This window comes from Phocoena sinus, chromosome 15 (genome assembly GCF_008692025.1).
Source record: "Phocoena sinus isolate mPhoSin1 chromosome 15, mPhoSin1.pri, whole genome shotgun sequence".
NCBI lineage: Eukaryota > Metazoa > Chordata > Mammalia > Artiodactyla > Phocoenidae > Phocoena > Phocoena sinus.
In genome coordinates this window covers 79725101-79865601 of record NC_045777.1, presented here as the reverse complement: position 1 = coordinate 79865601, position 140501 = coordinate 79725101, and the positions used below count along the sequence as shown (strand labels likewise).

At 51.5% G+C, this 140501-nt stretch overlaps 4 protein-coding genes across 5 annotated transcripts; 2 read left to right on the top strand and 2 right to left on the bottom strand.

Annotated features, from left to right (window-relative positions):
• The first annotated feature begins 18250 nt into the window (after window positions 1–18250).
• SSC4D (scavenger receptor cysteine rich family member with 4 domains) lies at window positions 18251–27137 on the top strand. Its single transcript, XM_032605896.1, is given in 11 exon segments — window positions 18251–18416; window positions 19859–19894; window positions 20166–20471; window positions 21201–21247; window positions 21249–21279; window positions 22063–22377; window positions 23458–23535; window positions 24109–24183; window positions 24299–24610; window positions 25499–25567; window positions 26197–27137. Coding segments are annotated over 11 exon segments (1752 nt in total). The 3' UTR covers window positions 26514–27137.
• Window positions 27138–47517: 20380 nt separating this feature from the next.
• YWHAG (tyrosine 3-monooxygenase/tryptophan 5-monooxygenase activation protein gamma) lies at window positions 47518–74183 on the top strand. 2 transcript variants are annotated; one of them, XM_032605799.1, is made up of 3 exons: window positions 47518–47827; window positions 70725–71390; window positions 72984–74183. In XM_032605799.1, the coding sequence occupies exons 1-2, from the start codon at window positions 47741–47743 to the stop codon at window positions 71379–71381; spliced, it is 744 nt and encodes a 247-aa protein (XP_032461690.1). In that variant the 5' UTR covers window positions 47518–47740; the 3' UTR covers window positions 71382–71390; window positions 72984–74183. The 2 variants fall into 2 exon arrangements, with proteins under 2 accessions (XP_032461690.1, XP_032461689.1); XM_032605798.1 differs by having other exon boundaries at window positions 47529–47827; window positions 70725–74183.
• A 14898-nt stretch (window positions 74184–89081) lies between these two features.
• HSPB1 (heat shock protein family B (small) member 1) lies at window positions 89082–90977 on the bottom strand. Its single transcript, XM_032607213.1, has 3 exons — window positions 90241–90977; window positions 89488–89551; window positions 89082–89397 (listed from the first exon to the last, which is right to left on the bottom strand). The coding sequence occupies exons 1-3, from the start codon at window positions 90590–90592 to the stop codon at window positions 89208–89210; spliced, it is 606 nt and encodes a 201-aa protein (XP_032463104.1). The 5' UTR covers window positions 90593–90977; the 3' UTR covers window positions 89082–89207.
• A 9027-nt stretch (window positions 90978–100004) lies between these two features.
• On the bottom strand, window positions 100005–132581 carry SRRM3 (serine/arginine repetitive matrix 3). Its single transcript, XM_032606139.1, is given in 17 exon segments — window positions 100005–100320; window positions 101911–102048; window positions 102129–102353; window positions 102851–103221; window positions 113054–113231; window positions 113584–113688; window positions 114269–114319; window positions 116189–116224; window positions 116355–116417; window positions 116875–116904; window positions 117388–117468; window positions 117564–117595; window positions 117597–117626; window positions 117628–117695; window positions 124154–124206; window positions 125628–125729; window positions 132349–132581. Coding segments are annotated over 17 exon segments (1998 nt in total). The 3' UTR covers window positions 100005–100118.
• Window positions 132582–140501: the final 7920 nt, after the last annotated feature.

Here is a 140501-nt window from a genome sequence, read left to right as displayed (position 1 = left end):
GACCCCTAACAACTTGTTACCCACAGCCGTGGGTTGGTTGTGGTGGGCTGGGGATGAGCCTCCCTGAAGCCTCACATCCGTCGGCCCCTCTCCCTCTCTGCCTTGGAGTTAACCCCGCTTAGAGGACTTCAGGAAAAACAAGACAGAAATTTGTGCGGGGGTGTGTGTGGGGGGGGTGGGGGTGAGGCATGTAATGCTAGGGGGAATCTGGGTGAGGATGGGGGAAAGTCTGGACGCACACGGGGTGGTGGTGAGCATGTGTGTTCCCCTTGTCCAGAAGGAGGACTACAGACACCTCCATCAGGGAGCATGGCCAGTCCAGCCCCCAGGAACCCAACCCAGACCGGATTCTGGGTCTTTTACATTTTTCTGAGAAGTGCTGCCCCCTGGTGTCCAGAATGCACCAAAGCACGGCCACCAGCTTAGAGCATTTTCCTTAAAATTCTTGAAAGCCCAGATAGTGGTTTCTAAACACTATTCCTCTTTAAAAGCAGGACCCAGCTCTTCTGGGAGAAATGGCTGATTCCAGGGCTAGGGCCAGGAAAGACAGGGTGAATCTGGAACATCTTGTCATGCCAGAAAATGCCCACAAGTGGTTAAGGATCTGCCTGCCAATGCAGGGGACACGGGTTCGATTCCTGGTCTGGGAAGATCCCACATGCCGTGGAGCAACTAAGCACCCCCCGCGAGCCACAGCTACTGAGCCTGTGCGCCACAACTACTGAAGCCCGCATGCCTAGAGCCTGTGCTCCGCTACGAGAAGCCACCGCAGTGAGAAGCCCTCGCACTGCAACGAAGGGTAGCCCCTGCTTGCCGCAACTGGAGAAAGCCCGCGCGCAGCAACGAAGACACAGCACAGCCAAAAATAAAATAAATAAATAAAAAATTTTAAATGCTCGCAAAATGATGAGAACGTGTCAAAAGAACACAGGAGTCAAATTCATGGGGTGGGGGGGTGACTGGCCAAATTGGGGACAACTGTACATCAGAATGAATAAGGACAGTAAGGACTACACATTGAATAAAATAAGAATTCCTGGGCTTCCCTGGTGGCGCAGTGGTTGAGAGTCCGCCTGCCGATGCAGGGGACGCGGGTTCGTGCCCCGGTCCAGGAAGATCCCACGTGCCACAGAGTGGCTGGGCCCGTGAGCCATGGCCACTGAGCCTGCACTTCCGGAGCCTGTGCTCCGCAGCGGGAGAGGCCACAGCAGTGAGTGGCCCACGTACCGCAAAAAAAAAAAAAAAAAAAAGAATTCGTGAGTGTCCATGCTGATGCTAAACACAAACATAAAAACCCACGAATGAGAAAACTTTTCCCATAAAAGGGAAACTTCCTTCCGATACAATGCCAACAAATGATCGTGGACGGAAGATAGATTCAGAAAGTAACCATCTGCAATCATCACAGTACTAATAGATTCAGGCAAGAAGCATTAGAGCCTGTTAAAGATCAGCTGATAGTGGGTAGGGGAAGGATGGATGGGGAGTTTGGGATTAGCAGATGCAAACTATTATATACCCGTCAGGACTAAGATCCCGCAAGGCGCACAGCGCGACTAAAAAAAGAATAAGGGTAAACAACAAGGGCCTACTGTGTAGCACAGGGAACTATATTCAGTATTCTATGATAGGGAATTCCCTGGTGGCCTAATGGTGAGGACTCCGCCTTTTTACCGCTGAAGGCCGGGGTTCAATCCCTGGTTGGGGAACTAAAATCCTGCAAGCCACACGGCGCAGCCAAAGTTAACTCTTCTAAAACGTTCGCTATCACCTATTAAAAATTAAAAATATATATATATATATCCCATGATAAACCAAAAAATTAGCTGATGCTGTGATGAAGATGTTAGCTAACCCTATAATCATTTTGCAGTATAAAGTCAAATCAACATGCTGTACACCTTAAACTTATACAATGTTTTATGTCAATTATAGATTGATAAAGTTGGGGGGAAGCTCTGGAGATGTATGGTGGTGATGGTTACAGAACTATACTGAATGCTATTGAACTGCACACTTAAAAATGGTTAAAACGGTCAATTTTATGTTATGGGTATTTTACCACAATAACAACAAAGCAAAACTAGTTGATGGAAGTTAGAATACATAGTCTCGAAGTTTCTCCCTAAGGATTCTTTATTAATTACAAAGGGATAAAGGCTTCCCTAGTGGTGCAGTGTTTGGGAATCTGCCTGCCAATGCAGGGGACACGGGTTCGAGCCCTGGTCCGGGAAGATCCCACATGCCGCGAAGCAACTAAGTCCGTGCGCCACAACTACTGAGCTTTCACTGTAGAGTCCGTGAGCCACAACTACTGAACCCACGTGCCACAACTACTGAAGCCTGCACGCCTACAGCCTGTGCTCCACAACAGGAAGCCTGTGCACCGCAACCGGGAGTAGCCCCCGCTCGCCGCAACCAGAGAAAGCCCACATGCAGCAACGAAGACCCAACACAGCCAAAAATAAATAAAGAAAATTAATTATTTTTTTAATTACAGGGCTTCCCTGGTGGCGCAGTGGTTGAGCGTCCGCCTGCCGATGCAGGGGACACGGGTTCGTGCCCCGGTCCGGGAAGATCCCACATGCCGCGGAGCGGCTGGGCCCGTGAGCCATGGCCGCTGAGCCTGCGCGTTGGAGCCTATGCTCCGCAACGGGAGAGGCCACAACAGTGAGTGGTCCGCGTACCACAAAAAAAAAAAAAATTACAAAGGAATAAGTGGCTACTTTACAGTGGATAAATCTGGCAAATAGCACTTTAGCCACATTGTCAAAGCTACTAGTTGAATAAACATTATTATTTATTTGGTGGGATAAAAGGACATTACATGCCTCCTGATGTGAGGAGATGATACCCAGGGTTTAGAAAAAAAGTTATGTGTGTGTAAATTTGTGTGTGTGTGTGTAACACACATGTATGTGTATGCATGTGTGTGTATATGTGTATGGGTATATATGTACATATACACAAAATTACTTGTGTATACATATTACATGCATATAGAGATAGAAAAAGCATATGTAGCAAAATGTTCATATTTGCTATATCTGGGTAAGGGTAAAGAGGATTTCAAAATAAAAGGTTAAAAATAAACCCTTTCTAGGTCAGATTCAAGTGAGAGGACAAAGGGATTTGTTCTCAGAAGAAGGCTGTTAACCAGTTTCCAAAAGCAGTGGCTGAAACAAAGTATGAGGTTATAGGTAGGAAACAAAAAGATGTGTAAGATCTTTGAGAAATAATTTATGAAACTTTACTGAAAGTCATCAGAGAATACCTAAACAGAGAGAGATTCCATATTCATGGATGGGAAATGCAACCTCAAAGATATCAATTCTCCCAAAATTAATTTATAAGTTCTATCAAAATCTCAACAGGTTGTGTGTGTGTGTGTGTGTAACTTGACAAAATGATTCTAAAATTTATACGGAAGGGCTAAGGGCCAAGGAAACCAAGACTTTTGAAGAAAAAGAACAATGTGAGAGACACACCCTAACAGATACTAAGACATATTATGGAGCCATGGTAGTGAAAGCAGGGTGCTGGTAGGACAAGAAGAAAATACAGTGGAATAGACGAGAGAGCCCCAAAACAGCCACTTGCATAAGTGGAAATATGGTACATGACAGAAGGAACAGATGGACAACTCAGTAAGAGAAGCTGTGACAAGTATTATCCATATGGGAAAAAAACCTGGATTTCTACTTCATACATAAAAATGAATTCTAGAGAGATTAAAGAGGTGAATGTGAAAGAACAAAACTTTAAAACTTTTAGAAGGAAATACAACCTCCCAGGGCAGAGTGAGGTGAAGGGTATTTGCTAAATATGACCCCCATGCCCTCCCCCAACAAAAAAGCACAAATCGTAAAAGAAAGGTGACTTTTTAGGGCACTTTCATAAATAATGATAAAATAGTTATAATAATAATAATTACCATTCATCACTTACTCACAATACACAGGGACTAGGTTGAGTACCCTAATCCTTGTACCCACCTAGGGAAGTGTCACTGACCGCATTTTACGGATGTGCAAACTAGGACTCAAGGGAAGTTGTACCCAAGGTCACGATGTACCAGTGAACACCCAAACCAAGTTCAATCCAGATCTATCAGACTCTAGCTCCTGGTCTTTTGTCTCTAACCCTTACTGTCTCTCTGACACTTTATAGTAAAGTTAATAATACCAGTTGGGTGTGTTGGCGGCGAGATATACCCATCTCAATAACTCTGATACAAACAAGTGTTAGGATTTACATGCCTCTCCCCCAGCTATTCATATCAGATATTCAATAGGTGCTTTAAAAATAGGACTTTCTTCCTATCACCCTGGGAAGACAAAATAGCTGGTGTGTGATTAAGAATAAGAAACCAAAATTGTGGGACAGATGGAATTGGCCAGACGCACCCACAAACAAGCCGCTGACACTACAGCTATGGCGTTAATTCTGTAGCCAGACTTTAGCTGGAGGGACCACGATGGGGTGAGATTTGGCACGTTTTTTGTGCAGTGAAAGAGATGAAAAGAGATTTAGGGGTATAAAAGGAAAGCAGCTCTGGGAAACTTTTCACTATTTCATTATTAAACGTCAAATGGTATACAAAATTTACAGCCCTCTTAGTACGTGACTTTGATTACAGCTAAGGAAAATGAATATTTTGTACAATGTTTCTGGCTTTTACTTACAGAGTGTTAAAAATTACCTTAAAAAATCAATTGTTGGGAATTCCCTGGCAGTCCAGTGGTTAGGACTCCGCGCTGTCACTGCCAGGGCCCAGCCTCGATCCCTGGTCGGGGAACTAAGACCCCACAAGCTGCGTGGCACAGCCAAAAAAAAAGTGTCTAAAGGGATAATGAAATCCACTCCCTCCCACCCCCACCTATTGTTAACAGTTTGTGGTGAAGCCTTCCAGACAATTTTTATATGCATATACAATCACTTAAAAATACACTTACTAAATGCAATGTGGTATCCTGGATTGGATCCTGGAACAGAAAAAGAGACATTAGTGGGAAAACTGGTAGTATCCAGATAAAGTCTGGAGTTTGGTTAATATTAAGGTATCAACGTTAATTTCTCAGTTTTTACGAATGTATTGTGGTTGTATAAGATTCTTGTTAATATTAGGAGAGGGGCTTCCCCGGTGGTGCAGTGGTTGAGAGTCCGCCTGCCGATGCAGGGGACGCGGGTTCGTGCCCCGGTCCAGAAAGATCCCCCATACCGCGGAGCGGCTGGGCCCGTGAGCCATGGCCGCTGAGCCTGCACGTTTGGAGTCTGTGCTCCACCATGGGAGAGGCCACAACAGTGAGAGGCCTGCGTACCGCAAAAAAATATATATATATATATTAGGGGAAAACTAGGTGAAGAATTTATAGGAACTCTGTGTACTATTGGGGCAATTTTTCTGTAAACCTAAAATTATTCCAAAAGAAAAAGGTTATTTTAAAAATGCACTTAAAATGGGGGTCATATTCTACACTGTTCTGCAACCTGCTTTTTCTCGTAAGAAGCAGAGGACATCTTTAATGCTGAAAATCACTTCATTCTTTCTGGTGGCTGAATAGAACCATATATGGAGGTACCACAGTTTATGCAACTAAAGTCCTCGTGCTGAACATGTAGATGATTGCAATTTTTTTTCACTGCTACAAACTAGAACTTCCTTGTCCATCTATCTTTCCATTCCTGCTTCGATATTTCTGTAGGATCAATTCTTAGAAGTGGATTTGTGGATCAAAAAGTATCTGTGTTGGGACTTCCCTGGCAGTCCAGTGGTTAAGACTCCTCATTTCCAATGCAGGGGGTGCAGGTTAGATCCCTGGTCAGGGAACTAAGATCCCATATGCCACATGGTGTGGCCAAAAAAAAAAAAAAAAAGGTATGTGTGTTGACACTTTTCATAGCTACTGCTATCGAGCCCAGCAACCTTCTGTGGATATGCCTGTCTCCTCCACACCTGGCCTTTAGACTTTTTACCCCTGATGTCCACACTAACCCAGCAAGGGCGGGGGGACTATAATCCATGTTCTATTCCTTATCCAGCAGGTCCTGTGTGGGGCACATTCTCTGCCAGCTCTGGGTATGGCTGCGTTGCCGACACTGAGATCTTAGGTCAAAGGCTTTATACTGTCTTCCTTTCTCAGTGGTCATGTTACCCAGACTATGTTCCTTGAACCAGAAGAAAAAGACTGAACACTTTCCAAGAGGCTGTGTATGCTTGACTGACTGGTGTTTAGACCACCTACTCACCTTCTACAATCAGGGAGGTGGTACTGGAGTTACAGGACCATCAGACTTTTCAAACAGGATCATGAGGGTGGAGAGTGACGGGAGGACTGCTGAATTGGAGAGGGTGATCAGGAAAGGACATTCCCAAGGGAGGTACATTTGAGCAGAGGCTTGAATGAGGTGAGGGAGTGAGTCGTGCAGATATCTGAGGGGAGACAGCTCCAGGCCAAGGGCAAGTGCAAAGGCCCTGAGGCAGGAGCGGGTTTGGTATGTTCCAGGAATGGCAAGGAGACTGGAGGGGCTGAAGCCTAATGAATGAAGGAGGAAGTGGTAGGAGGTGAGCTTAGAAAGACCAGTTCATGACGGACCTTGTGAGATTTTAGATCATATTCTAATGGGGAGTCATTCAAGCAGGAGAACACTGCATGTGATTTATCTGTCAAAACGATACCTAGTCCCTATGCGGATAATACATTTAGAGGGGCAAGCATGGAAGCAGTTAGGCTACTGCAGTGGTCCAGGCAAGATATGATGGTGGCATGTATCAGAGCAGAGTTACCCAACCCCAGAACTATTGACATTTTAGGCCAAATAATTCTTCTTTGTGGAGACCTGTCCTTTGCCTTATAGGATGTTTCGCAGCATCTACACAGTTGTGACAACCAAAAACATGTCTAGAAGTTGCCACTTGCCCCCTAGGGGGCGAAATCATTCTGGTTGAGACTTGTCTTCATATTGTATTAGAGTGACTTGGAGAAGGTAAGAACAGGTTGAGCTCCAGATATATTTTGAAGGTAGGGATGGAAAGATTTGCTGATGGAATGGATGCTGATGGTACGATGCAAGAAAAAGGAGAATCAAGGATGACTTCAATGAATAAATAAAATGTGGCCCATCCATACAATGGAATGATTCAGCTTTAAAAGGACGGGAATTCTGGACTTCCCTGGTGGTCCAGTGGCTAAGAATCCGTGCTTCCACTGCAGGGGACACGGGTTCGATCCCTGGTCAGGGAACTAAGATCCCGCATGCCTCATGGTGCGGCCAAAAAAAAAAAGCATGAAAAAGGAAGGCAGTTCTGACACAGGCTACAACATGGATGAACCTTGAGGACATTATGCTGAGTGAAATAATCCAGTCACAAAAAGACAAATACTGTATGATTCCACTTATACGAGGCACCTAGAGTAGTCACATTCACAGGCCCTAAAAAAGTAAAATGGTGGGTACCAGGGGCTGGGGGAGGGGGAATGGGGAGTTATTATTTAATGGGGACAGAGTGTTACTTTGGGGAGATAAAAAGTTCTGGAGATCTGTTTCACAATAATGTTAATATAATTAACACTGCTGAACAGTAGACTTAAGAACTAGTTAAGATGGTCAATTTTCTGTTAAATGTATTTTGCCACTTAAAAATAAAATAAGATAACTCTTAAAAATATTTATTTATGTATTTGGCTGTGCCAGGTCTTAGTTGCGGCATGTGGGATCTCTAGTTGTGGCATGTGGGATCTAGTTCCCTGACCAGGGATCGAAACTGGGCCCCCTGAATTGGGAACACGCTACTGGACCACCAGGGAAGTCACAATAAAATAATTTTAAATATTGCATAAGAAAAAGAGTTCAGTTTTTGTCCAAGAGGGTCTGCTTGATTCTCAGAATGTGGCAGCTGCTGCCAGAAGTTTCCTCTGGGCCATTGGTTTCCCAATACAAGGCACATCCCTTGGGAGGCTTCTGCCTTGGCAGCCCTTAGGCCTTAGGCTGCTTCTGAAAGAAAGTGCTGGGCAAACATAATGGTCCCCAGTTCTGGTCATACCAAACTCTCCCTCAACACCTGTGCTTCCCCAAACATGCTCCCTGCCGTTGTCTACAAGAAGACCAAAGAATGAAGTTTCAGTGACTCTAGGGGGAAATATTGGGCACTTCTCTTCTATGCTCTAATTTCACTTTTGCATGTTCTGTGGGAACCGCATTTTGCCGTAGCGCAAATGTATCTCACAATGAGACTTTCATTTCCCAACAATGGGTTGCAACGGATTCCCACTTCAGCCGTCTTGCCTAGATAAACACACCAAAAGCAACCTAAATGTCCATCAGCAGAGGAATGGATAAAGAAGATGTGGTACATATATAATGGAATATTACTCAGCCATAAAAAGAATGAAATAATGCCATTTGCAGCAACATGGATGGAACTAGAGATTGGCATACTGAGTGAAGTAAACCAGACTGAGAGAGACAAATATCATATGATATTACTTATATGTGGAATCTAAAAAAAGGGTACAAATGAACCTATTTACAAAACAGAAGTAGAGTCACAGATGTAGAAAACAAATTGATGGTTACCAGGGGGTAAGAGGGGGAAGGGATAAACTGGGAGATTGGGATTGGGAGACTGGGATATATACATTACCATATATAAAATAGATAACTAATAAGGGCCTACTGTATAGTACAGGGAACTCTACTCAATACTCTGTAATGGCCTATATGGGAAAATTCTGTAATGGCCTATATGTATAACTGATTCACTTTGTTGTACACCTGAAACGAATACAACATTGTAAATCAACTATACTCCAAAAAAAACTTTTAAAAAAGAAAAGAAAGAAGAAAGAAAAAAACCCCAAAACAAAACACACACACCAAGAAAGAATAGTGATGTGGGCACTAGTCAGATTTAGTGTAACAGCTTTCCTGTGAATAGGGGGGACTGTTAGAAATGCATTAGGGGAATTCCCTGACAGTCCAGTGGTTCAGACTCTACTTTCACTGCAGAGGGCCTGGGTTCAATCTCTGGTCAAGAAACTAAGATCCGATCCCACAAGCTGCACAGAGCAGCCAAAAAAAAAAAAGTGCATTAGGATATCTTTTCATAACTAACCTAAACGGAGTCATCAAAACTTTTGGGTGTCACCATCCCCCTAGGGGGCTGAAGAGCAGAAAAGTTACTCCACTCGGGAAAGACATTCCAGAATGTGGGGACCCAGTGGGATTGCACTCACACACCGCACACCAGATTTTCCTACTATCCAGACAAGCCCGGCTGCTTCCAAAGGATCTTTGAGAAGATAAAACAGTGAATCAACCCCTGGGCACCTGCAGTTTCTCACACCAGGGAAAACCACTTGTAGGAATCCATTTTCATACCCCAAGCTGATGATTTCAAGAAATACGAAAAATTTTTTGCTTTTATTTTGCAATGTTAGTCTGTTTTGCTTTTGTAAGTCAGCTAAGACTTTTTTTTTAATGCTTTATTTTGAAATACTAATTATAGATTCACAGGAAGTTGCAAAGAAATGTATAAGGAGGTCCCGTGTACCCTTAGCTCAGTTTCCCCTGATGATTACATCTTACATAACTGTAGTACAAGATCAAAGCCATGAATGTGACATTTATATGATGTGTGTGTATAGTTCTGTCATGTTATCATATGTGTAGACGTCTGTTACCATCATGGCCATCAAGATACAGAACAATTCTGTCATCACAAAGATCTCTCTCGAGCTATTCCTTCACACCCACTCCTCTCCCCTACACAATCCCTAAACCCTGGGCATCACTAATCTGTTTTCCACCTCTATAACTTTTGTCATTTCAAGGCTATTATATAAATGGAATCATAGCGTGTGTGACCTTTGGAGATCAGCTTTCTTTTTCACACAGTAAAATGCCCTTGAAATTCACTGAAGTTCTTGCACGCATCAATAGTTTGTTCCTTTTTATTGCTGAGAAGTTTCCATGGAGTGACTGTACTATGGTTTGTTTAACCCTTTACCTAATGTAGGACATTCTGATTGTCTCCAATTTCAGGCTATTACAAATAAGGCTGCTGTGAACATTCTTGTGTAGGTTTTTGTGCAGACATAGGTTTTCATTTCTCTGGAATAAATGCCCAGGAATATAATTTCTGGGTTGTATGGTAAGTGTATGTTTAGGGGTTCTTTGTGTGTTAGTTTGTTGTCTTTTTTTTTTTTTTTTTTGCCGCACCACACGGCTTGCAGGATCTTAGCTCCCAGAGCAGGGATTGAACCCGCGCCCTCAGCAGTCAAAGTGTGGAGTCCTAACCCCTGAACCTCCAGGGAATTCCCTGTTTAGTTTTGTTTGTTTGTCTGTTTGTTTGGCTGCATTGGGTCTTCATTGCTGCACGTGGGCTTTCTCTAGTTGCGACCAGTGGGGGCTACTCTTCGTTGTGGTCTGCGGGCTCTAGGCGTTGTGGGCTTCAGTAGTTGGGGCGCGAAGGCTCAGTAGTCGTGGCGCATGGGCTTAGTGGTTCCATGGCACGTCGCATCTTCCTGGACCAGGGCTCAAACCCGTGTCCCCTGCCTTGGCAGGCGGGTTCTTAACCATTGTGCCACCAGGGAAGTCCACCTGTTTAGGTTTTTTTTTTTGTTTTTTTGCGGTACGCAGACCTCTCACTGCTGTGGCCTCTCCCGTTGCGGAGCACAGGCTCTGGATGCGCAGGCTCAGCGTCCATGGCTCACGGGCTCAGCCGCTCCGCGGCATGTGGGATCTTCCCGGACCGGGGCACGAACCCGCATCCCCTGCATCGGCAGGCGGACTCTCAACCACTGTGCCACCAGGGAAGCCCCCCACCTGTTTAGTTTTTAAAGAAACTGTTAAACTATTTTCCAGAGTGGCTGGATCATTTTATATTCCCACCAGCAATGTATGAGGGATCCAGTTTCTCCACATCCTTGTTAGCATTTGGTACTGTCACTATTTTTATTTTAGCCATTCTGATAGTTGTGTGGCGATAGCTTATCCTGGGCTTAATTTTCATCTTCCTAATGGCTAGTGATGTTGAACATTTTTTCACGTGCTCATTGCCATCCGTATATCCTCTCTGGTGAAATGTCTCTTCGTGGCTTGCCCATTGTCCACTTGGAGTGTTTGGTTTTTTTAATGTTGAGTTTTGAGAGTTCTTTATATATTCTAGATAGGAATATATCAATATCTATTCATATAGGTGATATATCCATACAGTGGAGTATTACTGAGCTATAAAAAGGAATAAAGTACAGATACATGCTACAATATGGATGAACTCTGAAAACTATTCTAAGTGAAAGGAGCAAAAGGCCACATATTGTAGGATTCCACTTATAGGAAATGTCCAGAATGGGAAAATCCATGGAGACAGAAAGTAGATTAGTGGTTGCCAAGGGCTGGAGGGAGGGGGAAAAGGAATTGGCTGCTAATGGGTACAGGTGTCGTTGGGGATAGTGAATATGTTCTGGAATTACGTAATGGTGATGGATGTATAACTCTGTGAATATACTCAAAACCAACAAATTGTATACCCAGAGCTTATTCAAAGTCTCCTAGAGAGGTAGAATGGATGGAGAAAAAGGCTAGGACTGAGCCTAGGGCTCTGGTCCACTTGCCAGTCATACTTTGCAATGGGCAAGTCACTGGATCTGGCCACTGAGACTTGAGTGGATTTCTCTTCTGGGTTTTCTGGTAAAGACTTCTTAGCTTTTAAAATAGGACACAAGGTGGGGGTGTTTCCTCTTTTCTGGCTCTGAACATTGTCATATGCATGAGCTACTCAGAATTGAGGCCACCATGTTGAGTCATGAGGGAAACCAGCCAAAAGAAGGAGCCAACTTACTGAAGATAGCAGAGTAGACCTGGGTCCCTGATGATGTCACTCCACTGAATTAACCAATCCTGAAATGGCCTTACCTCTGGACTTCTTTTTTTTTTTTTTAATATTTATTTATTTGGTTGCACTGGGTCTCAGTTGTGGCACGCAGGATCTTCACTGCGGTGTGCAGGATCTTTTAGTTGTGGCATGCGAACTCTTAGTTGCGACATGTGGGATATAGTTCCCTGACCAGGGATTGAACCCGGGCCTGCTGCATTGGGAAAGCGGAGTCCTAGCCACTGGACCACCAGGGAAGTCCCTGGACTCCTTATTAAGTGAGATAAAAACTCCTCTTTATGAGTGACTGAGATTTGCATTTTCCATTACTTGCAGCCAGAAACACTGCAACTGATAGAGTATCAAACACTTTTGAGGGAACTCTACTCAATATTTTGTAATAACCTATATGGGAAAAGAATCTGAAAAAAAAAATATATATATATATATTCATATATATATATCTGAATTAATTTTATGTACACCTGAAACTAACATAACATTGTAAATCAGCTATATACCCCAATTTAAAAAACCCCAACATTTCCTTCTTTTTATTTATTTATTATTTTTGGCTGCGTTGGGTCTTCGTTGCTGCGCACGGGCTTTCTCTAGTTGCGGCGAGTGGGGGCTACTCTTTGTTGTGGTGCGCAGGCTTCTCATTGCGGTGGCTTCTCTTGTTGCAGAGCACGGACTCTTGGCACGCAGGCTTCAGTAGTTGCGACATGTGCGCCCAGTAGCTGTGGCACGTGGGCTCAGGAGTTGTGGTTCACGGGCTCTAGAGTGCAGGCTCAGTAGTTGTGGCGCACGGGCTTAGTTGCTCCGCGGCATGTGGAATCTTCCCGGACCAGGGCTCGAAGCCGTGTCCCCTGCATTGGCAGGCAGATTCTTAACCACTGCGCCACCAGGGAAGTCCAACCCAACATTTCTGAGATATCAAGTAACACAAGGACTATGGCAGAAACTGTCATTGTTGCCTGGTACTTTCTGTCCCTTCTTACATAGTAATAGAATTCTTAGCTGGGCTATGGCTGTGAGAAGATGTTCCAGCCATAAGAGAGCTGAAGGGATGTGGTTGTGCCCCTTAAGGGAAGGAACATGCCTTCCGTGTGTCTTTTCTTTCTCTTTTCATTGGCTGTCATGGACTGAATGTGTCCCTCCAAAACTCATGTTAGAGCCCTAACCCCCAATGTGAGTATATATGAAAATAGGGCCTTTAGGAGTTAAGATTAAATGAGGCCATAAGAGTGGGGCCCTGATCTGATAGGATTAGTGTCCTTACAAGGAGAGATACAAGAGAGCTCTCTGAGATCCATGTGAGGACACAGTGAGAAGGCAGCTCTCTGCAAGCCAGAAAGAGGGCTCTCACTAGGAACCAAACCTTGCCAGAACCTTGATCTTGGACTTTCCAGCCTCCAGAACTGTGAGAAAATAAATTTCTATTGTTTGAGCCACACAGTCTGTGGTATTTTGTTACGGCAGCCACGCTGACTGATACATTGGCTGAAATAAAATCATGGTGGCGGAGGTTGGAGAAGCCATCTTGGACCATGAGAAGGAAGCCCTGTTGAGGGCAGCAGAGGAAGAAGAAAGAAGGAATCTGGATCCTTCACAATCGTGAGCTCTAGATCTCCTGCCAGCACTTATAGGTGAGAGATAAAAATAAATTTGGATATTGTTTAAGCCTCTGTTATTTTCTGGTGGGTTATACTACTGTTCAGCATATGTTCACTCTCTCCTCCTCCCCACTTTTGGGAGAGACATACTTCCCCTGCCTCATTGATAGATAACAAGGCTTGGCCATATGACTTGCTGTAGACAATGTAACATGCATGAGCAGATGGGATGTGTGTCGTGACCCAGCACAAGCTTTAAATGTGCTTGCTTGGTCTTTGGGGTTTCCGCCTTCATCTCCAGGTGGAGCGTGCCCCAGGTAACCACTGCTCCTTTAGCTTGGGTCCTGAAATGGGGCACACACGGTGCCGACCTGAACCCAACCCACAGCCTGAAATAGAGCCTTCAGAGCCAACGTGCAGAACCATGGGAGAAAAGTAAATGTTTGTTGTAAGCCATCGCAAATGGGGGGGGTTGTTTGTTATGCCCTCTATCCCAGCAAAAACTGATGAATACAGTTTCAGAGCTCATATTATAACTAAAACAAGGAATGAAAACATTGTCCCTTGAATCTCATGATGTGCAGGTCACCATCGACCTGAGGAAGGGTTGTCTCAGTGACATGCTAAGGACCGAAAGCAGATTGGAGCCATTTGAGTAGTGAGTGAGAGGAAAGGAAATAAAGGTGGGTGAGCAGACAGCTCTTTGGGGAAGTTTGGCTGTGATAGGGAGGAGAGGGGTAGGGCAGCAGCCAGAGTGGGGCATGGAGGCCAGTGGCAGCCATGCAGATGGTCTGCTCAGATCTCCCTCCGAGAAAGGAGCTGATGAGTTGTGAGGAATGTAGTCAGCTGACAGCCTCCGTTTGTAGCAGCTTCGGGATCTACTGCAGCCTTTGAGCCAAGGGCACACTATTCCCGGGCATCCCCAGCCAGTGACAAAGCATGGTAGGGAGGGACTTCCCTGATGGCCCAGCGGGTGTGGGTTCGATCCCTGGTCAGGAAACTAAGATCCCACATGCCGTGCAGCGCGGCCAAAAAAAAAAAAAAAAAGCATGGTAGGAATACTAGGGCTGGGCCATTTCTACCCTGAAGACCCAACCGACATAGGTTGAAAGGGTTTTCTGTTGTTTGCTTTAAATGACAGAAACCAGTTTGCTTAGAAGCCCCATGGGAAGAATCCAGGTGGGAAAGAGCAACTGAACACGGGAGAGAGAAGACCCACAGATGGAGAGAGGGAGGTCCCCGAGAAGGCAGAAGGAGATGGGGTCTGGACTGCAGGGGAGCAGTTCCTCAGGCCCGGGGAGGAGAGGAGGGCTGAGTGCGGACATGTGAGGGGGTGTAGGTTTGGGAGCCAGGTGATGGCAGACCTCGTATCAGAGAATTTTCTTTTTCTAAGTAGGAAGCAAGATTAGGCTCCAGTGTCAGGGAACTAAGTCCTTCGGGGTTGTACAGGCTGTGTCTCCATTTTCCTCTCTTGGCCTCCGTTTTCCCATCTGCACGACAAGCAGCTTGGGTTAGACCCCCTGATCCCCAAACTTGTTTGAGTCTCAGTAGATTTTCAAAAATACACTTTTGCGGGGAATCCCATCCCTCAACTGCTGGATCGGAATCTCTGGGGCAAAAGTGGTAGGGGCAGGAATCTGTTTATATTTTTAAGTGCACCCAGGGGTGATGTGAATGCACACCCAGGTTTGGGAACCACCCTGTGGAGGCTCTTAGGACCCCTTCAGCTCTGAGAGTCTGTGGTTCCAGCCAGAAGGTGCAGAATTCCAGCACAGCATTTGACTGAAGCTATAAACTACAGAGTAAACCACACGCCGCTACCTGTCACCTATAACTACAAAAGCGCCTAAGTCCCAAAGGTACCGGAACATAAAAGGAACCACAATAAGGCAAAAAAATCAGCAGCAAAATCAGAGGTCCTGCCTACATGGGAAGCCTACCTCATGTACTCTGGCTCCTGCAACCAGGTTTCCAAACCCCCAGGTGGGATGGGTTTGGACATGGTCAAGGGGGAGTCCCAGGCAACGGAACTAAGGGTTGAATCAGGGCTGTCGCAGGAGAGACAGGGATGCTTTTGGCTGCCCTGCCAAGGGGTGGAGGCCTATCCAGGCCTTTCTGAAACCTGAACCCTGGGGTGGGGGAAGGGGGAGGAGGGGCTGCCTGGCCCTGAGAGTCCACGCCTGCCCCCCAACCCCAGAGCTCCTCCTCTGCCCGGTGCCCCTCTTGGGGGCTGCTCCAGACACTGCAGGCCACCTTCACTCTCCCTTTGCCTCCCTCTGCCCCTAAGGTCGGGTGGGGACAGGCTGGGACCACCAGCCAGCTCCATGGACGGGGGACTTTGCCTCTGCTCACCTCCCAGCTTTGGAAAGAAAAGAAGAAAGGTCTGTGTTGATCTGCATCTGGGGGATCCTTCCCAGTCCTAAATTTCTGGAGGCAGAAAAAGTGATTTGACCTCGGACTGACTATAGAAGAAGCAACAGAAAGAGCCTAGAACCTTCCCCCAGGTAGGAATTCTTCCCTTTTGCTGGCGTGTGTGAGTTTGAGTGTGTGTGACTAGTTTTCCACTGGACAGATGTGGAGTTGTCCTTAATGATCTCCGGGGCCCCTCCTGACTGCTTCAGTGCTGTGATTCTGCAGCCTTAACCTTCATTCAGTCTCCTTAGTACCCACCCTGTGCCAGGTGCTACCGTTGGGTAAGCCCTGGTCCCTGCTCTCGAGGGTCCCCAGTCTAAACGGGGAAACAGTAATCATAATAACAGCTACCACACTTACGGTGGGCCAGGCTCTGGGCTAAACTTTTTACAAACTTTAGCTCATGTACCCTAGCAAGAACAATGACTAGCCCCATTTTACAGATGAGGACAGCGAGGCGTGGCAAGATGAGCTCACACAGCTAGTAAGTAGATGATGGAGCGGATTCTTGTAACCACTGTGTGTGCTGCCTGCCCTGAACAGTGAAGAAACAGTTCAGGGCAACAGGTGCACTGCTACAGGGTAGGGAGGGAGCCACAATCCACGAGGGCAGGGAATGGTTAAGCCTCATTTGGACCAAGGTTCCCAGGGTGTAAGGCAGGAGCAGTTTTGGGGACCAAGCTAGGAGCTAGAGATAAGGCAGTTTCCACAAGGCCCACTGAGAGCTCTAGGGTCAGCCAGGACTTGAGATCAGTGGCGGTCAGGATCGGGGGTCCTCCTCCCTCACTCCTGGGCCACGGTGGCAGGGGATAGAGAGGGGGTACTTCAGAATTCCCAGCCAGGTTCCCTGGGAGCTGTGTGTCCCCATACTCACAGAGCAGGGGCTTCCCTGACCTGGGGGGCCAGTGTTCCAACAGCCTGAGAGATGGGTGGCCCCAAGGCCTGGGAGGCAGGGGAAGACCCAGATCACAGTGGATTCCCCTCAGCAAAGATTGGACCATGGTCCCCCCCTCCTCACAGCTCTCGACTCCCATCTCCCAGCTGTCCCCAAGAACACAAAAGCTGATTATTCCGGGCCCCATGAATGGAGTATTGAAAACCCTGTGTCCACATCCAGATAGGTTTTCATCCTCTTCCCAAGCAGACTGTTTGTATGCCAGGATGGAAGCAAAGCCAGGGAAAGATGGGGGGGTGGGCGGGTGCGTTCCGGCTGAGAGGGGCACCCATGTCCCCCGGGAACCTGGGTCTCAGTATGTCCCAAACAGAACCATCTTCTAAACCAGCCGCCAACCATCCAATCATAGTCCACACACTGGGATGCTGGTTACATGGTGTGAATGTTTACTGAGCTCTGCACTTATGATTTATGCACTTTTTGGTTTGTAAGCCTCAATACAAAATTTAAAAAAAAATCCCAAATGGCATTTACTCTCCCAGCCCTATACCATTTTTGCATATTTGTGACTCGTGGGAACTATATTTCCTTGATGTTTTTTCTTTTTTTAATTTTTATTTATTTTAGCTGTGTGGGGTCTTAGTTGCGGCACGCGGGATCTTCGTTGTGGCATGCATGCGGGATCTAGTTCCCTGACCAGGGATCAGACCCGGGTCCCCTGCATTGGGAGCGCAGGGTCTTACCCACTGGACCACCAGGAAAGTCCCTGATGTTTTTTCTTTAAATTAACTTTTTTTTTTTTTCTGATTTCAATTAACTTTAGGGAATTCCCTGGTGGTCCAGTGGTTAGGACTCAGCGCTTTCACTGCCATGGGCCTGGATTCAATCCGTGGTCGGGGAACTAAGATCCCGCAAGCTGCGGTGCAGCCAAAAAAATAAAATTAAATAAATTAAATTAACTTTAAAGGGAAACTTTATGTTGTTCCAGATAAATGAAAAGCCAGAATCCTTTGCCATAAATAGAAGGCAGTGTAAAAGAAAAAATAAATGTAAATGAAACAGTAGATGTCATCTATCTCCCCCCAAAATGATGTGGGTTGCCCCCAGTGGCACAAACACCCTGCTTTGGGATGTGCTGCCCCGGATGAAAAAGTCTGAGCCTTTGGCACAGCCAGGCAGACCTGTCTCGGTTTGGGATCAGACAACCCTCCCACCCCTTGCTTTCATACACCCTCTGCTCCAGCCAGACCTAACTCCTCATGAGGAGTTTCCATCTGTGTTTCTGTCCTCATCCTCCAGCTGCCGCCTCCACTCAGAATACGAAACCCAAGTGGAAATGTCACGCCCCCACCCCTCACCGAAGCTCCACCTGGGCCCTTCCAGCTGGAAGAAGTGAAGGGGAACCTTTAATTCCAGAAGTTCCAGCTGTGACTTCTCCACCACCCCTTAATGGGACCCTTGGAAAGGCCATCCACTGGCTGGACGCGTAAGGACACGGAGATGCAAGTTGGTCCCCAGCCTGATGAGAAGAGCAGGGGATGGAGGCCGGGAGACAGGAACGCTGCCCCTCCCCCCCTCACCCCTGTCCTGTCCTTCCTCCTCCTCTTGCCACTGGGTGAGTGCCCCCCTCCCCCCGTTTCCCCTTTCTGGCTCTGAGTTTTCCCAGTTGTAAAATTACGGTGGGAGGTGGCCTGTAAAGGAGGTGGTTTTCAACATTCCCTCCAGCTCTGACATTTGCCCAGGTTTGATGAAAGCTAAGGTCTGAGTTGGGGGAGTGGAAGGCTCAGTGCTAAAGGTGAGGGCTCAATGTACACAGAGTATGGGCAGTTAGGATATTGGAAACAGGCAAGGAGGGAAAGGGCATGGGCTCACCAATGGCTGTTGGAAAGCCAACTGGTGGAACAGATGCAATCAAACAGCCTAGGGACTACCCTAACTTAGGAAAGAAGAAACTGACCCTTAGTTGCTTCATCTGTAAAATGGGTACACTAGTACATGCCTCAGAGGTTGTAAGGATTCTTTCTCTGAGCTAAGGTATGTGGCTGTGTCTGAGAACTCTGCGCACAAATGAGGGGCTATTATGGGTATTCAATTTCCCATGCTAGGCCAGTTTCCCTCTCAGTCCACGTGCTCAGAATTGTATGGTGGAGGAGACTGTGGCTGTCCGGGTTAGAATTCCAGCTCTACCTTTTATTTGCGGAATGGCCTTGAGCAAGTTACCTAACTTCACTAAACCTGAAGTTTCCCCTTCTGCAAAATCCAAGCTGCCTCATAAGTTGTCCTAATGAGTAAGTGAGTCAGGCCACATAAAGCAATGAGCACAGTACCTGACATACACATATGTGAGAGCCGAACCAGAAGGACTTATACAGGTAAACCTTTGGGAGGAAGTCAGAATGAATCCCAAAGGTAATTTACACACTTAAGGCAGAGCTACTGAGCACCTGGGGAGTAACAGGCTCTGCGCAGGTGGCTCTGGGGGAGACCGAGATGAGACAGACATGGCCACATCACCGGGCAGAAGGCCTGGAAAAGGGTATGTATATGGTGCCCAGGTATTCAGAGGAAAAGGAGAGCACTTCTAGCTGAGAGCTCCAGGAAGGCTTCCCATAGGAGGTGGCTCGATCTGCAGGGCTGTAATGAGCTGGGCTAGCAGAGGAGACTTCAGGGTTAAAGACCTGGAGACAAGACTGATGGGAGATTAAGAAGTAAGGAGAAGCGGATCAGAAGATCCTAGAAGACTTTGTAGAGAAAACTTAGGTTCTGGGACTCCTGAAGGAAAAGGGAAGTCTTTGAGGACTTCAGCAGTGGAGTGGGATAAGCTGAGCTGATATGTGTCTCAGGCAGATCTCTCTGGGGTGGCCCATGGACCAATGGGCGAGGGATGAAGCAAGGAAACCAACTGGGGCAGTCAGGGGCTTTGGAAAAGCAGGGGTAGTGAAGAGGAGGGGGATGATGGTGGGGACCATGGGCAGAGGAGGGGGGGCTGTGTTCCCAGGGCCAGGCAGCCAAGGGAGGGGGCTGAGGGGGCCAATGCTCTTCCTCACTCTGTTCCAGCCAGCACCCTACAGCCCACCTCACTGCCCTTTCCAGGTAGGTGCCCCTGCCCCTCCCCCCTGCCCTCCCCCCTGCTCCCGAGGTACTCAGATGCTCAAACAGAAGACCCAGGGAATAATGACTAACCAGCCCTCCATTATTCTAGAGGCCCCCAAAGGGATTGCTCTAGTCTCCCCATTTTACAGAAAGGGAGAAATAAATCCCAGGAGGGCCTGATCCCAAGGACCCCACAGCTTCAGGGCAAGGCGGAGGCACCCTCTAGGTTGGGTCCACTGATCCCCCTGTGCCAGCTTAACCCACTCCACAGAGCTGAGGCTGGTGGGGGGCCCGAGCCGCTGCCAGGGACGCCTGGAGGTCCTGCATGGCGGCTCCTGGGGCAGCGTCTGCGACGACGACTGGGACGTGGTGGACGCCAATGTGGTGTGTCGTCAGCTGGGCTGTGGCCTGGCTCTGCCCGTGCCGCGGCCCCTCGCCTTCGGCCAGGGCCGTGGCCCCATCCTGCTGGACAACGTGGAGTGCCGTGGGCAGGAAGCTGCGCTGAGCGAGTGTGGCAGCCGAGGCTGGGGCGTCCACAACTGCTTTCACTACGAGGACGTGGCTGTCCTGTGTGACGGTGAGCAGGACAGTCTGTGACCCGGAAGGGTAGACAGGCTGGCAGGCAGCAGGGCTTCCAGCGGTAAGAATGTTTCCAAAGAAGAAGGCCGAGCCAGCAGCGTGCAGTGCACGGTGCTGGGGGAAGCGCCCCAGCCTGGCTGTCAGAGCCTGGGCCCCAGCAGTGCTCTAGCTTATTGTGTGACCTCTGCTGAAAACCAGCATTACTGCTTCCATGGAGGGCCTTGATTATCCCAGCAGAGCCCTCTTCCCATTTTTAAAACCAGACAGTTGGGGTCATACTGGCGGTGAGGCCCGCTGGTGTAGAGCTGCAACAAATCTCTGAGAGGCTTTGACCTTGAGAGCAGTATTTTCAGGTTTTCAAGAAAATCAGCTGGAGGGCTCATTAAAACACAGGATGGTGGCCCCATGCCAGAGTTTCTGATCCTGCGTCTGGGGTGGAGCCTGAGAATTTGCATTTCTAACAAGCTCTCAAGTGATGTGATGCTGCTTTAAGAACTAAAAGAACTGAGAACCAAACGAAATCCTCTAAAGCTACTGCTTTCAGGACTCAGGTGGCCCTTTCTCCTCTCATACCCCAGATTTCCTAGTTTTGACCCTTTGTGTGGCCAGAGGCCCTGAGGGCAGGTACCTTAGGGGTCCATGCCCTGCCCCTCACATACCTGTGTTTGTGAGGATGGAGAACAGAAAACTCCATATTCTCCTCCCTTCCACCCTGCTTCTTTCCCAGAATTCTTGCCCACGCAGCCCCCAACAAGGAAAGTGTTAACGAGTAGGGCACCCCCCTACAACTCCCCAGAATGGAAAAGGTAAGTAAAGGCAATGTGGGGGACCACCTGGGTCTTAGGAGAGGGATCCAGGGAGGAATATCCCAAACCCTACCCTAGGCAGTGGGAAGTGAGGGATTACTGATGGGTGAGTTTGGTCATTCCTTCATCCCGCCCTGCCCCTACACCCCCTCAGGCCACTCACCATCTGGACAGGGAAAGAAGATTCATTCTAGTGGGATGATAAAAATAGTCAGCACAAGGTTGGAGAAAATGAGAGGTGGGGGCTGAAGCTTAATCTAATGGGAGAGTCCGATATTCACAGAAATGCTGATAATGATGTAGAACAACAAAATGAAAAGTTCCCTTAAAGAAAGACAGATAAAAAGGCAAGAAAATCCGGAGGAGGAAGAAGATCCCATTCATCAGAAATCAGGGAGGGTTTCCTGGAGGAAGAGTTGTTGGTGCTGTACCTGGAAAGATGAGAAGGCTTTCATTGCAGTAGTGTTATAAATGAGGAATCAGCACCTCCTAGATGGTTAGCAGAGCATGGATGGACAAGGGCAGGGAGGGTTGCTTTTAGGCAGGAAATGACACAGCCATAGGGTTCTGTCCTCAGATGCCACAAAGCACCCCCAATCTAGACTCTGAGGAAGCAGTGCCTTGGGGGTAAGTGGGTGAGCAGCTCCTCCTAGGTTTTAAGTCCTGGGACACCATGCACTGTGGGTATGCGGAGGGCCTGGGGCAATAAGGAAGAACTTTGGGTTGGGGTGGGCAGCAAAGCCACGTGGGAGATGCTCCTTGTCCCTCCACCCCCATTACCAGGTGAGGGCAGCGTGCGCCTGGTGGGGGGCGCGGGCCCGTGTCAGGGCCGAGTGGAGATCCTGCACGGTGGCCTGTGGGGCACCGTGTGTGACGATGACTGGGGGCTGCCGGACGCCACCGTGGTCTGCCGCCAGCTAGGCTGCGGGGCGGCCCTGGCAGCCACCACCAACGCCTTCTTCGGCTACGGCACGGGGCACATCCTGCTGGACAACGTGCACTGTGAAGGAGGCGAGCCCCGTCTGGCAGCCTGCCTGAGCCTAGGCTGGGGGGTGCACAACTGCGGCCACCACGAGGACGCCGGCGCGCTCTGCGCAGGTGCGGATTTCGGGGGCGGGGCCGGTGGGCGGGGCGGGGCCGAGTCCTGAAGCAGGAGGAGGTGGAGTGGGGCCTGGGAGGGGACCGGGATGTCGACTGTCTTGGTGTTAACCTGAGCTCTTTCAAGAAGGCCCCCGAATTAGTTTTAATTTCTCAGTACTGCTCTAGAAGTGCCTCCGAACATCCTAGTAGACTCCACAGGTATGTAATACTGCAGTATTACCTCACCAATACTCCAGAATTGTCTAACAGTACTCCAAAAATGCCTTCGGAATTTTCCACCACTTTCTAAGTACTCTTTATGGAATACTTCAGGGTAAAGTAATAGTCCTCTAGGATCGCTCCAGAGATACTCCAGAATTCTCTCATTGACACCCAGGTATGTCCCCAGAATTCCCTAGCCATCTGTAATCCTGATTCTCTTATAATAGTAGTTCTTCTCACCTGGTCCCTCTCCCATACTGAGAGGTTTTCTGAAGTAGGAATAACAGGGCTGTTAATGGCATTTCACAAATGGACTCCATTCTACCAGATATAAAGTGCTTGCCCATGCCTCACAGCTAACCAGGGGCCATCATCCCCAATTTACAGATGGGAAAGCTGAGGCCCAATGAGGCAGAGTGAGCCCTGGCAAAGCCTCAGCTAACCTTGCTGCATGATCTTGGGTATGCCCCTTGCCCTTTCCAGTCTCATTATTTTATCTGTAAATGGGAATAGTGAGTTTTGTTCTGCAAGCCCCTCAGGACTGTGCATGACCCTCCCTGTTGGGCAAGGCCTTCTTTATCTCCCCATCTTGGACACACATTGGGCTTCTGGGAGCACTGGAGAAAAATGAAAGCACATCTGTGAATGCCTGTATAAACCGTGAAGTGTACACCTAGGCGGCACAACTAAATTACAAGAACTGGCAAAGTGGGGCAGACTTCCTTGGACCCCAGTTGGGACTGAGCCCCCAGCTCTGAAAGTAAAATCTGTTGTCTTCTCCAGGGAGACCCTCCCATCCTGTCCGAGAGCCCAAGGCTGACCAGGAACCAGAACCTTGGCCTCTGACCCTACTCCCTTCTCTGACTCCTACTCTAGTCCTGGGGCACCTGACTCTCACAGCACTGCCACCGTCGGGCACAAGAGCGGACTGGGCCTGGCACACAGAGCCAGAGGGTAAGGAGCCCAGCCCACCAGGCTGGAATGGTAGGGGCAATGGTAGGTGGGCAGGGCTGGGAATTGGGAAGACTGTTCTGGACTCAGGGGGAGGGGGCCCGGGCTAGCAGGCCAGGGCTTTTGGCCAGACGGTAAAGAGGTGGGTGAGAGAACAGATGAGCAGGTGGAGCAAGGGTGAAATCCAGAGCTCTGAAAAGTTCAGCAGGGTGGGAGGAGGCATTTTCTCAAAGCTCTGAAATAAAACTTGGGTTGGGGCTGAGGTTGGAAATTGAGAGGCCTTGGGAGAAGTGAGATATAACTTGAATGAAGGGTCGAAGTACATTTGCAATTAGGGCTGGACCTATCATTGGGATTGAAATTAGGATAATGCCTGGAAGTAGGATTTGGTTTATTCCCTTCAAGCTTCCTGAGGACCCCATCACAGCATACAACATGGTGACTCTAGGATTGAGGCTGAGTGGGGTGCAGGTGTGGTAAGAGTTGGGGCATCTCAGTAGACGCGCCCTGTGCCCTGCTGCAGGCCAGAAGCCCTCTTTGTCCCCTTCAAATGCTCTAGATACCCTGTCTCTGCAGCTACAGGAGTTGGTGCCCTGCCTTCCAGGGAGCCGGCACTGTTCACCACAGCGGCCTGGGCGGCAGGGAAGAAAAGTAAGTGGCAGGGCCGGGGTTCCGTTGTGGGTGGAAGAGGGTGGGGCCGGGGCTCTGCCCGGGAGCCGATGGCCCCAGCCCAGCCCCTCTGGCCGCGGGCCTGTGCGCCCCGCAGGCGGGCGGCTGCGGCTGGTGGGCGGCCCGAGCCCGTGCCGCGGCCGCGTGGAGGTGCTATACGCCGGGGGCTGGGGCACCGTGTGCGACGATGACTGGGACTTCGCGGACGCGCGCGTGGCCTGCCGCGAGGCGGGCTGCGGGCCGGCGCTGGGTGCCACGGGCCTCGGCCACTTCGGCTACGGCCGCGGCCCCGTGCTGCTGGACAACGTGGGTTGCGCCGGCACGGAGGCCCGCCTGAGCGACTGCTTCCACCTGGGCTGGGGCCAGCATAACTGCGGCCACCACGAGGATGCGGGCGCGCTCTGCTCAGGTAAGGCCGCTGCAGGACCACGTATGCACGGCGGCACGGGCAGAGCCGAGCGCCATCTGAGGAATGGGGGGGGGGCGGCGGGGTGCAGAGGGCAGACGCTTACTGCGACACGGGCGGGGCCTGCTGTGAGATGGGCGGGACCGGCGCAGGCGCGTACAGAGGCGCGGGCGGGATGAGGCAGGCTCTGGGGAACGGGCGGGGCCTCGCGCAGGCACGCTCTGCGGCGCGGGAGGGGCGGGGTCTGTTGGGAAATGGGCGGGGCCGAGCGTCAGAGCTCGCCGAGGCACTACGGCGTGAGCGCCGCGGAAGAGGATTCACGCTCCGCAGGCAGAGGCGGAGCCCACCATCGGCGCGCTCTGCGGCTGCGCGGCATGAGCGGGGCCGCGAAGGGAGCGCCCTCTGCTGCAGTGAGGGGCGGGGCCCGAGGTGAGAGGCCGAAGTCCAGTGGTAAAGTGTGGCAGAACCTGTGACAGACAGGCGTGGCCGGGGAGGTTTTGTTCTGCTGCGTCAAGGACCCGAAAAACTGTAGTTAGCAGGGAGAGTTGATCAGCTTTCGGGGAGCAAGCGTTTGACCCTTGGTGGGAGTCAATGGAAAAGGGGTGTTTGCAGAGTCTGACACATTTTAAAATGCGTCTCTTTATTGATTGCTTTGGGAATCGGTATTTTCGCCCTTGTTTGGTGTCCTGGTAGCCTTGGCCACAAAGGGTTCTGCTTTGGGCCCCAGGGTGAAAGAAGCACAACCCACGTTTCTGTACCAAGGAGCGGGGACCTATGAAGTCCTTTCTGACCCTAAATCAGTCCTCCCTTGGAGGGTAAGAGGTGACCTGGCCTCAAGGGACTTGTTCCCCAATGTGACAGCCACCTGTTTCTTTGTCCTTGCTGAGCCAGGCCCAGACGAGCTAGTCCAGCAGGATGGTGCTGAGACCACCCAGGTGCCCACTCCTCGGCCCAGGGACGGTAGGTGTCCACCGTCCCTAAGAGTGAAGTGGAGGCATCAGGATACGAAGGACCAGATTTGGAAGGAGGTCACAGCTCGGGGTTACACAGCAGATTTGCACCAGGTCCTGGAGCCTTTGTCCTTCTGCGAGAGTCTCAGGCCTCATTAATAGAGGCATGATGTCCAGAAAGAGGGAGGTGGGTTTTAAGCTAGAGTCATCTAGAGATTTCTAGAGTTGGGACCAAAATAAAGGGATGGGCTCCTGTCCTCAGGAGAGCAATAAAAGAATTCAATCTTTAGTCTGGGGAGTCCAGGGAGGAGGGGAGACGGTGATGATAGAGAGGAGCCCTGGGTCTGAGGTATTGGGATTGTGAACAGAGAACTAAGGAGAGAGCAGACATGAAGCTCCCAGCATGCAAAGAGCGCCCCACAAAGGCTTGTGCACATTCTTCTATCTTGAGATGCATTCTGGACCGATGCCCATCTTATTTTAATCTCATTTGTCTGCCTTCGTCCAGTGGTTCCCAGGGCACTGCTGTCTCCCAAACCACCACCCTTTGCCTCCTCTAACTACCCCTTACCTGGCCTAGCTTGGTAGCAGCCTGGCCTGGGCCAGCCCCTTCCAGCCCCAGACCTTGTCTCCCCACAGGGCACTTACGTCTGGCCAATGGAGCCCACCGATGCGAGGGCCGTGTAGAGCTCTTCCTAGGGCAGCAGTGGGGCACTGTGTGCGATGATGCTTGGGACATGCGGGCAGCCGGCGTCCTGTGTCACCAGCTGGGCTGTGGCCAGGCCCTGGCAGCCCCTGGTGAGGCCCACTTTGGCCCAGGCCGAGGCCCTATCCTCCTGGACAATGTCAAGTGCCGTGGGGACGAGAGTGCCCTGCTGCTCTGCTCTCACATCCGCTGGGATGCCCACAACTGTGACCACAGTGAGGATGCCAGTGTCCTGTGCCAGCCATCGTGACCCAGCCCACTCTGCAGACCACTTCTTCTGGGAGCCTACTGTGGCCTGCCCCTCCTCCTTCAGGAAGTCCTCCTCCTGTGACAACTGCAGTTCACTCTGCCCTTCCCTCCCCTTGCCTGGGAGAGAGCCTGCCCAGATGGTGTAGTCCTGCCTGAGGGAGCCTGGCTCTATCCCATCAACTTAGTGTGTGACCTCACCTGTCACCACCTACTGTGGGCCCATTTCAATGAAAACTCCTACTTTCTGCTCAGCTAAAACAGAAACTGGTGGGAAGGGAAGAACTCCTAACTTTCCTCTTTGGTGGGACTCCTGTTACAATACCCTTAACCCAGCCTTCCTTAACCCTGGTCCAGGAGGTTCAGGTGCTCTCTGTAAATGGGGTATCTCCTTTCCCCCCACCCATCTGGGGATCCTCAAGAAGAGGGGAAGGCAAGAGAGGCCTACAGCTCTTACCTTAGACTGGCCCGGGGCTGCAGAAGGACCTGGGTCATTGCCCTGGACTGCTCTGTGAGGGCCTGGACTCAGATGGTGCTTGGCTGGACAAGGGGACTGGAGGGGCCAAAGCAGGGACAGTGGCCCCTCCCTGCAGCTGGAACCAGCAACTCGATTTATGCTGCTCCCACCACAGAGCCTCCACTTTGCAGAAGCAAAGAACCCTGGGGGCCTGTAGCCACCCGTTCATAGGTGCCAAGTCAATAAAGCATTGTCCCCCTGTCTTTTAACCGAGGTCAATGTTTGGGCATAAGTGCGTTGTTTGTGGCAGCAGGGAAGACTCTGGTTAGGACTCTCTGGAGGAAACCTGCCTGGGGTGGAGGGCAGTTCAAGAGCATCATCAGAGAGCTTTCGGGGGGCCCATCACATCCTGGAAATGCTGACTCACAGTGTCAGGCCAGGAAGGCCCCTAAAGTGTCCCCTAGCCCATCCCCATTTTCCTTTTACATACACAGAATCCTAAAGGAAGGGGTCTGCTCAAAGGCACATAGCAAGAGTCACTAGAAGAGAAAAAATTGAGAGGAGGCAGAAAGGATGATGGAGGAGAGTAAAGCAGCATTGGGGCTTCCCCAGGGGCTGCTCTTGAGGCACCTCACCTGGCGCCCCAGGGCCAGAGGGAAGTGAGGGATCCTGCCAGAGCCTCTCTCAGCCCCCCAGTGGCTGACTTGCCAGTAGCAACTGTCTGACGTCAAACCCCCACCCTCCACATCAGCCTGCAGGCCCTGTATGAGTTTCCTATCCCTGCCGTAACAAATTACGATAAATTTAGTGGCTTAAAACAACAAATTTATTATCTTACAGTTCATGAGTCTGAAATGGGTTTCCCTGGGCTCAATTCGAGGTGTTGGCAGGGCAATATTCTTTCTAGAGGATCCAGTGGGGAATCCTTTTCCTTACCTTGTCCAGCTTCTCGAGGCTGCCTGCGTTCCCTGCCTGCTCACAACCTCCTTCCAGCCAGCATTGCATCACTCTGACCCCAGCGTCCATCATCTCATCTCTTTTTCTGATTCTTCTGCCTCCCTCTTCCATCCTCGAAGGCCCTTTGTTATTATATTAAGCCCACCTGGATAATCCAGGATAATCTCCCCGTCTCAAGGTCCTTAATTTAACCGTGTCTGCAAAATCTTTTTAGCTACGTAAAGGAGCATTTTCACCAGCTCCAGGGATTAGGACTTGACCTCTTGCGGGGGGCGGGGTGGGGGGGGGTGCGGGTGTGGCGGGAATTATTCTGCCTCCCACAGCCTCCAAACCCAAGTCCTGGCTGCCAGCCAAAGAGTGAGGCAGACACTTAAGCTCCAAACTCCATCAGCTCTTGGCAGTATTGGTTTTGTCTCCATTTGTCAGGGAGCTCTGTGACCCACTGTGTCATTGGAGGGATGAGGGCTGGAGGAGTGAAAGGAATGAAAATGCTTAAGAATTCAGGGAGTCGGGGCAGAGGGACAGGGATGCTGTAGCTGCCCTCAGCCCCTAGACCTCAGTGCAGCACACACAGATTCTGCTTAGCCTGTGGTCATTGCCACTCCAGCCACATCCACACTCGAGCGTGCCTCTCTATTGTCTTGAGATGTGTCACGGCTTCCCACCCCTGGACTCCCCTTCCCCATCTAAACAAAATGCTTTCATCGATGCTCAACTAAAGGGAAGTATTAGCATCCCTTTTTACAGACAGGGACAACTGAGGCTCAGAGCGGGGAAATGACTTGTACAAGTTCGCAGAGGAGACCCAGGACCAGAAGTTAAGATTCTTGATGCCCATTACTGGGCACCAACATGTCCAGTTCTTCCCCTTCCTGGCATGTGGTAGATTTGTACTTCCCTGTCCTCTTGAAGCGAGGCATGGCATGTTGACACGCTTTGGCTGATGAAATGTGAGTGGAAGTATCCCCCTCAGGCAGAAGCCTTCAAGGACCCAAGCACTGTCTGCCAAGTTCCTTTCCTTCAAGGTGACCAGTGACATTCCAGGTGGTGGAGGCTCCATCAATCTGGGTCCCCACCTGGAGAAAAGCTTCCATTGACTCAAGATGGGCAGGTAGAGTGAGTGAGAAATCTGAGTTTGGGGGTGGTTTATCATAGCAGCGTAACCTAGCCCATCCTGAGCGAGACAGAGGCTCCTAAATTTCTCTCTGTCCTGTGGGGCCTACCTGAAACCCGTTTTCCAGACAGTTATCAAAGCTGTTCTGCTGTCTGTTTTCTGTGGTTCTGTGTACACTTTGGTGTTCTGTGGGCCAGAGCCTACTGGGTTTGGGAACACGCAGATAAATAAGGGCTTTTGCCCTTGAGAAACTCACAGAATAATCCAAATGCTGACTTGAGCGCCCTGTGACTCTCCTGAAACTCAACTTAGAACTTCATCACCTACACCTAAACCTGGGTTTCCCAGTTTAGGAAGTAACACTACCTAGCACTAGCTTAAGCTGGAAATCTGGGTGTTGTTCCCGACAGTCCCCACCCTTGAAAAACTAATTAGTCATTCAAGTCTACTGATTCTACCTCCCAAACACTGCTGGAATATGTTCGTCTCTCTTACCGTTTCTTCTCTTACATTTCTTTCATGGCCTCTTCACTGCCTCACTGTCTCCAATCCATTCCCCATACCACAAGAGCAGTGAACTGTCTAATGTTGACAAATCTGATTGTGCCACTCTGCTGCTTAAACCCCTTCCATGGCTCCCCAGTGTTTTCCTCAGCAACCTAGCTCAGTCTACAAGGTCCTGCAACAGCCTGGTTCTACTTGTGTTCGACATCATCCCTTACCACTTGCTGCCAGGCTCTTGCCAGGCTGAACTACTTTCAATTCCTCTAGTGTCTGGGCTTTCTTCCCACCGGGCCTCTGCACATGCTGTTCTCTCTGCCTGGAATACACGTCACCCTCTCCCCTCCTTCCCTTTGGTCAACTCTTATTTAGCCTCATGTCTCAGCTTTCATTTTCTCCAGAGGCCTTCACGGATACCCCCTCCCCCACCCACGGTCTGGACTAGGAGCCCCCATCACACCCTGTACCTCCCCAGTGACAGCACTCACCCCTACATCACAGCAGACTGCTGACTTAGCTGTGTCTTCCACCAGCCCAGGGGAGCTGGGAGGGCTGGGTCTGGGTCTGTTGTGCTTGACTTTGCACGTAGGACCTTATACATGGCAGGTGCTCAAATAATATTTGTCCAGTGAACAGAGGACATGAACAAGTATTTCTGGAGCACCTGTGTGCTAGTCTGAGCACAGTGCTGGACTCTGGGGCTGCAGGACAGGAAGAGATCTAGACCAGTTACTGTTTGCATGGCCCAGAGATTACCTTCAAAAGAAGACCCATGATAAGCCATTGAACAAATCAATAGCCAAGAGAGTTTGAGCTAGTGACTAGTGCTACAAAGAACATGAAGCAGGGTGTTATGGGGAGGGTCAGGTGGTCAGGGCAGGCCGCTGAGGTGGTGATCCTTGAGCTGGGCCCGAGGAGTGAGGGGGAACCAGCCATGAGCCTTTTGTTGATCATGAAAATGTTTGGGGTGGACCATTCCAGGTCCTTCACTGGGGATTTAGCCTGGCCTGCAGAAGGACCAGCAAGAAGGGCATTGTGATTGGAGCAAAGAGAAATATGATAATAGATGAGTCAGGAAAGCTGGTAGGCGCCAGACCACTCAGGAGTTTCTAGGCCACCGGGAGGAGTTTTATTCGAAGAGCAATGAGAATCCATTGGAAAATGAAGAATGCAGGCGGCCCAGATGTCAGCCTCTTGAGCATTTCCCACCTCTTTTAACTTGCTGAGTGCACCTTGCCTCAAAAGGACCCATTAAAGTAGGATACCAGGATCCCTACCAAAAGCCTCAGGAATTCTTAGGGAGCTTAGATTCTGCTAAGTACCCCTGACTTTTGCTGATTTCTAAATCTTCCATCTGCTTTTGCCTCCTTTGTGACTCTCCTTTTACCTGTTCATTGACCAAGCCCTTCACTCCCAAAGTTCCACCAATTCCAGGCTGTGCATGGTGCACACCTGGCTGATGATTTGGAGCAAGCATTCAACAAACAGCCGGAAATTAGATACCCTGTTTTTAAAAATCCCTTGTATATTCACATACACACACACTGCCACCATTACCACCACCGCACACACATGCACATTCCCACATAATTGTTACTGATATTCTCTACTCTAGCCTACCCCAATGGTCTAGATGGCCTACCCCAAATGCTGAGACCCTCCGTCTCCTACCACCTCCTTCCGCATTTGCAAGCCCTCTTGACTCCCACATTTTTGCTCATTGCTTTTTCTTAAATAACTGCTTTATTGTGATATAATTCACATACCATCAAATTCTCCCTGTACACTCAAGTGTACAATTCAGTGGTTGTTAGCTATTTGCAGGGTTGTGCAACCATCACCACTATCTAATTCCAGAACATTTCATCACCCCACCAAAAAAACCTCATACCCATTAGCAGTTACTCTCCATTTTCCCCACCCCGGGGCCCCTGGCAACCGCTAATTTACTTTCTGTCTGTATGGGTTCTAGACATTTCCTAGACATAGAATCAGGCAACATGTAGCCATTTGTGACTGGCTTCTCTCACTAGGCATAGTGTTTTCAAGGTTCATTTGCATTGTAGCATGTATCAGTACCTCATCCTTTTTTTAAAAAAAAAAATATTTATTTTTTTATTTTATTTTATTTATTTACTGTTTCTGGATGCATTGGGTCTTCGTTGCTGCGCCCGGTCTTTTCTCTGGTTGCAGTGAGTGGGGGCTGCTCTTCGTTGCGGTGCGCGGGCTTCTCATCGTGGTGGCTTCTCTTGTTGTGGAGCACAGGCTCTAGGCGCGCTGGCTTCAGCAGTTGTGGCACGTGGGCTCAGTAGTTGTGGCTCGTGGCTCTAGAGCGCAGGCTCAGTAGTTGTGGCACACACGCCCAGTTGCTCCGTGGCACGCAGGATCTTCCCAGACCAGGGATCGAACCCGTGTCCCCTGCACTGGCAGGTGGATTCTCAACCGTTGCACCACCAGGGAAGCCCTCATCCTTTTTTAAGGTGAAATAATATCCCTTTGAATGGACTTACCAGATTGTGTTTATCCATTCATCTGTTGATGGACACGGGCTATTTTTACCTTTTGGCTCTTGTGAATAATGCTGCTATGAACAGTCCTGTACAAGTATCTGTTTGGGAACCTGTTTCCAGTTCTCTTGGGTATATACACAGGACTGGAATTGCTAGGCCATATGGTAATTCTATGTTTAACATTTTGAGGGACCACCAAACGGTTTTCCACAGTGGTTGGGCCATTTTACATTCCCACTTTGCACTGCACAGGGGTTCCAATTCTCCACATCTTTGCTAACTCTTGTTCCCCCCTTAAAAAAAATTCTAGCCATCCTACTGGCTGTGAAGTGTTATCTCCTGGTTTTGTTTTTTATCTACTTAATGACTAATTATGTCAAATGTCTTTTGTTGTTGTTCTCATTGGCTATATGTATATCTTCTTTGGAGAAATGTCTATCAAGTCCTTTGCCTATTTTTCACATGTGTTCTTTCTCATTTCTTATACAGAATTATCTTGTCTACCGCCTAGCCTCCAGGACTAGCTTTCCAAAATTGCCCTTTTTGTTTTGCTAATCAAAGCTGGTTCTCCTAATTGGGATTCTGCAGCCACCTATTAAGTGGTTTTGTTCCCTCCCCCCGTCCCCGCATTTGTATACGTTGTCTCATTTCACAGTCGCAACCTGAGAGATGGAGGTAAAATCCTTCTCTGATTTGACATTTGAGGATTTAGGGATTGGCCAGGATCTCACAGCTAGCTTATTAGGGGGTGGGATTCGCACCCTGAGCTGTCAAACTCCAAAAAGCCCCATGCTCTTCCTACTAACTAGTACTATCTTGTCTCAGGACTACCCCGGACATGTTTATCTTTATCTCTACTGTACAGAAGGGAAACTCAGGGCCGGAGAAGGATCAGGAGTTTTCCTGGGTCACGAAAAAAGATCAGAGACCAGGTCTAGGGACGCCCACCTCCGCCCCAAAATCCTCCTCCCATCCCCACCAGCTCAGTGGCGTGGACCTGGAAAGGGTGGCTCGGCTCGGCCCTTTCGGCCCAGTCCGGTCGCGCTTTCCTGCTGAGTCACTGCCGAGGGGCAGGGCAGGGCGGTCGCAGCGAGCACGCGCGAGCAGAGCGAGTAGGAGCCCGCCCCGCGTGGGAACCGAAGCCCCACCTCTGACTCCGCGGTAGCCTCCTGATTGGAGAGCATTGGACTGATACAGCCAATCACAGCAAGCTGTGGCGTGCGGGTGGGGCGGAGCCGAACACAAGGGAGACACCTCCCCCCTGTCTCCTAGAATCCGCCCCTTCCGGGCGCACCCTTCTGGGCTTTGGGGAGCGTGCTGGGCTCGGACGCTGGAGGGACGGGGGAAGCGGGACCTTGCGGGATGCCGGCTGGTACCTACGCGGGGTCGGAAAGAAACAGTCCGGAAGAGTCCCCAAGAACCTGGGGTGAAGGCGACCTCTTCTAGTCTGTGCGGCCATTCTCAGTTTACAAAGAGAATTTGACACCCCACCCGCCGCCAGTCGGGCCGGGCTGGGATCTTTATTCGTGTTTGTGGGGAAGATTAACCTACAGAGGCCTGTTAAAATTATAAGGCCAGTTTTCGTTAAAACTGGCATTGGAAAGGGGCGGGCCCAGGCACTTGCAGACGTGCGCACTAGGCTGGGAGTTTGCCGGCAGCTTAGAGGCGTCCTAGCAAAGGCCTGTGTGTGCAGGGTCACCCTGAGGATGTGGCCCGCGCGGTCTCCAGAGTTGGCCTTGAGGGCCTTTGAGATGTAGCCAAGGCAGGGAGGGTGGTCTCTGGAGCTCAGCAGTTTGCTGTTCAAACTCGTAGTCTAGGCCTAACTCCCTGTCTCCCCTGCCGACCGTGCACCCCTCCACCCACCTCCCTGGTATCTGCCCTTGAGGTGTCTTGATGGGCTTGAGTTTATCTTACTCTCAAAGACTGCTAGCAGTCTTCCTCTCCCCCTCGCTCAGCTACCCAGCAAATATTTGAGCCCTTCCTTGTGTCAGGCTAAGGCAAACAGTGCATCACAGAGCCAACCAGGTCTCTGCTCCTGTAGAGTTTACAGTCTAGGCAGGAGATAGACCAATGGTTACACAGTGGTTACATTGTGAGAGTTGGATGGGGGAAGAACAGAGTGCCAAGTCCGGGGCAGTTTGCAGGGGGCCCTAACTTAGTCTAGGGGGAAGGAGCAGGGAAAGCTTTAGGAAGAAAATAACTTAAAAAAAAATTTTTTTTTAATTTATTTTGGCTCCTACTTGGCAGATGCAGAAACTGATGCTCAGAGAAGAGACTGCTCTGCCCAAGGTCACCACCCTGAGCTAGAGGCAGACTTGGAACCTGGATATGCGGGCTCCCACTGGCTTCACTTTCCACTGCCCACATTTGGGTTGTTTTAGGTCTTCTTTGCTGCGCACGGGCTTTCTCTAGTTGTGGCCAGTGGGGGCTACTCGTCGTTGCAGTGCACAGCCTTCTCATTGCAGTGGCTTCTCTTGTTGCAGAGCACGGGCTCTAGGCACGCAGGCTTCAGTAGTTGCGGTGCGTGGGCTCTGGAGCGCAGACTCACTAGTTGTGGCGCACGGGCCTAGTTGCTCCGCAGCATGTGGGATCTTCCTGGACCAGGGCTTGAACCCGTGTCTCCTGCATTGGCAGGCGGATTCTTTAACCACTGCGCCACCAGGGAAGCCCAAAAATAGCTTTTAACCAGAGGAAAGGGAGCCTGGCCCTCTTGGAAGAATGGAAGGAGAAGCAGATGGCTGGAAGAGAGGTTTAAGGGAGAAGGTGGATTGAGATGGGAGGAGAGCCTTGTGGGCTCATTAAAGATTAGAGAGATGATCCTGAGGGTACTAGGAAGCTAACTAGAGGGTTTTAAGCAGAGGAGAGACATAATAAGATTTGAATTTTAAAAACATCATTCTGGGCATCTTGAGGAGGGGTAGACAGTAGGGGAATAAGATGGAAGCAGGGAAACCAGCTGCATTAATGCAGGGGAGACATGATGATGGTGGTTCAGACTCTGGTGGAAGCCGTACAGACCATGAGCAGAGGAGGAATTGTTGACCTGTAAGGGGGGCTGTAATGCTTCGGAAGACTTAGAGTGGCACTCCCCCTGTGGGGCCCCCTTTATTTATCCGTTCATTTATTCAACAAATATTTGAGCACCACTCTGGCCAGAAATTATGCCCAGTTTCCCAGGGAGCGAGGCTGCTGTCTGACCCAGTCGGGGTGGAAGGGAAGGGGTGATGTCTGCAGAGGGGTTGGTGCAGACTTCACTGAGACCCCACAACTGTACAGTATTTGGACACTGGTGTGAGGTTCCTATGCATTTCAGCTCCCACCAGAACCTCCCTCTGCTGACAGCCAGCCAGAGATTTCAGTTCCTACCTGGCATATGGAGAAACTGATGCTCAGAGAAGGGACTGACGTGTCCAAGGTTACCACCCTGAGCTAGAGGCAGACTTGAAACCTGGGTATGCGGGCTCCCACTGGCTTCTCTTCCCACTGCAGTCTGGCTGCCCACATTTGGGTTGTCTCAGGCTCAGAGCGCCTCTCTCCACTGTCAGGCAGGAGACGCTGCAGACAGAGGGGCGCCTGCTCCTTGTCTCTCTGCGTCCAGCTCCAGCCCTGAGATTGCTATATTATTAGCAACAACCCACGGCTGCGCAGAGCTGTACAGCCTCCTGCTTGCCAAGGGACTTACATGCAATATCTCGTTTGATCCATCTGGCCTCGCCAGGAAGTGAAAATTATTATCCCCACTTAACAAGTGAAGGGACTAAGTCTTTTTTTTTTTTTTTTTTTTTTTGAGACTAAGTCTTAAAGACACCAACTATTAGTGCCTCTGATGAACTCCATTGAGGTTCAATAACATACAACTAATATGTATCCATTGAACTCTGATCCCCTGCAACTGTGCTGGGTTCCATAGAATGCAAAGATGAACAGGATCTGGGCTCTGCCCCCAAAGAGGAGATAATCTATAGGGATATCGTGCATATACATTCCTGGCCTTTGTGTAAGACCCTGGTGTGTGGGGCTTTGGAGAAATGGTGCGGGCTCAGAAGCAGAAGTCACTTCTAGCAGAAGGTCTGGGAAGCCTCTGGAAGAGGAAGCATTTAAGCTGGAGTTGGAGGCCATGGGTTTGGATAGGTGGTCCTAGGGTCCCCTCTATGTCCTCTGCCAGCATCCTGGGCTCACCCTCTCATCACAAGTCATTACTTGTCTCCCCTGCCAGGTACTGTGCACCTAATAAGTACTCAACATTTGAATCAATGGAGGAGCAAGTAAACGGTGGAGAGGCAGAATGAGGCCAGTTTGCAGGTGACCTTGATGATCAGCAGGGTCTCTTCCAGTCGTAGAGGGCTGCCATCTGGGGCAGAGCTCTTGGGCGGGTGGGATAGAGCAATGAAACATGTCCTTTCTTCCCTGTTTTTGGTGGCACTTGGCACCCAGCCTAAGTGCTGGGGTTTGGGGGTGAGGGGAGGTGGGTAGGAGCCTTTAATTGGTGGGATCTTTATCAATGGTGCATCCTTGGGAACTGGGGTCACATCCTACTCTCCTGACTCCCCACCTCTGGCCCAAACTGCTTGGCCAGATTTTTGGAACTCTCCCCAAAGGGTGCCAGGAACAGAAGGTATCTGTTGCCTCCAAGATCTTGTTGGACCTGAAGGACACCCTTGACACCCCAGGTTACTCAGGTCCTCTGTGGGGTAGGTGAAGATATGTCACAATCACTGAGGATTGGGTGGTTGTTTCCAGTTTACAGATGGCGACGAAGGCTGCAGAGAGCTCAGTGGCTGCCAGACCTCACAGGTAGTGAGAGGCAGAACGGGGTCCCTGCCTCCAAGGCAGCCCCCTTCTCCGACCTCCCGCTGCCCCTGAGGAAGCCCTCAGCAGGGGCACTCCTCAGTCTGCAACACAGGGTCACCTGGCTGGGCTTTCTGCAGCGGGTGGTGCAGGTGGAAGGGATGATCCAGCTGCCTGGCCCGGTGGCCTCTGCCTTCCCAGAGCAGCCATCCGTCTTGCACTGACTGGGTGCAGCCCAGCAGCTTCCGCGATGAGCTGTGGGCACCTGGCCAGCGAGCTCAGCACCTTCCCTCTGTCGGATCCTTTCTGTCTTTCTGTTTATTTCTCTTTTCTCTGCTTTTATTTAATTTATTTATTTAGCCAGCCTCAGGGCCTCCTGCCCGGCCTTTCCCTGCCCCAGGAGTAACCCCAGGACATCCAGTGCCTCAGAAATCACAGATGCCCCTACTCTGCCTGTGCGTCTCCTCAGCCACCTGCATGACCCAGTGGATAAAAAAGAACAAAGCAAGGGAATACGGTAGTCACGCTCCGCTTTGTTCAAGCCCTTGGCTTCCTCTTCCCTGGTTGTGAAGCTCAGGAGGCCCGAATCGGCCCCATCTTTCCAAGATAGAAGTGCTGGCCCGGAGATCAGAGTTACAGGAGCAAGATGCGAGGGTGGCAGGGCCCTGTGCCAGGCAGAAGGGAAAGGTGTGGAGGTTCAAGCCGCCAGCTGCCCTGCCTGCCGCGCTGCTTCTTCCAAACCCAAACCCTTTGAGCAGACCCCCTTCCCTGGGGCTCAGAGCTCGCAGCTCTGTGAACCATCCCTGCGCCCTCACAGCCTGGTCCTGGGTGGCCTTCCTGAGGCCTTTGGCCCCTGGTTGTCGTTTTCCTCCTTCCCCAGGCCCTGCCTCATCCTGGGGACTTCCAGCATCCACAGGACACAGCGTCTGCCACCAGAGCCTCTCAAGGGAACCAACTCAAACCTGAGCCTCAGCCCTAGCCCCTGTCCACTCCCCAGAATTTTCTGCTGCTCTTGGGCTTCCCACTCTCCTGATGCTCTGGCATCCCACTTCACCACTCCCCTCTACTTGTTCTTCCATGTCCCTGAGCCCTCAGGCCTCTGACCCCCTCCCGCCTTTATTTTCCCACCTTGCCCTGTCCTTGGCCAGTCCTGGCATTCACTCCTTTGATATATTGAGCCCCCTGGCCCCCAGGCCCTCGGCCACAGCTGACCACTGCCTGCCCTGGGTGGTCTGACCTCGACCGTCTCAGCTCCTGGCCCACACTGCTGAGAGCTGCTGGAGAAAACCACAGGGCCGGGCAGATGGGGGCCCTGTGCACGAGGCCTCCAGGCCCAGCTGATCCTTTCCCCAGCTCACTCCTCTGCCCTCCCCAGAGGCTCCCTCAAACCTTCAGCCTGTTCACCAGCCTCCTCCCCTCCTCCCATGACTCAGCAGATGACTTCAGCTTCTCCTTCTCTCCCGGGAATCTCCCAGCCCTCCGCTCAGAAGTGCAGCCCACCTGCCTTCCATCCCGGCTGACCCCTCTTCCAGGGCTCCTGACCTCCCCCACGTCAACATATCCACCTGTTCCTTCCACACCACCCCCATCCTTCCAGCCTCTCTCTCTCCGGACTTTCCCCTGAGCATTTAAACAATCCCAGCCTCTTGCAAACAAAGGAAACCCTCCCTCTGCCATGAGCCACCAGTAATATCAGCGTCTCTCTCCTTCATCTGACCATTAAATTACTGATGAAAATAGTCATTTGCCTAACACAACATTGTAAATCAACTATACTCTAATATAAAATAAAAAATAAATTAAAAAAAAGAAAATACTCATTTCCAAATCCGAATTCACAACTTCTCTACCCCCTGCCATCCTGAACCACTGTAGTTCGGCTCCACTAAAATTACACTTGCCGAGGTTGACAGAGATGCCCTAACTCATGGAAAGGCCTGCTTTTCTGTCCTTACAGTTTTCTGGAGGCACCTGGCACCTTGGAGCACCATGAGGAATGCATGGTCACATCCTGTGCCTCCTGTGGATCCTTCCAGGTCTCCTTCTGAGCCCATCTTTTCTGGCCCAGCGCATACCTCATCCCCTGCTCATTTATACTCCTTAAAGGCCCACGGGTCCACCTCCCACTGCAAACTCAAATTTCTGTGTCTAGACCCAACCTGGGCATCTCACCTCCCAAACTGAACCCATCAGCTTTCCCTTAACCCTGCTCTCTCTAGGAGGATGGGACTGTCCCCATCCACCCACTTTTCTAGGAGTCCTGCGGGGTATCTCCCTCCTCCCACAGCCATCACTGCTCCCTAACCCCTCCCCCAACACGTCTCACAGGGGCTATTATAGGAACCACCCCCCAAAGGGTCTCCCCACCTCTGGTCTCCCCATCCAATCCACTCCCCACTCTAGCTGCCAGAATGACCATTCTGATTTGCAAATCTGGGAATTCCCTGGCAGTCCAGTGGTTAGGACTCCATGCTCTCACTGCCGAGGGCCCAGGTTTCATCCCTGGTTGGGAAACCAAAATCCCACAAGCCTTGTGGGTGGGCCAAAAAAAAAAAAAAAAAAAGACCTTAATAAATGCAAATCTGACTCCATCTCTCCCTTGCTTGATATCTTCCCTGGCTGAAGAATCCAAAGGGCAGAATCTGGTCCATTCTGAGATTCCCAGCCTTAGGGCTTTTCAGGACTGGTTTTATTTATCCTCCCCTCCCCCACTCCCAGAACCCAGAAAATCCCCAAGGTTTCATTGAGCCCTCCTGATTTGTACAGGATAACTGGAGTTCAGATCATTTCAGCGAAGGCCGGAAAATGTGAAGATTTTAGTATTAACCTAAGTGGCTTGTTCTGAGCAAAAGAGAGTCAGAGATCCAGAGAAGAGAAGTGATTTGTTTAAGGTTCAGCACATCATTGGTGCAGCCAGATCTCCAGTGTTCTGTTTGCTGCCCCAGCCCCCGAGGGCAGCCCCAGCCTTGGGGAGTACGCCTGGAATCGGCTGTCCCTCCAACTTCTCCAGGAAGGCCTTGACTTTGACTCATCCTCCTGGAGGACATACTCCTTCCCACTCCCACAAATGAACAGGTCATTCACTTCTGCTCTCAGGCCCCTCCTGCTACCCAGCTTTGTCTGCATCCTCCCACTGGAGAGGTGAGAAGTAAACCCAGGGCTTCCCTGGTGGCGCAGTGGTTAAGAAGCCGCCTGCCAATGCGGGGGACACGGGTTCGAGCCCTGGTCCGGGAAGATCCCACATGCCACGGAGCAACTAAGCCCGTGCGCCACAACTACTGAGCCTGTGCTCTAGAGCCCGCGAGCCACAGCTACTGAAGCCTGCGTGCCTAGAGCCCATCCTCCACAACAGGAGAAGCCACCATAATGAGAAGCCTGCGCACCCAATGAAGAGAAGCCTCCGCTCTCTGCAACTAGAGGAAAGCCCGCGTGCAGCAACAAAGACCCAATGCAGACAAAAATAAAATAAATTAATGAAAAAATAAAACACCATTCACTAAAAAAAAAAAAAAAAAAAAGAATCTGCCTGCCAATGCAGGGGACACAGTTTTGAGCCCTTGTCCGGGAACATCCCACATGCCGCGGAGCAACTAAGCCTGTGCACCACAACTACTGAGCCTGCGCTCTAGAGCCCATGAGCCACAACTACTGAAGCCCGCGCGCCTAGAGCCTGTGCTCCGCAATAAGAGAAGCCACCGCAATGAGAAGCCTGCGCACCACAATGAAGGAGTAGGCCCTGCTCGCTGCAACTAGAGAAAGCCCGCACGCAGCTATGAAGACCCAACGCAGCCAAAAATAAATAAATAGATAAAAGAAGTAAATCCAGCTGTGTGTAGGGAGTCAGGCCTGCCTTCACTGGCTCTGAAAAGAGGCCAACAAAGAAGAGTTCCCTCCAATGAGGAAGAGGAGACACATGAACCTCCTTCATGACCCAGCCCCTCCATTTACTACCTATGTGACCTAGACAGGTGACTTAACCCTTCTGTGCCTTGGATGCCTCATCTGTAGTGTGCCTTCTCTCCTGTCTATGGGGGAATGGGGGCAAACGCATATGCTCTCCTGTTTTTTCTCATTTATTGGCCTTTCCTTGCCCCCTGAGTATTATTAAAGAAACAAGGTGAGGACTTAGGGGGAGGATCACAGAGCACTGATTATAGACCTTGAGGCAGCCTCTGATGGAGGCACCTGGCTCAGCCTAGGTTGGGGTGGCTGCCCTGGGGTTGGAAGGCCAACGTCCACTTGTCATGAAGTGCTCTTAGGCCTTGTATAACCCTCTGGGCACACATCTCTCAAGTTGGGGGGTCAGGAGCTCAGTACCACATGTCCTGGTCATCCATCTCTTTGGCCATCTCTCCATTCCCATCATGCACCAGGCATTATAGATGGAGAAGAAAAAAAGAACGTGCTAAAATGTACTCTTTGTTCCTGGGGAAGCTTGTACAATATGGAGACAAAAGGGCTTCACATGTCCTGGCCTCAAACGTAAAAGGCCTTTGGGGAGAAGGGTTCTCCTTTTTCTTGTAACACCATGAAGTAGAATGAGGAACAATGGGAAAAAGATCTGGGAACCTAAGTGCTGTCCCACAAAGGAAGGGGGACTTTAGGAAATAGTAAACTGCCTATGGCCAGAGGTGTGCTCGCAAGGGCTGACACCCAGGAGATGGGGTGCTATATGTGGGATTTCTCTATTGGATGAACAAGGGTCCTTCTGCTGTCCCTTCCGGTTTACCAACTCCAACTCCAGGAAGACAGGGAGGAAATCTGGCTGGCTCTGAAGCCTAGAAGACAGTGCAGGCCCCATGCTCCTGAGTCATCTCAATTTGCTCAAGGGTTGATGTGGAGGGAGTGCTTTTTGCCCCTGTCTGTTCCCAGGCTCAGAGCAAGGAGTTGGTGCTGTCTGCGCCTACCTCCTGTCCCCTGGTGCAGCCTGGGCTCCTGTCTGCCTGCTGTGTCAACACCAGCGTTCCTATTACATGATCAAGTGGGATTTGCACTCTGGAAGCATTAGTGCTAGGCTGACTTGGCAGAATGGCCAACACAAGAAAATGCCAGTTCCCTGCCTCTTCCAGCCAGCTCTCAGAAGGCCTCACGGCCACTCTACTTCCTCTTTGAGCAACCCAGCCTGGCCTTCTTCAGGGTTTCCAGGGTCTTTTGAGGTCACTCTGGCAGACCACTAATGGTGGAAGAATCCCCCAGAGAGCTTTAAAACCGTACAGGTTCCCAGAACCTACTGTTGGAGATTCTGATCCAGTCTGTTGGACCTAGGACTCTGGATTCTAGACAAGCTCCCCTCAGGTATTTGGGGAACCGCAATGCACAGCCCGGTTGAGAACCACTGGTCAGCATCACCTCTGAGTGGCCGGTCCTCTGGCCCTTCTTATCTGCTGGTCCCTCACCTCTGATTCCTGTCCCACCCTATCCAGACTCAGTCCATGCCATCACTGGACAGCTCTAGCTGATGGAGAAATTGCCTCCTAGAAATGAACTGAAACTGATGGGCTCTCTGCAGCTTGGAGTCTTTTAAAACAAAAAAACACCTGCCTCATTCCCTGTGGTAGGCAGGCTGCCACCATCCCCATCACTGTGGCTCTCCCATGAGTCATTTGCCCTTTGTTGGAGTCAAGCATCAAAATTCTCACTCAGACCCTTCTACCAAGTCAAGAACACATTCATTTCATAGTCCAATTCAGAGGGCATGGTGGACAGTTCTCTTTAAGATTCAGTGGGGAACCTGAGGTCCAGATTGGTGAAGCACTTGGCCCAAGTTCACACAGCTGAGTTTCAGGAGAAGATTCTATCCTGAGCTCCTCTGCCCTGGAATGTCCAACTCTTGAGAATGGGGACAGTTTACCTCTTTGTTTGGGACAATGGCCTATTTTTTATGGTGATGGACATTCCCTTGGTGTGGTAAAGTTTGAAGTGGGCTTTTTTCAGGGGAATGCAAAACTTAAAATATAAAGAACGTTTAGACTTTTCAATCGCTCCCTCCTTCCAGGCCAGTCAGTTTTAGGGGATCTGAGAGGCCCTAGATTTAGGGAAGCTGGCTTGTTGAGGAGCGGTCAGACACTCAGAACGGAAAATTTCTGCGGGTTGTCAGACCCAGGTCAACAGGCTTCCTTTGAAATCTTCTGTCTGGCTCTTCTTCAAGACCATTCTTTCTGGCCGTGGCCCTATTTGCTCCTGGGATTGTCTACAGTTCTGCCTTCCTGAGTTTTGGCTGCAATTTGACCATGGCCGTTCGTTTTGGGGTAAAATCTTTCAAGTTCTCCTCAAGAGGTAAGACCATCGCCAGGCGATTCATTCTTGAAGCAGAGTCTTTTTCATTGAACAAAACTTCCCTGAGCACCTGCTCCATGCCGGTCTCGGAGCTCAGAGGTGACTCCGATGGACCTCTGTCTTTGAGAAATCCATTTGTAAGATCACAGGGGAAAACAAAGTCACACACATACAAGTGCAGTGATGAGGTCTAGAACCTGCGCTGGGAGCTGGTAGGAGCACCGAGGGGGAGCGGTCAGTTCAACACGCTGTGTCTGAGTCTAAAAGATGAAGAGGTAGGATTGAATGGGGGGTAGGAGTAGAAGGAGTTCCCAGCAAAAGGAACAGCTTTTGAAAAGGCCCAGAGTAGGAAGAGGGCACTGCATGGTCAGGAAATGCCAGTCTAGTGTCCTATGTGAGATGCGGGTAGAAAGGTAGGCCGGAGCCTCGGGAAAAGCCCTTGAGTTCCAGGCTAAGAAGCATGGACTTTGGCCCACATGCAATGGGAGTGGCATGCAAGGCAGAGCCAAGGTGAGGGAAGGAGAAGATGGGACGCACATATAGAAAGATCTTTCAGATCTTGTACTGTAGAGGCTAGGAAGACAGTATGGTAAGGCAGTTGGCAGGCTATTGCTACAGGCTGAAAGACCTTAAGAAGCATCCGTGCAATTCTGTTATATTACAGATGTACAGTCTGAGACCCAGAGAGGTACAGTGACTTGTTCAAGGTCACCCAGCAAGATCAATAGCAAAGTCAAAGCTTCAACCTGTGGGTCTTGCCTCCCAGCACAGCCTTCCTCCACTGCTCCAGTATCCTCAGGAGGAGAGGCAACCCACTGAGATCTCCATGTTGTCCTTTGCCTCTGAATCTGTCATGTGCTCTGCCCCTACTGCAGACCAGCCTGTTAGGGCAGTGACTGGGAAGTGTTTCTAGAGGACAGGGTGGGGAGCATTACCGGTCTGTTTGGGAAGATGCTGCTGCTGCTGCCGCCTCCACACCCATCAGGGAGCTTTCTAGCCGCAGGAGGAAGCCAGGAGCCAGGGGATGGGGCTGCAGTGATTTATGACTGCACAGAAACAGCAGGACAGTAATGTCTCTGGCTGGCCTGTGTGTCCGCCAACTCAGCCCAGAGAGGATGCATCTAAAGGTCATATCCTCCAGCACTGGAGATGGGGCAAAGGGTTAGCCACACAGGGTGCCTGCCCAGAGCCTGTGTATGAGGCCAGTCACCAAAGGGCAAGGCCCCTCCTTCCCTGAGCAGATACCAAGGGGTAGATTCTGATAGCCTGGGCAGGAGAGGGTGCCCTTGTTACTGGGAGTCCAGAAGATCTGTCTGGATTTGAATTCAGGTTCTGTTGGTCCTTGCTGTCTGAGCCTTGACTGGTTACACAGCCGAGATCTCTGTGTCTCAGCCTCCAAGTCTAAAAAACAGAGATGGCTGAGCCTCTCAGCTCTGGGACTGAACCCTCCCAGGGTCTTCAGGTACAGATTCCCTGTTTCCACAGCTAAAGAATGTCAATAGCCTTCCATTTCAGAAGAGGAACAGGCTGAATCTAAACTATGACTCGTCACACCTGGGCGGAGCACTTAGCGCTCATTGAATTTAATTTCTCACTTCAAAGGTGGGGAAATTAAGACCCAGAGAGGACACAGTCCTTGCATATAGACCTGGGGGCCAGGCAGAAGCCAGAATGCTAGTTCTCCACCTCCCTGCTCCAGCTTTCTCTTAGCAGTACCACGGCGTGGAGGAGGAAGCCAGAATATTAAGCCATTTGCTCTATGTCATGTTGCCATGCCTCTGAAGCAGCCCTCTAAACAGCCAGGGGCTGCTGGGCAGCTGCAGCTTTAAGCCTAGAGTCTTAAAAAGAATCAAAAGGGAAAGGAGGGCAGGGCCAGCTCTCCCCTGCACCATCGGAGAGAGGCCTGGATGTGGAAACTACAGATGTTATTCCTGTTTGATTTTAGAACATCCTTTTCTTTGCATCTGCTTTGCTTTTTCCCCAAACAGGTTTGGCCTGGAATTTTTTTACTTTATTTTATTCTTTAATTCACATTGGACTGGTGGGGGAGGGAGAGGTCAGAGAGGCAGCCTGAAATGTGCCAGGAAGTTCCTGGGATTTAGCTTCTGGGGCCTGAATCATTGGCACATTTAATCCACATGTGGACAACCAGGGTTGGCTGTAAGGGTTCCCTTCCCATGCACCTGGGATGCCCAGGCCAGAATGGTTGAGGCCTGGCCTTCAGGGAGGAAGAGAAAGGAAGAGGAAGGACTTGGCGAACTCTCATGTAAGAGACAGAAGGAAATGGGAGGGTTTATTCACCAGCAGGATTGCATTTTGCTGGGTGGTGTAGTAAGAGAAGAGGGACCAGATCCCATGTTGGAGGAGGGGAGAACAGAGCTATTTCTAGAGTCCTCTCCTCACTCAGGCCATCTCCTTCACTCCTGCCACAGCACTCTCCCTAAGCGCATGCATACGTTCATTCATTTCTTCATTTCACATGCTCTGCATATGTACGGTGTGCCAGGCACTGTGCTCGGCACTGAGGAAGCAACGATGATGAAGATCAAATGCAAATCTCATCCTTTTCTGCCCTGGTTAAAATCTCTCACAGGCTTTCTATTTATTTTGGAAGAAAGACTTCACTCCCTTGCCTGCCATTCATGGTTCCTCATGTTCTGGCTCCTGACTCCATCCCCAGCCCCACTACCTGTCACTTCAGGCAACAAACATACTGAATTCTTTGCCTATCAATAAATATGTCAGGGAGGAACCTGCTTCTGAGACCCCTGCCTGTGCCCTCTTTGGCTCTCTAATCCTACACATCTTTTTTCTTCTTCTTTTTTTGTTTTTTCTTTCTTTCTTAAAAATTTGTTTTTCATTTTATTTTATTTATTATTATTATTAGTTTTTAATCAAATCCTACACATCTTTAAGGGCCGGGTTGGAAATGTTACCAGCTTTTCCGAGCTGGTGGTTCAGTGGTTAGGACTCCCGCCTTCTCACTGCGGAGGGCCCAGGTTCAACTCCTGGTTGGGAAGTTGCCGACACCGCCCCCCTCCAAAAAATAAAAATAAAAAAGAAACTCTTCCTATCTAGCCTGAATTCCTTGAGGGCAGGGTTCCATGCCCTCTTCCTCCAGTGCCTCGCATAGACCCTGGAATATTCCTTCACAGAAACTCCCTCATTCTCTATTCTCACAAACAAAGCTTCATGTCCACTATCTTTTTTTTTTTTTTTTTACTAGTTATAATTTTCTAACGTACTCTACACGTTATCTTTATTTTGCCTATTTTCTTGGGCGGGGGTTTTGTTTTGTTTTGTTCACTGCTGTACCCCATTACTTAGAACAGTGCTTAGAACATAGTAGTGCTCAGTAGATAAGGGCCGAATAAATGAAATAAATAACATGTGCAGTCAAAACTATGGGGTGTGTGAGCTACATGGAATGTCAAAAAGGGAAGCATATGAGCAAGAATTAGCCTGACCTCAGCGTGTATATCCTAGGCGGGGAGAGAAGGTTTGGTCAACCCCGAGACACAACCCAGTGGTAAGCATCCATTGGCTCTGGTAACTGAATTGAATCTTTAACGCTCCACCCCGGAGAGGAAGAAGGGGCTCCCCAGGGATCAGTCTGCAAACAGCTGCATCCTTTCTGTATATTAACCAGAGTGCCCGGCTGGTATTTGTCTTTCCATATTTCCACCTGTCAGGTCCAAGAACCTCAAGGTGGGGATGGGGGAGCTGGAACCTTGTGGGGGGTGGGGGAGGTTGACAGTCCCCCAAGGTTTGGCTCTTTAATTCAGCCATCCCAGAGGTGGGTACCACCCTGACAGTTTGGATCAATAGTGGACGCGCCCCATCTCCCCAATCCCCCCATGGCGTGCTATTTATCTCGGAAATACGGTCCAGGGCTGAGGCCCTGGCCCCCTCCCCCAGTAATTTCCCGAAGAATATGGGGCGGGGCCGTGAATCAGCACTCGCTCGGACACAGGCAGCCTTCGTCCCCGCCAGGGGTCCCCAGCGGCCGCGGAATTAGACCCCCCCCACCCCGAATCCTCCTCCATCTGCGCGCTATGACCACTGGGAGATGTAGTCTTGACCGCTCCTTTGTCCTTGATCTCCCCACCGTAGCACCCCAGCAGATGATGAACTACAACTCCCAGGGGCCCACGCGCCGGGGGCCTGGCAGGGCGGGGGTCTGCATGGCGAGGGGTGGGGATCGTCTGGAAAAGCTAGGGCGCAGCAACCGGGGTGAAGGGAAAAACGGGGCTTGTTGAGGGTCAGCGGGGAAGAAGGGGACACCCAGAAGGCGGCGGCGAGCTGAGGTGGGGAGGGGCAACCCGAGAAGCGGAGGGGCTGGGGCGGGGCCGGGGCGGGGTGCGCGGGGTGGTGGGCGGGGCCATATGCGTCACGCGGCGTGGGCGGGCCGCAGGGGGTTGTCCGCCCGCGGCACGCACAGCACCCGCAGCCACCTCGCGCCCGGTCCCGCGGTCGCAGCTCGAGCCGCAGCCTTCGCGCCGTCGCCTCAGCTCCTCGCTTCGTGGGTCGGTCCTTCCGGCACACGGGCTCCAGCCGCGCCCGCAGCCGCCCTCCGAGCCCTTCAGGCCGCCCTGGTCTCCTCGCCCGGCCCGACCCAGCCCGTGAAGATGGTGGACCGCGAGCAACTGGTGCAGAAAGCCCGGCTGGCGGAGCAGGCGGAGCGCTACGACGACATGGCCGCGGCCATGAAGAACGTGAGTTTCTCCTCCCCACCCCGCCGCCTCGCCCCAGCCCCTTCGCAGACGCGGGCTTTCGCGGGGTCGACTTGGGGACTAGTCGCCCGTCGCTCCTGCAGGTTGGCCGCCCCAGAGGGGGCTGGGGAGGGTCCTGAGAGCGCTGAGGACCGGGTGTGACGCGGCCTCTCCCCGAGCGTTCCCCAGGGCCGGCGGCGCTGCCGCCTCGGCCCTCCCTACGCGCCCGCGCTGGGGCGGGGTCTTGGAGGGCTGGTCTCGGGAGCGGGGTCTCTGGCCGCTGCGCCTCCGGGTCTGCTGGGGACCTGAGCAGGGGCCATGCGCATCCTTTGTGCCCCACTTCCCCTCCTCCCAGCCTGGCCGTGTGGGGGCGGGGGACCGCATGGATGCGGTTCCTCTTTTCTCCCTGATGTCTGGGCGGCGCCTTTCCCATTCACTCAGCAGGTCTCCCGGTTTTCTAATACTCCCCCCCTCCCCAAATCTTCCCACTGCCTCTCCAGACAGATGCTTTAGGACCTCCCCGGGAAAAATGTAGGTTGTCCTGAAAACCTGGGCTCCATGATGCAAAATCGAAACCTCCTTGCTCACGTTTTTCTTAACAAAAGGCTCCTCTTTCTGCATGCCCCAAAGCAAGTCCTCTTGCTTTTAGGAAGGGGGCACGTTTGTCTCGCCAGCGTTTTCATTGATTGTTCTCAATATGTCATCTCCTTGTTTTCCTACGGCTTTAGCATTGAAAAGTGTTGGTATTGTCTTTAAAACAAAGGTTGTGAATTTAGCTGACTGGTTCAGTTTGTGATATATGCTGTTTCTTTTTTAAATATAGGCACACATTTGTCGAAATTCCTATAAGTTGAAAAAATATTCTCTGATCTGATATTGCAAACAAAGCGGTGGTGGGAGGCAGTATCAAGTCATTCCAGAAGATTCTGCATTTGTCGTATTGCAGAGAGCCTAGACTGGGTGGAGGCTGGGAGGAGTTATTTTAAAGGGGAAAAAGTCTTCTTTTTTTTTTTAATTTGTTTTGTTAGCTGCATCTGAAGCTTAAAAAAAAACCCAAAAAACTAGCGCATCCTCAATGCTGATGAAAAGAGAATACTGATCTCCAGTTGTCGCATTTTGCAGGTTCCTGCTTGTATTGCACCATTTTGTCAGTAACACTATATTCACCTAACGGGTGGTCAGCCAGTTTGATATTAGAGGATGGGGGAAGTATTGAGCATTATTAAATGAAACGTAAAATTATCTAATGATTTCGGTCTCCCACTATTTTCATATCTAACTTCCTACCTTATGTAACAAAGGTTTTAAAACGTATCTCCAGTGTGCAGCGGATGGAGGAGTGTACCTTGCCTGTTAAACCTTTTTAATGAAGCTGTATAGGTATTGCAGATTAATTCTTGAATAACTTTACTGGTTCACAGAAGATGACAATGTTGATGCCTGTGTATTTAAGCCAGATTCATTAACAAAGAAGATTTTTATCTCATTAAGGAAGAGAATTGATTCTGAAATTTGGAGTACTGCTGTATTAATATTATTGCCACAGTTGCTGTCTTTAAAGCTCAAATGATGTAAGTTGCACTTTAGCAGATATCAGTATCTTTAGTTCACATTACTTAGACTCTTCTAATTTTTCCATATTTCTAGTTTCACAGGAAAGCGAGTGACCTCGCTCCTATATCCATAGCAACCCAGTGATGTCACACACAATGACACAGAGGCTGCAATGCACCTAATGGGTTGGTAGGGAGTATGCAGATGGCATTTGTCCAAGGTAATGCAGAAATTAGCAGATAAGCCAGGTGGAATTGAGCATTTTATCTTCCACCGGATGAGAATTGGTCCTCCAAATAAGAATTTCATTTATCCTTAGACGTGTAAATCAGGGACGTCTGGCTATGCCTGTTCACCTTCGTATTTGTAGTTTTCTCAGAAGTTTATAAGATACAGTCGTGGTTTTAAACATTTGTCTCACTATTAAAATTGGGCAATGAAGGAATAAAGATGGAAGTTTTCAACAAGAATATGTTTTATGCTCATAGTGCAGGGATGAGCTGTATACATGGGTTTATTGCAACTTATTAACTCGGCAGGTTTTAATAAAAACCTTAAAAAATTATGACTTCCTGCTGGGGCATTTTCAGTAAACGTTAGGGAATGAGAATCCATTACAGAACAATTTAGCTTGGGATTTGGAAAAGTTCTCTTGCTGTGTTTATGTTTCTGCTCCTTAACTGAGTGTGCAGGAAAAAACAGTTTATAAAATATAGCAGACCTTTTCCAAATCTGTTTACCATGATTTTGAGGAATTAGGCTTACCTCTGATCTGCATTTTCCTCATCTGTAAAATGGGTCAACACCTGCTTGACAAAGTTGTGAGGATTAAATAAAAATATATAGTAGGTGCTTAAGAAAAGGTAACTATTTATAAAACTTTGTTTCTTCCTTTGTTTATAAAAATCATCTCATCAGAGAATTTGGAAAATACAGGAAGATACAAAGAAAATACTCAGTTCTACCACTTAAGTTCTCTTCTAAGGCTGAAGTCATCCAGATGCTAGCGTGATTAAAGTTATTTGCATCGGATGAAGTTACCCTAGTAGTAAAGAGCTAGGACCTGTGATAGTTGTAGGTGGGTGACCAGGATAGAGATAAAATGGTGCATTCTGGAAAGGAGGAAAGAAGGAAGTTTAGTCTTTTAAGACACATGTGTAGGCTTATATCTAAAAAGAGCAAACACCTAGATGTTTCCTGCTTGTTAGACAATACTGACTTGTCCTTTGGATTTTAATAGCCTCTTGAGAAGTTAATATTCTAAGTAGGCTACTGGTACTTTCCTACAGGCGGGGCGGGTGGCGGGGGAGGGCGGGCAGAAAAGGTTCTGGGCTAGTAACTTTGTTGAAGTCACTGGGTTAAGCAGTTTAACTCGGGTGTGTTGGGGGGCATTAGTGGCAAAAGGCTATCTTAATTATATAAAAAAGTCTTCGTGGTGGAATCGATATACTTAAAAAGGTTTTACAATGTTAAATATTCTGTTTCTCCCACTAGCTCTTCTAGGAGGCTAGATCAATAGCCATTATCACTAATGGAGTAATGACACCTCTTCAGACTCTTCAGAGGTGGCGTTCTGCCAGCCATTATTATAATCGAAGTCATGTGGTTTCAGTTGTTCTCTTTGGGGTGGAAGGAATACAGATGACAGTTTGCTTTTTATGTTAACCTTCACAGTAACTGAAATGACTCTTAAGTGCCTTTTCTAATTTAAACAATTTCATGTGTATCTTTTGGATTTTATTAAGGTAAAAGACGTTGCTGAATGTGCATCATCCTTACAGTTCTTTGGATTAACTGCAGACCCTGGGGAGGGTTTCATCCCCTAGTCCTTGGAGGAAGCCTTATTTATTTATTAAACCAAACTCTAAGTTATTAAAAAGTGGAGGAAATGATTTTGTTTTTATTGAGGTAAAAGTCACAACACAAACTGACCACTTTCAAGTGTACAATTCAGTAGCATTCAGTACATCCACAGTGATGTGCAGCCGTCACCTCTAGAAAAAATAGGAAAATGATATTTTTAAAAAGTGATGATGGTCTGGCTATAGCTGGCTGGATTGCAGCACATTACTGATTCAGGAATGTGTCAATAGTGCAGGGCTCACAGCCAGTGGTAATCGGTATCCTTTTCTCTTTGTTTTCTAACATCCGAACCTTTCAGCATAAATTGAAAAGGGGACTTATTTTGGCTAGATTTGTATTTCCATTTAAAAAGTTACAGAGCTTAAAAACTGTACGTTGCTCACACAAATTAATAAGAACAATTTACCTGAAATCGGAGCAAACTATTAACTATTTGGAGATTATAGGAATTTTGCTGGTGCTCCTATCATCACTCATTTTCCACCCCAAGACTGACTTCGTTAGACACACTTGCCCTGCTGTGTGGCCCCGGTTCCTGCAGTGCTGAGAGTGGTGAGCTATTCAAGCATGGGCTTCTCGTAAATAAGATGTTAAATACATTGTTTTGGTGTTTCTGAGGCTGCCAGGAACAACTTCTTGTCTCCAGTATCACCAGCCCTAACAGTTTTATCTGGCAGGGCATCTGATTCTTCCTGTATTCCTACCAGATTCCATGAGATATGGAAAAAAAGAAGCAAAGACCACTTTATATGTTTAATAGTCAAAGGGAAAAAAATCACATATAAACCATTGTCTTTTGTCTTATTTTCTAAGCTCTGTTTGTTAGAGCTTGACCAGATATTCGAGACTGTAATTATAAGGAACCTGTATTTGTTGTCATTCTAGGCTATAAAGGCTATCAAGACTATCAACATGAGCTGCCTTATGGCCTTTCCTGTCAGAATCATTTTTCTGCTGTCTTCCCCACATTCCATTTTAGGTGTTACCTATCATTTTGGTTTAGTACCAGACCATATTATCTCGCTTTAGACTGGCACTTGAAATTTTGATTTTACTAATTTATGAATTTGAGTCGTAAAAAAAGTCACATGAAAAGTGATCAACAAAAATTCCCAAAAGAAAGCTTTAATTTTAAGATAAATGGTTAAATTTATTTGGTTCCATGATTTTGCAGAAGCAATAAAAATTTGTAAATCTTGTAAGACTTTGCATGAGTCTTTTTTTTTCTTCCTTTTAAAAGAACTCGTGAAGTCTAAACCAAATGTTCATCAGTATATCACTTGTAAGGGTGTCCCACAGGTAGATTTCTCTTTACCAACGTTGAATAATGTGGTGCATAGCATTAGTTGCGTTGTGAATAAGTAGATAGAGATGAGAGTGTTCTTACATATGTAGATTTTTAATATGACATTTAAAAAAAAATTCTAAATAAACTCATTGGTCTTATCCTTTTAATCTTTGAAGCGATACCTTATTTTTGGAGAGGTGTAAAGCCAAACTTGGTGAGTAGGACCCAGGTGTAGTGTCAGCTTTTCCCTCTTAATAATTCTGTTGCTAGAACAGGGGTGCCAGAGCTGGGGATGTGACAGTGACGACAGTGGGCAGCTGAACATGTAATGACAGTAGTGCGAGAGGAATCCCTCATCCACCCTCCCCCACCGCCGAGTATGAAGAGCAGCTGTGGTGGTGTGAGAAGTGAGAGAAGGCTAAGATGGTAACAAGAGGAAGGCTTTGAAAAGAATGGTTTGTTTTGAAGAGAGGTCATTTAAAACTTCTTTAGCTTTCTGAAAGGAGTTATTAATATGGCACTTAAGCTACCGTATTCAAATAACCAAGATCTAGGAAACAAAGTTGCCTATGGTGCCAGTACTTTAAGGATGTGGAAATAAGCTTAAAATATTTTTGACTGAATTGTTTCAATTCAGTACTATTCAGTTCAACACAATGCTCCTTTTGTATGGGTCTAACATGAAATAGTGAATGAGTATGTCTTTGCAGCAGAAGCCCAGGATGGATAGTCGCCATGCAAACAATCCCATACTCCTGCCAGGACATTCTTACATGAGGGCCTGCCTGGCATGGCTAGACCCGGTGGATAGATGTTATTTTCAAATCATACTCCACTCTTCACATATGACTCACCTCTGGTCTTTCTAATTACATCTGTGTAGTAAAAATAGAGACTTAAAGTTGAGACACTATATATGTATATATATATATTTTTTTTTTTTTTGCGGTACGCGGGCCTCTCACTGTTGTGGCCTCTCCCGTTGCGGAGCACAGGCTCAGCAGCCATGGATCACAGGCCCAGCCGCTCCGTGGCATGTGGGATCTTCCCAGACTGGGGCATGAATCCGTGTCCCCTGCATCGGCAGGCAGACTCCCAACCACTGCGCCACCAGGGAAGCCCAGGCACTATATATTTTTTCTAGTAGTTTGAAAATGACCCAATGCGTGAGGATAAGGAGAAATAACAAGAATAGGGTAAGAACAGCAGAACAGCATTCTGCAGACAAGGAAAGCTGGTGGGGACAAGTGAGTAGGAAAGAAAAATTTTAGAATATCTTGATTTGGGGATGCTCTGATCTTCTAAGGGACTCTGGTGTTTGGAAGGCTGTTATCAGTGGGACAGACCACTGATGACAAAAATGTGTGGCCTTTAGGACGCTAGAAAAATGACAAGTATCACCATAATAGTTCCCTATGCAGGGATATTTCCATCATGTCTTTCTACAGGGTTTTGCACCTTGCTTTTTCCCCTTGATATTTCAAGGATATTTTCTTCTGTTATCAGTATTTTCAGTGGCTGAACAGTCCTGTGGGTGTGTCATAATTTAATTTTTATTTAGCATTTAGGCTGTTTCCAAATTTATAAATAATATTGCCATGAATATCTTTGTGGCTAAAGCTTTCAACACAGATTGTATATTAGGACAGAGACCCCAAAGTGGAATTTTTGAAAGAATTGCTAAGAATTTTTAAGGAACTTGAAATCATCACTAGTACTGGTATGTATGTCAAAAGTTTTGGAAGATGTAATTGTTTGGATAGATAGTACATACACGTGGTTCAAAGTTCAAGGATACCCTATTGCCCTTTCTGCTCCAGAAAGAGAAAATGAGGTTGAAACAGGGGAAAGTTTAACTGCAAGCTTATTTGTGGCAAGCCTCTCTTCTGCTTTCTTGTGGTTGGAATGAGTACCTTTTTAAAAAATTTAAAAAAACAAAACAAAAAAAACCTAATATGGTAACTTTCAAGTATACGCAAAATAAAGATAATTGCATGATATAACTCCATATAACCAGTTTCACTGTTTGTCAGCATATTGGCCAATCTTCTATCTATATACTTTACTACTGTTCTGGTCCCCTTGGTATTTACCATCTTGCAAGATGGTTTTTTATTGACCTAAAATTACGCCTTATTTCCCACAAATGTTCCAATTACCAGCAAGATCTCTTTATATTCAGATTTGGCAACCTCAAAGTGTAAGTTTCTTGCTTAAGGCATATAATCCAGGTGGCAGATAATTTTTTCCTTGATTTTAAGAGGAGTGTTTCTCTCAGTTGACATCCAAGTGCTGCTTCCCATCAGCCTTTGCTCATGAGGAGGAGGAAAGGCTGGATGGGTCACGAGTGGGGAGAGGAAAGGTGGTGCTGTGTCAGATAGGTTTAGAGAAGGGTTTTATCATTACTGGACTGTTTTTTACTGCCTTTTTTGGGAAAGCAACAACAAAGGCTGATATCTTTTGTCAGTTCTGGCTTTTATCACTAATCTGATAGAAGTGCTAAAACCTAATTGATTTGTTGAGGGCGATGTGGATAAACAAGTTTTGCTTTTGTTCGGTTTTGTTGCTTGCCAAGCATTTTTAAAAAATCATTTTTGCCTTAAAGTTATCATGGTACTGGTTGTAGGTATGAGTAGGTAGGTAGGTAGGTAGATAGATACGTACATACACTAGCTGTCTGGGCCTGGACACCTTGGGTTTGAATTCCATGCTCAGAAGTATGGAGTTGACTAGTTTATTGATATCAATAATATAGGTGAGTATACTGCCGTTTTATTTTTTTACCATTCGAAGGTCCTGCAGAAAAGGCTAGATTTTTGGAACCCTTTATTGAGGAAGAGAAAACAACATGGTAAACTTCAAACAGCTATAGTAATGAATTGAACTTTAAAATTGCATAAAATATATTTCTATTAACATTACTTATTTAGAACTCTGTCTAGCATATAGATCCTCAAAAACACTGAGTGAATTATAGCTAGTTCTTATTTTGGATTTATGGTACTCTTGCATTTTGATCATGTTTTTCTCTTCATAATCTGGCTGGCTGTATAAATACATATATTTTTTAATGAAGGATGATTAAGACTAGCTTTTTAGCAAGTGTTTACATCTGTTGTGAAAATCACGTCAGTACTATAATTTACTAAGCTGTTGTGGCATAGCATTACCCTGAAATGTTGATGAGTTCCACTACACAGTGGAAAACCTAGTGTACTTTTGGGTATGACTTTTTTCACATCTGTTCTATAGACTTCTGCACTGACTATAATATTTTTGGGAAGACAAGTTTTTTGGGGGGGGGGGGGCGGTACGCGGGCCTCTCACTGTTGTGGCCCCTCCCGCCACGGAGCGCAGGCTCCAGACGCGCAGGCTCAGCGGCCATGGCTCACGGGCCCAGCCACCCCGCGGCATGTGGGATCCTCCTGGACCGGGGCACGAACCCGCGTCCCCTGCATCGGCAGGCGGACTCTCAACCACTGCGCCACCAGGGAAGCCCGGAAGACAAGATTTTAAGTTACACACTCTCAGATTAAAACATTGCAATGTAGTTGGACATTTACTGTCACTTGGGAAGCATCTTTCTATACTTTTCCCATTTAATTTCACAACAGTTTTATAAAGTGATGGTCCCATTTTACAGGTGGAAATGTTTAAGTAATTTGCTTATTAAGGCTTGAGTTAAAAGTATTTTTCCTAAATCTTGGCCTCTTTTAAAAGGTTTTTTAGTTTTCAAAAAGGAGTCAAAGGTGAAGTGTATACATGGATACTGGTAATCTTAGCTATTGTCTCAGTGCTCTGTTTTCATTAATTTTAGTCAATGTTCCATTGTTTGCAGAAGCTTTGAAATTCCTTCAAACTGCTGTATATTTAATATTTTTCCATTTGGTTGTGCTTGAGAGGGTTGTTATGTAATCCAGGTTTTTAATACAGAACAAACTTCTTTAGGACAGCCCTAAGATGAAATACTCAATATGAGTGTAATCTTTCTTCTAGAAAATATTTGGCCCCGTGATTGTGGTGTGTTTTAAATACCATTTAACAAAGGAGAACTTGCAGTTTTTAGCATAAGGAGGTAAGTACCATGCTTTTGCCATTGGAGTCTTACAGGTATGGCCAAGAAGTGAAAGGATGCCACTCAAACTGAATGGAAGAGTATACCTCACTTGAAAGAAATGGGAGGAAGCTGTGACTTTTTTGTACATCAAAGATAATATGGGCTTGTGTGGAATTCACAAACTGGAATGTGGAAACATGTTTTGAGGGGATTTAAGTGAAGATCAAAGGAAGAAAAGAATGTTAACTTGAATATTTTGTAGATGTTCTAGGCAGTGGAAGAAGTGAATGGTACTGATCCAGAATTCACACAGGGAAGGTAGAGTTGTGAGGGGATTATTGAACGTCTGTGGGAACATTCCACACACAGAAAGTGAAGGTCAGCCCAGTGCTGTGGTATCAGGACACTGAAGTCACCCTGAGCATCAGGAGAGATTTCCTAGAGAAATGATAGCAGAGTAGTGAGGGGTGGATGTTGAGGGGAGGGGAAAGGCTGGAGGAAGGAGTGTCCAGGCAGAGGGAATAGCATTGTTTAGTTGCAGAATGTACAGGGAGCAGAATCTGTTGCATGATTGATCCAGTCACTACTGGTTGCGTTGAGAGAATGTTAGAGTCCAGAGAGGTAAATAGGGGCAGGAGCCAGTTCATGAAGGGCCTTGTGGAGTTTGGGTCTTTTTCTTAGGCTTTGGAGAGTCATTGAAGGGTTTCAGGCAGAAGAGGATCGTTGTCCGGTTTTTGGTTTGGAGAGAACCTTGGCAGCAGTGTGCAAGTTGAAGAGGGGGACAGTGCGCCAGAGGGACAAGACTGATTAGTATTGCAGGGTCTGCTCTGAAGGTGTGAGGACCAGGAAGGACATGGACAGCGACGGCAGATTTGAGAGAGAGAATTTGATGGCTGGAGATGGGAGGAGGAGGAAGGAGAAATGATGGGGAAGATCAAGTCAGTTGCCGGCATGCTGTGTTTGAGGAAACATTTAAGTGGCGGTAAATGGAAGCAGCGTGGCTACAAGTTAATTCATGAAAAGCTCTTAAAACAGGGCCTGGCACAGGTTAAGCACTCAGTGTTACTTATTATTCATTAAGTAAATAAATATTTGTTTAGGAATCACTAACGGCCAGGTTCTAGTCTCAGACCTGGAGGATATAATATCCCCTGCCCTCACAGAACTAACATTCTAGTGGGAGTCTCCTACCAGGCATAATTAAGGTCACCTAGGCAAAGTTGAGAGTTGAAGTCAAAGTGAACCCTGGGGAATCCCACTTCAGTAGTGACTGGAATGAGGAAGAAAAGACTAAGTAGATGGTGATAGAAAACCAAGAAAGCTAACAAAATGGACAAGAGTGTCAAGAAAGGGGGATTAGTCTGCAGTGTTAGATCCCTTACGAATTAAGATTAAGACATAAGAGAACATGGGATATGTGAGGTAGGAAGACAGTTGATGACAGTGGTAATGGGGTGAGGAGTGAATGAAAGGTGAAGAAATGGTAACAAGTATAGGCTAATTTTCAGAAACTTGATTTTGAAGGAAACGTGATTAAAAGGCATCGTTTATTTTATTTTTTTTTCTCTGCGGTACGCGGGCCTCCCACTGCTGTGGCCTCCCCCGCTGGCTCCGGACGCGCAGGCTCAGTGGCCATGGCTCACGGGCCCAGCTGCTCCGCGGCACGCGGGATCCTCCCGGACCGGGGCACAAACCCACGTCTCCTGCATCGGCAGGCGGACTCCCAACCACTGCGCCACCAGGGAAGCCCCGGCATCGTTTATTTTAAACCTCAACTTGGACTACATGTTAATGGGAAAGTACAGGAAAGAGAGTGACTGATGGGAATATCTTGAGAGGGAAGAAGCCTCTTGTTTGCATACTGGGAGGAGGCGGCCGTGGTAGGGGCAGTTGTTTGTCAAGTAAAGGCCTGTGGTCACTTTCCTTTGAAGAGGCAGTAGTGAGCAAGGGTTGCCAGGCAGTGAGTGCTAAGGGCCCTGCTGAGGTTAAAAAGCCTTAATTTGTAGTGATTACAATCTAGTTTTTTTTTGGTCTCTCCCTCTCCCCTACCCCGCCCCATATTTTGGGTATAAGAGTTGAAAGCAGGCTGGGTGGCTCTATTGATTGAGAATTTGGGTGTTTTAGAGATGGTATAGCAGAAGGACAAGGCATAGGAATGTTGATATTAATGAAAAAAATTGAATTTGATGGATCTTGATGAACCTTACAAGGAGGAAATAAAACCTAAAGGAAAAGGGCTGAGAAAAAAGGAGAGGGCTCAAGAGCAAGTCTAGTAGGTGGAAGTGAGGACTGGTAACATTGAAGGATAGGTAGGAGTTTGGTTTTATTATTTTTTACTTGTTTTGGCTGTTCTGCACAGCTTGCAGGATCTCAGTTCCCCAACCAGGGATTGAACCCAGGCCACGGCAGTGAAAGCTCCAAGTCCTAACCGCTAGACCACAAGGGAACTCCCCTTTCTAAAAAATTTTTTATTTTTTAATTTTGTTTATTTCTTTTTGCTATATTTATTTATTTATCTTGGCCGCACCTCTTAGTTCCCTGACCAGTGAAATCGCAGTGTCCTAACCAGTGGACTGCCCAGGAACTGGCAGGAGTTTGATTTTAAAAGTGAATGGTTGGGGGTGGGGCGCGGGGATAAATGAGGAGTTGGGGATTAACGTTTGCACATTACATGAAATAATCAACAAGGACCTACTCAATATCCTGTAATAACCTGTATGGGAAGAGACTGCAGAGAATGGATACATGTGTATGTCTAACTGAGTCACTATGCTGTACGCCTGGAACCAACACAGCATTGTAAATCAACTATACTCCAATATAAAATAAAAATTAAAAAAATGAATGGTTGTGAGTGAGGTTAAAGGTGTGGTTTGGGGATAAGTTGTCAGAATCGATGAGATAACTGAACTGTTGTTCAGAATTAATTTGAGGGAGTAGCCTTGGATAAGGAGGTAGGGCCAGACGTCTGGATACAGGTAAACAATCTCAAAGAAAGTGAACATGACATTGATTCTAGGAGAAATTTTAGAAGCACAGAAAAGGCATGAAAGAGAAGATTGTGAGGGAGTCAGTATGGGCTTGTATAAGAACCTGCATAACTAATTTTGATTTAACTAATTTTTATTTTATTTTTTAAAAATATTTATTTTAAAAAAAATTTATTTGGTTGCACCGGGTCTTAGTTGTGCCAGGCGGGCTCCTTAGTTGAGGCTCCAGTTAACTAATTTTTAGAATAGGGTTAATTTGACTGCTAGCCAAAGGAGTGCTAGAGCATAGTATATCTATTTCCTGATTTGTGAGGTTAAATGGTGAGCTGCAGAGCTTTGGCATTTGTCTCGGTTGTTGAAAAGTGAGATCACACTGGAGCAATGGGTGGAATCTCGGGTAATGAAGTGGCCTTGTTTTTGCTTCAGGTCCTGTACCTTGACCCTAAAATTCAACTGTTCGTTACATTTGATGCAGGTGGCACTTAACAATAGCCATCTTAATATTCGTTAAGTTTTTGTTTGTATCAAACTACCTAAAGCAAATATTTCTTGTTTATCACCGTTCTTTATGCTGGCCAGGTAGTTTGGGTCTAGACTTGCTCCTGTGGGGCCGCAATAACTATGAAGAGGGAAAGGCCTCTCATCTCCAGGTTAACCCAGGTTTCTTTGCCTGGGGAAGGTTCCCAGCAGCGAGCCCTGATTCACAAGCACTTTTCAGGCCTTTGCTTACCTCATACTTGCTAATGTTCTACTAGCCAAAGCAAGTCTCATGATCAAGTTCAGATTATAGAGTTGGGGAAATATAGTTCTTGATGGAAGTTCTTGATGGAAGGAGCTGTGAAATCATTTAAAAGGAAGGAGGTATACACAGGGTTGGAGGGAGTTATTAGGGCCATTTATGCAAACAGTCTGGGCTGGATACAGCCTATGTAGATTCATGTCACTTAAACATTTGGAAGTGACAGTTTAGGTACTGTGGTTGATTCACTGCTGAGTGAAGTGTGCTACCCTTAAGGACTTTAGTCCTTTTAGGAGAAAGAAAGGTATTCAGTTAAACTACAAGGCATTAGATATAAGCAGTATGATAACTGCAAGGTGAAAGTTGCACACAGAGTAAGCAGTAGTTAGTTCTGCCTGAGGAATTTTCAGGCTTCAGGAAGTAAGTGTAGTATTTGAATTAGGGCTTAAAAGATGACATATAGAGAATTTTTCTTCATAGTTCTGGAAGTGCGTTTTAGGTGGTTGGAAAAGCATGATAGCAGAGGAGTGTGTAATATGAGGAAGACTGCGAGACCTGGGTCTGGGTATTGATGACTTGCAGCAGGGCTCTGTTGATATTTGGGCCAAATTATTCTTTGCTCTTGTATGTGGGTGACCTGTGCATTGTGGGATGTTCACCAGCATGCCTGGCCTCTGCCCGGTAGATAATATCTAAATAGAGCTGCTTTTAAAATGCACTGTACCATAGGTTATACAGCATTTTCAAATACACCAGCTTATTTACCTTCTTCCCCCTGCCCCCCTCCCCCCCCCAAAACAGATCTATGGTAAAACTAGCAGTTATAAATGTTAGTTCATTTATGCTGAATCCAGAAAATAGCCCGGCTAAAGTGTGAAGTGTTGTATTCTAAATAGCAGACTGACGAGTACTGACAAAAGAGTACTGGCAAATTTGGGGGGAAAGAGTCAGGATGATGAGGGGAGTTGTATCTAGATCATAGAAACAGTTTAAGTAGAGAAGCCTAGGGGTATGAGGACTATCTGTTTGAAGAAGTGATTCTGGCCCCAAGAAATAAAATTCTAAAGGCTAGCGACTGGTAGTTTTAGGGGAGATAAACTTAGCTTTATCTTCAAGTCAGGTACTTCTGATGTTACTCTCTAAAGGTGGATTTACGCAGAATTCTCACAGGTGTCCAAGTAGAGGGTTGGAAGAGCACGCAGCAGGGTCTGCAAGAGGGAGGGGAGCACCGCTTTGGTACCTGTTTGTGTGTGGATTGTCTGTAATTTGAGAAGTTGTTATTTTAGTATATTTCTCTCCTGCCTTTTTTCCCCATAGTGGCAGAATTGAATTGCTTCATAATGAAGAATACCCATGGTAGGGAATGTAAAATTCTTATCCCTTTTCAAGTTTGCTTAACTATATCTGAGCAGTAGAGATAACGCTCTCGTTCTCATTTTTGGCGAGGCTATTGAGAAATATTAACCTATGTCAAACTACGTAGTTTATTTGAAAGCACAAGAAGAGGAGGATTAAATAAGAGGTAGAGGTTCATGCTGTATTATAGTGGGTTTTCTTTGTAAGAGCCCACATGTTATGAAGTATTTGGAATTCTGAACTTGTCAAATAAGCTAATTAATTATTGACGTGTGTGAAAGTGCTGTAGAGACTATGGCATGGTGCAGCAATTTTATCTTTATTGAGATATAGTTCACATACCATACAATTCACCCATTTGAAGTGTATGGTTCACTGGTTTTTAGTGTGTTCAGAGTTTTGTAACCATCTCTAGTATCTAAATACAGAACATTGTCACCTCCCCAGAAGAAACCCTGTACCCATTAGCAAGCCGTCACTGCCCTCTGCCCTGCCTCCCCCCCTCCCCAACAACAAAAAGAGCTCTAAGCAACCACTAATCTATTTTCTGTTTTTATAGATTTGCCTGCTTGGGACATTTCATGTAACTGGAATCATAATATGTGGTCATTGGTGATAGGCTTCTGTCACTAGCCTAATATTTTCATTGTCATCCATGTGGTACCATGTATCAGAACTTCATTCCTTTTTATGCCTGAATAATATTCCATTGTATGGATAATGCTACATTTAACTTATCTTTTCATCTGTTGACATTTAGATTGTTTCTGCTTTTTGGCTGTTTTAACTAATGCTGCTGGGAACATTTGTGAGCAAGTTTTTGTGTGGATCTCATGTTTTCATTTCTTTTGTATATACCTAGGAGTGGAATTGCTGAGTCACGTGGTAACTCAACATTTTGAGGAACATTGTCCTGCAGTTCTTAACCTGGAGAAATAGACGTGTGGATCCCATGCAATACTGAATCTTTGAAGGTTAGGGCTGCTAGGGAGAGTGTTTTACAAAAAGCTCCTCCTTGGTTAAGAACCAGTCATATAGTGGAAAGCATATGGGATTTTGAGCCATGAGATTTGCATTCCATTCTTTGGCTCTGAGCCTTAATTTTCTAAACTCTAAAATGGAAATAACAGTACTAAATCATAAAGGGTTATCTGGAGGACCAAGGACGTATTATAATTTTAGTGAAGATCTCATTTTTGATACTACAAAAGTTATTTAGAAAAATACGGAATAGATGAATACTTCTTAACATGATAGAAGTATCTTTTAAACAAAGAGTTGGTATTTAAGAATGAAACACTGGACGTATTCCATTAAATTCAAAATGAAACAAAGATGCACATTATAAGCATTATTAATATTGTCCTTGTCCTTGCAGTAGATGTGAGACAGTATAAGAAATCTAACCACGGGAAAGGACAAGTGATATTTGGAAACCATAAAATTAGGTAGGGAGTAAACTGGAAAAATGTTAGAATTAGTAATTAGTTCAATGAAACAGGGCTGAAATCTATAGTATGTATTTCATATATCAGCCCTAATCTGTATAAAGATATAATGAAAGATTTTTATGCAACTAAGTTTTGGGTTTTTTTGTTTTTTAAGGTAGTCTTGGTAGAAGTGAGGTGGTGAGCACAAAGCAGCAGATGTGGATTTGAGTTATTTACATCAGTAAACTTGTTTACATAAAACTGCTGGCTTTGAGCTTTTTTTGAAAACTTGGTTTTCAAAATTGACTTTAAACTTTAATCGTGGGTGTGATTAACTGGGTAAATTATGGAGAGGGTTTGTTTGAATAGGTACTACTGGTAACAGGTCAAAATTCAACCTCCTCAACCTTGACTGCCTCCCAGCCACTCTGTTTTCAGACCCTTCTAGAAATACAGTGAGAGCATACAAATTCCTTTTTAATGGCTACCTAGAACTCTGTTGTATGGATGTTTCATAATCTAGCCAGACTTTCGTCGAGGACCATTTAGGTGGTTCCAGACTTTAGCTGCTACAGATGATGGCAGTGAATCAGTTTCTAGAAGTGGAATGGCAAGAGTCAGAAGTTTTCTTAGTATTTGTAATTCTGATAGCTGTTCCCAATTGCCCTCCATAAAGTTTGTACTAATTTACGGTTTCCAACAATGGATGAGAGTGCCTGTTTATCCACAGTATCAGCCTTCACTGTGAGTCATCAAAGTTTTAAGTTTTGCCAGTCTGATTGGAGAAAAATTAGCATTTATAAAATGAATGAATTTGAGTACTCTACTTATGTTTTCCTTTTTCTTTTTCAATTGTCCATTCCTTTTGCTCACTTTTCTATTACTGATTGGTCTTAAATTCCTTTTAGGAAGGTGTTTTTGGTTTTTTTTGGCTGTGCCGCTGTGAGGCTTGTGGGATCTTAGTTCCCCAACCAGGGATCAAACCTGGACGCTTGGCAGTGAAAGCACGGAGTTCTGACCAGTGGACCACCAGGGAATTCCCTGCAATAGCATGTCTTAAAGTACATCTTTTTTTTATTGGAGTTTAGTTAATTTACAATGTTGTGTTAGTTTCAAGTGTACAGCAAAGTGATTCAATTATACATATATATTTTTTTCAGATTCTTTTCCATTATAGGTTATTATAAGATATTGAGTATAGTTCCCTGTGCCATACAGTACGTCCTTGTTGTAGAAAAGTACATATCTTAATTTAAAAGTACTTCATTGCTAAAAATTGCTAGCCATCAGTCTGACAACACAGGGTTGTCACAAGCCTTCAGTTTGTAAAAAACTGCAGTGTCTGTGAAGTGCAGTAAAACAAGGTACAGCCTCTATTAGAGAAACTAGTCCTTTCTCTGTGACATGTTGCAAGGTTTACATCTCCAGAGACTCAAGGTGGGAGAAAGAGCACAGGATTTGAAACCAGAGGACCCGAGTTCGTGTCCCTGCCCTGCTGTGTGTTAGCAGTGTGATTTTTGGGAAAAAGTCTGTTGATTTCTCCGCATCATATCTGTAAAGTATAATGTCCACCTTGTTAGGGTAGTTGTGAAAAGAGCATAGGATTTGGTGCTGTCAGAAATGCCCAGGTTCTCAGGAAGCTCTCCTCATCCATGAGACCTTGAGCTTGGCCCTGAATATGCCATGGAAGTTTCATTTTTCTTCTAGGATGTTCCTCTTCCTGGAATGTTTCCCTTCAGCACAGTTTTTATCCAGGGTCATTGCTGCTGGCTTTTATTTATTTTAAATTAGTAAATTTTTGTGTAGCCTTTTTAAAAAATTTTTTTTTGGCTGCATTGGGTCTTCGTTGCTGCACGCAGGCTTTCTCTAGTTGTGGCGAGCGGGGGCTATCCTTCGTTGCAGTGCGCGGGCTTCTCATTGCCGTGGCTTCTCTTGTTGCAGAGCACGGGCTCTAGGCGCACAGGCTTCAGTAGTTGCGGCACGAGGGCTCAGTAGTTGTGGCTCGCGGGCTCTAGAGCACAGGCTCAGTAGTTGTGGCACACAGGCTTAGTTGCTCTGTGGCATGTGGGATCTTCCCGGACCAGGGCTTGAACCCGTGTTCCCTGCATTGGCAGGCGGATTCTTAACCACTGTGCCACCAGGGAAGTCCCTCTGCTGGATTCTAAAAGGCCATCTGATGAGCTTTCCAGGCAGAGTTTGAATATGTGTTGAGGGTCCCCAAGACTTCCCATGTTCAGTGATCTGCCAGGACTCAGCATATAGCTGTGCTCTTGGCTATGATTTATTACAGTGAAAGAATGCAAAGCTAAATCAACAGAGGGAAAAGGTGCTTGGGGCGAAGATCAGAGTGACCAGGTGCAAATTTCCCAGAGTCTTCTCTCAGGGGACTCACACAGATTGCGTGTGTGTAATGTCTGCTGGGAATCTCATTAGAGACTCAGTACCCAAGGGTTTTTTCGTTTCGTTTTGTTTTTTTGATGTTTAAAATGTTTATTGGTAATTTTTAATAGATCTTTATTGGAGTATAATTGCTTCACACTGCTGTGTTAGTTTCTGTTGTACAACAAAGTGAGTCAGCCATATGCACACATGTATCCCCATACCCCTTCCCTCTTGAGTCTCCCTCCCACCCTCCCTGCCCCTCATCCATTGAGGGATGCTCACAAAGGCACTTTCTGCCTAGCACAAACCAAATTCAAGACTCCTAGAAGGAAAACAGGTGTTTAGCATAAACCACATTGTTTGGACAAACATTTTAGGGACAGTGAGCCATTCTTAATCGTGGATGGTGGGAACCCTTCCAAAAATCTTAGTTCTCAGATGCTAGCCAAGGGTCAACTTTGCAAGCAGACCTTTCTAAAGATAGCAGTCTCAAGGCTGTTGTGTTAACTCTTTTTTGTACAGACTGTACTTCAAGTTTAAGGCATTTTGCCCACATGTGCAAGACATGACTTCAGATTGTTTTCAGAAATTTTAATCTGAGATTTAGCAGGTCATCTCTAGAATACATGACTAGTTTTGTGCAAGCAGAACAGTGTCACATTTACTCGCAGTGGGTTATTCTGCTGCCTGCACAGTATATAGATAACTGTCCATTACACGGACACTGAGACTGATTTTGCACCTTGTCATGTTTTTCTTTTTGGGGTAGGGTGTTCATATATAGCAGTCACTGCATTTACCCTTTTTATGGCCTCTTGGCTCTTTCAGGTGATAGCACTCCTAGGACCAAAAATGCTTCATGGGGCCAAATGTTATACCTGGTGTCTGCTAACTCATTTTTTTAATAGACTATTTTTTAGAGCAGTTTTAGGTTCACGGAGGAAAGCACAGAGATCCTGTATGCCCCCTGCCCCTCCCCACTGTCAGCATCCCAGTGTAGTATGCTAGTTACCATCAATGGACCTAAACTGACTCACCATTAGTATTCAAGTCCATCGTTTACATTGGGGTTTAGTCTTGGTATTGTACATTCTGTGCATTCTTACAAGTGTGTAATGACATGTATCCACCATTAGAGTATTGTACAGAATAGTTTCACTGCCCTAAGAATCCTTTTTTCTGCCTGTTCATCCCTCCTATCTTATTTTTTGGATGTGAACAGAATGTAAGTTTGTTCTTTGTGGAGATTTTCAGCTTTCCTTAAGTCAAGGCGTCTTACTCACCATCATAAGTTATTGTACAAGATTTGGCTTGATAGAAATACATTTTAAGTAAAGTAAGCTTAATTCAAGTTTCATTTAAGGAGTTTAAACATTTGAAGTTGCACTCATTACAATTTAAGGTTCTCCATAGGTAAGTTGAAGAATTGTGAATGACTTGGTGCTCCAAGACCACAGGGTCAGAAAGTCACCTAAATAGCTTTCCAGGAATCTCATGGGTTGCTTATCTTAGGTAGAGAAGATTTCTCTCCTCATCAACTCTTAGGGGACAACAGTTGATAACTAATTAATATCTGATGCCTTAGCAGCTGGGATTTGGGGAGTTTTATTTCTTAAACTGTTGGTGAGAATAACAGATTTTTCTAACCTTTTTGCTAACAGCTCTCTAGAACTCACTGAAAGAAATTTGAACTTGAGCTAGTATCATAGGAGTTGAGAAGAGAAACCTTAATTTTATTTTTAACCAGAACATAAAACTGGAGAATGTATAGACTGTCCATATTTTCCAGTAGCCATGACAGTAAATTTTGGGGACCATATATACAAGTATTGCGTTCTTAGAAACAGTTCAGTGACTGTTTTGAAAGACATTACCTTGCTTCCCAAATGATACATATCTCACATCTTCCTACACTGAATAGGCATTCTCTCTTGGTTAAACCTTTTGTGAACACTATGTGGATACTTTTTTTGATCTTTTAAGAAAATTATCTTGACTTTTGAAACTAGTATGGTTGGGATCTCTATTTTATCTTAATGTAAAAATCACAGATTATCTCTCATACAAGTCATTTTGATATTAAGGATTTTTTTTAAAAATGCTGATTTAAAGTTTTTAGAGAAATCTTAGTTCCTTTGAGCAGACTCTTTTTATTAGAGTTAAAGGTTTTCCCCTCTAACATAGTTTTTCAGTGGCAGAGAACATCTGGGTATGTCCCAAATGTGGTTGAGTTACTGTATCTAAAGGTGATGTTGGCATTTCATAATCTCCATGTTCCAGTTTGTCTGAGGCAACTGGACAAATTTTACATAAGCGCAAATGGCTACCTTTGGGCTCTTTAGCCCAACTTTTGCAGCAGGAGGAGACCTAACGGTATAGAGTACTGGTGAGGTAATATGAGCTTTAAATAGTTGCTGGATCTTGAAATAAGGATAGCATGATTTAGGGGAAAGGCCAGAACCCGATCTCAGTGGCCTTAGGCACCGCAGCTTCTTGCATTGGAGACAGTTATCAGGTTACTCTAGAGGTGGCTAGTCTTCAGGATCTGCACATTCGTTCAGTGAGTATGGGCTGGTGTCCTATGGTATGCGGGCCTCAGGCCTATAGAGGCCTCTCAGCCTGTTTGAAAGCCAGTCTGGGGAGTTATTCCAGGCTATATGATATTAAAGTTTATGGAAAGGAAGTGATGTAAGGGAGCTAAGGACTAGAGAATAGCATGAAATGGAGAAGAGATACTTGATACAGTATCTCTCATACATTAGTAGCATTGAGCAGAAGATAAACGAGATGATGTGAGAAATGCAGAGGCCTCCTATGGCGAGACTTAAAGTGAAGGGACGTTATTCAAGGTGTTCTCAAAAGTAATTGCTCAAGGGAATTTCCTGGCAGTCCAGTGGTTAGGACTCCGGGCTTTTACTGCCGAGGGCGCGGGTTCAGTCGACCTGGTCAGGGAACTAAGATCTTGCAGGCACATGACGTGGCCGAATAAAAAAAGTAAATGCTCACATCTCTATAGCACTTTACTGTGTTGGGAGCACTTTATCGTTCATCTGGTACACCCTTATAATCTTATGAAAGAGGTAGAAATTGTTTGCAAACTGAGGCCCAGATAGATGAAATGGCTTGTCCCCAAGCTCACTTAGTAAATGGTAGGACTGGAAAGCCCCAGTCTTCTGGGTTATTTGCATATATGTCAGAAATTGACAGGAGTGACAGTGACTGAGGGCTGGGAATAGTTTCTCCAAAGTCCAGAAATATGTGGGAAATTGGATGTGAGATGATAAGCCTCCTATTCAGGGGAAGCAGTGTTTCCACGGTGGGGGGTGGAGGGGCGCTCAGAGAGTAAAAAGCACCTCTGTGCTGGCTTCCTTCTGCTCTGAAGTCCAGTAGAACCAGAGCCCTGTTCCCCCACTCTGCATCTGTTTCCCCTAGGCCACCTCTGGCAGAGCTACTGTTGCTGTCTAGTGTAGAGGGGAGAATCAGTAATGCATAGTAAAAGGTTAGCATCAGAAAAACCACTCAAAAACTTAGGAATTTGAGAGTGTGTTGTTTGCTGGATGTTGTGAGAATTAGCAAGCAAAGCATATGAACTAATAAGTATGGTTTACATTCTGATTTGATTGTATCTGAGAGGAACTATTTTACAACCAGTTTCCTTAAGTATAATCCTCTCCCACCCCGACCTCTTCCTTGATAAAAGAGGAATACATACCAAATGTAAATGATCCATACACAGGTAAGTCTCTTGGAATCCCAGCCCTTCCTCCCCCAGATACTTTAGCTTATCTTTTTGGATTATATCCCAGTACCTTTCACATCTCTGAGTAATATAATGTTACATGGGTGCTGTGGTTGATCTACACAGGGAACAGAGAGTAGCCAGTTTAACTGGGGGTGGGAGGAGTAGAGCTGGGCAAGATTGCATAGAAGCCATGAGTATAACTTGGTTCTTGACAGTCTACGTATTTTCCAGGTAGGAGCACTGGTAGTTGTTCTAGGCAGAGGCAGAAGAACAAAGGGCAGAAGTATAAAAGGTTTTTGCAATTAACATGTTACCACTGGAGCGCAGGTACATGAGAGAATGAGGCGAGGAAAGCATCTAGTCTGTTGTAAGTCATAGGAAAGAGCTCATGATCTGGGGTTTCTGATAATGCCGTTGACTTAGTATGTACCAGTCTAGATATGATAGTTAACCAGACAAATAAAAATGTGACCTCAGAATAGGAAAAAAAGTAAGAGCTCAGTCACTTCTCCTTGTAAAATTTTCTGTTTCATATGGTTGTTAGACACTTAGAGGTGTATGGCTCTGACATCACAGAAATCAGGTAATATAAATTAAATAGTTTTAGTCACTTGATTTAATTTCTTTATTATATGCAGTTGTTTGGTAGTCATAAAAATACACAACATTGGTGTGCCGTTGCTTTAGTGTCCTCAAGGCTCTTAGTGTTTGGGACGACGAAGACCTTCTAGCACAAGTGAAAGAAGCATTAATTCCTGTTGGCCACCTCAGCTCAGAAGTGCTTTGCTCACCTCTCCATTTTATTGCTGTTGTATTCAGACACTACAAACACGTGTTCCCCAAGTTGCTAATATGTCAGTGATCAGAGTCAATCCCGTGCCCCCAGTTTTGACTTCCTTTCTGGCGTTCGTAATTTACATTATTTTAACATAAGAAAAGCTTCTTTGTTTCTCAAAAGTCAACTTGAAGTTGACTGACTGTGTTCTCACCCGGTAGGCAAGACACTCTCACCCAAAATGGATGGGACTGACGTTTGGTAGACAGGGCAAGGTTAGGAAGAAGCTGTCATTCTGTTTTCTTAAAAAAACTGATGAGATATATAAGCTATCTATACTTAAAATCCTTAGGATCGGTATGTACGTAATGTTGCATGAGAGACTTGTTGACCTTTTGTAATTTAGATGAAATTTTGACTTTACATCTAAGAGTTAGACTTGATAGTTCTTTCCTGGAACAGCTGTGTGATAATAAGCCTATGTGTCCTTCTCTAGGGAGAAAGCAGGGGTTCAGGCACCATTGAGCCAGTCGCAGGTTTTTCCCTTCTTTGTTGCTCCTTCCCGCTCCATCCCTCTTCCATATACCCACACAGCCTAACTTCTGTTTGTTGATTACTTTAATCAGCTGGTAGATCTCTTTGTGTTTTAGTGGCATAAAGATATGATTAACCCAACTGACATCATCTGTACCATAACAGCTCTTTATTCTTTCCTCCTTAATAGGTGACAGAGCTGAATGAGCCACTGTCCAATGAAGAAAGAAACCTTCTCTCTGTGGCCTACAAGAACGTAGTTGGGGCACGCCGTTCTTCCTGGAGGGTCATCAGTAGCATTGAGCAGAAGACATCTGCAGATGGTAATGAGAAGAAGATAGAGATGGTCCGTGCTTACCGTGAAAAAATAGAGAAGGAATTGGAGGCCGTATGTCAGGATGTGCTGAGCCTGCTGGATAACTACCTGATCAAAAATTGCAGTGAGACCCAGTATGAGAGCAAAGTGTTTTATCTGAAGATGAAAGGGGACTATTACCGCTACCTGGCCGAAGTCGCCACTGGAGAGAAGAGGGCGACCGTCGTGGAGTCATCTGAGAAGGCCTACAGCGAAGCCCATGAGATTAGCAAGGAGCACATGCAGCCCACTCACCCCATTAGATTAGGCCTGGCCCTTAACTACTCCGTTTTCTACTATGAGATCCAGAACGCCCCAGAGCAAGCCTGCCACTTGGCCAAGACCGCTTTTGATGACGCCATTGCTGAGCTCGACACTCTCAACGAGGACTCCTACAAGGACTCCACGCTCATCATGCAGCTCCTCCGAGACAACCTCACGCTCTGGACAAGCGATCAGCAAGACGACGACGGTGGAGAAGGCAACAATTAAGGCCCCCAGGTGGACTGGCAGCACACGCTGATGCTACTACTGCAGTCTTTATTTTTTTCCCATGAGTTGGGGGTCGGGTGGGGGAGGGAAAGGGAGCGATGACCTTCCTAGGGAGAAACCCACGACCTGTCCTGTCTTTGATCGCCTCTTTGACATTTTTGCCAAAATACCACTAGTGGAAAGTCAGGCTAGCTGTGCTGGTATTGGAATAGCAGCCTCACACTGGCATATGGACTGTTCTGTAGATTAATGCAAGTGGAGCTGTCCTTAATTTAACTTATTGCTAGAAAATAGGGTTTTAAGATGAAAAGAAAACTTAAACGGAATAGCCCTCATTCAATAAGTTCTGTGGTTCCAGTAAGGATTTTTATGTACATATGCTCTTGTCTTTTAAGTTCTGGGTACTTTCTAGCTCATCTGTTTTAGCTGTGCATTTTGTTTTTCAGGGTGTACTCTACCAGACATGGAATAGTTAAAATCCCAAGCTGATAGACTTAGAACATAAGGTATATTTATCCTTGTGGTTTAGGCCTTGCCAGTTTTCAGAAGTTTCTGATTAGTTGACAGTATTAACACTAGATCGCAGTTTACAGTATTTCTACGTTACAGCCATATGTGACATCAAGCCATTGTGATTGTGTGTTTTTCTTATTTTGGCTTTTACATCCTTATTCAGCCTCATCCAGGTTGGTTTTGCTGTTATCTGTCTCCTAGGCCAAAAGGCTTGCCTGAGGAGAATCAAAGCTTCTTTAGGTTTTGCTGAATAGGTGCTTGGCAGATGGCTGTGGGATTTTTGTCCTCCTTTCTTCTTAACTTAAATCCACCACAAAAATGATTAATCACTTTAATAGAAACGTTAAATACCACAAAAACAGAGAAAATTCAGGTCTGTATGTCATTTATTGTGCTGATATTTCCAGAGAAATCCTGATTTTTTTCAGCCGCCATAGCTTCTTCCTCGGGGACTGCACTGCTGTCTCACTCCTCACTTGAGTCTTCCCTACTGTACCTTGTGCCCAGGGCATGCACTCGGGTGGGTTGAAAAGCTGTTGGGTTGTAGAAGTTGGCGGTCGTTTTGAGAAAGTTTGTGGTGCAGTGTGTGAAAATTCAAGTGCTAGGAGCTTACTGGTAGAAAAATCCTAAAGGAAGAGCTCTATTCGTAAACATTCTGTCCAATTTCAGGAGCCTCGTGTGTCAGTTTTTCCTCCCTGAAAACACTCCTTCCCCAAATAATCGTTGTAGGAAAATAAACTAAAATCATTATCAGATAATAAATACTTAACTCCTATTTGACCAAAACTTTTTCTATGTATTTTTTTTTCTTTTTTTTTTCTTTTTTTTTTTCTTTTTTTTCTTTTTAATGAAAGCATAGAAGTTGGAAATTCATTTGTGCCATCTGTACACATTTTAGAATTGAAGGAAACCACGATGCTATTTCCACAAGTTTGTTTCAGTTAGCCTTAGGTCCTTGGTTCTCATTTTGGTTAAGTCTTAACACACGACCTGTTGCATGTGCATTCAGCCTTTTTTATAAAGTCAGTAACTGTGAACTGCTGAGATAGGTAATGACACCAGACTTGTTTGTTTCTTTGTTTTATTTAGGCAGGGAGAGGAATGAGTAGTAATTGAGGAAAACCTGACAGTTGCTTTTGCTAAAACCAAAATGGAGCTTCCAGTTGTGAAATGCACGTGTTGACCAGGATCCAGGTGACAGTGAAGATAGAAGAGTGTGACGATGCTCTGTAATGTGGCACAGTTACCCAGCATGACTTTCCTTAGAAGGCCCCCTCCATATGCTAGAGCGGAAGTCCCAACTAACCAAACCTACCAGAAGAACTAACAGAAGAGAGCTTTATAGCTTCTGTGCCCTAACAGGGGCCTAAGGTCTATGCCACGGATGGGAACAGATTTGCGGGGGTGGGGTGGGGGGTTGGTGGGGTTTTCCTTAATTTATCTTCATGTCCAGTGAGCAGTGCTGTGTCCTTCCTTGTAGCATTTGGAAATGATTTACTGGAATTACAAAACCTATTTTTCTTTTAAATTTCAGCTTTGGCTCTGGCTGCTTTTTAGAATAATGCAAGATAAAACCATGTCTGAGGGCTAAAAATGAAGGAGGGAATGGGAGACTTGATATTTAAGCAGCTTGAATGGTTTATTTTCTTTTCTTTATTTTTAAAGAAATGCACTTGCCTATGATGCTGTCTCTCCAGTGAAATGATTACTCCTCCATTACTCTATTGATACAATATTGTGCATGCTAGTGTTGTATTTCTATACAGTAGCTTGAAATTTATTAACTTATACTGTAGGTGTTATGTATTCCTATGACAAAAAAAAATTAAGTCTTCAAATTTTTTAAAGTTTTTTTAATTTAATTTTTCCTTTTGGGGGTAAAGTTTGCTCTACCAAATAGTGATCGTAACAAATTGATCTGTTTTGGATGTTGCTATAGTGACATGCAGTTATATATTTTGTTTTTAAGGGGGGGGGGGAAGCAAAAGAAACACCAGTGTTAGCTTAATCTTAATGTCTGGTGTTTGTCATGGTGAAATAATAACTATTACAGTGTAGGAGAACAACGAATATGTTCTCTGAATGAGCCTTTGTGCTTTTTGTCATGTTATGCAGTGAACTATTTTTAAGGTCTAATCAGTGATTATTTTTCCAACTCCGTGTTTCTCTAAGGAATTATTTCACACACGGACCATTCTTAGCAGTTTTCCTCAGTGATGGAATATCATGAATGTGAGTCATTATGTAGCTGTCGTACATTGAGCAAATAAACTTACAGATCTGATGTCAGTGCTAGTTTTATTTAATGAGTTGAAATTTTCCTTTGCTTTTGAAGGTTTGATTGGACATGGGTGTTCTCCCCCACTCAAAGAATGAGGTTGGACTGCGGGGGGAAAGGGGCAAAATGGTGTATATTGGAAAGTGCCTACCTCTGGGAATCAGACCTGGGTTTACTGACCTTAAAAAATGATCGCACCTTTTGGGTCTCCATTGTTTCTATTATGAAACCAACCTTAAGTTTGAATCATGACTCCTTTTGATTCTCGGTCAAGTGACTAAACTTCTGAGCCCTGGGGGTGGGGGATATAGGTCTAAATGAAAACTGGGTCACGTGCCTGGTTTGGTATTTCTCAGGTGCCCATTGGAGATCTCATTGTGTTTTAAATGAGGTGGGTTTTTGCATTTTAAGATGTTCGTTCATAAATACATTGTCTTGGGTTTTTAAGTCTTCTGAGGTGGTCAGCAGCCTTAGTCGACATGGGCTGCACTCCGCAGCCTGCTCTTTCTGATGGCAGCTGTCAGGATGTGCCCACGGCTTGGATCACATCCCTGGACGTGTGGGGTGATCTGCCCTGACCAGCTGCGACGAGGGGTTTGTCTACAGGAAGGAACACCAGGGCAGAGGCGTTCCTCCTCCACAGGCTTGGGTGTGCTCCAGCAAGGCAGGGAGGGGCTGGCTGCACTGGTTCATGCAGAGGAAGAGGACGGCTTTTGAGTTTTTTGAGAAATTTTAATTCACATTTTAGGAATAACACTGGGGGACTAGGCTTTTGCCATGTTAATGAATTCACGTGTTTTGGCTCATTGTCCCTCAGAACCACCCTGAGAGCGCCGCTTCTGTGGACACAGAAGTGACCTGTGTGCCTGAGGTCCCACAGCTCACTGATGACCCATGTTGCGGCCGCATCTTCAACCCTCCTGAGCTTCGCCTCCTAACACCAGGCTGCTTCTGCTCCTCTAGGAGAGAACACTGAGCAGCCAGCAGCCAGCGCGCTCACTGAGCAAGAGCTCAGTGTGGCAGTTACTGGATAGGGGCAAGTTGTATACGTCTTGCCAGCCAGGGGGGTTGAGAGATGGGCAAGAGCAGCGCAGGCTCGCCGAGGCTCTTCAGAAAGAAGGGCAGCTCCTGGAAGGTGGTACCATTACACCCTTGTTCCTTTGGTGTAACGTCCCATTGTGAGTGCCTGGAATTTGACATAAGACTGGAATTTGCCCAGAGGATTTTCCACAGACAGACTTCTCGAGATAAAAATGCTGTCTGTTGCTGCATTTCCACCCAGTTTTAACAGTTCGTTGATGCAGTGTTTCTTAAACTTTTTCATCTCAGGACCTCTTTACATAACTCTTATGTAGACTGTATCAAAAACTAGAAACTGAAAATACTTATTTGTTTAAAAATAATGGAAACCTGTTACATGTTGCGATACATAACAATTTCATGAAAAGTAACTGTTTTCCAAAACGAAAAATAGAAGAGTAGCGTTATCTTACAGTTGCGCAGATCTCTTAGTAGAAGTCATCTGGACTCTCCTAGCTCCTTCTGCATTCAGTCTCTTGTGACATATTTCCAGTGTGAAGTATGGGGGTGGGGGGCTTGCATTAACAGTGATAAGCAGTTGGAAAAGAATGGCCCTGAAGATTTGAGGTTAAGAAAGCTCTCCTAATTCAGGAATTGAATGATACCCCGGGTTAGGCACTAATGATAGAGGTCCTCTTCCTCAGCGCACTCTAGAACTTAAAAAATAACTGATAGTGGGAAGGAATTAAATAGAGGTGATGGGCAGGAGGGTAATTGTAAAGGAGTGAATGATCTACTTGGCTTCGGGCATCCACAGAGCAGGGTTCTGCATTCCTAGAACTTTGCAGGTGGAGTGGAGGGGATATCAAACGGGACTTAGTGGCAGGGAACCTTTCAGTGGAGCAAATAAGTTGCCTGGTGAAGCGAGTGCAGTTTCCCTCCACTCTGTTTATATGTAACGACCGCGTGCACTGGCCTCTGCGCTGGTGAGCGGAAACCTGCCTGTTGACTCACACTGGTTGATCTGAGTGGCCGAGAATGGCAGCTACCTCTTCCTGTGCAGTTTCCAAAGCAGACTTGGAGAATCAAGCCGGTAACACACCGTTCTCTATTTCTTGGAGCTGACATTAAGTGGTCTCCAGCCTAATCCACATTAAAATGTGTACCAGCTTACTAATTTAATTGGCCTGCTAGTTTGAACTTTCCAGTTCTGGTATGGGTAAATGTGGTTGGATCTGAATGGCCACAAACCCTACCTCTGATTAACCAGATACCTGTGGTCAGTGAAGAGTTGGGGCTAGAGTGGCTGGCTCACACTGACGGGAGTCCTCAGTACCAGCTCATAGGATTTTTGGTATTTCATCTTCATAACTTAATCCTTACCTGGCTTTATATTTTTAAAGGGCTGTAAAGGGGGAAAAAAAGTGCAAAGAGGCAGTATGTTGCCCGTGAAACTTAAAATATCTACTGTCTGGACAGTAGTATGGTGACATCGGGTAACAGTAAGTCTCCCATGGGTTTCCCAGCCACCCATTTCCCTTCCTAGAGGTAATGAGTGACTGTCCTCTGTGTTTCATAACCTGCCTCAGTTTGAGATGGAAGGACTTTTGCTGCTTTTGAGCATTAAGTGACCCGTGGGTCATATAAGGTTTAGCTTTGTGGTTTTTTGTTTTCGTTTTTTGGCTGCACCGCGCAGCTTGCAGGATTTTGGTTCCCCCACCAAGGGTTGAACCCAGGACTTCGGCAGTGAAAGCGTGGAGTCCTAACCACTGGACTACGGGAGAATTCCCTGGCTTATGTTTAAATTTTAAGTGTGGATATTTGAAGCCGGTGGTGCCAGTAATTGCCTCTTGCTTTAGATTTAACCCTGTTTAAAGGATAGCTAGGTGGTATCGGGGGACTTGACCCCCCCAACCTTTTTATAGTTTGAAAAATTTCAAACACAAAAGTTGAAAAGAATGGTACAGGGATAAACCAAATATCCATTGCTTTGTGACATTTTATATTTGTCTTGTGGAACCTTGAAAGTAATGACATTGCACTCCCTATGTTGATATTTCTCCTAAAAACAAGGACATTCTCTTATGAAGGCCACACTGTCATCACACCTAAGGAATTCACAATAATTCTCTAATACCAGCCCATATTCAGATCTCCCCAAATTTTACCCAGAATGCCTTTGATAGCACTTTCTAACCCCCTCTCCTCTGATCCAATGAAATCGATTAATTGGATTTCATAATAGTTTTCTTTAGCCTCTGCTCCTTCCACCTCTTTTTTATAACACTGACTTTTCCAGAGACCAGGCTACTTGGTTGTCTTAACACATTCTGGGTTTTGTCTATTTGTTTCCTCCTACGTCATTTGATTTTGTGTCTTATTCCTGTTGGGGCGCTTTTTTTGGTCTTGCATAAAGATTTTTCCAGCCTTTTCATTGGTTCAGGTGGAACCGAATTTGAATTGAGGGGTGGCCGGCCCAGGGCTCTTCCACCAGAATCAGGTGGCCTTAAGTAGCGGTCAGCACCAGGGCCTGTGACCTGAGCCCAGGAGGACAAAGCTGCCTGCCTGTCACCCAGAGGAACCATCTTGTTTTCTGAGTAGTCTTTTAGGTTAGGGTGTTTTGCCTCCTCAAAATCCTCTCCTGTTTCCCTTGGATGGGAAAAGAACTAGGTAGGTGTCCACTCAGCACATGCTTTGACTCAGCAAGCCATCTCATACATGTGCTCACTTGACCTGGTGAGTCCTGGTGGCCTGCCGCTGTTTGCCCCTATGCCTGGCAGAGGTGGCAAAATAGTGCAGCCCACCACTCCGAGTTTTCAGGAAGCTGCAGTCATGTCTGAGAGGCTGCCTTCATATTGGATCTACCTTGAGAGAATGAATCTAGACTTTCAACACAGTCTTGGTGTTAACTGGTTATTCCCACCACGATGGACAAGTACCCTACTACTTACTTACTGGCTCTCAGATAAGGGGCCAACACGAGACATCAAACCTTCCATCTCTTCATTCTCTTAGCCTCCTGAAGCCAGATTTTTAGGGCCGGGGTTTTGATGGTTGGTCATTTCTTTAAGGCCTGACTGAAAGCTCATTTTGGATTCCCTTAGGTTTGTTATGAAAGCATTTTGCGTTCCAAAAGTCCTTGCCTCCCAAAATATGGAGGTGTTACGTTATTACGGTTTAGAAGTGGTTTTGCCTGCTCAGTTTGGAAACTGCTGAGTTTTCAAACAGACATTCCTTTTGGTGAGTGTGGTTCCTCAATGATGAGTACTAGGTTGGAGAGGGTAGTGGATGGACTAAGTGAAAAATATTCCCTTGACCAAAATTAGGCCTTACATTCAAATACACAAGACAGATTTGGGAAGTAATGGCTGGGTAACCCGTATAAAGGAGGAGCAGCTTGTGGCTGACTGCAAGCATTTTGGGTGAGTTCCTTCCAATGTAATTTCGCTAAATGCTGTCCAGATCCCCAAGATCAAACACTTCATTACACTGCTGGGCAAGAGCAAAAGGAGCAACACTCCCCTAATATCCTAAATGTTAAGGGTTTAAAATTTATTTAGCCCAGTGGTGATAGGGCCAAAACGAACCTAGATGACAAAACAGCCTTCATCCATTCCTCAGGGCTTCAGTACCCAAGAATGCACCAGCGACTGGTCTGGCCGCCTCTGCCCCATTTATTTGGGTTTACCAAATGATTTGCAGGGCCCCGGAATTGGGAGGATTCAGCAGCCTTCCGGGCCCCGGCCCCCCCGGCCCCCCCCCCCAACCCCCCCCCCCCCCCCCCCCCCCCCGCCAGGGCCGGCTCCAGCGGCGCCGTCCTCTGCTGCCCCGCGATGGGCGCTGCCCGGCTCTGCAGCAGGCCCGGGCCCCCGGGTGTCGGCTGGGTTCGGCTTCCTGCAAGCCTTCGCGTTACCCGGGTTGGGCCCAGACCCTGGGACGGCAGTAGGGCCCCCGAGCTCGGCCCGCGCCCAGTTCCAACTCATTCGGGAGCTCCATCCTCGGCCTTCTCTCCGGTCACCTATCCGCAAACACCTGGGCCCCAGGTGCAGGATTTCGCTGTCTGCGTGTGCCCGTGACCTCAGTTCTGCGCGGGGACGCCTGCGCGTACCCGCACCTGCGATTCCGCGTGGGTGAGCCACACCGCTCTGCGCGCCCGCCTGACATGTCTTCGGCGCTGCCCTGTAGGCCAGGGAAATCTGACAACCCGGGATCGCTAAGGTTCCAGACCAGACCCCCGGATGTCCGTTTGGCGGGGATGCGGCCGCTGCCCGCGGCGAGAACCAATCACAGCTAGCCTGCCCCGCTCCTCCAATGGTCGGCCTGTTGCTAGGGCTTTGCGCCGTTATCTGCCCGGCGGTGCCCCAGCCCTCCTCCCACCGCGGGCTTTCATAATTCCCCTCCCTCCCCCCCCCGCCCCTGTTCTCCATGTTCCACTCTTTCCTTGGTCTCCGCCCTCCGTGTGGGCCTTTGTCATCCGGAGTAACCTGGCCTGGGTTCTGTAGGGCGTTACAACGCCTTATAGGGCGTTAGCGACATCTGTGGGCCTTGTGCATTTACGCGGTCGGTGGAAGGAGCTGGTGTGGGAGGGCGGAGCTCAGGCTCCTGCGGGGCCCTTGACCGCGTACCTGCTCCTCAGATTCCCCGTCTGAACAGCGACGCAGCCTCTAAAGTCCACTGCGGGTTCGTCATGCTTTCTTCCCTACGTATCGCTTTTTCTGGAACCAGCCCCTGTAGGTAGGTCTACGTTATTCCCACATTGCAGAGTAAGCCGGGTCTGTCTACAGCTTGCCCGGCCCACAGACCAGTTGGAGGGGCTCAAAGGGAGATGGCGAGTGGGGTCTGTCAGGTTCCATCACCTCACACGCGGGCGCCAAGGTCCAGAGGGACTCTGAGGCCAGCTCCTGCCCGTCTTTGGCACTCGAGGCCCGCCACGGCCAGGCCCCAGCCCCTCTCCAGCCTCGCCTGCCGCCTGCCGCCGTTGTCAGCCCAGCTCCCGTCCCCGCTGAACACCCTTCTTTCCCCCACACTCCCCGGATAGACGCTCCTAACTGGGAATTGAGTGGTGGCCGGCCGGAGCTCTCCCCCAGAATCAGATTTCAGAAATGCTAGGGAGCGCAGACACCCCAATCTCTGCCCTTCTCACCTCCCAACATAGAGCTGTGTAATCTGAGGCCGAGAGGGGAGATTGGTTGCCCAAGGCACACAGTCAAACGTGGATTTAGGAATTGAAGACCAACTTCAGTGTGGTTGCTGTTTAGAAAAGTGAGATTTCCGTCACTCAGCACCGTGTGTCATTTTCCAAATGAAGGGCTCAAAGTGGTAGAAAACTTAAAGAGTTTAGGATTTGAATTCTCAACCCATCCTGTCCTAGTTGTGAGGCGTAACTTCTCAAGTTCCTTCGTCCTTCAGAGGTCAGTTTGCATATCTGTAAAATGAGAATATTACAGATTACCTCATAAAGATGCCTAGAATTGACTGGACGCTTTCTGGGTGCCCCAGACACTGCTCCAAGGCTTCACTTATGGGAGCTCCTTTTTATCCTAGATGCGAGGCAGCCCAATTCATGAATTATTGACCAAAGCCAGCTAGAGCTTCAAATTTACTCAGCTGAATTTTTTGTGTGTGTGTGTTACGCAGGCCTCTCACTGTTGTGGCCTCTCCCGTTGCGGAGCACAGGCTCCGGACGCGCAGGCTCAGCGGCCATGGCTCACGGGCCCAGCCGCTCCGCGGCATGTGGGATCTTCCCGGACCGGGGCACGAACCCGTGTCCCCTGCATCGGCAGGCAGACTCTCAAGCACTGCGCCACCAGGGAAGTCCTGAATTTTGTTTTTTAACACTCCTTTTCTTCTCATTAATACTGAATGGTCACATCTACTCTAACTCCATTTTCTTTTCTTTCTTTCTTTTAAAAATTTTTAAGTCTTTTTTTTTTCTGGCTGTGCTGTGTGGCATTCGGGCTCTTAGTTCCCCAACTAGGGATTGAGCCCGTGCCTCTTGCAGTGGGAGCGCGGAGTCCTAACCACTGGACCGCCAGGGAATTCCCTGACAGTCTGTTCTTTTCTATCTTTCTCAGAACTTTATATTCCTGATTATAAATTAAATCTCCATTATCAACTTCTCCATTGCTTCTCTCCATCCATTCTCACATCATTTAAACTCATTAAGTGTCTTTAGTCTTGAAAGGAAATCTTCTCTACACTTATTTTCTGAAGCTCAAGCCCCATTTCCTTCCCTTTTGTAACAAAACTGAAAGAATGGTTACCATTTCCTCATATTTCCCTCAACCTTTTTTTCTGGCCATGCCCCACAGCGTGTGGGATCTTAGTTCCCCAGCCCTTGCCCTCTACAGTGGAAGCGTGCAGTCCTAACCCACTGGAGCTCTAGGGAGGCCTCAACTTTGGGAAGGTCACCAGTGATTTCACTCTCTAATAAGGGTGATCTCCATATTATTATCTTAATAAGATCAAAGTTATCTTCCCATAATTAATTCCCATGAGTGTTTCTTTCTTACTCGAAAAATAAAGGCTTCACATGGATTAATCCGTATGATCAGCTTCATTTTGCAGAGGAAAAAACAGACTTAGTAACTTGCCCATGGTTCCACAGCTAGTAAGTGCCCCAGTGGGGATTTGAACCCCGGCAGTTTGACCAGTGGCCACGAGCACAACTGTGATGCTCTGCTGTGTCTCAGTGGCATGAGGTTGCTGTGAGGGTTTAATAAGCTGAGGAGTGATTGGCAGCTAGCAGGTGCCCAGTACACGCCAGTGTGATTAGTAACAGAACACCTATGCAGCAAAGGCGCAGAGGGTGAGGCAGGTCTCCCTCACCCGCTGGGCTCCAGGCCTTGGCTCCGAGACCCTGCAAAGGCAGACTGAGAAAGTGAGCTGGGTCCTTCACGAGGGAACTTCCAGGAGGCTTGAGGGCATTCAGCGACTGAGGCCCAGAGCAGAGAATATGACCAAAGGTATGGTAGGTGCAGGGCTAGGGGGCGTCAGTGTTTTCCAAGACTCGGATTTTCTGCCCCCATTTCTGCTCTGGGCCTGGCAGGACCCAGAACCTGGGCAGAGATTCCCGAAGTTTCTGGACTGGGTGGTGTCAGGTATTTGGGTGTCTCTGGGAGAGCACCAGGGGGCACTCACTCATTGTCCTATCTGGGCCTCGGGGTTGGGGGGGGAGGGGAGAGGGGATGGGGAGGCCCAGCAACAGGGTGTCCTACAGGGGGTGCCTCGGGACTTACCGTGGCCCTGCTCCATCCTCCTTACAGGTGGGGTAAGACTTCCTTTCTGGAGTGGGTACAGTCTGAGGCCTGAGTTGGCAGGGCTTGCTGCCTGCTTGGTGGGGATTGGTTACTCCTCCAGAACCATTCTTCCTCCCGCCTAGAGCCTTGGGGCTCCATGACCCCTGCTGAGGGATTGGCCCGTGGGACCACTCCTAGGGTTCAAGGCTTTCAGGCTGGTAAGGCCTGGAGAAGGGGGTTTTCGGAATCATCAACAGGGCCACCAAGGGCATTGTGCAAGGATAGCTCAGCCACCAGGGCCCAGAGAGAGGTAGGGGAGGGGCTCCCAAAAGGGAGGGGGGCTTGGTTAAGTGAGAAGATGCAGTGATGGATTTGGGGGTTCAGAGAAGATGGGAGAACTCCCAGAAAGGAGGGGGTTTCAGTGTGGGAGAAGGGGCTTGGTGTTGGCAGGGATGCAGTGATGTGGGGGAGTGGGACGAAGTAAGGGAGATGCAAGATAAGAGGGACAGGGAGACCCAGCAAGGAGGATGGAAGCTCAGAAGGGGCTGCGGCAGGGGGAGGGCTCAGGGACCGCTCTGGTCATCCATTCACCTAAATTCTCAATCCCCCTGTCCTGCCACTGTCCCATTGTCTCCCCAGCCTGAAAACAGCTGTCCCTAAAGGTCTTATTTTTTGGCTGCACTTTGGGACTTATGGGATCTTAGTTCCCCGACCAGGGATCGAACTTGGGCCCCCAGCAGTGGCAGTGCGGAGTCCTAACCACCAGGCCCCCGGTCTCCCCTGCTGTTTTTGTCTGTTTGTTTTGGTTTTTTTTGTTTTTGGTAAGGGACTTTCGAAAGGACTTTCATGAACCCATCTTGATGAGGGGGGAATGACGTGGGAAGAAAAAGTTTGTCCAGACCTGCCCTGGGGTCAGAGCCAAGACTGAAGGCCTTCCTCATGTCAGGCCCTTGTTGGTCCTGCAGAAAGTTGTCTTATACCCTTGGGCATCTCTGGGACTTTGGCCTTCCTATTATTTATTTATTTATTTATTTTTGCGGTACGTGGGCCTCTCACTGTTGTGGCCTCTCCCGCTGCGGAGCACAGGCTCCGGACGCGCAGGCTCAGCGGCCATGGCTCACGGGCCCAGCTGCTCCGCGGCACGTGGGATCTTCCCGGACCGGGGCACGAACCCGCGTCCCCTGCATCGGCAGGCGGACTCTCAACCACTGTGCCACCAGGGAAGACCCTTCCTATTATTTTTAGGGGACCCTGGGTAGCTGCCAGTCTTGGCGATTCCCCCTTGATTTCCAGTCTGCACAGAGCTGACAACACTGACAATCAAGGCAGGAGGGGCCTCAGGGGCCACCCAGATCCCTCAGAATGGAAACAGCCCAGAGCGGGGCTGGACCCCAGGCCATGCCTCCAAAAGGGACAGAGCTGGCGCAAACCTAGAGCTGGCCTTAGCCCAGTGCTTTATCCTGAACACAGAGCTGCTCCTGCATCCCTATCTATTCTTGTTTTTATATATATATAAATTTATTTATGGCTGCGTTGGGTCTTCATTGGTGCGTGCGGGCTTTTTCTAGTTGTGGCGAGCAGGGGCTACTCTTCCTCGCGGTGCACAGGCTTCTCATTGCAGTGGCTTCTCTTTGTTGCGGAGCACGGGCTCTAGGCACGTGGGCTTCAGTAGTTGTGGCTCGTGGGCTTAGTTGCTCCGCAGCGTGTGGGATCTTCCTGGACCAGGGCTCGAACCCGTGTCCCCTGCATTGGCAGGCGGGTTCTTAAGCACTGCGCCACCAGGGAAGTCCCAACCCCTATTTATTCTTTAAACCTTCCTGGCAGGCTCCACCCTGTTCAGCCCGAGGTCGGGGTGAGGGTAGACTTCCTTCCACTGAGACAGCCCCTGGACCACCAGTGCTGCATCTTGACCCAACCATTGCCACTTAGGCTGGGCAGGAAGGTGTTCCAAGCTGGTAGGCGTGCAAGGCTGGAAGGAAGGGTAGGAGGGGGTTATTAAACTGCAGGGACCTCTCCTAGGGCAGGTCGGTTTTCCCCAGGGTCCCCGCATATTACCTTTTCCCCCTGGGCTGCAAGCTGGGAGCCCTGTCTGGGCACTTGACTTTCCCTTGCCCTCAGTCTGCCCTTCAGAAGAGATGCAAGTGGCCAACTGGCCAGTGAGGCTCTACCGCCCTCCACGCTCGTACCCGAGACCATCCAGAGATTTTGTTATTGATCTGGAGCCGTCTCTTAGCCAGGCCTGGGATTCCTGGTATTTTTCATGCTTCCAGCTTTCCCTGCACAACTAGCTGTTGGCAGAGCTGTCTCATAAGAGGCCCATGAGAATATGGTTCATCCTTAGGAGGCAGAGTTAGATGCATATGATGAAGTCAAAGTCACCTGGGCAGGTGGAGGAGGGAGGGGAGGATCCAGAGCCCTTGACTAAGAGGATCTTTGCCAGGGATGGAGTCATTCCCGCCCCCAGGCTCCTGTGCTCTTCAGGGCTGGAACACAGGGCCATGGTAGATGGACAGACAGTACACACTTTGGGGTGGGGGGGCACACATTCCCAGGGTCCACTTCCCTAGGAGAACAGCATGAGGGCAGGGCTTAGCCCCCATTTCATCAGGGTCTGAGCTGCAGGGCCCAGTGGCAGACTCTGGCTAAGACCAGCCCAGGCTCGCCCAGCTGCCCTCACCCATGCTGCATCCTCCTTCCCTGCTTTGGTCCTGAGCTGGAGCTCAGTTGCTGCTGTGCACGTCTGGACCCGGCACCGAGTCCTGGCTGCAGGGCTGTCCCAAACCCCGAGGTCCCACTGTGTGCACGTGGGGACTGGGTGTAGTGTAGAGGTACAGGGGGTCCGGGGTAAGGCCAGCAGATAGAACCCCCTCCAGGCTGATCTCTGCCCTGCCCTGGGCTCTGCCAGGGCACGTAGGGCTTGTGTGGCTGCCAGCCGGCCAGGGGTGTGGGGTCTCTAATGGTCAACCTCCTGGTCAACCCTGGGCGGGGGCTCCAGTCCAACCCTACCCTCCTCTTCTCCCTTCGCTTGGTTGCCCATCCGCCATCACAAAGGTGCTCTGGCCGTACCCTTTGGATCCAGCACTGGGGTCCTCCACAGCCATTCTCTGGGCGGCTTTTATCCCCCACCCCACCCTCTCCACAGAGCAGTCTCTCTGGCAAACCCTAGGTTGATTCAGTAGCAGGGAAGATGAGGGCAGCTGGAAACAATTCACTCCCCCAGCAGCCAAGGTCTGGTGGCCGCTTGACCTTACAGAGACTGAAGTCAGCAAGCCCCAGGCAGGGAGCCCAGGACTTTAGAGGTCCCCTCCTTCCCCCACCCCCAGCACCCCGACATCCGGTGTGTCACCCCACACTGCAGAGCCTGCTGCTACCACATCTGGCGTGCGAACCCCCTCTCCCCCTCTCCCTGGCAGGACCCGTGTCCACTACATCTCAGCAGCACACCGCCCTGCCTCCCGGCTGCCCCTCCCATCCACTCTCCTCTAAGGTCTGGAACCCTGTTTCTAAAGCAGGAATGCTTAAACCCTTTGCTTAGCCTGCACTTAGCGTGGCCTTCGGTGCCCTCCAAGATGGGGCCCCCGCACCTCCTTCACTTGCCCTCCCTGCTTGCAGCCCCTCCTCCAGCCTGACCACACCAGCCTTCCAGCCCTCGCCCATGCAACTCCCCCTTGCCCGTCACACAAGGGTCACTTCTGGAAATCCCTCCTTCCCACTCCACTGAGACTCCGCAGGCTGTCCTGGGCCCTCTCTAATGGTAGAATGCTGCTCGTCACTGGGCTGTGTCCTCCGCTTGCCCCCTTGAGCTCAAGCAGGGACTTGGACCTACGGGCTGGGTGCTGGGCCCAGAGAAGGTGCCAACAGGGAGGGCAGATTTCATAACTGGGAGGGAGAGAGAAAAGGAGAGACCCAGGGATCAGCCTGGAACTGAGAGCGGCTTGTGCACTCCACGGATCCCTAGGGGAGCTGGAACTGGTGAGAGGTGAGCAGCTGCCACAGGGATTTGAGGTCCCTGAGGGCACCTTTGTCACTGGCCTGCAGCAGGGGGCATTGCCCCTCAGGCACCCTTCGGCTGAGCAGAGGGCCCCAGATGCTCGCATTCGCTGAACCAAGGCCAGTGTCTGAGTCAGCAGACCTGGATGTCATCAGAGGCGTTTAGAGAGGGACCCACTGAAAATCAGGGAAATGCTAGGCGAGGCCGGGGACAGCAGTAGGGCAGGGACTCACCAGGCATCTCAATGCCCAGAACTGGCCTCTCCCCGTGGAGACCCCGGGACCTGAGCCAGCCTGCCCCACCCACCACTCCGCCCAGAGGTGCTGCCCAGATCCCACGTCTTCGGAGATGAGCTCTGGGCGTAGGGCCAGCCCAGCCCCAGGCTCCCCTCCTGCCTCTGCCCCGCCCCCCACTTCCTCACCTCCTACTTTGGTTTCCCATGGAGACTGTGGCCTGTTTCCTTTGCAGGGACTGAATTCTTCACTTCCTACCTCCCTCGTGCCTCAGCTTTGACCCCATGTTGGCCTGAGCCCCCGGATCTATATTCCATTCCTATAGCACCGACAGCACCCAGGCGCTGACCCCTGCCTACCCCAGGCCATGGCCCTGGACTTTGGGCCTGAGACCTGGCAGCTCTCTCCGGGCCACTTTGCAGCCTCGCCCCCTCGAGTGGCCCTGGCCCCCAGGCTCAGCTGCATCCCTGTCCTTCTCCTCCTGAGGCCCCACGGAGCCTGATGCGGCAGCACTTCCAGCTGTGGAGCCCCCACCCCCACCCCGCCAGCCTTGTGTCTGAGTTAATCGGACCTCCTGTGTCTGGGGCGAGGCAGATGGCCCTCTGCTCCCTCCAGGACGAGCTGTGTGAACCTGGGCAAGTCTCTTCACTTCTTTGAGGCTCACTGCCCAGTTGTCAAGCAGCAGTAACCGCACCTCTTCTCGGGACTGATGTGAGGATTACCTGGTCAAAGGCTCAGGAGTAGCTCTCCCACACGTCCAGGGCACCAGTGGAGGAGCTGGCAGCCCGGCAGGCTTGCAGTCACTCTCTCCGACCAGATTTGGGCACCCGGCCACCCCCGTGGAGGTCAGGGCCATCCTGTTGCCAACCACAAGGACACTGGCCAGCAGAGCGAGGGTGAGAACTGGACAGGCTGACTGGGTCGTGGCCACGGGAGCGTGGAGGCATCCAGGAGACATCTGAGACGTGGGGGGGGGTGTGCGTCTTGGGGAGAGGGTGGAAGATTTAGGCAATCAGAGCTCAGGAAGCCAGGTGGGAGGGCGGGTGGACTGGGCGGCATCCTGGCTGACAGGCCCAGACCTGTGCTACCAGCTGGCCCAGCGCCGTCCTCGTGCCAGGTGTTTTCTTCCCTGTTGGCCTCCTTCCAGGTTCGGCGGGGCCCTCAAGGGCCAGGACCTCCTTTGGCTTTACGCCTGCTCCAGATGTGCTGTCCCAACAGGGAGCCCGCACCAGGGAGGAGAAACTGAGAAGTTGGACGGCGTGAGCGGTGGTGTGTGGATGCCCCAGGCCCCGCCCTGCGGGTTCTGCTCCTCTCAGCGACCCTGACACAGAAGGGCTGTGCACCCACAAGCGTCTGGCCATAGCCCCTGGCTCTGGGACCTTGTTGGTGGAGAGAATGTGGGGTCTCAAAATCCCTCATCTACTTTCAGACTGGGTTCCAAAGCCCCCATCTACTTTCTCCCTCCCCTAGGTCACCCCGAACCCTCCTCGGGCAGGGGAGAGGGTCGGGGCAGGACAAGGACAAAGGCCGAGGTAGGTGTGGCTGTTCCTGCCGGCGACAGTCAAGGCAGGCCCTCCTGTAGCCACTGCTTCTCCTGGCAGGTCTTTGCCTCTCTTCCACCAAAACCTAGGCCACACCTGCCCTTGCTCTCTGCAGGGCACCCTCAGGCCTGAGGGCCCAGGCCCCCTGCTACCTGCACGGCCTGGCCTGGTGGGAAAGGTCCTTTGACGAGGCCAATCTCCCCTCAGAATGCCACCTGGGGTGGCCACCCCCCCCACACCAGCTACCTGGTCCTGCTCCTCTTCCCCAGGATTAACGAAGTTATGAGGAGGGCAGGAAGGAACTCTGAGCTCCCAGGAAGCTCCCCTCCCCAGACCCTGCCCTGTCCCCCCTCACCTGCCCCCTGCCCAGGTGTTCCTGAGTGCCTAAGCCTGGGCCAGGTGCATCTCCTGGTTTCCCCTGATCCCACACCTGGCCCTGGGTTTGTTTGTTTTTTTTCATGAATTTATTTATTTATTTTTGGCTGCATCGGGTCTTTGATGTGCAGGCTTTTCTCTAGTTGCGGCGAGCAGGTTCTACAGCGCAGGCTCAGTAGTTGTGGCGTACGAGCTTAGTTGCTCTGTGGCATGTGGGATCTTCCCAGACCAGGGCTCGAACCCGTGTCTCCTGCATTGGCAGGTGGATTCTTAACCACTGCGCCACCAGGGAAGCCCAGCCCTGGGGGTTTTAATTGCCGTAAACAATGACTGTTTCTCTCTTAATAAACAAGGGACTGGAGGGCAGGGCTGTGCCCTGTGATGGATACCACTGTACCCTCAGGGCCCAGAGTGGATCTTGGCACACAGCAGGCCCTCAGCAAAGGTGATGAACGTGTGAACCACCAACAACCCCTATGTCTCCACAAACACACCAGGGTCCGAGGCAGGGGCAGGCAGTTGTTTCGAACTTTATTTGAGAAAAACAGAAAGTAAAGATATCAAAAGAGTACAGAGGTTTGGTGGGTGGGGACGGTCAGTGATGGCTACTGTGGGGTGGGCAACTAGGCTAGGGCCTTTACTTGTTTCCAGGCTGTTCAGACTTCCCAGCTTCTGGGCCCCCAAGCTGGGCACGCGCCTCGAAGGTGACAGGGATGGTGATCTCTGCCGACTGGGTGGCTGGCTTGGGCAACGGGGCCTCCACGGTGAGCGTGCCCTCGGGGGACAGGGAGGAGGAGACCTGGGTGGGGTCCACACCGGGGGGCAGCCTGGACACGCAGAAAGGGAGGAGAAGCATTACACACCTGTGTGTCCCTGCGCCCTCCTCCCGTCCCCCCAGCTCTGGAGCCAGGACTCACGTGTATTTTCGAGTGAAGCACCGGGAAATGTAGCCGTGCTCATCCTGTCGCTCTTCGTGCTTGCCTGAGGAAGAGGGGAGTGGGGGGGGGGGCGGGAAGGAGGTCAGAAGAGGCAGGGAGGGGCGGCCTCTTCAGCTGGCGCACATCCAAACGCGTCCCACCTGGCAGCCAGGACTCAGGGCAGGCAAGACTGACTAAGGGATTTGTGTGCCCCAGGCCGTCCCGGGATCTCAGAAGCTTCTGGAAAGTTCGGTTCAGGGGCTTTGGGAGCGATGAGGGGGGCCGCAGCGCCGGGCACGCGCACACGCCCCCTCCGCGGACACGGGCTAGGGGCGGAGACGGCGTGGGGCGGGCGGCGACGCCCTCTTCATACCAACCACCGGCCGAAGTGGGTAGGCGCGCGCGGGTGGGGGCGGGGAGACCTGGTCCCTTGGGGGTGGGGCTGGGGCCGTGGGGGGTCTCCGCTGGAAGGGGGCGTTTCTTCCCTTAGCGTAGACTTTTTGGGGCTAAAAGATCCATTAGGAGCTATCAGCACCCCCCAACTCCAGAGGAGTGTATACAGGCCAGGGGCAGGGCAAGCAGGCCCGCCCCGCTACCCGGGCTCTGCCCCCGGGTCCTCCGCTAAGTTTTCACTTTCCAGCCCCCGCCCCGCCGGCCCCCGCCCCGCATTTCAACCCAGGTCCCTGACCAGGGCTCCTCCCCAGGACCGGCGAGAGGCCGGGGGCCGGCGCCCCAGTCCCCGGGGGGGCTCACCAGTGATCTCCACCACGCCGTCCTTGGTCTTGACCGTCAGCTCCTCGGGGGCGAAGTGGTTGACGTCCAAGGACACGCGCCAGCGGTCGGCAGTCTGCTGGATCTCCGAGAAGCCGCTGCTGAGCTGCCGGCTGAGCGCGCGGCTGTAGGCGGGACCCTCGATCGCGGCGGCGGACAGAGGGCGCACGTAGCCCGGCCATCCGCTGTGGCTCAGCCACTGCGACCACTCCTCGGGCAGCCGGGGCATCCCGAAGGCCTGGTCGAAGAGGCGGCTGTGGGCCGGGTACCAATCGCGGAAAGGGTCCCAGCTGGGGCCCCGCAGGAGCGAGAAGGGCACTCGGCGCTCGGCCATGCTGGCTGGTCTGGGCGCGTCTGGCTGAGGCTCGGAGTAGTGCGAGAAGTGTCGGGCGCCAGCCCCAGCAGCGCTTTTATGGCCCTCCAGCTGGGTATTTTTAGCAGGCGTGTTTCAGGTCGCTATTAATGGCAGTGACGGGCCGGAGCAGCCCCTCCTCCTGCATTCCCCCCACTGCATACCGGGGCGCGGGGCGGGGCGAGGAAGGCCCTACCCACATCTGGAACCTTCTCTCGCTTGAGAAAACAAATGACTGGAGCCCCGATGCTGGTGCAGTACCCACTGCCGGACGCTCGCAGGCCTGGTTGCTAAAGCGCTAGGCCGCGATCTGTGGACAGTCTAGGAGGATAAAGCCGAGAGAGAGGTCAGGCTGCTTGTCCCTGGCCACACAGCTAGGAATTGGCAGAGCCGGGATTTGGACCCCAGGGTGTCTGAAATAGTGTCTTAAGAAGCAGCATGGTTAGGAGTGTGGGCTCAGGAGCCAGGCCGCCTGAGTTCACATCCAGGTCCTGCCACTCACTGGATGAACTTGTGCAAATGAGAGTCTTTGTGACTCAGTCTACCCATCGGGAAAATGGGGATGATGATGACGATGAAAATGCTTCCATCACTGGGTTGGTGTGAGGATTCAGCCACTCAATGCAAGTAAACATTTTAGTCTAGGACCTGCTACATGACAATGAATTATTGTTTATTATTAGCTCCTTGGAGTTGAAAGAGGGGGGAGGAAAGAGAGCGTGTATGTCTCCCTGTTGCAGAGGCTGTGGCGTGTGTAGGTTTGGCCGTTTTCCCCTTGACTTCCCAGTGGGGCAGACCCAGATCACAACCCCTGAGGCCCCGTGCTGAGGGGGGTCAGGAGAAAGGTTACTGTCAAAGCTCCTCATTATATCTATTTTTCTTGAGGAGCTCTGGACAGGGAACTTGAAGTGCAGCAACCTTGAATCTCATAGGGGTTTTGCCACTGATTTTTTTGTGTGATTTGGGCCAAGGCCCCTCCTTTTCCTCTTTGCAGATTATGATCTCAAAGCCCCTGTTGTTTAATATTCCCACAGCACAAAGGGAGAGGGGGCTCCAGGTAGTACAGCTCCTTCAAACTTGCTTGGAGCCTGAGGCCTGCCCCACCTCCTATCTGACCACCTATGGGATCCACGCCCTCGCTCCCACCTCTGGAAGAGCATGCTGCCCCTAGGGTCCTGCCATAATCCTAACGTTCCCTCTCTCTCCTGCCTTCATTGGCAGGATCCCAGTCCAGCCTTCCTTCTCCTGACTTCTGTCTTTTTATCCCTCCTTTTTAGATGGGGAAACTGAGGTTCAGAGAGAATAGGTGACTGGCCTACGGCCTCCTGTAAGACACTAGCAGAGTAAGGCTCTTGCCTCTAGTGCTCAGGGCTCTTACCCTCATGGGGCTCCCACCTTGGAGTCCCTTACTTCCTCTGCTTCCGAGACCCACTCTGTTTGCTGCCCCTCTCCTGGGGCTGGGCTGAGACTGTACTCCTGCCAGTTCCACGCAGGACTTGCCCTGCCCCGCCCAGGACACCTGAGGGGCTGAAAGCCAGACTCCAGTCCACTCACCTCATTGAGCTGGGGTAGGGCTTCCCTGGTGGTGCAGTGGTTAAGAATCCACCTGCCGATGCAGGGGACATGGGTTTGATCCCACGTGCCGTGGAACAACTAAGCCCATGCGCTGCAACTACTGAGCCTGCGCTCTAGAGCCTGCGAGCCACAGCCACTGAGCCCGCGTGCTGCAACTACTGCAGACCATGTGCCTAGAGCCCGTGTTCCGCAGCAAGAGAAGCCGCCGCAGTGAGAAGCCCGCACACCGCAAGGAAGAGTAGCCCCCACTCGCCTCAACTAGAGAAAGCCTGCGCACAGCAACAAAGACCCAACGCAGCCAAAAATAAATTAATTAATTAATTTAGAAAAATGAGCTGGGGTAGCAACAAGTCTCATGTCCTCTCTGAGCCTCAATTTCTTCAAGAGAGCACTCCTAGATGTCTTTCTTTCTTACCCACCTGCTCCCCATCGGGAAAGAGCTGGGGTTGGGCCACAAATCTGAGGTCACCTCTGGAAAGGCCTCTAAGCACCTGGAGCTCTCATGGGCCAAGGAGAGGAGGCAGACAGGATGCCTGCCCTCTGCCCCGCCCCTCTTGCTGGATCACGTCAGGAGCCCAGTCTCCATGGGGAGCTACTTGCTGCCTCCAAAGGGTCTCAGCTTCAGGAAGCCCCAGGCCTTCACGCCCTGGCACTCCCAACCCCACCTATCCCCAGCTCTTTAAGTCAGGGTGAGGTCAGGAGCCAGGGAGGGCCCTCATCCGTCCCTGCCTGCCCACCTTGGCCCAGACTGGAGCCCAGGTGCCCCACCCTAGCGGGAGCTGTCAAATATAATCATGGGTGCCTTCAAGTGTGGCCCAACCATGCTCTGGGTGGGGGCTGCCTGCCTGGCCGCCAGCACCTTGTAGACAGAAGCTACCTTCAGAGCTCCCTTCATTTTGCCTGAAACCAAGGTGGGGAGGATCCATCCCTGTTGCCCCGGCTTGGGGAAGTTGTGCAATCCAGGGCTGCACCCCCAGCACCCAGCCCATGGAGGTGGAGGCAGCAGAACTGAGAATTCACATCCATCTTTTTTTTTTTTTTTTTTTTTAATCACGCCTGGGGGGCTCGTGGGATCTTAGTTCCCCAACCAGGGATTGAACCCTGGGCCCTCTGCAGTGAAAGTATTGCCAAATCTGGCTCCCTCGGCACCGACGCCGGATAAAAATATGGAGACAGAGAATTGGAAGATAAGAAATAGAGAGGCTTTTTATTTTCTTTGCCAGACAAAGGGAAGACACAGTAGGCTAACGCCTCAAGAACTGTGCCTCCTCCTTGGGGAATCGGGGAAGATTTTATACGTGGGGCTCGCAGTCCGGGGTATATGGTAAGGATCAAAAGTAGTGGAGGTCTTGCATTCCTTTTCTTCTGCAAATTCATGGCCAAAGTTGGCATCAGGTAGCTCAGCAACCGGGTCTGATGTCCCTGAAGTTATGGGCCCATGACCTTCTTTCTGAAATGAAGAGTGCTACAGGGGAGTGTAGGGGGAGAAGAAATGCCAGGTGCAAAGGGTAATTTGTACGGAGTCAGAGAGTAATCAGCTTTGTGAAGGACAAGTCTAGCTACAAGTGTTTGTTAGTAGTAACAGCTAAAGAATAACCAAGATTGCTTAACTCTTTCAGGCCTGTTTATGTTGTTTCCCCAGCCTGTTCATTGTTTCCTTATTTTCCTGTTTATCAGAAAAGTCTAATTTCTATTTTTGCTACAACGAAAGTGTGGAGTTCTAACCACTGGACTGCCAGGGAATTCCCCACATCCATCTTCAATGGGTCACTTCTCAAGGGACTCTCAGATCAGAGCTGCCAATCATAAGGGAGGGGAACTGGGTAGCTCTGGGTGGTAGTAAGCGTGGGTAGGGGTGGAGGAGAAACTGGGTTTTGGAGTCAGACAAGGCTGGGCTTGAACCTGCTGCTGTTTACTGGCCTGGTGACCTCTCTGAGCTGGCACGTCCCCATCTGCAAGACATAGCTAATAACACACCCATCTTTTTTTTTTTTTAACACACCCATCTTGCCGGGCTGCGGTGAATCTATAACACGATAACTCCTGTGAAGTGCCTGGTGCTCAGAAGTGTTCATTGTTATTAAGGAAAGAGGGCCTTTAATTTTGGATATTGAGACTTAGATTAATGAGAATTACCTGGTTGTATGTGCTTTATAGCACGTTCAGGTATCTTGTCAGAGTCCCATCCTGGAGATGAGAAAACTGAGAGTCACAACTGCCCCAAGGTCACAAAGCTGGTGAAGGATGGAGGGATTGGAACCCAGGCCTCCTGCCTCTCTATCCGGCAGGGGGGAGACTTCCCAGGCAGTCCAGGGAGGGCCGTGGGCTATGGCTTGCAGGCCCAGGGGGAGGTGTGCAGCCCAGGGTTACCTGTGGGACAGGGAGGGTTGGGCTAGCCTCTCTGGGTTCACTTCCAGCCCTGACCAAGCACCCTTCCTCTAGGGTAGTTTTTCTGGGATTAAGAGGACAACTCCACCTGCAGGGGTTTCCCAGAAGCCAAGGGGGTGGGGAGCAGGGGGACGCTGCAGGGACTCCTTAATCAGAGGGCCCGTCCCCTGTCCCCAGCCCCAGAGCCTGGGTTGTTCTGCCGCAGCTCCAAGAACAGCCTCCCAGCTTCCTGGCCTGGCCCTGCGCCTGAGCTCTTGGCCACACTAGCCACTCCCTTGGCAGGCTTTTGCCAACTCCAGCTGCCACAGCCCTTCCCTCCCTGGCCCAGCCTCAGAAAGTGCGAGAGTGTTCAGGCAGCTGCCCGAGCTCCCGGGAGAGGCCTGATGGCAGAGGAAGCGCCAGCCGCTGGGCCTGCTGGGAACTAAGAATGTGGGCAGCCGTAATGAGGGCCCATGGGGGTGGGGGGGGGGGGCTCTGGGTCTTTCTGGAAGTGTCTAGACACTGCCCCTCCGGGAGTCCATTTCCCAAAACCCATCTCCTAGGCCTTCGGCTTCTGGCTGGCCTTGGGGTCACCTCGCCTCCATCACTGCTGAAGGGGTGCCAAGGAGGGGCCGGGTGGGAGGGCTGGGGATCCATCCTCCTACCCCTCCCACCCTGCTGTCCAGTAGAAAGAATCTGTCTAGCTTGGGAGTCTGGGGACGTATATGTCTCTAACTCCGTGACCTTGGCCAACAGCCGGCCTCCGTGACTCATTTTCTTCATCTGTACGATGAGACCATCGGACTGGATGTTCTCGAAGGCTCCTTCCAGCGCTGGTGAATCGACAGTTTCTCCTCCAGTCTCTACTCTCCCCCATCCCCCACGACCCCCCACCTCACCCAGGGATGTGCATATGGTGAGTGGACGCAGAGGATGAGGGAGGGCGTGGAGATGGGGCGACCCCTGCGGTGGCCGTGGAGGTGGAAGGCCTTGTGGCTGGAGCCTCCTGTGCTGGGTGTCCTTTCTCAGGTGGAGGGGGGCTTGGCAAAGGAAGGGTAGGCGCCTGGTGATAAGGCCGGTTTGCTGAATATGCCCTCGGCTGAGAGAGGCGGAGGTGGGAGGGTTGGGGGAGTAGGCCAGGGGGCTTCCAAGAGCACCTCAGAGAGGCAGGGGAGGGGGATAGTCGGCTGGGATGCCCAAATTGGGCATATGCATTTGTGACTTGCTACCCTGGGTCTGGGGCTGTAGGAAACGGATTAAGAAAAAGGGGCGAATTTGCCAGGACTCGGGAAAGCCTTGTCCAGCCTCCTGGCTGCTGTGTGTGCAGGGAGGGGAAGGATGGAGGGGCCCCTGAGGCCCCACGTGCAGAGAGAGAGGTGAGGAGAGGACGTCCTACACCCCAAATGCCACATCTTGCTAAGGTTCCCCCACCCCTGCCCCTGTCTCCCCCTCTTGTTACCCGACATAGAATTGGAATTTCCTGTTTTCCTGCCTGCCTTCCAGTGTTTTTCCCTTTTCCCAAGGTAAGGGCAGAAGAGTTCAGTCTGAACCCTCCATCTGCGGGAGGGACAGGGGCCTGGTACCCTCCCTGTCCTCGGCGGAACGGGCGCCAAGTAGCCAGGGAGGTGCTGAGGACAAGAGCTTCGGACTTCCAGGCTGCCATGGATCCTCCCCCAGGGATCTCTCCTCTCTGTCCAGGCCTGTTTTTTGTCCCTTCTGGCGCGCCGCCAGCCAGCAGTTTTTTTTCCTCTCTCTCTGTCGCCCTCTAGGGTCTTCCTGCTGCCACCATGCCTTTGGTCTCCACCCTCCCCCACGGTTGCTGGAACCCCTCACGCCATAGTTACCTCGTTCACTCCTTCAGTCATTCAACAAACATCTCAAGGGTGCCTGTTCGGGGAATGCAGAGATAAGAAGGCATGGCCTGGGCTCCAGAAGCTCACAGATTTAGGGAGAGAGAGACCCACCAACAAATAACTGGATCAAGAGCTCGATACCCTAAAGGCAGGAACAGACCTAGGGCTGGAGGAATCCAGAGGCGGGAGTGGCCACTGCAGCTGGGGATCGGGAAGGCTCCTAGAAGTAGGGGGCAGCTGAGCTGGGCCTGGAACCACGAGCTCTCAGGAACCTGTGGAGGTGGAGAGGGCATGCCTTGGGGCCGAGGGGGGCCCAGGGAGGAGGGTCCGCTGGAGTCAAGGACAGTGATGGGAGCGGAGGTTGGAGGGTGGCGGCGGGAGAGGATGGCAATTCCAGGTGGAGCCGTTCGCCGTTCGGAAGGCCTTCCAAGTGCTACGAGCTGGTGGACATGGTCATGGGATCCTTATGGTGGGGAGTTCTGTCTCCTTAATTCACTACTGTGTCCTCAGAGCCAGGAACTGGGTATGGCATATAGTAGGTGTTGAGTAAGCATGTATGGAAAGAGGGAGGGAATGGTCAGATTTGAATTGTGGATATGGTGGGATGGACTGGAGCGGGCCAGACCCAGGCAGGCCAGCTGGTGAGGAGGTGGGCCTAGGAGGGGTCGTGGTTAGAGGCCAGGAGCGGGGGTGGGGCAGAAAAGGAAGTGGCACTGCCTGGTCACCTGGTTGCAGCCTGGCTGTGGGGTGCAGATGAGGAAGGCAGTCCGGCTGGGCAGTGAGGGAATGGAAAGGGGGGAAGGGGAAGGGGCAGCTTTGGGCTTGTGTGAGACAGGCTGAACTTTCATGCCCACCTTGGGGTATGTTTCATGCCCCCATCCCCTCCAAGAGGCGGCATCTTCAGAGCAGGGCCAAGTCTGCTTTCCCTAGAGCCCCAATCCCTACCCAGCTGTTTTTTTTTTTTTTTTTTTGGCCGTGCCACGTGGCACGCAGGATCTTAGTTCCCCGACCAGGGATCGAACCCGTGCCACCTGCATCAGAAGCGTGAAGTCTTAACCACTGGACCGCCAGGGAACTCCCAGCCTGAGGCCTAGTTTTGCTGAACCTGTGTAAAGCGTTAAAGAGATCACTGACACTTCTTTGACCAGCTTCCTCAGATCAGAAACAGAGCCACCGGCCAAAGGCCTCCTCAGGTGCCCCTTCCGGTCTGAGGGAATAGAAAGTAGAGAGGGGTCATGTGCTGACACAGCCCTAGATTTCAGAGCATGGCACCCCCGCTCTGCAGCCCAGAACAGACCAAGGACATCTCCTGTGTCGTGGCACGCACAGCCCAGAGCCCTGGCCATGTCCGCTGCCCTCTCAGTAGAGGTGGGTCAGGGTTCTTGACCTGTGGAGCCCTAAAGGATTGCAGAGTGCCTGTGAGGTCTGAAGTTGCCTGCAGATGGTGGGCGTGTGCACATTATTTCGAGGAAAGGGTTCCCAACTTCCATCAGATTCCCAAAGAGCAGCTGATTCAAAGCAAGGTTAAAATCTACCACTAAACGAAAAGGAGAAGGAAGATGAGGAGAGGAGGAAGAGGAGAGTGTGTGCATTTGTTTCGGTCTCTATAAAAGAAAGAAATCCAGGGCTTCCCTGGTGGCACAGTGGTTGAGAGTCCGCCTGTCCATGCAGGGGACACGGGTTTGTGTCCCGGTCCGGGAAGATCCCACATGCCGTGGAGCGGCTGGGCCCGTGAGCCATGGCCGCTGAGCCTGCGCGTCCGGAGCCTGTGCTCCGCAACGGGAGAGGCCACAGCAATGAGAGGCCCGCGTACCGCAAAAAAGAAAGAAATACAGTGTGAATAGCTATTAAAAAGTAAAAAGCCACACCAAGCTCTCCCTTTCCAATCCCCATCCTAGCACCCATCCGGGGCTGGACACATGGTGTTTTCTTTTAAGTGGCCACTTATGACTCGCTCTATGGCAGGCCCTGTGCCGGGCATTCTTAGGACAACATCCCCTTTCGGCTTCCTCACAGTCCCGCGTGGAGCCTGGATTCACAGCCGGCGTTGCTCTGCGCTGTGTTCCAGCGGTTCTGAACACTCCACTGCTATGGAGGGTCCTGCACGTGGGCCTGTCCTATCCCCTGTTCACTGCTGAAGCAAGGCTGGGTGTCTGGGCGTCGGGTGGAATGGGGGTATTCAAAGCCCACAGGGCCTCCCGGCTAGGGAGAACGCCTTTCTGGGTCCCTGTTTTTCTCCCCACCAAGCTGCAGGCTCCACAGACTCATGCGTGGAGACACGAGGTGGGTGTGCTGGGTCCTGGTCCCTTGGTGCCAGCTCTTCTCCTGATCCTGAGGAGTCTGAGTCCCTCTCATTTCTCAGAGGCAAGAACCCCAGGACCCTCTGCCTTCCCCACACTCCCCAGGTACCCAAATCCACAGAGGCCTGGTCTCACCACATGCCATCCGGGCACCAAGTGTTTTATTAGAGTCCAATTTTTATCCGCACCGCGGAGAAGGAGGGGGAAACAGAGAGGGGGAACCCGGACCAGACCCCAGACCCCTCCCCCCACTGGAGCCCAGGGCATCTGCCCTGTTGGGCCAAGGAAGACTTCGTGAGATCCCTGAGGGCCCCGGGAGGAGGGGGCTGGGAGCAGCAGTAGAGGGCTGGGAGCCGCTGCTTCCCCATCCATGCCCCAGGCCAAGGCCCTCCGTCTAGATTCTACCCTTTCTTCGAAGGGGTGTAGCGCCCCTCTCTGGAAGAGGAGGAGGAAGTGCTCCCTTTGGCTCCCTGCTCCCTTGGGCAGCCCCAAAGGGCACGTCACCCTAGGCCTGCTGCCATCCGGCCCAGGTCCCAGCCACTGGGCACACCGGGGCTCCCCGAGGCCGCTCAGTCAGCTGACTGCATTGCTCTTCCCCTCACAGGCTCCTCCTCCGTCTACCGCTTCTCCCTTCCACCTCCTGACCCGAACCCCTTTTGATCATAGGGTCAGATGCAGCTGTGGTCTGTATATCCCACTTCTCGTCATGCAGAAGGCCTGGCTGGTGTGGCCTCGGCCCAGGGCACGGGGCGAGGGCTGGAGGGGAGAGCCTGGGCTGGAGAGGTGCGACCAAGGGTGAGCTCCCTGGCCCCTCAGGCTGGGGCTTAGGGGCCCACCCAGTCTGGGCACTCCTGGGCCAGGGGAGGCATCTGGGGAGGCTCTGGGGCCAGCCTCCAGCCCTCAGCCAGGGTCCTCCTGCAGCCGGCTTGAAGGAAGTGGTTCCTCGGCCTGGATGGTGGTGCACCAAGGGTCAGGCCATACTTCCTCCTGTCTAACTTAGCTCCGGCTTGCTGTCCCATCTCCGTGTCCGCCCAGTGGTAGAGAGGAGCTGAGGGTCCTATGGAGTGGCAGGGGAGGCTCCCAGGTCTGGCACCGTCAAAGGTGTCCCTGGGTCCACTGAGCTGAGGTCCCCAGCCTGGTGAGCTGGCATCAAGCAGGAAGCGGGGCAGGGTGGTCCCTGTGTTCGAAACGGCTCTTGTTCCCTGGCCATGGTGGGCGAGCGGGACATGAGGGCGGGGGCCCCCTAGAAGCAGCAGAATCCAGATCCTCTTTGTCTTCAGGGCCCTCGCCCTCAAGGTCTTCCCTGGACCTGGGACCTCCTTGTAGCAGTGGGATGCAGGCCCCCTGCAGCTCCTGGGTCCTGACCCCTCGCCTCTCCCTGTGCCAGGGGCCACGAAACTGGGTCTGCGGGGCTCAGAAGCCCCCGCTCTCTGAGCTGCTCCGGCTGTGGTCGCTGGGACTGGGGGTCCTGGAAGGGCTGCGGGTCCGACTGCGGCTGCTGTAGCTGCCATGGCTGTGGCCAGGGCTGGGGCTCCGGCTTGAGTAGTCGCTGCTCACGCAGCTGGAGGAGGACGAGGGGCTGGGCCGGTAGTAGGGGATGGGACGCTTTCGGGCACTGCCGGGAGGGAAGAGCTGATTACAGGCCAGCCAAGGCCCTGATCTGTGCCAGTCCTGGGCCCTCACTCAGGCCCTGAGCCCCTCCCCAGCAGTGGCCAGGGCTTCCCTGCCTCAGTTTCCCCTGAGCCTTGACCTTGGAATTCTCCCCACCTCCACCCCTGCCCCAGCAAGACTGGACATGCAGTGGTCCAATTTCATGTTGATCACTTTGTTTTTCCTCACTTGTCTGCAGGGAAAGGGGACCAAGTCTCTGCTTGACCGGAGTAGGTGCTCAATAAAAATATGTTGAATAAATGCAACTTTTAAGCCAAGCTAAGCAGTGGCTTCTGTGCATGGGAGGGTTTGTGAATATGGCCCATTCCTGCTTCTTTGTTCCCCACAGGACGGAGGATATTGGTTCTCAGGTCACTCAGAGGGCACAAAAGGAGCCCCCTGGCCACTGCTGCCCATGCCCAAGGCCCTGGCCCAGGCCTGCCGGCCCCCACTCCTTACTCAGCTACCTCCCGCTGGCCCAGAGTTAGTTTGAAGCCAGGAGACTGTGTCCCAGAGAAAAGAAAACAGAGTTAAGGGGGCGACAATGCCCCATTGCGTGGGGTTAATTCTGAGGAAGAAAACAGGTGTATGTTAGTGGGAGGAGGAGGCAGCCTGGGAGGGGCTGAAGGGGGTGCCAGGTGGAAGGTGTGGAGGCTGTCTTAGGACCCCCTGCTTATGGGGGTATCTGGCGGGGGGGTGTCCCAAGCCTGGCAGCCTGGCCTCTAGCTCTGATGTGAGAACTGAGGCCCGGAGAGGCACGCTGATCTCCCATGGCTGCCCAGCAAGGCCAGGGCAGAACTGGGTTCAGAATTTTGCCTGTGGCCCTCTACCCCATGTCGGGGATCTAGGGCTGCAGGGTGATTTCCACAAATGCAGACCATCATCTCACCTGGAGACCCAGGCCCAGACCCTCCAGTCCCGGGCAGACTGTGTGGGCAAAGCAGGAGGGACCGATTCCCCTCACAGCTGCCCCAGAGACCAGACTGCCGGTGCCCCCTCCTCCAAATTCCCCAGGGGACTGGGAAGTGAGCAGAGAGCTTAGTGAGAAAAGGAGAGGCAGACAGACAGCCGAACAGAGCCAGTCAGCTCACATGGACATCTCCCCTGCAGCCTGTGGAGAGGGGGTCCACCCGGCCCCCAGGCTGGCCACAGGCCACTCAGCAGGCTGGACCTTGAGATGAAGGAGAAAAGGACACATCATTGCCAGGAGATGAATGTGGGGAGGGAAGGAGGAGGGAGGGGCTCCAAGAGGGATGGCTGGAATCTTCCAGAGCTGAACTGCTTGCCTGCTGCTGTACCCAGACCCCAGAACCAAGCCCCTCCCCTCCATGGCCCTCAGGACGCTTCCCTTCTGGAGGCCTCCCTCCCCGCAGTGAGCCTGCACCTCTGCCTCTCGGGTCCCAACCCCTCCCCAGCACCTCAGTCCTAGCCTGAGCGCCCTCTTCCCTCTCCCAACCCTCACCTTCTCTCCTTCGGCGCCCTCCCCTCCCCGCACCAGGTGCGGTTGGTCGAGGACCCCCAAGGTCCCCGTGGCCCGGCCCCGGCCCTTCCGTACCTGGTGATGCGCCGCGGCTCCATGAAGCTGGGTGAGTCCCGGCGCCGCTTGCGGATGGGCGAGTAGCTGCGGGAGCGGCGCCGGGCGCGGGCGGCCTCGGCCTCGGCGTGCCTCGCGCGGCCCTCGCCGTCCTTGTCCCTGCGGGGCCCGGCCCGAGATGAGCGACGCGGCCCGGCAGCCCCGGCCGGTCCCGCCACCACCCCGGGGCCCGCACTTACCGGCCCACGGTTTTCTTGGGCGACGGCGAGCGGCTGGGGCTGCGGGCCCTCTTCTCCGTGGAGCGCGAGCGGGATTTGGAGGGCGAGCGGCTGGAGCTCCACGAGCGAGGGTGCGGGCCCGGGCTGCGCGACGAGCTCTTCCCCTCCGGGCCGCCGTGCCTGCCGTGCGCACCCGGGGACGGGGAGGTGCTGGCGGGCCGGGCGCGCGGGGGCCGCTCCTTGGCCCTGGAGGAGGGGCACGGCGACAGGGGGGGCTCAGCTGGGAGACAGTGGGCCCCGGGCAGGGGAGGAGCGGGCGGAGGGGGGCCCGGTGACAGGAAAGGGGGCTCACTTAGGGAGAGAGTGAGTGGAAGCCCTGGGGGGGGAAGGACTCAGGAGGGGAAGGGGTTCTATACGGTTAGTGCGGACGAAGAGGTTGTTGTGTTGGCGGTCGGGGAGAGGTTCCCGGAGGAGAGAAGGGGGCTCTGGTGGGGGGAGAGGAATCAGTGAGGAAGAAGCAGTTCCGCGCTGTCGAGAAAGAGTGATCATGGGGGTGGGGGGCGAGTAACGGGAGGAGGGTGCTCTGTTGTGGGAGGAGGATCTGGATCTTAGCGCAGGGGCGGGTGGACAGGTCCGCTGCGGGGAGAGGGGTCAGTGGTGGGGCGCTCAGTGCGCGGGGAGGGGGTATGACAGGGGGCGGGGAGGGGAGGCCGGTGCGGGTCCCAGGGGCCGAGCCCGCTCACCGTTTCCCGTGCCCGCCGTGACCTCGCTCGGAGCCGGGCTCGGGCCCGGGGCCGGGGGCGTCGCCGCCCGAGTCGCTGCTGGAGCGGGCCCTGCTGAGCGAGCGCGACGAGCCCCGGGGCGGCGCGGGCCGGGAGCGCCGGCGGCCCCTGCGGCGGGGCGCGGACGCCGAGGACCGGGAGCGCCGCCGCCTCCGCCTCCGCCTCCGCCTCCGCCGCCGCCGCCGCCTGGCCGCCCCGCCGGCCGCGTGGCCTCCTCTGCCCTGCGACGACGGCGCCGAGCGCGGGCTCGGGCTCTCCTTCCCTCGCGCGGGCGGCGTGGCTACGCCGGCCTCCGCCTGGTCGCGGGCCCTGGGCGAGGGCGAGCTGGGCTTCTGACGGGGAGAGAGGCAGAGAGGGCACGTAGGGGGTGGAGAGGGGACGGAGAGGGCGACAGAAGCGGGCAGAGACGGAGAGACAGAGGAGACGGAGAATCCAGAGGAGGAGAGGCAGAGGCAGAGCCGAGAGAGGAAAGAGACGGGGAGAGGTTAGAGAAGCAGAGAGACAGAGCGGAGACAGGAAAGGAGGAGAGACAGAGAGAGAGGACAGATCCAGAGAAGGAGCAAGAGGCCGAGGGGGAGAGAGCGGGCGGGCGGGGTGGGGGGAGAGAAGGAGAGGGGGCTTTCACCGGGCCCAGGCCGGGGGCTGCCAGTCCCGGAGCATCGCACACACGGTTCCCCGCGCCTGCCCTGCCTCTGCCTCTCCTGAGTGTCCACCTTCTGGCCTCAACAGTGCAGCTCATGCAAGGTTCTCGGCATGCAAAACACAAGAGGGACGGAGCGGTGGGGTTGGGGGTGGGCTGTCAGGGAGGGGGAATCCAGGACGGGCACGGGGGCTGGCATTGCCCCCCCCCCTCGACGGGACGGAGGATCCCGGCAGAGAGAAGAGAGAGGGCGGGCACCGGGAGGCCGGGCCAGGGCCAGCCCACCAGGCCAGGCCGCCCAGCGCTTGGGGGTGGGTGAGGGGATGGAGGGGGCACACGGCACACAGATGGGGGTGGGGGCGAGGCGGGACAACTGAACTCAAAACTGAACCGAAGAAAGGGAGGAAAAACGAAATAAAAAACAAAATCCACAAATGTCATTAGATACCGAAATCAAAAACAATGTCTGAACTCCTGGGGAACTGACATTTTTCTGTTAACATTTTTTCTTTCTTTGTTTTCCGGCCCTGCAGAGATCTGTGGAGCTGTCAGTAGCACCCGACTGTCTTTCTGTTTCTCTCTTTTCTTTTTCTTTCTTTTTCTTTTTCTTTCTTTTTTTTTTAAGTTCTGATTTTTTTAAGTCCCTCTTGGTTAACGTCCACTTACCAATAAAGTGGCACTTCCTCCTTTAGTAGGTAAGATGTGTAAGAGAAGGGAAAAGCGTGGTAGCGTAAGTTCATCATTAGATTCACAAAAATGCAAGAGAGATAGAGAGAGAGAGAGAAAAACGCAACCACCCCATTCTAGGCCAAGAGGAGGCCATGCCACCTCTGGAGGAAGGATTAGCAGTGCCCGGCTCCTCGGGCCTGAGCAGGCACCTCTTGGGTGACCACTGGATAGAGATGTCGAATGTTTTTCCAAAAGTGGAGTCAGGACACAAGCATCGGGCTACAGAAAACCAGAAAGGGCACCTGGTACCATCAAAAGGGCCCTGGCTGGGAAGCAGGGGTCTGAGAGCCTGCCACAATCTCACTGAGTGACCCTGGCCAAGTCACTTCCCTAGTCTGGGCCTTAGTTTCCCCATCCACAAAATGAGACGGTCAGGCTTTGCTTCGGGATGTCCCTTCCAGAGCAAATATTCCAGGATTCCCTGACCACCCTCTCCATCCCCCACCCTCCACAGAACTGACCCTTCCTCCTGTCCTTAGGCTTCCACCCAGTAACAGTTGATTGCACTTGTCTGTCTGTAAGTCTGTCCCCCATCCCTCCCCAGCCCCCAATCACCAGCACCAACTTGACTTGGAGCACCTCCAGGGCCAATGTGGTGTTGGATTCAGCTTTGTAACCTCAGTTTTTATCACAGAACTTGGCATCTAGTAGGGCCTCAGTGCGGTTTGCTGAGGAAGAAATGCCCTCGCAAGGGCCAGGGCCAAACCAGGGAGTCCTAGGAAAGGGGCAGGGTCTGGGTCAAGCTCTTTTGGCAGCCGGAGAGAGCAAAACCAGCTGCCACGCCTCAGGGCACCTTGCTGCCAGGGACAGGAAGGAGCGTGGCTTCCTTGGCATGGCCCTGGGTGCTTCCTGGAGGGAGTGGGGGTGTGGCGTTAAGACCTCTCTTTGCTAAGCCTGAATCCCTAGACAAAGAAGTCAGCTCCCTCTGGGGCAGAGCACAGCTAGCTTGTGATTGGTGGCTGCAGCAGCCAATGAACACCAGCCATAGCAGGGAGAGCCGCTGTCCAGAGCCAAGTGGGCCGTGAAGACCTGGGAGAGCCCTCTGTTCAGGGCAGGGGCAGACATAGGCAGGCAGAATGGATATCACTGGGTACCAAGGTGTCCCTTGAGCACTCTGACCTTCCTGATCACCAGCTCACCTCTGCTAGGAGAGACGGACGCTGGGCTGTTCCGCCACGGCCCCTCTGAAATGGCAATCCCTTCTCAGTAGACCAGGAGACACTTGTCTTCCCTAACACATAACCCCCTCCACCGCAGCAGGCTGCCAGTGCCTCACAGCGCCCAAGCCCCCAGAACTAGGTTCTGTCATCCAGCATCCTTTTCCCTCCAGAGGAGGCAAATGAGAAAGAAACCTCCAGGCTCCTGAGCGCTGAGATCCAAGCCCCCGGGCCAGACTCCCCGTGCTGAGCCGGGTGCTTCCTGCCTAGCATGTCTTGAAGTCCAAGCTCTTCCCTACTTCCCTCTCATCTCCTTCAAGCCAAATGGCTGTTAGAGCCCCAGATGATAGTAATTGGCAAAGTGGAACACCCTGGGCTTAGCTCTGATATGAGTTTGCTGTGAAACCTTAAGGAAGTGACCAACTCTGGGAACCTCAGTTTCCCCATTGGTAAAGCGGGGGATAGCTGGGTCTCTGCTAGGTGGGCCTGTATAGGGGCTGAGAGGTTCTTTTCAGAGGACAACCTTACTCATGGTCCCCTTACAGATGAACAGGGTCAGAGCAGGGCAGGAAGGCCTGGGGCCCCATGGGTATCTCCCAAGTGCCAGGATGGAGGAGGGTGGGAGGAAGGCTATGTTGGGTAGGGTGGCAGATAGCACCTCCCTGGGGAGACTTCTAGAGCCAATCTCACCCTTATCCACCCATCCCTCCAGAAGCCCTGGAGAAAGAGTCGCCGTGATCCTGCCAGAGGGTGAGCCTCTTCCCCAGCTTGGGTCTCATTCTTCCCAGGAATTGAGGGAGATCCAAGTCCAGACACCACGGAATTTCATGGACGGACAGGACTGTGGTGGCCAGGGACCTCCAGACATCCCCAGAAGCCTGCTCTCTGTGACTCTTGTCCCTCTTGCCTCTTTCCCCTGGCTAATGCCTATCGCCCCCCAACTCTAGCAAGAGGTCACCACCTCCAGGAAGCCTCTCCTGATCCTCACCCTGAGTCGGGTGCTCTCCTCTATGATCCCACAGACCCTTGTTCCTTCCCTTAGTATGGACTCTGCCAGGCTGTGCCAGGGCTGGGGCTACCGTGGCCAGCGGGAGCTCCCCATCCACAGTTCAGCTCTTCCCTCTCATCGTTCTGAGTGATCTTCATCAGTCCTCCAGCCTGACAGGTGGGGGCTGTGAACTCAGGCCTGCCTGCCTCTCCCCTGGCGTGGACACCAAGATGGGGCCTGGTATGGAGGAGTGCCAGCATGTGCTGGCCTAGTGTGTGCATGTATGAACGAATGAGTGAGTGCGTGGATGAAGGACCTCGCCTGCCTCTGAGCCCTGCTCCCAGGAGCCTGTCTGCTCCTTGGTACTACCTGCTACCTGACATCTTTTGCTCATGTAAGACATTTTTTTTTTTTTTTTTTTTTTTTATGCGTTACGCGGGCCTCTCACTGTTGTGGCCTCTCCCGTTGCGGAGGACAGGCTCCGGACGCGCAGGCTCAGCGGCCATGGCTCACGGGCCCAGCCGCTCCGCGGCATGCGGGATCCTCCCAGACCGGGGCACGAACCCGTGTCCCCTGCATCGGCAGGCGGACTCCCAACCACTGCGCCACCAGGGAAGCCCTGTAAGACATTTTTGAGGGGAAAGGTAACAGTAGCAAGGGACAGGGTGCTTGCCCAGTCCTGGTGTCCTTAAGGACAAGAATAAGTGAGCATCTGGAACAGCTACCCCCTCTAACTCAGCATCTGAAAATCCTATTTCGGGGGCCCTGGTCACATCAGGTACTCCTCAAAGGCAAGGCCTCCAGTCCCGCATCAGGCTGGGACGGAGTCTCCTCCATCAGACCAGCGGCACTTTCTCTCTCCCTGAACAATGTCCTTGTCTGCCCTCCAGCACCACCCAGGGATGAGGGATGCTCTGGTGGGTGAGCTTCCTGGGACCTGCCCCTGGGACCAGCATGGGGGGAGGACAGGATGAACAGCCAGGCTTTTTCTTTTCAAAGCTGAGGATGGAGGCCCACTGAGGCCTCACGAGGGTTGGGGTGTCAAACTTCTGCAGCGGCTCCCAGGTGGTACAGGGAACAGTTTAAAGGGCAAGGACGGGGAGATGGGGCCCCTGAGGACCTACTCCTCATGTGTACCCTCAGTGTGGCTGGATGAGCACCCGGCTGGGAGTCACAAGTCTCAGGATCCAGGCCTGGTTCTCCATCAACATCGTGAGGGCCCCTGGCCCCTACTGACTGTCCCTTCCGGATCATCTGCACTGAGGGACCACATTTAGCCCACATTTGGAAGATGGAAGGATGCTGGGGGACTGAGGGAGCCCCTGACTGGGTTGGGTTGTGGTCCAGGCAGGGGGGTGGGAGAGCTGAGCATCCCCTCCATCTCTCAAGTTGCCCCCACAGAGACTTGGCTAGGTAGGTCATCTACATCCGGTACCTGTTCCTGGCCAGCTCACCTCACCCCTGAAGTTCAACTACCATTACGCCCAAAAGATGGAGCGGTGAGGTTCAGTCCTAGTGCCAGCTGCTGCACCTGCCACCAGGGCAGGACCGTGGGAGCCCAGCAGGCCCTGGAGCGGGGGACAGAGCTCTTCCCTCAGGCCTGACCTCAGCCAGAACTTCTCCCAAGATCTGGAGGCCAAGAGGCCCAGCACAGGCCCTTTCACCATCACTTATTGCCCAAGGTGGCCCAGGGGACTGGCAGGCGTGAGGGTGAGGGGCTTAGCGGCTACTCCAGACAATAGAAATCAAACTGGCTTCACCGCAGCATACAGCTCAGGAAGGGAACACAAACTCGGAATGCTAAACCACACAGAAATGCATTCGGACACCAAAATGAGAAAGAGAGGGCGTGAGGGAGGCTTGGGGGATGGGGGCGGGGATGGAGAGGAAGAAGAAGGAGAAGGGGAAGGTGGGAAAGGGGGGAAAGAATGAACCAGAAAAGTTGTCAGGAAAAGTCAAGAAAACTAAATGACAAACCAGGAAACACAGCTTTGTAGCTCATTTGGAGAAAATGCAAGTTACAAATGAGTAGTCATTAAAATAAAGAAAGAAAAAGGGAGGGGGAGAAAACCAACCAGAGCGAGATTGAGAGATTGAGAGAGAAAGAAAATCACATTCAAACCAAGCAGAGTGGCGGGGCTTATCTGGAGATGGGAGCGGCGCACAGCGGAGCCGGGATACCTACCTTCTCAGTGGTCAGGGACGGGAATGCAATAATAAAAAAGAAAAGAAGGTCTCCGCATTGGGAATGCAGAATCGGGGTAAGACAGTGTCTCTAAGCTGCACTCCCCCTCTGAATCAGCACAGGGCAGCCATACAGCTTTCGGTCTAGTCCCCGGAATGGGAGGGGGCTCCTGCCCAGCCATTTCTGTTTGATTCTTTTTTTTTTTTTTAAACCCACAGGCTCCAAGAGCCAACCTTTCCTTAACCTTCAAACAACAGAAAACCTCCAGAGGGCATGCAGGAAGCAGCTGATGGAAACAGAACCACAGCATGGGTGAAGGAGGGGCTGGCAGCAGGGGGCAAGAGACCCAAGTCAGGGGAGAGAGATGGCCAGGAAGAGACAGAGAAACACGGGGAAAGAGACAGACAGACAGCAGAGAAACAAAGGAACAGAGGCAGAAGGAAACAAAGAGAGAGGCAGGAAGACAGAGGGGAAGGTGGACCCAGACAGAAGAGAGAAAAGCTGTTTAAACAAGGGCTATCAGACCGGACAGATGGGGTGAAAGGGAATCGTGCATTTAAAAGGGAAGGCAACCACAGATTGAATTTGGAGGATTGGCTCAGCCTCAAGTCAACTCCCCCCGCCCCCCCCCCCCCACCCCCGGCTTCAGCGTCATTTTAGCAAAATGTATCCTTCCTGTCTTCTGGCTTCATCCTGGAAGAAATGCCAAGATGCCCGTTCCTATCCTGACTGCCCCACCGCAGCCGTGGTCACTGCTCTTTCCTGGGGGTTGGGAGGTGGGGAGGCTGGGATGAGGCAGGTCAGGGAGAGTCACGGGCACCTCTTCTTGGGGTCATTCTAGGCTCCCCATTAAGTGATGAGTTTTGAGCCCAAGGCAGCCACCAGAGACAGCCCGGGGGCCTTGCTCGGGAACCTCCTCCGCCATCCTCACCAAACAATGAGGATTCCTTCAACACTTCAGATGCTAGGGGCAGGCGCAGCCAAGCAGGTGCAAACCCTGCACAGCCTTTCTGGCCTGTGTGCTGGGAGGGCAAAGCTAGCACCAGTCTGTGTTCTTGGGGGTGGGGGGAGGCAGGTGAGACCGGATGGAAGGACTTGTCCCGTGAGGTCGTCTGACTCTTCTGTCCCACGTTGTGTGACTTTGAGCCACTCTATGCCTCACTATTTATTTCCCTATGTAGTGTGTGAACTGTGAGGGCGCAGGGCTCCCTGGGTCTCTGAGGCAGCAATCGTGTAGAATCGGGAGAGTTGGGAGCATGCCCTTGACATCTGGCGGGGTCCTCAGGGGGAACCTAGGAGCTGAGACAACCAGCAGCCACCTCCCACCTCCTCCTCCCCTTGCTCAGGGATCCTGGAGTGTATTTTCTATTGACAACTCTCCCACATCTTGGGATCTACCTCTAAAAAGCTGTGTGACCTTGAGCTTGTCACTTGACCTCTCTGAGCCACAGACAGCAGTAAGCAGCAGAACCCAGAAATCCCTTTGGGGCTCAGCCCTGGCCTGGGATGGGACATCTAAGAGATGTGTTGGGAGCTAGCACCCTGCTGGCCTCAGTCTCAAGCCCAGGATGGACTTTTTCTCTTGCCCGGGAATATCTGGCTTTGAAGCCCTCACCTGAGTTAAACTCTATCAGGTGCCTTCAGCTCCCTCCTCTGGGGCCTCCCAAGGATCTGAGGCCTGGCAGGAAGGGCCTGAGCAGCCATCTTATTCTAGATGGAACTGAGGAAGCTCAGGACTCTGGGAAGCAACCTGGGTGACCTGGGACAAGTCTCTCCCCTTCCCTGGGTCTCCCAGCTTCTCTCCAAGGTTCCTTATAGACTGAGACACAGAAGCACCATCTGTACCACTTTTGTTAATTTAAAAGCTGAAGCAGTCCCAGCTCATGCCCCGGTGTTGAGGAGAGGGCTGGCTGCTGCCGAAGATTTGGCAGGGGCTATTGGTGTGGGAGTCGTGTTTTTAAAGTTATCTTCCCTTTTAAATTCTGATTACAAAGGAAAAAAAATACAGAGAGACATGTATATGACTAATGTTCAATTGAGATTCAAAAAACAGCTCTGCATTAGGAGGAGAAGTTCCCACAGTAACACGCACAGAAGCAAAATTCTAGAACCACATAGAAGATAGAAAAAACAAAAAACAGAGATACTTTGCATTTCTGTACGTTACAAAAGGGAAAAAAGAAAGAAAAGAAAAGAAAGGGAAAAAAAAAGGGAAATACAAACAGAAACAAAATAACAGGAAAAGTTACATAAACTTCCCCACCCTCTTCCCTTCCGGCTAAACAAGGAATGGAATCACAATATTACCACGTTTCAAATGGGAGGCTAAAAAAACAAACAAAAACATAGACGGGGTTAAAAAACGGTGAGCTTTTTCTTTTCCCATTTGTTTCTCTCTCTCTTTTTCTTTTTTTAATGGTAGCGTCCAAGAATACCACCCCACCCTCCAGTACTTTTTCCCAAAGACATTTTTGGTTAATGGCCAAGTCTGTGACCCCCAGCCCCTATCTCACCTCCCTGGAATGAGAACTAGGCTCGTTTTGCTCCTCAGAAAGGATCTGCAGGCCAAGAGGGGATCAGGTGAGGGTGAGAGGCCTGGGATGTTCTGAAGTCCCAGACCTCTTAGGGCCCAAAGGGTAGGGAGAGGATTTGGGGAGCATGCTTTGTGAGAAGAGTAACAAAGTGCTGTCTTCTAGAAAACTCCCAGGGCGATGCCAAATTTGGTCCCATTTTTTGGGAGGGAGACAAGATGGCTGCCGAGGCTTCCTCCCTGAGGCCAGAAGCTAGGCCGCCTTCCCTGGCTGCTCTCTCCTGCGGGTTTACTTAGTCGCTATGCCATTTTGTCTGTGCAGGCCCTGGGCCCTTGGGGGGTACTGCTCAGGCCTCCAGGGCAGAGGCGGGTTGGGAGGGGACGGCCCTGATCGAGAGAAACTGCATTTCTGTGCCTCTCAGAGGATGTGAAGTTCCCACGAGAAGGTGTTTGGGGCACTGTGCTCTTCCGGCTCTGTGCCCATGGGGTTGGGGTCAGGGGTGATGTCTTCTAGGTTTGCCCAGATTGGGCATCATCTCTGTGGCGTGTGGCACCAGTCCCTGTCCGGGCCGCCCTCAGCTACCTCTGTGAGCCTTCTCCCACTCCTAAGACAGGTCCAGGGATATGGGAGGGATCCTCCCCACGTGGCCCAACGAGGTCCCTTGGAGCTCAGGTGCCTGGCACCCTGTCCAGGGGGGGCAGTCTCAAGACAGGGACTGTCAGTAAACAAAAATTGATCTTGAGACTCAGAGCTTTTTGTCAGCTGCCCTTGACTTTCCTCCCTGAGGCCTTGAGAGTAAGGGTGTTTGAGAAAAGAAAGGGAGTGAAAGGAAACAGCCAGAAATCAAAATGAAACTGACCAACACATACATGTTTGCTGCTGAGACCTGAGGTCTGGGGAGGGGCAGACTCCCCCCTTCCTGCTGAGGCTCCTGGGGCAGCCTGAAGATCTGGGGTGGGGGAACCTGCAGGCCTGCTCACCTCCATTCCCCTGTGCCCATCCAGTGCCCCTGCCAGCACTGCAGTCCCCTCTCCCTGAGGGGACTCTACCCTGGACTCTAAGGCTGACAAAAGGGGATGTGGGCCTCCCCACCGTCCGGGGCCTGGGAGAGCCTCCCACCCTGGCCCAGCTCATCTACCTGGGAAAGGCTCCGCCAGCTCCTAAGGTCACCACACCTGCCTGTGGGTCTCCAGGAGTTTATTCGCCTCCTGGGGGGTGGGGGTGTGTGGGGACAGTATCTCTGAGGGAGCAGTGAGTGTGCTGGGAGATGCCTTAGGAAGGATGGGCCATGGGAAGTGGAGCCCACAGGTTTGAGACACCTGTCCAAGTGTGGGCAGTGCCCGGGAAGGGACAGATTTCCCTTGGAGCAGGGACTTTAGAAATGCAGCTCTGTGGCAGCAAGGGGACTGAGATGGGGGAGGGATCTGGGAGAGGGGTTATGAGGGTTTTGAGGGAGGGCGGGCTTTCCATGGGGGTAAAGGACTTTGTGGGGAGAGGGAGGCTCAGGGGCCAAGTGATGCCCCAGGGAGGTCCTGACTCTTGAATCCTGTTCCCGATTGCGACTCCTACCAATGTCCATGCTCCCTCCCACCCCAATATGCCTGAGGGAAGAGAGACAGGAGGCCTTGTTTCCTTTCCAGCTCTTTACCCAACAGGCTGAGCGCCCCTGTGGTCAACCTTCTCTGGCCTTCAGTTTGCCAAGGTCAAGGGTTCAGGAGCCCCTCACCCTGACACCAGCATTCCTGGCCGCTCGGGTGCAGGGAGGGGCGCCTGGGAGGGGGGAGCGGCCGGCCCCGCCCCCGTGACGCACTCACTGGCCCCTGCCCCGCGGCGACCCGGCCCGACCCAGCTCCGCCCCGACCCAGCTCCGCCCCGACCCAGCTCGGCGCAGCCCGCGCGGCGCGGGAACCCTCTGCAAAGCCAAGCGTACGTACATCGAGCGAGCTGTGCGCCGAGCCGGGGCGGCCCCCGTGAGCTCCGCTCCGCTGCCTGCTGCCGCCGTTCTGCTGGGGTGACCCCCATCCGCTGCCGCCGGACGGGGAAGGAGACCGGCTCCCGCTGGACCGCTGGCTGCCCGTCTTCCGCCCGTCGTCTCGGTGCTTGGGACTCAGCCTACATGGGGGGAGCCGGCTTGGGACGCCCCGTGTGCAAGCGGCGGTGCCAGGCTCGAAAGGTAGCCCTACCCCCCCCCCACCCCCGTCCCCCCACTGTGCCGGGAAACCCTGGCATGGAGAGAGCAAGGCCCCAGCCCTCACACTGCCTCGGTTTCCATTCAGGGTCTGGGGCGCCCTTGGGCATGGGCAGCAGCTCAGCCCTGGTGAATTTCTACCCACTGCTGAGCTGCTGTCTGTCAGCCCCGCTCCCCAGCCCTGGGGATGGGGGAGTGTTTAAACTGCAGGTCCCCTCCCTCCAGCGGAAAGGGAGCTCAACCACACCTGAGCGCGCCCAGTGGCCCGGGGCCTACCTGCTAGGTGATCTGGAATCACTGTAACGGGAGGACAGCGAGGGACTGTGGGAGCTGCCGCTGCTGTGGCGATGCGACCTCCGGCCTGGGGACTCTGCATGTGGCCTGGGAGAGAAATCAGGCTGTACTCGAGTTCTGCCCCACTTCGCCAGGGGGGATCCCTGTGAAGCCCTGATGGAAGCCTCTGCTGACCTCCCTGCCCGCCGCTGCTGCCCCCATAGTCTCCCCCCCAGCTCCCCAAAATAGTCTCTTACGAAAATAGCCTCATACAAAAATAACACAAACCCTGTCCATGCTGGGCAGAGTTAGTCCATGTGGTCATTTGTCAGAATTAGGAAAAAGGCATCCTTTTCTGTAGACAGTCCCAGCCCCCCAAGACCCCACTCGCCCCTCAGTTGGTGTTCTTGTAACTGGGATGCAGGGGAGTCACAAGGACTGAACTTGAAAGGACCCTGGCCTGGGAGGCCACGGGTCTGGATTCCAGCTCTGCCACGGACTCATGGGGGCTCTTGGCTTCCTCTCTGGGTCTGAATTTTTCCTTCTGGGCAGCGGGGACATGAGCTATCTTCGAGGGCCTGATTCTGTGATTCTAGAAGGCCAAGTTTTCTGGTTGCAGGGTGGGGTGGGGGGTGGGGGGGAGAAGGGGAGCGGGCTGAGGGGCTGGAGACGGGGGGAGGGTACTCACCTCTTCCTTTCTTTGTTCTTTTCTTTTCTTTTGCTCTTGGGGCTTCGAGATCTACAGAAAGCAGAGGCTACTGTGACAGCACAGCCTGAGCCCTGAGCTGGCCGGGGGAGGGCGGGGCCTTCGAGCTCGGAGCTGGCTGTGTCCAGGTGTGGATCTGAGATGTGTTCCTCTCTTGTACCTGAGACTCCCTGGCTGGCGTGGGCTTGCCCACCCCACCCCACTGCTTTTGCCCCTTTTACTCTGCCAGGCCTTATTCCCTCCTTCTCCTCTAAGTCGTGGCCTGGATCGCCTCCTGCCTGGGCCCCAGCTGCTGTTCCCTCTGGCAGTGCCATAGGCGATGTGGCTCTGGCCCCAGAAGGAGGGGTGACCTGCCCTTTCCTCTGGCATTGGTCTTGGGATAGGCCCCTCTGAGGAGTTGCCATGGGGGGGGGTGGCCCCTCCACACCTCATTTGCGTCCCCTGTGCCCCAGGTTCCCTCGGATGGGGCTCTCTAGGGTAGGGGCCAGGCCTCCTGCCTCTCTGTCCCCTCAGACTGTGGCCCAGCCTTGGGCCAGCTCACCAGGGGTTTAGGAAAGAAATGCTTTCCCTTGGACATGATGACCTTCCTGCTTTGGGGTTACTCAAACCCCATCTCATCTCATCCAGCTCTCTGGGGCGAGCCCCACAGCCCAGCTCCTTCTGCCTTTGACAAATGGACTGAGAAGTTTCTGATCAGGCTTCTAAGGTCTCACCCCTGTAGGTCTCTCAGCCTCACCCTCCCTGATGCCACCAGATTCCTGCTCAATCCCTCTAGTGTGAACAGATGCCTCCTTCTGACCAAAAAATGAGGTGATGCTAAGAAACACAAGAATGTGTTTCACACAAGAGCAGAGTTGGGTCGGGGGCAGGCCCAGGAGTCCAGAGGTTTGGGTTCTAGAACTCATGCCGCCTGCTTTGGGCCTCAGTCTCCCCCTCTGGAGCTGGTCTGGCCCTAGCTCACCTCTAGGTCTTTCCCAGGACTGATGGGAGCGGGACAGAGGATCTGTGCAAGCGGTTGGTGACCACTGGGGGGCAGTAGGGGCCCACACTGACCCTGAAGGACCGGAGAGGGCTACAAGGGGGAGAGACAGGAAATTGGAGGGACAGGAGAAGGTGTTTGTTTAGGCTCCTCCCCCACCTTGCAAGTGGCAGTGGGCAAATTCTCACTGCCGGAATGGGACCAGGGACTCTGCCCCTCCCCAGGGCTGCTGGGAGGGGTCTGGCTCCAACGTCAAACAGTGGGGATGTGACTGCCCCACATCGTCCTTTCCCTCCATGGAGAGTTTTCTACTACTTTCCACACCCCTACCTCTGCCTGGGTTCCGGCCTTACACCTCCTCTCCCCTCTGCATCCATCCTGACAAGTCACTGTCCTGCTCAGAGTCCCCTGCTGGCTCCCAGCCCCACCTGAGTGGAGGCTTCATAGCCTGGCAGTCAGGCTTGTTGGGGGCTGATACCTGTCCCCCAGAAACTCCACCTGTAGGCATAGCCCGCTCACTCCGGCTCCTAACCACTGAGCCTTCCTAGCTCAAGAACGTCCTTCTGCCTGTCATGCCCTTTCCCTGCAAACCTGGGGTCCTGATGCTTCTGCCTTCCCAACTGGCACCTCCACGGCTGCACCCCTTGCACACTGGACCAGTATACTGTGTTGTCTGGAAATTCTCGGGGCCCCCAAGGTGAGGCTGACTCATGGGGCAAGCAAGGGTTGCAGTTGGCCTTCCTCCTCGCCCCCCCCACCCTCCAGTCCCCTGTCTGGCTCTGGGGAGGAGTCCCTGGAGTGGGAAGATGGAGCAGGACAGGACCTGGCAACACCCCTCCCATCATGGCTTCCTCGGTCCCCTGCAGGGGGGCACTGGCCTCTGTCCACATCCTCCTGTCCCGCCTCCAAAGGGCGCCACTCACCTGCGCCGCCTCTTCCTCCGGGACCCAGAATCAGACCTGTAGGGCCATAAAAAGGGCTCTCCTGAGCATGCCTGGGGTGGCCTGAGGACGGGATCTGCACAGCATTGGTCGTGGTGGGGGTGGGGCGGTGGAAGTGAGGGGAGGCCCCAGGGGAGGCCGAGGGTACCTGTCTCGGCGGTGTTTCTTCACATTCTTCTTCCTCTTGCGCAGGGGTGAGGAGCTCCCACAGCTGCGGACACAGTGGTGGTGGGGGTCTAGTGAACTGGGGCCCTGGGATGAGGGGCGGTGGAAATTGGCTGGGGAACCCCGGGCGCCTGGGGCCTCCAAGCTGGAAAGGGGATTCCAGGGCTTGAAGCCAGCTGCCACTGTACAGAATGAACCGAGGCCCTGAGGGTCCACAAGGTCCCTAAGGGTAGTTGATGGAGCTGCCTGTGTTGTCCCCTCGTCACTTTCCAGCCTCCTGGGCATTGTGAGCGAGAGACTGTTTCAAACCCAAAGGTTAGAGGCTCCAATGATGGAATTTCTGGCCTCTGTGGGGGAAAAGCTGGCATGTTGGCCCTGTCCAGGTCCAGGGCCCTGGGGTGGCAGGTCTGCAGCCTCTGGGGGATGGCCTTGGATTCTCTCCCACCCACAGACATCCTCTCCAGGCCCAGCCCGTCCATCGCTGACCCGCCTTCATTACTGACCTGCACTCGGAGTCTAGTCTCCTCTTTTTGCTGAGGGCCGGGGGGAGAAAGAAGGGGAGACAGACAATTGGGCGGGGTTAGCTGGGGCCCCAGACATTGGCCAGGGTCTCACTTAGCACAGGGGAGAAGGCACATAGAGACCGGGAACCACAGATGACACCAGCCAAACCCCTCCTCCCCTGGCCACTCAAGCTGGTGGTGGAGGCAGGACCCCTGGGGAGGGTGCTGGAGGATGAAGAGCAGGTGGACCGAGGTGGTGGTGGGGGCTGCCCTGTTCTGGGGCAGGTGAGTGCCACTGGTGGGGGTGGGTACCCAGTGGGACGAGGGGCCTGGTGAAGGGGAGGGGCTCTTGGGGGGGCAGCGCAGTGAGGGGGAGGGATTCAGTAAGGGCAGAGGGGTTCAGCGAGGGGCGGGGTCCACAATGAGGCGTTGGCGCCTTGCCAGCCGAGGGATGGGCACCTGGGGGCCCCACCGTTCTCCTCCCATCCCGCGCTGGCCGGTGGCAGCTCTTACCGGCTTCTCCGGTGGCCGCCTTTCTTTTTCTTCTTCTTCTTGGGAGGGGGCGACGCCGAGCTGCTGGACCAGTGCTTGGTCCTGGGTGAGAAGGGGCGGGGGGTGGGGGTGGGGCGGAGGTGAGGGGGGGAGGGGTGGCCCCATCTGCCCCACCCCCCGCCGCGGCGGGCGCTGACCTGTACCCCCGGTGCCCTCGGTAGCAGGCGGCCCGGGCAGTCGCAGTCCACCGGGCCGTCGTCCCTCGTCGAAGGGCGCGTACTCCAGGTCCGGCTCGGTGCCCTCGATCAGCCGCGGGGTCTCCCGCCACGCTGCCGGCGACAGGGACGCTCAGCACCCGCCACCGCGGCCCGGCCTTCCGGCGGCCCCTTTCTCCGCGCTGCGCACCGGGGCCTGGCCGGGCGGCAAGGTCGGAATGCGCCGGCACCGACCTTTAGAGGGTCAGGCGGGATCTGGGGAACCCGACCGGGAGCCCTCCGTTACAGGGCCCAGCCTCAACGATGCAATATTTTGCAAAAGAGGAAAGAGTACGGAGCCCTCCCCCCTCACTTAGCCGTCCTCCTTCTAAGTTCTCACCCTCTGGGAGACCCCTCCTCCTTAGTGAGGCCCCTCCCGACACTGATTCTTTGTCCCTCAGTCTCATTCAATGCGCCCCAGTCCGCCCCACTGAGCCCTCTCTTCCCTCGTTGAGCCCCTTTTCACTGATCCCTGCAGCCTTAACCCCAGCGTCCTATTCCAGAGGCCCCATCCCCTCCCCCGCTCCCCTTTTTCCCTCACTGAGCCCTGCTTTCTCAGAGAGCCCCTTCCCCCTTTTTTAGCTGCCCCCTTTCTGATATCTGTCCGTCCTTAATCCCACGGTCCCTGAGCCCCCTCCCCTGCCGGAGTGCCTCCTTCCAGCCCCTGCTGCATCTCTGAAATATTCATAGCCTCTCCTTGCCCTCCTCTCTGCAGCCTCCGGAGGCCTGGCGGCTCTGCTCCCGCTGCCAGGCTGTCATCAATCACTGCCCAGTGGCGGTCGGCACAGGCCTCTGCACTCTGCCCGCCCCGATGCTCCCCATCCATCTTGCCGAGCTCTCCGCTTCACTCAGCGGGGACCGCGTCATCTTGTCCCAGCTACGGGCTTAGGAGCCCCCAGCCATCTTCTGCACAGATGTTTGCTCCCTGCGGGCACTTGGAAGAGTGGAGGATTTTCCCTAAAGGCCTCTGGGCTTAAGGCAAGAGCAGGAACTTTGAAGCTGCAGATGTGCCCTCATTATGTACTGTCCCTGAGTCGCTGTGTGACCCAGTGCCTGTCATGCCCCCTCTCTGAGCCTCTCTCCAAGATGAGAATGCTAATTACGTTACAGCGGTGCTGGGACAGTTCACTGAGGTCCCAGATGCTGTGTAACTTTGTTTTTTATTGAACACGCCCGCGAAATAACCCTCCAAAGGCCCAGCTCCAGGGTGATGCGCCCCCCTCCATCTTCCATTTTTCATTCTGTGCTGGCTTAGACAGTGCCACCTCCCAGATGGAGGCTCAGCCCTGGTTTCACCGGGCTCATCTTTTTCCTGCCCAGATGCGAGGGAGGCCAGGGCTTGGATGGCAGAGCGTTAAGATGTGAATAAGCTTTGGATCACACAGACAGGTGTGAATTCAGGCATGAACCACGCTCACTGAGCCTCCAGCTCCTTATCTATCCAACGAGGAAATAGAATATCCCAGCTTTGAGGAGAGGATTCAGTAAGATTCTGTGAAGCTCCTGACATGAGGCCTGGCCCGCGACCGTTGTTGTGCACACACGGTCACCATTGCTAGATGGAGGGACCTCTGTCACACACCAACACTTCCTCTTCCAGGGAGAAAAGTGGTTTTGACACATGAAAGAGAAACAGAGCAAGGAAGGCAGATCACAGCTACAAGGTGAAAGGATTTTCAGGGACAAATCTGCAGCAGAGTACCCACTAAGCAGCTCTTGGAAGACTGAGTTTTGGATTTGAAAAAAAAAGAATGTAACCCATATCTGACAGGGTTGGCTAGCCTCGAGGCTCGTGTCAAGAATGTCATTGGGATCCCAAACGCTATCCTGGCCCTGGCAGCCTAGAAGTCACACAGGTGTGATGGGAGGTGTTTCTGGGGTGATGGAGGCTCATGTCATTCCCCTGACCCTGCAGAGCCCGCACATCCCTTCATTCAAACCTCTCTGCTCTTCCCCGTGCTCCTCTTCCTGAAGCCAGTGGCCTCCTACTTCCCGTCCCTGAAATCTCCAACTCCTGGGCCTGTCCCAGGGCCCATTGCCCCCACACAGCCCTCAGCCCTACAAACGCCTGACACATAAATCACAGTCTTTAGCAAAACTGAAGGGCGCCACAGACATCGTGTGGGTGAGCCAGTGGGAGGAGGGAGCTTCCCTTTATCCTAACACAAAAATGACGAAGGTTATTTACAAACTAAAACAGCTCAGTTTGGGCCCTGCCTTCTGCAGGAATCCTTCCTTGCCTCCTAATATCCAAGGTGGGTTAGCCACTGAATATAGGCCCTCGCTGGGCCCTCCTCGTTCTGCTGGCTGCACCCCTAGAGACATCTTTCCTTTATACCTCTGTCCCAGGGACAGAGCTCCCTGCCCTCTGCCCCATCCTCCCTCCCTGGGACCTTATCATTTGACCTCTCTCACTTTCCAGTCCTTTCTGGGAGGTTGACCTTGTCTGCTGGGAGCACCGGAAGACAGGCGTGAGGAGATCCAGGCTCAGGGAGATACACAAGGTTTCAGAACCTTCTGGTAAGACTTTTCCTGGCAGTTCCAGGGGTATAAATGGGGCCTATGCTGAGGCCTCTCTTGCTGGTTTTTGTGCAGCTGGTACCCTTATGTCCACTTTGCAGGCTCTCCCAGGGCTAGAACACTGGGTTCTCCTGTCCTGACCTTCCTGGCTGAGAACATCACTAATAAGAATGTTCTCTAATGTTTAGATGGCTCTCCACAGTCTCAAATCCCACTCAGAACCAGTTCCTGATTTAGAGAAATTTGCACACCCCCACTTCAGAGATGAGAAAACTGAGGCCCAGAGAGGAAAGGAACATGTCCTATTTTGGGGGACCTTTGATTAAGAATGTAAGTTCACCTATGCAATTGGCTTTGAGAATTCATGAGCAAATAGGACGGCCCTCGACTCTGCTGGCTGGGCTTCCCTGCTGTGGATGTTAGCTCAGCTGTCCCCTCCCTGCTCTGTAGACACAGTTGTGGGTTGTGTGTGCACTGAATTCTAGATTTGTTTAGCATTTCCTGCTCTTAAGTTCACGTTTGTTAGTTAGTTTACTCCTCACCACGACGGTGGAATAGGCAGGGGAGGTGTTCCTCCCCTGTGACAGAAGGAACGGAACCCCACAGAGCTGACCAAAGTAAGCCCAGCTGGAGTCCACTGCAGAGGGACCAAGGGCAAATCGAGGTTGAACCCAGCACCGCAGGGAACACCTGCTGGACAGGCTTCCCAGGAAGGGCTCCGACCTGGGAAGAGACTGCGAGTCACACGCTCTTCCCTCTGACAGCAGTGTCGCTAATTAACTGGTCCTGTTTCCCATTTGCCAGGAGCCTAATGGCCAATTGACAGATGAATGAATCCAGACAGAAGAGGAGGAGGGTTCCAGGCAAAGGGGCTGCCCTCTCCCTTCGCTCACTCAGCCTGTGTTGCCAGGCCTGCCCGGGGCCGGAGGGAGGGGGCAGCGGTGGCAGGAACAAGGGCCTCTCCTGTAGCTCCTCGTGGCACAGGGCAAAAATATGACAGGTGCATATGATACTAATCTAAGGCAGGTGTCGCGTGCTGTTCTGAACACTTTACATATATTTATCTCATTCGGTCATTTTAATACTCAACAAGCCTCTGATGTGGGTATCATCACTGATATCCTCATAGCAAAAATGTGAGGCGTGGAGAGGTCACACTATGTACAAAATCAGGGACATGGAAAAAAAAAAATGCCGGCATTCGCTCATTGTTTTCGGAAGTAGCATAGGAATATGTTTCCCAGAAACCCTCTCTCCCAAACGTTTTTGTTACATTACATAACTATGAAAACAATTATTCTTTTTTGTAAAGCATCCGGAGTAAACTTGAATGGTTCTGTGCTCTTGCAAACCAAGATGCAATATAATTGATGTCCATATATGGGAGGGAGGGGCGCTACATAGTGATGAGAACAATTATTTGATGTCCATATATGGGAGGGGAGGGGCGCTACATAGTGATGAGAACAACTGTTCTTAAAGGTTGTCTATTAAAGTGAAACAAAGAACTGATAACAGACATCGAAGTAAAGAAAACATTGTATATATCCCAAAGAGGAGAAGATTTTACTTTTATCCCAGGAATAAGTGGTTTTTAGAGGCAGCCTTGGATGATGGGGTATATTCGAACCCGTGCACAAGGGTGTTTCCGGCTGAGGGCCCAGGATGAGCAAAGGCGTGGAAGTGAGAACGTGCAGGACGTGGCTGCGAGCTGCCAGCAGGTCGGGCTGGCTACTGCGTGATACCGGGAGTGGGAAGCCAGGGTGGGTCTAGAGTGTGGAGAGCCTGGAGCGCCAGGCCAGGGAATCCAAGTATGATTGCCTGGAGGGTGGGGACCCACAGAAGTTTTCTGGGGCAAACTAGGACTCCCCACATGAATCGGTTTCCAGACAAAAAGCCATGTCCTCTCTCAGTGTCTCTGGGACCACACTCTCCATCACTTCTCTGCCAGATTAGAGTGCGGCTGCCCCACTGTTCCCCCTGTGGTTTTACCCATCTGATCCATCTGTCAAAGGAGAAAGTCCCTAAACACCTGTCTGACCGCATCACACGTCTCAAGAGCCTTCCACTGGCTCCTACCATCTATGGGATCACACCCAGAACACGGCAGTGTGATGTTCTGGTGTCCAGTGTGGAGAGGAGACTGGAGGGGACTACTCCATGACCTCAGACTTCCAGCCTCCAGAACAGTGAAAAATAAGTTTCTGTTGTAGATCAAGGCACCCAGTTTACGGTACTGTGTTATCGCAGCCCGAGGTGCCTAAGACAGTGGTGGCGATCATCCAGTGGTGATGTGCGTCTGCTGTGTGCCAGCCACTAGTCCTCACGCTTACAGTCACTGTTTCAATTAATTTCCTCTACAGTCCTTTGAGGATGGTACTAATATCTGCATTTTATAAATAAAGAACTGAAGGCCCACAGAAATCAAGGACCTACCCAAGTCACACAGCTGGGGTGTGGTGGAGCTGGGATACAGAGCTCAGGGGGTTAGTATTGAACCTAGAGGTTAAGACAGGTGGGGTGTCTGATGCCAGAGCACACACTCTCCCTCCGCTAGCCTGTACTCTGAACTGAGAACTGAAGACCTGGTCGGTTGCCAGGTCCACAGGAAGGTATATGACCAATCTGTCGCTAGCCCTCTGTCACCTCTCTGCCTCTGGCCTTGGGTTCAGTACCACAAACAACTCTTCCCAGCCCGGGAGTAATCCAGGCCACCATCACTGCTGCAGTCACTGTTTGCAACGCTATTTTCATACCATTTTGGCTGCGTGAGCTAGAAGAAGGCTTCTGGTCTCAACCCTTCCCTGTGTAAAGGAGGAAACTGAGGCTTTGGGGGAGATTGGGCAAACCTCACTGTTTTAGGCACCGGGGATACAGCAGTAAACAAAACTGGTAACGAACTTGTCCTCAATGTCTTCTAATATTCTAGCAGGATCCCAGGACCCTGCCAAGTCTATATTCTCCTCTGCTTCCAGAGCAGGAGTCCTCCTTGACTGTCAAGTCTTCCTGACACTGCCTCTTCCGAGGAACCCTTCCTGACCGACCACCCTAGCCTGTCTCTCTTCCCCCACCAAACACGCACAGAGCTTGAGACTAAGTTGTTCAAGTGGCCACATTGTTTCTTCTTGTCCACGGCTGCCAGTAATTCCCGGTTTCAGGTTGGAGGTTTGTGTTTCCACCCAGGGAGCAGGGGCAGTCTTTCCCTCCCCCCACCCCTGCCCCCCTCATAGCACCAGCACAGGGTTCGGCATACAGCACGGACCTTCAAGGACTTTCCTTCTGATGATGGACACCGCAACCTCTCCATGACATCCTTCCTAATGTTCCCCAGTTCTTAAATGCATCATTCATTCATTCATTCATTCCAGGAAAGAGAAGATCAGGACTTCTGGAAAAGACTTGGGAGTCATCCACTACCAGGGCAGCGTTCCAGCTGGGGGATGGATGAGATTCCCCAGGAAGAAGAGGGAAGGGAGACCTGGGGGAGAGACCAGAGGACATGACAGATCCTTGCGGGGAGACAACATCGGAGAAGTGGGCAGAAGTGAGGGAGGAGCAGAAGCCATCAGAGGGGTAGGAGGAAACTCACAAAGAACTGAATCTTGGAAGCCAGGGGGGAAAGCAGGTTTCCACTGGGGAAGTACAGTGGTGGCATGCACCAGAGAGAGGCCAGGCCTGCAGAGGAGCCTGGGCCATGCTAAGGAGGGCTCAGGCAGCCACGGCCCAAGCAGGTCACCGGAGTCATGGGGGCAAGAAGCCAGACCTCCATGGCTTAAGGAAGTGGAGACAACGTGTACCACGTGCTCTGCAGAAATGGGGTGGAAAAAGGAGAGACACGTGTGGGCTGGAAGCGGGAGGAGATAGCAGAATTGAGGAAGGACGGGGAGTAGATTAAGAAGGAGCCCAGGAGAGGGCAGGCAGGATGGCAGGTTTGGGCTGGAGGGGCGGTTATCGCTGGAAGGACCCAGAGAAAGCGGCAAAGGTAGATTCCGGACGAGGCCTCCCGCCCTCACACTGGACGGAAGAGGAAAGGGTGGCTGATTTTCCAGAGGAGCCCTGGGGGGATCTGGGGGGACACAGGTCAGAAAGGCAGGACCTGGTGGGTTTGGAGGTGGTGCGGACAGCAGCGGGAGCATCTGGTTGTCGGGAGGTTTGAGAAGGGAAGGGAGGGAGGGGCTCGCCCTGCTGGGTGGTGGTGGGGACCTTCGGGCATCAGTGAGGTGGGCACAGCAGTTGTTGAGGGTGCTGTGGGGTTCTGGAAGCTGGAGAGAAGGAGGTGGTGGTGGTATGACTTCTTCCCACCTCCGGGGAGGAGAGAGCAGGCCCGCTGAGCCAGGCTCCCCCAGATCACCCGCGAGCCCCCTACAAACCCGAGGCTGCCGTGACTCTGCTTCTTCTTTTTTTCTTTTTTCTTTTTGGCCGCGCCGTGCAGCACGTGGGATCTTCGTTCCCTGACCAGGGATCGAACCCGCGCCCCCTGCAGTGGGAGCGCGTTGTCCTAACCAGTGGACCACCAGGGAAGTCCCCCTGACTCTGCTTATGTTCCTACTCAAGCCAGAGAGGTGAGGTTGAGTGGGGTTAGGAGGGGACACCCCAACCCGGGATCCCCCAGCAGTCCAGAATTTCTGCAGAAAGGGCTTCCCCGCTGCCCGTCGAGGTCCATCTACTCCTGGCATGCCGTTTGCCCTCAAGACAACGGCAACAGGAAAATCGCTCAGAAGGTGCTGTCATTTTATTTTTGTGCCAGTAAAGGTGCACAGGGACTTAGGGACCCAGCAAGATGCTATCATCCAGCCATGCCTGGACACTTGCAGTCCCCGCCCTCCTATAGCAGCTGCTCCATTTCATATGGTTTTGAGTGGTTGACGGTTCTCCTGTAATCTGAGACAAAGTCTGCCTCCCTATAACTTCCCTGTTTGATCCAAAGCCCACCCGGGGGGCCACAGCACCTCAGTGCTCCTCCTGTCCTGTGACAGCTGCAGAGATGTGACCGCCACAGAGCCCATGTTCTCTGTACCCGATAAGCCTTTGGCTAAGCCAGCAATGGCATTGGTGCGTTAGTTCTTATTTTCCAGAGTCTGTGCTTGCTCTGGAGGCCACTTCATAGGTGGTAGTAGTTGGGGCAGAGGGACTAGCCTATCCGCCACTGACAACACGAGGGTGAGAACATTTCTCAAGTTCCTGATTCGCAGCCCAGGATTCCCTGAGCTGAGATCTGGGGTGCCTCCCCTACCGCTGGGCGATAGATAGAACCCAGGGCCCAGGGAGAGGGCCTCGGGGATGCCCGGGTGCCCAGCGGCTCCTGCTCGTGCCCCGGGCCAGGCCAGAGCTTCCAGTGGGCAAGACCCATGCCCTGTCCTCCTTCTCCTCTTTCTCCCCCCTCCAGCCCCGACCAACTTAGGGATCCCTGGGAAAGGCCCCTCTGGCCCCCAGCTGCCGCCTGAGCCTGCACTCTCCCTGTGCCCTGCCCACCCGGGCAGCACTCACATGTGGCCCCCAGGCCGGTCCTCCCTGGTGAGCATTCCCTCCTTCTCCATTAGCATCTGCCGGAAAGTCCTGACCTTCTGCCGGGTCTCCTCTTCTGAGTACCTGTGGGGCACAGGGAAGATGAGAACTGCTGTCTTGGGTTTGGTTTCCTCCCCACCTGCCCGCCCCCCAGCCCATCCCCCCAGCCCTCAGTCATGTGGGCACTTTCCAGCTTGCAACGACCTGTCCAAGGTCACACCACCACCAAGATTCTCAGTGCTGGGGAGGCTCAAGGCCTACCCGTTTTGCACCAACTCAGCCAACCAATCAACTAAACAAACAAACTACCAGCCAATCAAACACATAAACTACAGGAAGTGTTGCTCCCAGAAGTGGGGAGACCCACCAGGGGAGACGGGGCCCTTCCTCCTGGCCCTCCCCCACCCCAGGGCAGGCCTCCCTCCCACGTCCAGGCTGCATTCACTCTCTGGAGACATTTTAGGGGACAAGTGAGACCCGTGGCCTTGACACATACATGGCCTTTTCTGCTTTCCTGCTTCAAGGACCTCTGATCCTCACAATAGCCTGGGGAGATCCTCAGCGCATCCCCGCCTCTGCAAGGTCTAGGCTGCCAGGTGGCTGGCCCAGGATCCCAGGGGTAGATCCATTGCTTCCCAGCTTGGGATGGGGGGTGGATGGAGTCTGGGCCTTGGATGGAAGCTCCCGACTTCTCGACTCCGCTCTCCCTCCCTCCCTGAGGCTAGGGACCAAAGCCCAGAATTATCTACCCCTCATCCTTGTTCCCACACCCTGGGCTTGGTTGTAACCTCTTTCACACCACCACTGTGACAGATGTCCATGCTGCTCCCGGGGTGGGGGGTTCTGTGCTCACCCAGCCCCCGGCCCTGTGCCCAGCACACGCAGCTGTCCAGTGGATGCTGCTGGTTGAGTCTTGGGGTCCCAGGCTCCCACCCTCTCCCCTTCCTGGGCTGCAGGTCATCGTCCTGGACAGAAAATGTGGTGACCAAATAGGAACCGAGGTCCCGTCTTCTTTGTCATCTGACCATCCACCCTCTGTGCACACAGCAGGCCCAGCCCGGCCCACTCAGCCTGTCCATGAAGATGGCACACTGCTCCCTCTCAGGGACCCCATCTCTTTTCTCCTTCCTTCCTCTCCTTCAGCAAGCATTTGGGATTGACCCTACCTTTTTGGAGAGCAATTTGGCAATTCTTTTCAAAAGGCTTAAAGAAAAATGAATACCGCTTTTGACTCATAAATTAACTTCCAGGTTTGCTCTGGGAAGTAACCGTGGCTAAGCACAAAGATGTGACTCATGGAATGTTTACAGCAGGATGGATTCCCACCGCCCCCCACCAGGTTAGGTGTCAACGTTTGTGTTTGTGTTTCCATAGCAAACTGAGCTTCCCGGTTCCTGGAAGGCGGTTCATGCGCTAGTCATCATCAGTCATCATCCGTTGACTCCTGCACTGGCCTGGGAGTTCCCTGAGGGCAGGGACCTTGTCTGTCTGAATTACAGTTGTGCCCTCAGCATCTGGCACCTTGCCTGCCACACGTGGCATCCGAAAATGTTTGATAAATGAGTAGATGGTGACGGAGAGGATTGAAGAGTTTGAAGGTGGAATTTTCATTTTGGAGAGATGGCTCTGGTGGCCATGTGGCTGGAGGAGAGGGAGGCCGGCCCTGGGCTACGGCAGGGGTTCAGTGGGGAGGTGCTGAGGTCAGAGCTAGAGAGTGGGCGTGAGGATGGAGGGGGAGAAGTGGACGAAATACCATCTGGTAGGGAGAATGGCTGGGACTCGGAACCGGTTGAATATGTCGGTAGGGGGGTTAGGAGAGGAACACTACCTACTTCTTAACCATGTGTCCCCTGGCCCCCAGCTGGGGTGTCACCCTCTATAGGTTTGGGCACCTCTGCGGCCCACTATAGGGAGGATTTTTTTTTCACCATTTTTAACCTTTTTTTTCTTTTCTTTTTTTAATTGACCTATTGTTGATTTACAATGTTGTGTTTCAGGTGTACAGCAAAGTGATTCAGTTATATATACACATATATATATTCTTTTTCAGCTTCTTTTCCCTTATAGGTTATTACAAAATATTGAGTAGAGCTCCCTGTGCTATACAGCAGGTCCTTCTTGGTTATCTATTTTATATATAGTAGTGTGTATATGTTAATCCCAATCTCCTAATTTATCCCTCCCCATAGGGAGGATGGAGTCCAGCCTGGCAGGGGGAGGAGCCCGTCTCTTCCAACCCCCCACCATTTCCGCAGGAGTGTGTGTGTCTCAGGTCCTGCTGTGCTGACACCACTGACCCAGCTTCACCAGCCCTGGGCCTTGGCTTGTAAGTGTCCACCTTGGTCCCTGTTTAGCATTCAGCTGGAGGTCCCTAGGCCTTGCTTGTGGGGCAGGACAGAGCCCTCGGTCACCGGGCTCTGAAGGAGGGAATCCCTCCTGCTGTAAACATCCCCTGAGTTACATCCTTGGTCCTTTTCTGAGCAGTGGAGGCTCAGAGGAACTGCTTCCATCTCACCTTCTCCTCAGGAGACCAGCTTGTCATTGTCACCAGCACAGAGAAAAAACAGTACCGGCCCTTCAGCACTGCCGAGCCCCAACTCAGAGACCACTGGGAGGGAGGACACCAGCTGGCTGGGCCATCGGCAGGGGGCCTGGGACCTGGCAGGGTCAGGAAGGAGGTGGACCGAGAGCCAGGCTGGGCCAGACCCCCAGCGGTGTGGGAGGGGCTTCAGGCCAGGGTCCAAGCCGCATGCCTGGGGATCTACAGAGCACGTGAAGGCTGGGAGGTGGGAGCGAAGCCCAGGATTTCATGAAGACCCGGAGCAGGACGTGTGCAGGGACTTAGGGCTCATCCCAGAGCCGGCAGGTGTAAGGCGAGGTGACTTAACGCCAGCACCTGCTGTTGGGGGGCCGCTGTTGCTGGACTGAACTGACTCAGTAGGACCCCCTCTATGTGCCGGGGTCTCTTGCTGGGAGAAGCTGGGACCCAGGGAGGACATCTGGTTATTGGGCGAAGTGGTCTCAAGTGTGACCACCACCTGGAGTCTCCTCTCCCCTCGCACCTCTCAGCTGAGGCCACAGGCATTACGAGGAGAGGCAGAAGAGCCAGGCCGTCCTGTTTTCAAATCCCAGCGCCCCCACGTTCTAGCTCTGTGACCTTGGACAAGTCCGCATACTTCTCTTAGCCTGAGCCTCTGTCTGTGAAGCGGGATAGTAACCTGCCTTTCAAGGCCGTCACAGGATTAAGGGAGATAATGCATATAAAGCACCTTGCGCAGTGCCTGGCACGTAGTAGGTGCTCCATAAATGGAGTTGATTGAGGATTATTTGTCCCAGAGCTGTGGGGACAAAGGGTCTAGTCGTCCCAGGCACCCTGCCTTTTTCTACCCTAGACCCCTCCCGGGTCAGCGTGGGCCCGAGTCAGGAATCACCTGGGCCTCTCCCCTCTGCTCTCCCAGGAGGCAAAGGCTGAGGAGAGGGAGGCTGGTATCCAAATCACCCACTCCCTGAGGATGTGGCAGCACCTGCCAACTTAAGGCCACGCAGGAGGCCTGGCTGGCTAAAAGTCAAGGGCTTGGACAGGGGAAGCGGGTAGGCAGGGCAAGGCTGCCTGTCTCAGCGCCGCAGCCTACTGGCTCCGCTGCTTCCCAAGCCGATCTGGCTCCCTCATTGCCGCTTCACTCTTCGGGAAGGATGTGCCACATTCATTTTTGCTTGGGGACTTCCTGGGTTGCCCTCTGGGGCTGGGGTGGGGGGAGGGGACAATGCATTTCTTTTTTTTTTTTTTTAATTTGGCTGCGTCGGGTCTTCACTGCTGCACGAGGGCTTTCTCCAGTTGCGGCGAGCTGGGGCTACTCTAAGTTGCAGTGCGTGGCTTCTCATTGCGGTGGCTTCTCTTGTTGCAGAGCACGGGCTCTAGGCGTGCGGGCTTCAGTAGTTGTGGCACGTGGACTCAGTAGTTGTGGCTCGCAGGCTGTAGAGCGCAGGCTCAGTAGTTGTGGCGCACAGGCTTACTTGCTCCGCGGCACGTGGGATCTTCCCGGCCCAGGGCTCGAACCTGTGTCCCCTGCATTGGCAGGTGGACACTTAACCACTACGCCACCAGGGAAGTCCCGACAATGCTTTTTTTTTTTTTTTTTTTTTTTTTTTTGCGATACGCGGGCCTCTCACTGCTGTGGCCTTTCCCATTGCGGGGCACAGGCTCCGGACGCACAGGCTCAGCGGCCATGGCTCACGGGCCCAGCCGCTCCGCGGCATGTGGGATCTTCCCGGACCGGGGCACGAACCCGTGTCCCCTGCATCGGCAGGCGGACTCTCAACCACTGCGCCACCAGGGAAGCCCTTTTTAAACTTTTTATTCTTATTTTTATTTATTTATTTATTCCCCCCCCCACCTCCCCTCCGCCCCGGCTTGCGGGATCTTAGTTCCCTAAACAGGGATGGAAACCTGGGCCCTCAGCAGTGAAAGCGTGGAGTCCTAACCATTGGACGGCCAAGGAATTCCCAGAACAACTCCCTATTTAACAGGCCAGTAGCTGTGACTTGCCCAAGGTCACAGGCCAGGGCTGGAAGCCCGGACTGCTGGGCTCCAGAGTGGCTGTGCCCTCTACCGACCGCGCAGCCGCTAAGAGATGGGGAGGGGAGGTGGATGGTAACTTGAGAGCTAGCTTTGTGGGAGACCCCAGTCTAAGGACCACTTGGAGTGAGAGCTTGGGTGGGGGAAGGGCCCCTGACGGAACATTTGGAGGCCTGATAGGTGCTTCCTAGAGAAGCGTAAGTCCTTGATGCCAGGGGCCGGACACCAAGGACACGGCCAAATGCCGTCCCCCTCCACCGCTGCCCTCGTCGGATAATAAGCCTCCCAGTGCAGGGGGAGATCCAACCGTCGGGGTGGGGAGGTTGGGGAGGGAAGGCCCCTGAAAGGTTGGGGCTCTGTGAGGGGGAGGCCTTTCCGAAGGGGAAGGTTCAGTGAAGAGGAAGGGGCTTAGGAAGGGGGCGGGGCCCTGTGACGGAGAAGGGGTGGGGCTCTGGGAGGGGAAAGGTGTGTTTTCCTAGAATGAAGCACGGAAGGCTGGTTCTCTACTGTCCCAGTAATCCTGTTTCCCAGCCACTCCCACACTCCCTCCACTTCTCGAGTCAATTCAGCAGGAATTGCAGGTTTAATTAAGGTCTGAGACTTTCTCTGCAGAAGGATACTCCATTCCCCACCCGCTACTCTACCCTGCCCCTTGGGATCTCATTTCTTTGGCCACATCCACAGCTCATCAAACCTGTTTTCATTGCCAACTGGAAGCCTCCTTTCTGTCTGTCTTCAGCAGCCTTCCACCCATCCATCCCTCTCTGCAGGGACCCTCCGCACCCCCACCTGGTCCCCACCTGGCGGTGAACACCAAGTCCCCGTGCCCCTTTCTTTTCCTACAAGCGGCCCTGCGTGGCAGCCTTGGCCCTGCCTTCCTGAGGGCCTTGGGTGGTGGTGACTATCTTTGTCTGAGCCTCAGTGTCTTCTGGGCTCCAAAGGGACAGTGAGCCTTGTCTTGGCTGCCTCTTAGGGAGCCCAGGAGGCCTGGATGAACAGACAAAGATGTGGTTTGGAAGGACTGCTGTCCACAGGCTGTCTGTCCCCATGTGGCTCCAGGCCCTAATGCACTGGGCATTTCTGATTTCTCAGCTCACTGATAGTGCAAGCCTGATGGGCGGGCCCTGCTCCCCACTTTGACTCCCTCAACAGCCGGCCCAGTAGTTTCAAAGTACTCAGGGCAGATACAAAAGGGAGGCTTGGGAATACCAGCTTTCTTTGGAGCTGCACAGATGGGAATGGCTTTGTTCTCTGTTTCTTTGCCTCCAGCTCCACGTGTGAGGGCTGTCCTGTCTCCACTGGATTTTCAGGGAGAGGTCCCTAAATCCTTACTGATTAATGCGCAACCCCTCCTTCTCAGCCTGACGAACTCCTACACGTGCTTCAAGGCCCATTCAAATGTCTTCTCTCATAATCTCCCCTCTGAGCTCCTGAAGCACTTGACCCTCTCCTGTCCTGTCCTATAACCATGATTCTAATCTGTCTTATGGTGGAGTTGGTTGTTAACATGTTTGTTTCCCTTCTGAGATGGGGAAGGAATAGGGGCTGGAAGGGTGGTCTTTGAGGAAGTGACTCTGATTCGGCTCTGGGGTCCACCGTTGCCCAGAACAGTGCCTGGCACACTTGTGTGCCCCTGTGATTGGTTCTAAACTAGATAGGGTGAAACCTAAGCTTCCAGGGTGGGATTTCTTTGCTGAAACCACAGGCAGCCCTCACACATAGTAGGGGCCCACTGTGCTTTCTTGCCTGGCTGCAGCATCTACTTGGCAGAGACCAGGCAGCTCGATCCACCCATTTTATAGAAGGGGAAACTGAGGCTTTGATTTATCATTGATGTTTACAGGCCTCTCTCCTGCACTGGGCTGGATATTTCTGGAAGGCATGGACTGTGTCTCCTTGGCTTCTGCGAATCTGAGCCCAGGTCAGAGCTTGACATAGAGCAGGAGTTCAAGATGGCTTATTGGTAGAATAAACTAATAAATGAATGAAAGTTCGGCTGGGCTTGCAATGGTTCAGATTCTGACCTTACAGGCTCCCGGGTCCCAACGCTGGCTCCGCCCCGGCGCCGCCCTTGGTTCCCTCCACGCCCCCAGTGCCCCGCCCCGTCCCCGCCCCGTCCCGACTCACCCCTGCTCCTCCATCATCTCCTGCAGCTCCATGCACTTGAGCTCCACGCGCCGCTTGCGCTCGTGGTCCAGGATCTCGCGGTGCGCGCGCTTCACTAGGCCGGGCTCCGCGGCGCGCAGCTCCTCCTCCGCCCGCGGCCAGGCCCCCGACGAAGCGCCCGGCTGCGGAAAGCCGTTCGCCGCGTCGGGCGGGGACGGCATGCTGGCGGCCCCGTTGTTCACTGTGGAGGACATGGTGGCTGCTCCCGGAGCTGCTGGCCTCGGCCCTGCGGGGTAGAAAGAGACACCCGGCGGGATGGTCACTTCTCGGGCACCTGCTAAGCTCCTCTCGGCGCGGGTTAATCCTGGAGATTTAAAGGACCACTCACGGCTCTAATCCGCTTCGCCTCATGCTGCAGAGCCGGGCTGGTGGCAGGTTTGCACCTTTGGGTCACACCCCAGGGCATGAGGGGGAATCGGACGGACACTGGGCTTTCCCCATCTGTAAGGTGGGTGGATTCAGGCCGGACTAGACGGGCTCTAAGTAACTTTCTCAAATCCAGGGACCTAGTACCACTCAGGACAACCCTCTCTGCCTTGTACCAATGCCTGGCCCCTGCCTGCCTGGCCCCTGCATGCACGCCTGCTGGCAGCTCCCCAGGCAACCAAGTCGGTCTCTGGGGAAATTTGTTGGTTTTATTCTTGTTTTTCCTTCAGGCTCAGTTTAACACCCCCCTCTCACTCCCCAGTGCCCATTCTCCTGGCTCTGGCCCCTGGAGTCACAGACCACATGTGTTCCCCCCTCCCAGGCTGCTCTGGGAGAGCCCTGCCGAGACGGGAAGATGGAACCTTCTCCAGGCTCAACTCCATTCCCACCTCAGATGCAGTTTTCAGTTCCCACTTGGATTTGGCTAACTTTTCCAAAGTCCATTCCAGGTAGGGGCCTGATTGAAGCCCACAGGACTGTCCCCTCCTTTGTTCTGGGAACACTGCTTCTGAGGATGTGACCAAAAGTGGCACTGACATTAACTCTCCAGGCAGCCACATCCTCCTGCCAGCTTGGGATGGGGTAGGAGGCAGTATGGCTTGGGAGGTGAGAAGCTGTGGCTTCATGCTAGACCCAAAGTAGAACATGTGCCTACGTGCACCCTGCGCATGTATAAGCGCGCGCGCGCGCGCACACACACACACACACACACACACACACGCGCGCACACACACGCGCACACACACACGCACACACACACACCGAGGACTTATCTTAGCAGAGGGGAGGCACCTCCTGAGCTATTTCCATTTCCTTTCTCCAAGGCTCTGCTAGTTGCTAAGCAACAGGCAGGCCTCCTTCCCAGGGAGTGGGATGGGAGGGAGGGAAGGGGTGGAGGGAGGTGAGAAGAGAAGGAACTGGGCATGTCTGGACATCCCAGATGGAGCCCTCCTTCGGTACAACCCCCCTGCCCAAACACATACTCCCCTCACTGGCCTCAAAGTGCTGGGGGGTGAGGGGTGTTCAGAGCCATGGAGTCTGAAAGGCAGAGAAGAGAAGGGGACTGTGAGAGGAAAAAGGCTCTGAAGGGGACAGTGACAGGAGGTGACAGTGGTAATGAGAACACAAGCTCCTTTCATATGTCCATTCCCCCACATGTCTGAGTTCTAGGTCAGGCTTCTCTACTCCTTGTTTTGTGACCCTGACGATGTCACTGCTCCTGTCTGAGCCTTTGTTCCCGACCTGTGCCTGGGAGCGTCATCCAGATTCTTCAGAAGAGGAGGGCTCTCGGGGATTTACAGAGCAAAGCTGTTCTTCTAACTCTGCTTCCCGTCTGTCCCCAGCCCAGCCCTGCACCCCAGCTCCACCAGGCCTTCTCCTAGGGTGCCCCACAGGCATCACCCACTCACCAAGCCCCACACAAAGCTCTGGGATCCCTGCTTGCTACCTGCCTTGGCTCCAGTGCATAGCTTACGGCCTCCAGCCAGGGACACGCATGGAGCTTGGAGAACCCCATTGTCCTGGCCCGCCACAGCTCACCAGCATCAAGTTTGGTCCCTCACTCCCTCTGCTCAACTTTGCTCACATTTATCCATCTCCTTCTCTCTCGTTACCGCCTCAGTTCAAGCCTCTCCCTCTGGTCCACTCTGGCCTCAGCATCCTGTCTGTCCCCCCCTCCCCGACCTCTTTCTGTTCATCTTCCATCAGCAACCTGGGAGATTGGTCCAGGAGCAAGTCAGCAAATCATGCCCTGATTAACAACCTCTAGTGGCTTCCTGTCACTCTGGCTTCAAGTCGTGACATGGCCTGTCTACTGGACTAGCCGTCCCCTGCTGCTCCCACACAGATTCTCCAAACCTCTTGCATCCAGGCCTTTCCCCCTGCTGCTCCCTTTCCCTGGGATGCTCTGCACCTGACTCCTGCATGACCTCAAAATCACTGCTCACAGGCCTCCCCACTTTCTGGAAGCTCCCCCTCCCCGCTCTGGCTGGTGTGACCCTCCTGGAGCTCTAGCCACTCACTGTTTCACTGTGGGCACACAGGTCTGGCTCCCCCTGAGGACTGAGGGCAGTTTCACCTCAACTCCTAGGGCCAGCAAAGTGCCTGAAACGTGTGGATCCCAGTGCCCCGGGGTAGAACAAGGAGGAGACAAAAATGGAGGTGGGACAGAGGAATGCCGGGCAGTCCTTGATACAGCCTGCAAGACCCCTTTGCATTTTGCCTTAGGCTATCTTACAACTTCATCCCGTGCCACACCTCATCCTGTAGCCAACATCCAGCCGCTCAGCCTGGGTCATCTGTCCCCAAACGTGCTCTCACTCCTTTGTGCCTTTGCCCATGCGGTTCCCCTGTGCTGGAATTCCATTTCCTCTTCTGTCCACTTGGGGAACTGCGGCACAGCCTTCTGGGCCCAGCCCAAATGTCACCTCCTCTGGGAAGCCTTCCCTGCTTTTGAGGAAGGATGAGTCATTCCCTCCTTGTGCCCCCACAGCTTTTGTCCTCATCTCTTTAGATACTGAGGCTCAATTTATTGTTTGCATCTGACCACTGTTCTAGCCCTTTGAGTGAAGGGGACCATCCATTCATTCTGGCTCCCCAGAGCCTACCCAGCACCTGGCAACTCAGGAGGTGCACTGAGGGTGTGGGGACAAAGTGCTTGGGTCCCAGTGAGAGCCCGTGGAGCCAGGTTCTGAGTAATGGTGCTCTGTATGCTTTCCCTCTGATGTGGGAGAGGCTCCCCAGCCTAGAACTTGGCCTGAGCTCCCGAGGGCAGGGGAGGGGAAGCTGGTGGGAGCAGTTCTGAATGCACTCAGGTCTCCAGACCCTGAGAAATCCTATCCCTGGCACTGGGAGAATGCCTGGGTAAGATGGCTAGGCTGCTGAAGGCAGTCTTTCAGGAGTGACTGAAGGAAAGGAGAGGAATGTGAAGACAGAGGGCAGATGCTGTCTGGATTTTCACTAGGACAGACGGTGGATTCTAGCAATTTCACCTGGTGATGGACGGTGCCAGGCAGGAATCAGAGGCACGTTGTTGAAAGAATGACCCCTGAACCCCTAGAGGAGAGCCCAGGACCCTAAGAACAAGTCATTGCACACTGAGCCCACTTCTTTCCAAGTCAGGGTTGCTGGACCAGCAGACCAGGGAGTTAGTTACTACAGGCACCGAGTCTCTCTGTGGGGTATCTGATATTATCTATTACGGAATCCTTGTGAGATTTCATAAGAAGAAAGAGACATTGTGCTGGTGGGAACTAATATTCTGTACTCTTTTATTTGGTGGATAGATTAACCTATGCTCAAAGGGAGCTGATTAATGGGTCAATGTCACATTAGATGGGGGTATCTAGTGGAAGACCACAGGGCTCTGTCCTCACCCACATCTGATCCGATATGTTCACCACTGACTGGATGGAACTCTGATAACCTGATGATCAGATTCACTGAGTACGTCACTTGAGAAGGCTCATAAATTCAGGGTCAGAATCTGAAAGGACTCAACAGACTGAAAAGATGGAAGGAGTCTAAGAAGGTGAAGCGGGATAGTGAGAAATGCCACATCCTGAAGCTGGGTCCCAAATTAACTTTCTAAAATTGGAAGGAGGTAGCCATACTTTAGAAGCAGCATATTTAGGAAGGATTTATGGGTTTTCAGCGGTCACAGGCTCAATTTGAGTCAGTATCATGATGTGGCTGCCCAAAGTACATGCCATCTTAGGCTACATTAACAAAAACACGTCTAGAATGGGGAGGTGACGATAAGAATATCCAAACGGTCAGAATCCCAACCTTCGGATACTTGAAGGATTGTAGAGGATTTAGGCCAAACCTGGCTGAATCTGTTGGGAAGCTTGTTAGAAGTAGGTTGGGTTGGGCTTCCCTGGTGGCGCAGTGGTTAAGAATCCGCCTGCCAATGCAGGGGATACAGGTTCAAGCCCTGGTCCGGGAAGTATTCCCACATGCTGTGGAGCAACTAATCCCGTGAGCCACAACTACTGAGCCCATGTGCCACAACTACTGAAGCCCGCATGCCTACAGCCTGTGCTCCGCAACAGGAGAAGCCACCGCAATGAGAAGCCTGTGCACCACAACGAAAGAGTAGCCCCCGCTCGCCGCAACTAGAGTAAAGCCCGCGCACGGCAACAAAGACCCAAAGCAGCCAAAAATAAATCAAATAAAATAAATAAGTAAATTTATTTAATAAAAGAGAAGTAGGTTGGGTCGCCAGATTTGGCAAATAAAAATACAGGATGCACAGTTAAATTAACTTGGATTTCATGAATTTCGTATTTGGGACATCCTTATACTAAAAGAAAATTATTCATTGTTTATCTGAAATTCAAATTAAACTGGGTGTCTTGTATTTTATATGTGATTCCTACCTAGACCTACTGAATCAAAATCTCTGGGGGTGTAATTGTCAGTGTTCCCGAGGTGATTCTGATATAGACCATCTGTGGACCAGCAATTGGGAGCCGGTTTTACAGCAGCCGTTCTCAAATCTTAATAGGCAGCAGAGTCACCTGGAGGGCTTGTTAAACCATAGATGACTGGTCCACCCCTGAAATCTCTGATTGGGTAGATCTGGGGTGGGCTCTGAGAATTTGCATTTCTCACAATGAGAATTTGCATTTCTAACAAGTTTCACCTGTGCTGGACCTTGAACCACACTGAAGGGAGCAAACCCCTAGCCAATCTGGGTGGTTCCAGAAGACAAAGCCAGGACTCCTGCCGAGAAGTCATCTTGAGTGGACTTCAGCTAAGTCCAAGGTAGGATTTTTTTCCCTAACAATCAAAACTTTAAAAAAACTAAGCAGTTCATCCCAGGATGAGTGAGTTCCCCATTACAGGAACTACTCAAATAGGAGCTAAACTATTATATTCACACAACAAACACTCGCACAGCATCTGCTCGCCCCCTCCCCCAGCAACAAATGCTGGAGATTTGGAGACAAGCAAGACCCCATCCTGACCCTCTGGCAGCTCACAGGCTAGTTTGGGAAACCAGTAGTTATCGCGGTGTAGTGTGATAAGAGAGAATTTGAGGAGTGTCTGCATCTCCGCCTGGTTGGTCAGGGCAGGCTTCCCAGAAGGGGTGAGAGGGGCTGGAGACAGGGACATCAGAGCAGCTGGGCCCTGGCCGGGATTCAAGAAATAAATGGACAGACTGGGCAGGACTGTTGGCGGACTGGGTGTGGGGTGGAGGGAGGCACCTTGGATAACACTGGGTCTCTGGCTTGGGCGGCCAGGGGGATGGTGCAGACATTTACTGTGATGGGGAATATGGAGGGCAAACTGGGCTGTGTTAAGGGTGAGGGGCTTCTGGGGGTCAAGCAGGCAGCTATGAGGTCATAGACATAACACTGACCCTGACCCTGACTTGTTAAGGTCCTTGGGGACATTGGTGCTGTGTCTCTTTGGAGGCAGGGTGGCACATGGGAAGTCTCTTATTGACCCCTGATTGGCTGTGAGACCCTGAGCGAGTCTCTTCCCGTCTCTGGACCCTAGTTTCCCCAGTGGACAATGAGAGACTGGACTCAAAGACCCCACAGGTCTTCTCCTGCTCTGGAAATCTAGGTAATACTGACTATGTATGTATACCGCCAAGCCTTCAGCCCACCTCCTTCCTGCTGCTGTAGCCAGTGGCCAGGGCCACACCATTTCCCCCCAGAGCTCAGCCTGAGGCTGTCCCCAGCACTGGGTCAGGTCCCAAGGGCAGGCCCAGATGCTGGGCCAGTCAAACCCATGCGCAGATTAAGTCATGAATTTAATGCTGTCTGACTGGGTGGGTGGGGGGGCGGCGGGGTTGCATCTCCCCTTCTGACAGCCAGGAAGTGGTTAAAGGGCCATAGCCCTGACTTCCAAGCCTCACTCCTGAGTCCTTGGGCTTGCCTCCTTCCCTCAATCCCAAGCCTGGGTCCCCTGAGCAGGCCTGGCTGAGGACAGGATGGAACACAGTCTGGCTGCCAGTACCTGCAAGTCCAGTCCTGCTGGTAGAGATTAATTGAAGGGGAAATAGCCCATCTGTACTGCAGGGTCCAGCCTGCTGACAGGCACAGAGGCCTCTCAGCTAATGAGATCATCACTCACCTCGGGGCTCAGAGGGGTAGGATGCTAAGGGTGGTAGTGACTGGACCAGGTCTGGGGAGAGGGAACAGTGGACCACATATGTGTCTGAGAAGGAGACTGGGTCGTGCCACGGGGAACATGGTTTGAGGCGGGGAGACAGGGCCGTGCTCTTTGGGAACTCATGAGCTGAGTGACCTTGATCGTGTGGCTTAAACTATGGGCCTCAGTTTCCTTGCCTGTGAATTGGAACTAATAATAGCACCCTCCTCGTACGGTCGTGGTAAAGGATGAATGCATGTGAAATGCTAGCACAGTGCCTGGCACACAATGAATGTCCCATAAATGGTGATGATTATTTGTCAGTGGTGACTGTCCTCTTTTGGACGTGGTGGGGGTGAGGAGTCCTTGGACATCCATGTGAAGATGTCCAGACGGCTGAGCTCTGGGTCTGATTGGGGGATCTCATCACATAGCTGGGGACTGAGACCCAAGGGTAAGCAAGGTTGTTGATTGTGGAGGGAGGAGAGGGCAGAGGCCGGAGCCCAGGGCAAGGATGACCTGGGCCACCTTTCCCCATCGCCACTGGCCTCAGCAAACCCCTCCCAACTCACTTTCAGTGTCTCAGCCTCCAGCCCCCATGGCACCAAACCAGGGGCCCCCTTTGCTCCTGGGGCTCAGGAGCCTGTCTCACCCAGGGGCAGCACTCACTCCCCTGGGGGCTCCTTTCCCCACCCCTGCCTGCCAGAGACCCACCTACCCGGTGATGATGTCAGGACTCGGGGCCTCTGCACCCTCAAAGGTACAGGTTCCTACAACTTCAAGTAAACTCTTGACCTGTGGTCATACACAATTTAACCACCTTCTTGCCACTAAGGTCCCTCTGCTGCTCCCGCTGGCTCAGGAACAAGGAGCACTGGGTTGGGAATCAGAAGATTTGAGCTTGAATTCTGGTTATACCAGTTCTCCCTGGGTGATCAGGGAATGTCACCAAACCTCCCCGAGCCTCAGTTTTCTCATCTGTAAAATGGGGACAATACTCCCTAGCGCATAAGGTGGTGGGATTGTTCATTCTTTCAGTGACAAGCTTGTTATGAAGACAGATCCTGATTACCCCTCACCCCCCACCCCCCAATGCTACAGGAGCAAAAACGAGACCACGGAGGGTCTACCTTTGCCTGCGATGGTCAGGGAAGGCTTCACAAAGGCAAGGGTGTTTACACTGGTCCTTTGAAGGATGAGTCTAAGGAAGGGGGAGTCCAAGCAGGGGACGGCACGGGTTGAAGGCAAGGGTACGGCGAGGTCCAGGGACCTGGGATTAAGAGGGTCAGGGTGGAGTGGGATGCATGATGGAGAGCAGCCTTCCCGTGAAGTTGGGGACTACTAACACAGGGTGAGCCCGCCCAGAGAAAAAGCTCAGTGTGGGGAGAGGGGGTGGGGAGGGACGTGCCTCCGGAGTTTCCTGGAGGAGAGAGTTCTTTGTAACTGTCAGAAACGTGATGGAACTGACAAACACATGTGAAACCAGGCACTTAGCTTGTGAAACTAAGTCTGGGTCTTTGTAAAAATAAGTGTGTAACGACAATGGTTTTGTCAAGATATTTTATGAAGCTGGCAAAGAAAAC

Bases quoted from the DNA above. Each gene is read 5' to 3' on its own strand.
- YWHAG (XM_032605799.1), top strand. From the start codon at position 47,741: ATGGTGGACCGCGAGCAACTGGTGCAGAAAGCCCGGCTGGCGGAGCAG. The intron at 47,828-70,724 runs GTGAGTTTCTCC...CCTCCTTAATAG, and splicing joins TGGCCGCGGCCATGAAGAAC to GTGACAGAGCTGAATGAGCC.
- HSPB1 (XM_032607213.1), bottom strand. From the start codon at position 90,592: ATGGCCGAGCGCCGAGTGCCCTTCTCGCTCCTGCGGGGCCCCAGCTGG. The intron at 89,552-90,240 runs GTGAGCCCCCCC...CCTCTTCCTCAG, and splicing joins CGGCGTGGTGGAGATCACTG to GCAAGCACGAAGAGCGACAG. The intron at 89,398-89,487 runs GTGAGTCCTGGC...CTGCGTGTCCAG, and splicing joins TGCTTCACTCGAAAATACAC to GCTGCCCCCCGGTGTGGACC.